The sequence below is a fragment of the Pituophis catenifer genome, unplaced genomic scaffold, assembly GCF_029215685.1.
Source record: "Pituophis catenifer annectens isolate HBS135680 unplaced genomic scaffold, rPitCat1.0.hap2 SCAF_3, whole genome shotgun sequence".
Taxonomy (NCBI): Eukaryota; Metazoa; Chordata; class Lepidosauria; order Squamata; family Colubridae; genus Pituophis; species Pituophis catenifer.
The window spans coordinates 103971142-104115320 of record NW_027256883.1 but is presented as its reverse complement, the minus strand read 5'-3'; positions in this window follow the sequence as shown (position 1 = coordinate 104115320).

Genomic DNA, 144179 nt, shown 5'->3' with positions numbered 1-144179 from the left:
AGTGGAGATAATTAAAAAATTAGAAGACAATTAAAGAAGGTGGATTATAACAAAACTTAAAATTGGAATAATAACAACCCTTTAACTCATTCTTTATTTATTGATTAGCCATATCAAAGTGCAGAGCTCCAGAAACAATTATTACAAAAATTTCGTAGAAACAATTTAAAATGAAATTGGAATAGGAATAAAACATGATTTAAAATGTGTTCATTTTAAATGAAATTAGAGTAAAATACAATCTAGAATGAAATCAGAATAAAATACAATAATTTGAGATACCAATTAAATATGATTAAGATTATATTACAATGTCACCCCTGCGTCTACCCAATCAGTCTTAAAACTACTATTAGAATTACATTACTAAGTCAAATGCTCTTTCCTGCAATCTACCCCATTCTGCTGCACCAACTTTGTCCTTTTTTCCATCAATTTTATAGCAAATTTGGCAAACTTGCAGCTTAGAACCTAACAAACTTTAAAAAGAGCCTGTAGTACAGTGGATTAAAGCACTGTTATTAACATCTGCTGCTTGCAATTACTGCAAGTTCAAATCTCACCAGGCTCAAGGTTGACTCAGCCTTCCATCCTTTCAAAGGTAAGTAAAATGAGGGCCCAGATTGTGGGGGCAATAAACTAACTTTGTATAAATATACAAAAGTATGAAGGCTATTGCTTAACGCATTGTAAGCCGCCCTGAGTCTCCGGAGAAGGGCGGCATATAAATTAAAGCAAAACAAAACAAAACAAAAAACCAATGTTGCAAGAAGCGCTCTTTAGACTTAGGGGTGCTGGCATAAAAGATCCTGCCCAGCTGATGTTCCCTCAAATCTGAGTACAGAGGGGAGTCAAAAATTACATGGGGCATTGTTTCAACTTCCCCCTTCCCACATAAACAGACTCTTTCACTTGCAGGGATACCCCTATACCTACCCCAAAGCATGTTTGTTTGAAGTTGGTCTAATCTCAATTTGGTAAAAAATCTCCTTATGATAGGAAACAAAGGCATAGTTAAATATTTTTCTATTTTAAAAATTTGTTTATTGGCCGATAACCAGGGGCAAACTTTTACTGCTGTCACCTGTGCAATATACGATTGTGCACTTATGTCCTTAAATCTCTGTGCAATCCAATTTCAGATCTGCCTATGATTATACTGCTGCCAATTTAAAGGAATACCACAGCTAGATACCTGCTTCAGAACTCTTGATAACCAATTATTTTTATTACTTGAGATAATCTGATCCATTAGCACTAGCTTTGGTAACCTCCCTTCCTCCATCTCGATTATTCTTAACCAATAATAAACGGTCTTCAGCATGGCCCTAGTGCCAATCGCATGGACTCCCATTTCTACCCTTACTACACAAGCTGGGATTCCAGGGGACACTGCCAAAATTCTCAAGAACTTATTTTGAGGAGTTTCCAGCCCAGGCAACTTAACCGACCCCCATATTTCTGCTCCATAGGTAAGTACTGGTTCAATTTTCACCTGAAAGACCTTTAGCACTGGGGTTAATGAAGATGGAGTTTTCTCTAAAATAAGTTTGTTTAGTTGGGCCATCCGAGCCAAGGCCTTCCGAGCTCCAGCTTTTACCTGCTTATTCCATTTGCCATTTGTCTGAAATACTAGCCCTAAATAGGTAAATGACTGAACTTGTTCTATTCTTCTGCCATTTAAAACCCATCTCCTCGTCTTCTGTTGTCTGCTAAATATCATTACCTTTGATTTCTCTACATTAATTGTCAAGTGATTTTTATACAATATGCTGCCAACCTCCCAAGTGACCTTCGTAGCCCCACCTGTGAGGCCGACAGCAAAATTATATCGGCATATAACAAGCAATTTACCTGTCTTGTTCCTATACTAGGCCCATGGAGTGATATGTCTTCCAAACATTTTGGAAGGTCATTTAAATATATATTGAAAAGTGTTGGGGCTAAAATGCAACCTTGTCTAACTCCCTTCTTTATTGGGATTGCATTTGTTACCGATCCTGTCCTGTTCACTTGAACTCTTACCTGGATTTCCATGTATAATTAATTAAATATAACAATTTCTTTTCTATTCCCATGGCCTCTAATTTATCCCATAAAGTTTGTCTATCAATTGAGTCAAAGGCTGCCTTCAGGTCTATGAATGCCACATACAGTAGTTTTTTCCAGAACTTAAACTTTGTTATTAGATGGTCCAACAGAAAACAATTGTCCATAGTAGATCATCCGCTCCTGAAGCCTGTCTGTTCTTTAGCTAAAATGTTATTTCTCATTAACCAATCTTTTAATTTATGAAACAAATACTTAGCATAAATTTTTGCTGATATATCAATTAGACTAATTAAATGGAAATTATCTGGGTTATTTCTAGAGCCTTTTTTATATAATGGAATAATTATTGATGAACGCCAACTGGCAGGAATTTGCCCTATTCTATTGATAAAAGTAAAGAGACCCACCGAGACAGGTGCCCACCAGGCTATGTTATCTTTAAATAATGATGCCAGGAGCGCATCTTGTCTTGGTGCTTTGTTTGTCTTCAGGGAGGAAATTAAATGCCTCACCTCCATGATTGACACTTCTTCCCACTGGGATAAGGCTTCATATCCCTGTATCAAGCTCAGAGTGGATATCACCTCATCAGAGCTTTCCGCTGCTGCTGGAGTGGCCAGATACTTCTCCCAACTTTCTGCAGTAATGTTTGGGTCACTTATTGGTTTTCTATCTCTAATAATTTTTGAGACCTCCAACCAGAAAAGTGTGGGTGAAACCAGCTTTGCTGCCTGTTCTAGGCCAGCCCATAAGTCATCAATATAAAATGACTTTTTCCTCTTCAATAGCTGCTTATATTTCTGCCTTATGGTGATATACTCCTTCTGTAATTCCAAGTTTGGGCTGATTAAGTATCTCCTAAGTGATTTCCTAAGCTGTTTTTTCCTTTCCTTGCAGTCATTATCAAACCATGTTGAGTAACTAGAATCAAACTGGCCCCTTGGCTTGGTAGTCATGAAAAAATGCTTCTATTTATGGCATATTTGCGGGACCGCCTTCTGCCGCCAATAACCTCCCACCGACCAGTACGCTCCCACAGAGAGGGACTCCTCAGGGTGCCGTCAGCCAGGCAATGTTGGCTGGCGACCCCCAGGGGGAGGGCCTTCTCTGTGGCAGCTCCTGCCCTCTGGAATGATTTGCCCCCAGAGATAAGAAGGATATCGGATCTCCGGGTTTTTCACCGTGCCCTGAAAACTTTTCTTTTCCATCAAGCAGAGCTGGCATGAACACCCCCCCCCTTTTTTTAGCTTTTTAGCTTTTAATCCGTCAATGGGTTTTAATTCGAATTGTTTTAAATTTGGGCCAAAGTATGTAATTCTTTTAATAATTTTAAATTTTGTATTGGTATGTGTTTTAGTTCTGGCTGTTCACCGCCCTGAGTCCACTAGGAGAAGGGCGGTATACAAAATGAATAAAATAAATAAATAAATAAATATTTCCGCAAAATATACTATAAGCTCTTGTTCACCTGTACTATTTGAGCATATATGCGCTAAGGCTTCCATACATGGTGAATTCATAAATTCTGTCACTGCTTTACTATCAGCCCTCTTCCATGTTAGTCTTCTCTCATGAGCTGTTTCTAAGTTGAAGCCTATTTGTTGAATTCTTTGATTCCTTTTCCTTAGATCGGAAGGGATTGCCAGGGATGTCTCAATCGGAAGATGATCACTTTCTGGCCTTGGTAATGTCAAGACCGAGGTTGCCCCTGATACTAAGCTGTGAGAAATACAAAAGTAATCAATAGAGCTACATGCCTTAGGGCCAAAAAAAGTTATGGGGTACCTTTTAGCTTCTGAGTACTGGCCTACAATTTGAAAGTTACAGTTGTATACCATTGTTAGAAATTTCCCCCCATCTTTATTCATTTTCCTATCTTGGGAGTCCCATGATTGTTGGTTATGTAAATATCCATCTGGAATTGTACCATTTTCAATAAAAGGCTTCAACGAGGGACCCACACGGGTGTTAAAATCCCCTGCCAAAATTAAAGGTGTTTTTATAATTTTTTTATGTATATCTAATATTTTTACCTCTAGTGCCTCCCACAAATCGCCCATTGCTGGATTAACATACACATTTACAAATACCATTGACTTCCCTTCATATGCCAAATGGATTGCTTGAAAAAATAAAGGGCCGGGGTCCGAGCATATCTCATTTCCCTTCCATCCTTTTTTTTTTTTTTTTAAAAAAACAAACTTTATTAAATATAAAAAGATAAAATATCACATTAACTACATACATTATAAAATATGAAATAAAGAAAAGTAAAAGAACAGTAAGAAAGAGAAAGGAAAAGGAAAAAAAGAGATGATGTCACCACCACACATCCACGCAGAAAGCAGACTCAAACCCACACTGATAATGAGCCACGACCAAGGACCAGAAGCCAGACCGCAGCTGCATCATTAGCCACTTTAAACCCCTCCAATCCATACATGAAGCAGACTGACACCCACCATGAAGAGCTCGCACGGCCACAAACACGAAGCCAAACAACAACAACGCAGCTCACCAGCTCAAATCCCCCTGCAACTCAGACTAAGCTGAGCACAACCAAGCCCCCACCCAAACAGAACACACCCCCAGCCAATCAGAGCACAACCAACCCCCCATCCAATCAGAGCACAGCCAAGCCCCTAACCAATCAGAACACACCTCCACCCAATCAGAACACAGCCAAGTCCCCACCCAATCAGCTCACACCCCCACTAGCAGTTAAAAGGAAGAGACAGCTGCGATCTCACATTGCTCCTGGAAGCACGAAGCCGAGAACACCAGCCTGAAGATGATGAATGAGACTTCGTCGAAACGTCGCCAAGACACTTCCAATTCTACGTGGGAGAAGACCCGAATAACCAAAGACCTACATACAAACACCCGCGAAAACCTGAGAATATATATATATATATATATATATATATATATATATATATATATATATATATATATATGTTTTCTCAGGTTTTCGCGGGTGTTTGTATGTAGGTCTTTGGTTATTCGGGTCTTCTCCCACGTAAAATTGGAAGTGTCTTGGCGACGTTTCGACGAAGTCTCATTCGTCATCTTCAGGCTGGTGTACACCAGCCTGAAGATGACGAATGAGACTTCGTCGAAACGTCGCCAAGACACTTCCAATTTTACGTGGGAGAAGACCCGAATAACCAAAGACCTACATATATATATATATATATATATATATATATATATATATATATATATATACATTGTATATACATGTACGTTATTGACGGTGTCTATTTGTTAATTTTGTTATCTTACAAACTTTCACATTAATTCTTCTTCTTCTTCTTTTTTATTTATGCATTCATGCCATTTGTTCCATACCATATAATATTTCAAGTCTACCTTATCCTTTAATTCCAGTGTTAACCTGTCCATTTCAATGCAATTGTAGATTTTTTGAATTACTAATTGTTCTGTTGGAATTTGGTCCATTTTCCAAAGCTGAGCAAATGCCAGTCTGGCTGCCGTAATTATATGCAATATTAAATATTTTATTTCTTTCCTAATATTTTCTCTAATCATACCCAATAAGAAAATTTCTGGCTTGGTTTCCGGTTGGGGCGAGGGTCGAGGCGGCACGGAGAAGGAGCACTCCGTATTCCGTGCCGATTTTTCAGCGTTTTTGGAGCTCGTTGTGGGAGAGATCGGTCCTGGGGTGGACTGACAGAAAGAGGGATACTTCGGAGGAGGCGGTGTAGAGAGGTGCGGTCTCCTGCCGCGCCAAAAAGAGCCCTTATTCCGGACGCGAAAAGAAGACGGCTGAGTTGGCCAGACCATAGACCCAACGCTTCAAGTCTTAAAAGCAGGAAGCGAAAGAGTGAGCACAGGGTGGAAATCGATGTGAGCAGGTGGATAAAAAGTTAAAATATTTTTATTGACGATTGCTGCGAGGAGGAGATCAATTCTAGAATCCGGAGGAGTAGCGGAGAAGCAGAAAGACTCAGAAAGGTGCAGGCGTCAAACAACGAGGGGAGCGAAGTGACTCAGCAAAACCTGTCATGTTAGTTCTACTGACTAAAAAAACATTTGAAAGAGAGAACATTTTGGAGGAAGGAGCAATAGGAAGCAGGACGCTGATTTTTCTTTCTTGAGCTAAGCTACACCGACGGAGAAGGACAATAGAGACAACAACTAAATCAGGACATTAAGAATCTGGAAAATAACGATCGCCATTTTGGACAGTAAGAGTAAAAGACTGAAAATTTCCCCTTTGCTTTCTAATTTCTAATTTCCTAACTTTAAGAAGAGTGGACTAATATTAGTGGATTTTGGAGAACCGCAAAAACGAGATCCATGCAAAGAATAGTAAATTTTATGTAATTAAGTTATAAAAGCAAAATCTATATATATTTATATTTATATTATATACTTAGATACTATATTTTTTTTTAAGATATTCTAAAATAATCGTTAATTTTCTTACTGTGTAATTATAACTATAGTAATTTATTTATTGGCAATTATTTCTTAATTAATTTATCTTAATTATATATTAGAAGATCAATTTAACTCAAATAGTATTAATTAATTAATAGATATATACATTAACTTAGTATTGCTTAAATATTGTAATATTGTAATAATTTGTTTTCTTTCTATGTTGTGATTGAACGTCTATTAGAAAATCAATTAATTAATATAATTTTTATAGGATACATAGTATTTATAGTTGGGTATAGTATAACTAACTGAATTGAAAATTAATTAGAATATATCTACCATAAGAATAATAGAAATAGAAGATAATTAATGTTATTTAAAATCTTAATACTAATACTAAATAGTACAAAAAAAATTGATTGATTGAGAAGCGGATGCTGATTTGGGAAACAATTGATAGAATTTTAGAAAAACAACATAGAATTTTGAAAGAAATGACATCTACTACAGTAACCACAGTAAAGACAGGGAAGAAGGTTGCTCCAACACCAGCTGGATTAATGGCATCTCCAGCGACGCAAAAAACTATAGAAGGAATTTTCCCAACTGAAAAACAAATCCCGACCATGAGCATGCAGACGGTACAGACCACGTTAAAAACAATACAAGAGACTATGCAAAAAATGCAAGAATGTATGTTTAAAAATCATGAGGAAATCAGGAGAGATCTAGATGAAATTAAAAATTCGGTCAAAGAAGATATTCAAAAATTAGATGGAAAAATGGACTCCATTCAGGAGATGATTTCAAAAAACAAACAAAGGATTACAACTATAGGAAAAAAAAAAAACAGAACGCACAGAAGAGAAATTAGAGTTGCTAGACATAAAAATGACAGGGCTTTTTTTTTTTTTTAAATTTGATTTATATGCCGCCCTTCTCCGGAGACTCAGGGCGGCTTACAATGCGTTAAGCAATAGCTTTCATTCTTTTGTATATTTTATACAAAGTCAGCTTATTGCCCCCACAAACTGGGTCCTCATTTCACCTACCTTAGAAAGGATGGAAGACTGAGTCAACCTTGAGCCTTGGAGAGATTCGAACCAGCAGTAAATTGCAGGCAGCTGTGTTAATAACAGGGTGCTTAGACCAATAAAGGCCTTAATAAAGAACTTGAAAGTACGGTAGCACAATTGGAAATGGAAAAAGCTGCATTCTACCTACGATTTCAAAACGTAAGAGAGGAGAGAGATGAAGATCTGACACAAGTAATGGCTGAAATGATTGCTGAGATTTTGTAAAAGGATAAGGAAGAGATTATTAATGAAATAGACAACGTGTTTAGAGTGAATACAAATTATGCGAGACAACACAGTCTCCCAAGAGAAATCCATGTACGTTTTGTAAGAAAGAAGGTCAGAGACATTGTCTTTAAAATAGCGAAAGAAGAACCAATATATTACAAACAAAAAGAGTTAATCGCATTAAAACAAATACCAAAAAGGACTTCTGGTTTGGTTCCCGTTGTCGCCAGATGGTCTTTTTTCGGACCGCCAGCCCCGTCGCCTGTAAAGAGCCGCTTCGAGAAAGGAGAAGTGGCTTGGAAAACTCCGAATTCCAAAGGAATCGTGAGGAGAGCCGGCGAGAACGGGTAGAGCCCCTGTGAAGCCCCCAGACTGTTTTTTTTTTGCTTCTGGGGAGGAAACAGGCGAGGCTCCCTATCCAGCTCGCCGAGGCTCCGGTCCTCAGGGACAATTCTACACCTCGTAGAACTAGACGACGTGACCAACTTACTAGCGAACTAGCGAAAACAAAGAGAATTTCCTAATCGAACAGGGTGAAATTGGGACTTGAACTTCAAAACAGCAAGTATTTGTGCTAGCCCTGTGATTAAATTTAAGTGAAAGATTGAAAGTCTCTTGAAAATGGCGCCCGGCTTCAGCGCTAGGGAAAGCTGAAAGTGAAAGTGGATTTGCATAGTTATTTCAATACGCTACAAAGTAACATTGTTTGCAACAAACAAAGAGAAAGGGAAATTCTCTTAAAGTAAGCCTGATTCTGACTTAATTTCATCTTCAATTTAATTTAATTTGACCAAACCTGGGGGAATTCTTTAGAGGATTTTGTGGAGGAAGAAAGGGAAAAAAGACTTCCTTCTTTGAAAAAGTTAGACTACGTGACAGAATGGCCTCAAAACAGACCAAGCAAGAAGCAAAGGTGGCAGGGGGGGGGATCTCCCACGCACAAGCCACAACAACAGCCTCCTAGCCAGCAGAGCCAGAGAAAGGAGATTGATCTTGAAAATTTAAAAGAGTTTATTGCTCAGGCTTTGATGAGGCAAGATGAAAATATGGATGAGAAGTTTAAAAAATCTCAACAGGAAATTAAGCAGGAGATTAAAGAAATCAAAGAGGTGGTTCAAGAAAAATATGACAAGGTGACCAAAAAGTTAATGACAGTGGTGACTGGTCTGTCAGATGCAGTTGTGCAAACAGATAAAAAAGTGGAGAAATATAGATTAGAAGTAGATGTTAAAATGAAGGAGGCTGACCATAAAATTTTTAATGTTGACAATAAAATGCAAAGGATTGAAAATGAGATGACAATGATGCAATTCAGGTCTATGGAATTTGCTATAAGACTTAGAGGTATAAAAGAGAATAGTAGAGAAGACCTGAGAAGGATCTGTGCTGATGCTTTAGCTGTGATGTTAAAGATTAGCCCTGAAGAGATTTTTTGCAAGATGGATAAAGTTTACAGAGTGAATTCCTGGGTGGCTAAACAAAGACAATTGCCTAGAGATGAGGTGATATATTTTACAGATAGAAGAATAAGAAATGATATTCTGCAAAGGTCCTTTGTTTCTACTGTGCAAGTGGATGGAAGGGAAATTGGAGTTTATAAAGAGCTGCCGCCTAAGATGTTAAAAGATAGAAAGGACTTTGGATTTTTAGTGTCTGAATTAAAGAAACAGCAAATTCCATTCAGATGGGATGCTCCAACTGGCATAATATTGAGGTTTGAAGGAGAAAGATATCGATTAAATACTGTTGAGAAAGTGGAAGAATTTTATTCTACAATTTTTAAAACAGGTTCAACATCCCCACGTATATCTTCAGTGCTGGAGACAAAGGAGAGTGATAAGGAGAAGCAGTTTGAGCAAGAGACTGAAGAGCAGGGTAAACAGATGGAGCGGGAGGCAATGGAAATGCAGGGAGCTACAGGGGGATTTCTGGATGAGCCCTTGTTAGATCTCCCTCTGGAAACTGTAACTGGATCACCCAAAAATACAAGAGAAGTGGCTTTGGACCTAGTCCGGATGTGTGAAGCTAAAGATCAGCGTATAACTCAAGCAGCTTATAAGCAAATCAAAGAAAAACAACGACAGGAAAGGTCCAAGCCACAGCAAGACAAGAAGGGAGCTAAGGGCAATATACAAGCATGTGAAGCCATGGGAGGAGCTAAGCCGAAGACTATCAACCTGGAAGAAAGCCTTCAGCAAATGTTCTTATCGCTTCAAGAGGCTCCAGATGACAATTTTATCTTGGAATGTGAATGGATTAAATTCACCACAGAAAAGGAAGAAATTATTTAATTATTTGAGACAATTTAACAATGATATTATTTGCCTACAAGAAACTGATATTCGAATACAAGACCAAAAATACTTAATAAATTCTAGATTAGGAACACAATTTATAGCTTTGAATTTGGAAAAAAGGAACGGCGTAGTGATTTATATAAATAAAAGATTGTCAGCTAAAATTATAGAAGCAGATGACTGTGGGAGGTTTATAGCAATTGAACTTTATACAGAAAATGGTCCAATTTTGGTGATTGGAATTTATGCTCCTAATCAACAACAAGAAAATTTTTATAAGACATTGCATTTTAAAATATTGCAATGGGATTATAGATCTATTCTAATCATGGGAGATTGGAATGGAGTAATTGATCCCAAAATAGATAAAAAGAGTTTGGCAAAGTCAAGGATCAGACTACCGCAGACTTTTTTTTGATATGAAAGAAGATTTGGAATTAAAAGATATTTGGAGAATACATAACCCAAAAGATTTGGACTTTACTTTCTTCTCAGACAGGCATAGATCCTTCTCTAGGATTGATTTTATTTTATTATCATCTGATTTACTTGTTAAAACAAAAAAAACCAAAGATTTTTCCAAGGACTCTAACTGACCATAGCCCGGTATGGATAGAAATTGAAATGGGAAAGATTGAGAGAAGATCATGGAGAGTAAATGAAAACTTGTTTAGATATGAAAAGAATGTAAATGAACCCAAAAAGCAAATGAAAGAATTTTTTGAAATGAATTTGAATAAGGGTACCCCTATTGAAATTGTGTGGGATGCGAGCAAGGCATATATGAGAGGGGTACTCATTCATATGAATTCTAAACATAAATTAAACCGACAAAAGAAAAGACTTGAAATGGAAGCAGAGATAAAGAAAAAAGAACAGTTACTTATAAAAAATCCAACAGATGAAAGAATACGAGGAGCCATAAAACTTTTGAAAGATCAATTTCATATGCTTATGGTGGAACAAACAGCAATTAACTTACAATTTGCGAAACATAATACATTTTGCAATGCTAATAAACCGGGCAGATGGCTGGTTTACACATTGAGGAAGCGTCAGAGCACATGGGTTATTGGCAGCATTGAGAGTGGAGGGAAGGAAATTTTTCAACAAAAACTAATTAAAGAAGCTTTCTTAGATTATTATATCAAATTATATGCAAAAGATGATATAAAGACTGGACTTATAGATAAATATTTAGAAGAAAGAAGAGTTATGAAAATTTCTAGTGATCAAAAGGAAAGAATGAGCCAATCAATAACAGTTGAGGAGATTACTGTCGCAATTAAACAATTGAAAACAGCTAAAGCACCAGGGACGGATGGTTTAACTGCGGTGTATTATAAAACTTTACAAGCAGAAATGATTGAACATCTTAAAGATTTATTTTGTAGTATACAACAAGGGGGTAAAATACCTCCTTCATGGAAAGCAGCTTATATTTCATTGATACCGAAAGAGCAAGCAGGTCTTTAAAAACCTGAGAATTTTAGACCAATATCTCTTCTGAATAATGACTACAAAATTTTTGCAAAAGTATTAGCCAACAGGTTAATGCCAGTTATTCAAGAGGTGATTCATCATGACCAAGCAGGATTTATAGAAGGCAGACACATGAAGGATAACGTAAGGCAAATAATAGACTTATTGGAATATTTTGAGAAGAATAAACAGATCTCTGCAGTGCTGGTGTTTTTGGATGCGGAGAAGGCCTTTGATAGAGTGGATTGGAACTTTCTATTAAAGACTTTAAGAAAAATGGACTTTGGGGATCAGTTTATACAGGCGATTTCAGCAATTTATCAAGAGCAAAAGGCACAGATCATTATTAATGGAAGCCTGACAACAGAGTTTAAAATTGAAAAAGGAACAAGACAGGGATGTCCGTTGTCCCCACTTTTATTTATTTTAACACTAGAAGTCTTGTTAAATACAATACAGGACTCAAACTCTCTACATGGCATAGTTATTAGGTAAGAAGATTATAGACTAGGGCATTTGCAGATGATCTGGTTGTTACCCTAACACAGCCGATGGAATCAATAATTCAGATGAAAGACATTAGAAAAGAATATGGTATGGTATCAGGATTTAGACTGAATCAGAAAAAAACTAAGATGATAGTTAAAAATATGACACAAGATCGAAAGCAGGAACTTGAAAGCAAGGCAGGCCTTGAAATAGTATCAAAGGTTAAATATTTAGGAGTTCAAGATGCAGATTCAAATATAAAATTATTTCAGAATAATTATGAGGTGTTATGGCGACAGATACAAAAGGATATGGAAACTTGGAAAAAACTGCAGCTGTCGTTACTTGGAAGAATAGCAGCAGTTAAGATGAACGTTTTGCCTACAAAAAAGCACAAAACTTATATGACCAGATTATAGAACAAGAAGGGACAGATGGTAGAGGAGAAGAGACAAGAAGGAGAGGCCAAATAATATCGAGACGAGAAGACCAAATAACCCTATGTGAAGAGAACAATAAGGAGAAAGAAAAAGAGGAAGAAGGGGAAATTCAAGAAGAAGAAAAAGAAGTAATGACAAGAGCACAAGACCAAGCAAAAAAAAGGGAAAGGAAGTAAAGGAATAAAAAGAAAGAAGACTAACTTTTAAAAATGGACAGAAATTTGAAAATCATATTAATAAACATAAACGGACTTAACTCTCCTGTAAAAAGAAATCAAACATTTAGAAAATTAATCAAACAAAAAGCAGACATAATATGCCTTCAAGAAATTCACATAAGAAAACAAGAAGAAAAGTATCTACAATGTAAAAAATTAGGGAAATTATACATGTCATTAACAGATGAGAAGAAAAAAGGAATAGCAGTCTATGTTAAAGAAGAAATAGAAAGCAAACTCAAATATGTAGATAAAATAGGAAGAATTGTGATGATTGAAGTCAATCTTAAAGGTAAAAAGGTGTTATTAGTTGTGGTATATGCACCAAATAGTGAACAAAAAGAATTTTACCAAAACTTACATGAAAAAATAATAGAACAAAATATAGAAAATGTATGCCTATTAAGTGATCTTAATGCCATTGTAGACCCAAAAAAAGATTATAGAAGTAATCAAAATAAAAAAAATAATAAGAAAAACCTGTTGCCGAAAACATTTTTATCCTTCATAGAAGAATTGAATTTAGTAGATGTTTGGAGATTATATAACCCTAAAGAGGAAAAATATACATATTACTCCAACCCTCACAAATCTTGGTCGAGGATAGACATGGTATGGGCTACGAAGACTTTAACACACGAAATTCAATCAGTAGAAATAGGGACAAACGATTGGGCCGATCATAACCCATTAATAATAGAATGGAGAGGATGGAGAAAGGGGAAAAGCAGATGGATGATGAATACACAAGTAATGAAAGAAAAACAATATATTGAAAGAATAGAAGAAGAACTGAAGTGGTTCTTCAAGATTAATAATAAAAGCCAGACATCTTTACAAAATCTGTGGGACACAACTAAAGCCTACATCAGAGGAATAACATTAGCCTATAATAGTAAAAGAAAAAAAGAGAGGGAAAAGGAATGTAACAAAATTTATAGAGAGATTAAAAATTGTGAAGAGAAACTACAGGAAAGACCGGGGGATGAACAGATAAGAGTTAATTGGACGGCTGCTAAACATAAATTGAACATACTTGAACAAGAAAAATATGTCAATGCATTAAAATTTATAAGACAAAATCAATTTGAACAGGCAAATCGGGGAGGTAGATGGTTTATAAATTAAGAAAAGAAAGGGAAAAACGAATAATTCACCAACTACAGGACAATGAAGGTAAACTACATCAGAGCCCAGAAAAAAAGAAAGAAATAGCAATTCAATTTTTTCAAAATCTATATAAACAAGAAAAGGTGGAAGTAGAAGAAATAGATCAATATTTAAAAAAGGAGGAAATGCCCGTGATAACAGAAGAGGAAAAAAAGATGCTAAATAGGGAGATTACGATGGAAGAACTACAGGAAATTATTAGGAAACAAAAAAAATAACAAAACCCCGGGAACAGATGGGCTACCAATAGAACTATACAAAGGATTAGGAACATCACTAAATGGAATATTATTAGAGGTCTACAACGAGGCACTAAAAGATGCAAAAATACCAGAATCTTGGAAAGAAGCACATATTTCATTAATCTACAAAGAAGGGACAGACACAACACAAATTAGTAATTATAGGCCAATTTCCCTACTAAATACAGACTATAAAATTTTTATGAATTTAATGGCGAATAGATTAAAAACGATATTAAATAACAGAATACATCCAGATCAGAATGGATTCTTGCCGACAAGACAAATTAAAAATTATTTCAGAATGGTGATCAACATAATAGAATACTATGAGGTGCATCCAGAGAAGCAAGCAGCGCTTGTTTTTCTGGATGCACAAAAAGCATTCGATCGGGTCAATTGGAAATTCATGACACAACAAATAAAAAATACGAAATTCGGAGAGAAATTTGAAAAGATAATATCTACAATATACACAAGTTAGAAGGCAAGACTATTAGTTAATGGGGAATTAACAGATTTCTTTGAAGTAAGTAGAGGAGTAAGACAAGGGTGCCCACTTTCACCCCTACTTTTTATTTTAACCCTGGAGAATTTACTTAGGAGAATTAGACTAAATAAAAACATAAAAGGACTTAAAAGTAAAAGTAAAAGTAAAAGTAAAAGTAAAAGTAAAAGGAGAAGAATACAAGGTCCAAGCCTTTGCTGATGACCTTGTATTCTTCACAGAAGACCCATTAGAAACACAATTAAAATTGATGGAGGAAATAGAGAAATTTGGCAGGGTGGCAGGGTTAAAAATTAATAAAAACAAGACTAAAATATTAACCAAAAATTTAACAATAAAACAAATAGAAGAATTGGAACAACAATCGGGATTGCAAGTAGTTAAAAAGATAAAATATTTAGATATAAATTTGACAACTAGAAATATAGCAATTAAGGATAACAATTATGGAGAACTAATACAACAAATTAAAAAAGACCTAGAGAGATGGGGAAAACTTAAACTATCGCTGCTAGGAAAAATCGTGGCGATAAAGATGAATATACTCCCAAGGCCCTCTACTTATTTCAAACTATTCCTGTTAAATTAGAAAAAAAAATTTTTTTTTACAAATTTGAATAAATTAATTGCCAAATTTATATGGGAAGGGAAAAAATCAAGGATAAATTTAAAAATATTACAAGACGATAAGACCAGAGGAGGCTTTGGCCTACCAGCCTGGGAAAAATATTATAAAGCGGCAAGTCTAATATGGATTAAGGATTGGGTTAATTTGGACAACCAAAGAGTATTGAAATTGGAAGGCCATGACTTATTAAAAGGTTGGCATGCCTACTTGTGGAACATCGGAAACAAAACAAACATTTTAAAAACCATATAATTAGACATTCATTAATTGATACTTGGTTGGAAATCAAACGTAAGCACTATATGAAAGTACCAGGCTGGATATCTACGTTAGAGGCAACAATGCACCCCAATACAATACATTCCAACACATCACCTATTCAAAAAGTAACACGATACAAAGAAATTCTGGATATTAATGGGAGACTTAAATCTCACCAAGAGCTTAGGGACCAGGGTATAGAATTGGACTGGTGGCCGTATTTATTAATACAAACTAGATATAAAAAAGACAGAGAAGAAGGGGGAGTTGATATAAAACCCAACCAATTAGATAAATTATTAGAAACTAAAGAGGGAAAATTAATCTCAAAGATCTATAAATATTTACTAGAATTCGATCTGGCAGAAAACATAGTTAAAGGCCAAATGATAACTTGGGCTAGGAACATTGGAAGAAGTATACAACTAGAAGAGTGGGAAATGATATGGGAAAATAATTGTAAAATAACGAAAGCGACAACATACAAAGAGAACCACTATAAGATGTGGTATAGATGGCACCTAGCCCCTGCTAGATTGACAAAAATATACCCAAATTGCAATCCGATGTGTTGGAAATGTAAAAAATCACTGGAAATGTAAAAAATCACTTCTATCATCTTTGGTGGCTTTGCCCAAGAATTAAAAATTTTGGATGAAAATTAGAATATGGATAACAGAAATAACAGAAGAAGAGATTGACCTAAAACCGGAAATTTTTCTATTGGGCATACTTAAAAAAAGTAGTAGAAAAGAAATAAAATATATCACATTACACATAATTACGGCGGCCAGATTAATCCTAGCCCAATCCTGGAAATTAGAACAGTTGCCAACAGAACAACAAATAATCCAAAAAATATTCATATGTGCAGAAATGGATAGATTAACTTTAAAATTAAACAACAATGAAGACTCAAAATATTACAAAACATGGGACAGATGGTATGAATGGATCAATCGGTGGGAAAAAAAATTCAAGTCAAATGCAGTAAGAAATTAAGGGTAAGGAATTTACACCATCATTAAGAAACCAAGGTGAATGTATATATGTATTTATAGATAATCCTGTTTGTTAGTTTGAATAGATATGTAATTTAGAATTGTACCTTTTTTTATAGAGTGGAGAACGTTTTGTACAATCTTTTATCTTTTTAAATTTAATAAAGTTTGTTTTTAAAATTTAAAAAAAAAAAAGAAAATTTCTGGCTTAAATTCTATTTCTTCTGCCGTTATTTCCATTAACCAAGTTTTTATTTTTTCCCAATATTTTTTGGTTCTTGGGCAAAGCCACCAAACGTGGAAGAAAGTCCCCTGTACCTATTTACATTTCCAGCAAATTGGACTAAGGTTGGGATACATCTTCACCAATCTCGAAGGGGCCAAGTACCACCTGTACCACATTTTGTACTGATTCTCTTTATAAACTACAGACCTTGTCATAATCTGATTGGTTTCCCACACCCTTTCCCAATCTTCCAACTGTATATTATTTCCAATGTTTCTTGCCTAGGCTATCATTTGTCCTTTTACTATATCCTCTGCCAAATCAAATTCTAATAGATATTTATACATTTTTGAAATTAATTTTTCTTCTTTAGATTCAAATAATTTATCTAATCGGTTGGGGTTTAATTCAATTCCTCCTTCCTCTTGATCTTTTTTATATCTTGTTTGTATTTGCAAATAAGGCTACCAGTCCATCTCTATACCTTGATCTCTAAGCTCTTGTAGTGTTTTTAATATTCCCCGGGGGTCTAATAGTTCCTTATATCTTATTATTTTCTGTACTGTCAATGTGTTGGGGTGCATTGTCGCCTCCATTGTGGATATCCAACTGGGAACTTTCATGTAGTGTTTATTTTTAATTCTTGCCAAGTGCCAATTGGTAGCCCATCTGTCCCCGAGGTTTTATTGTTTTTCTCTTTCTTAATTGTTTCATTTAATTCTTCTTTAGTAATATCTCTATTTAATATCTCTTCTTCTTCCTCTGTTATTACCGGCATTCCCTCCCCGTTTAAGTATTGATTTATTTCTTCTACTGCATCCTGCTTATATAATTCTTGGAAAAATTGGGTTGCTATTTCTTTTTTCTTTTCTAATCTCTGTTGTAATTTATCTTCCTTATCTTGTAATTGATGGATTATTCTTTTCTCTCTTTCTTTCCTTAGTCTATAGGCCAACCATCTCCCTGGTTTATTCGCATGTTCAAAGTGGCTTTGTTTTATAAATTTCAATGCATTAACGTATTTTTCTTGTTCTAATAAGTTCAATTTATGTTTGGCTGCCACCTAATTACTTCTTATTTACTCATTTCCAGGTTTATCATGCAATTTTCCTTCCCAATTTTTAATCTCTTCTTGTGTTTTGTTATATTCTTTTTCCTTCTCCTTTTTTCTTTTGGCACTATTGTTAATCCTCTAACATAGGCTTTTGTTGTATCCCATAAATTCTGAAGGGATGTCTGGTGTTTGTTATTACCCTTAAAAAACCACTTTAATTCTTTTTCCATTTTTTCGATATATTCTTTTTCTTTCAATATCTGTATGTTCATCATCCACCTACTTCTTTTCCTTCATTGCCCTTTCCATTCCAACATTACTGGATTGTGGTCTGCCCAATCATTTAAAACTATTTCTGCTGTTTCTATTTCCTGTATCAATGTTGTCAGATCCCTAAAAGTAATACTGCCATTCAAGTGGAGGAAGGGGGAGACTTGGATTCGAGTTAGTAGCATGGTCTGTGTCATCAGATATTTTACAAGCTATATCCTGGCATCAAGAAGGCCTGAGGTTCCCTTTACCTGCAGGAATTTATATGATAGCCATGTGGGTTGTCTCACTTTAAAGGGTAGTGGTGGGAATGCATGTTTGTTCGGGTTCTCAAAGGAAATAGTAAAGAAAACATCTTCACACTTGTGTATTGGCTAAAATCTGCATTCTGACTTAAAGGGAGGGGTCTCTACCACTTTAATCCTACTGCTTTGCCTAAGGGCATTCAGATTGTGCTTTAGCTGGATGGCTTTCACTTCTGCTTAATAAAAGAATCCTTTTGAACAACCACGTTTCAAGAGTTCATACTTTCTTAAGTTGGAAGGAGAGGTGATCCTTACAAATGTCTTAGTAATCCATGTCATATCTATTCGGGACCAGGATTTATGGGGGTTAGAGTAATATGTATATTTTTTTCTCTTCTGGATTATAAAATCTCCAGATATCTACTAAATTTAATTCTTCTATTAAATTTGTAAATGTTCTGGGCAGTAAATTTTTCTTTTTTTTAATTATTCTGGTCGCTCCTATAATCTTTTTTTTATGTCCACAATTGCATTAAAATCACCAATCAAGCATACATTCTCCATATTTTGTTCTATTATTTTTTCATGCACTTTTTGATAAAATTCTTCTTGTCTGCTGTTTGGTGCATAAATAACCACTAATAATACATATTTAACTTTTACTTCAATCATCAAAATTCTTCCTATCGAATCTGCATACTTCAAATTGCTTTCTATCTCTTCCTTAATATATACTACTATTCCTCTTTTCTTTTCATCTGCTAACGATACAAATGATTTTCCTAATTTTTTACATTGTAGATATTTTTCGTCCTGTTTTCTTATATGTGTTTCTTGAAGACATACGATATCCATTTTTTGTTTAATTATTTTCCCAAAAATTTGGTGCCTTTTGGCTGGCGAATTAAGTCCATTTATGTTTAATGATATGATTTTTAAATTCCGATCCATTCTTTGATGTTTGTCCTGTCTTCTATTTCCTGTTACTTCCTGTCCTTCTTCTTTGCTCTTGTTTGTACTCCTTCTTCCTCTTGGATTTCTCCCTCTTCTTTTTTATCTATACTTCCCTCCTCACATACCGTTTCTTGTCCTTCTTGCCTTTGTTTTCCTTTGACTCTCCATTCCGGCTCTACTCTTCTACTGTTTGTTCCTTCTATGTCCATCACCTGATGGTGTAGGGTTTGCGCTTTATTTTGCGAATCAATTTTTTTCCCCCTGCCATGACACCAACATCCCCTCCGGTATTATCCATCTAAATGGTATTTGTTTCTTATTTAATATCGTGGCTAGGAACCAATAGTCTTTTCTCCATTCTCTTATTCTTTTTGGTACTTGTTTTAATGTAATTATTTCTTTCTGTCTGTAATACATAGGTTCTTCTTTTGTTATTTTAAAGACAATGTCTCTCACTTTCCATCGTACAAATCATACATGAACCTCTCGTGACAATTTGTGTTGTCTAGTGTAATTTGTATGTACTCTGTAGACTTCATCTAATTCATTAATAATCTCATCTTTATCTCATTGAAGAGCTTCTGCAATCATTCCAGCCATCACTAGTGTTAAATCTTCATCTCTTTCTTCTCTCACATTTTGAAATCTTAAATAAAATGCCGCTCTCTCCATCTCTAAGTGTGTCACCGTATTTTCCAACTCCTTATTAAGTCCTGTCATTTTCTGATCCAATAGATATAATTTATCTTCCGTTTGTTCCATTTTTTTTCTATGGCCGTAATTCATTGATCGTTTTTTTGTATTATCTCTTGGATTGAGTCCATTTTTTCATCTAATTTTTGTATATCCTCTTTAACTGCTTTTTTAACCTCATCCAGATCTCTCCTAGATTCTTCGTGGTTTTTAGACATGCATTCTTGCATCTTTAACATAGTCTCTTGGATTGTTACTAGGGTAGTCTGGACAGTTTGTATACTCAAGGTGGGGGTCTGCTTTTCTGTTGGGGACATCCCTTCTATGGTTCTCTGTGCTACAGGAGAGGCTGTTGATCCAGTTAATGTTGAGGTAATTTTCTTTCCTGATTTCACGGTAGTTGTTGTGGTGCTAGTCATTTCCTTCAAAATTTTATACTGTTCTCCTAGAATCCTATTTATTTTTTTCCCAAATCAGCATCTGCTTTTAACTCAATTTTCTTTCTTCCTCTCTTCCCCTTCTATCTTTTTCTGCCTTTCTCCTTTCTCCTTTCTCTCTTTTCTTATACAGTATAATACTAATATAATTAAATAAAATCCTAATTCAGCTTTTACCAAGATGCACAGCCCTCCTGAGGCTCTTCCCTTTATAGCTACCCTCTTTGCTGGCAGCTGCGGGGGAGCTCATCACTACTAACCCAAGTCTCCTGTAAGGCAATTACTTGGTATCTATTTAAAAATTTAATACAGTCGTCTGTGTACCAGCTTCCTCTCCATCCTGCCACATTCCAAGAGAGGAAGTGTATTTTTGAAGAAAATGATTGCTCGCTATTTCCTAGTCAGGCTTCTTGAATAATCTCTCCCACCCATCCTCCCTCACTTACGCTCACACACCATTTAATCGCCTGAGCTCCATACAAGTCTGTTTAGGCATCATTACTCTGCCTGTTGTTTTCAGGCTTGCAGTTCCATAGGCTCTATTAATCTCTGCCTCCATGGTAAATGATCTTACATGAGGCACCGCACTTATGTCATTTCTTGGAATCATCTTTGCCACTAAGGGGGACTGGGGGATTTCTTTCTGGGTGCCTTCCATCTCCGATGTTCATCCCACAGCGCTTTGCACTATCAGGTCTGCTGTTTCTGGCACTTTGTGCTGTATAGACGTGGGTGTCAGGCTTCCTGGGCTTATAAAATGTTGACTCTCTGGAACTGCATCATGCCTTGATGGGAGCAGAACAATCAATGCCAAAGGAGCAGCAGAGGAAATGGTCTGCTTCAGCAGCCTCCTTGTCTCTTTAAGTTTATTAAGTACTTGTTGCTGCTCAGTTAGTGAAAGTGAGGAAAAAGTTTCCAAGCAGGCAGAATCAAATGTCTCATCTTGCATTAAGCCAATTGATCCAAAACCTTAACCGACATTTCCTCTGTAATACTAAATCTCTTCCCCATTTCAGTTAACTTGCTTTCCCCATTTAGTTCGCTTTCCCATCAGCCATCCAATGCACTTCAAGGCTCTCCCTGGGGGCTCTCTGGATCAGTGGGCTGACTTCGCCACTAGAAAAAACTCGAGTTGGTAAAATTTGATAAAGAGCCAAGAATCCTCTCATTCGCATGAGTAGGCTAGGAAAGAGCTGTTGTTTGAACTTAAAAAGAATTCTGGAATAATTATCACGTTGTGGAAGATATTCATATGCTGCCAAATCTTTTGCCCCCTTGTCACTCCAAATAAACTGTGACAAAGAGGTCATTATCTGTCTTTTTGAAGTCCAACTACTCGCATTTATCTCGGAATTATATATGTTCAATACAATCTGCTCCTTCAACAATTGCCTGTTTCCCCCCCCCCCCGCCTCCTGTGTTGCGGGATTTCAGGCCCAACCAGCTCACCATCTTTTTTTTCCCATGATTATGATTACAGTCAATATGCTGTCTGCTTACTCCTTCCCTCAGTTGCACCATTGATGGTATCTGGCCAGGTTGTTCTGTCTGGCAACCAGTTGAAATTACCTGCAGCTTTTCCATCTGTACTGCAGCAATAAAATTGATGACAGAATCCAACTTTAAATGCACCTCTGCAAACTGGTCAAAAATGGCCAAAACTGTCTGAGAAGTGAGCAAACTGTGCCGGCTGATAAAATCCTTTATACCATCACGTAGCTGGTTTTCAAGCCCTAAAGCTAATTCACTGTGGTTGTAAAACTCCGACTCTAAGCCCTTATCCCAGCATGGAGCTGGCTCAGTTAAAGTTGCTGAGTCATCTGTCATCCGATTACATGGAGGGTTAGTGAGCCTCTTGACTGGCTTCTTAACTGGCTCTCTTCAACCTGTGTCTGCAGATCCCATTCTAGGGAAGAATCCCCAAACAGTGCCAACACCTCGCAGCTATTTGGCAGGAGAAGAGGGGAGTATGCACGACTTACTATTGATGGTATAGGTTGACAAAATCCATCAATTTTCTTTTCTTTTTTTTTGTGAATTGTTCCACCTTCCTTACTATTTGGTGAGCACTGAGCCATCTTTCTTTTCTTCCCCTTGGGAGAGGCCATCTTTCTCCCAGAAATCCTTCTTCTCGATCTTATTTTATTCATCAATTCTGTTCTATTTTCATATTTTGTTAGCATCTTCGTCTTTTATTTATTAATCTTGAAACAGGTGATGCCGAATCCTCTCCTCCTCCAGAGAGGGATTTTGAAGAGTCAGTCTGATCAACAACTCTTCATTTTTGTGCAATCATCAGATCCACTTTTAGCAGAGTTGTCTCTAATAACAACCCAGAAATAACAAAATGGCTCAGGAACGAATTGAAATGATTAAAAAGATGCAAATATCACTTAAAACAGAACTAAATTAAATGATTATAATGATGCATGGAAAACCCAAACTTGATGAATCAGAAACTATGTTAAAGTATACCCAAGTGGATAAAGAAACTATGAATGAGGAGCAAGAAAGTGATACTGAAGACAAAGACAAAGACAAAAATAAAGATATTGATTATGAAAAATTAAATGATTATGTGGGAAACAACAATGAAAAAGAGAGGAGAACTGGGAGAAAAGGGATAAATTTAGTAATAAAGGTGACCTTTAAAGATTACATTGGGATTAACAATGACAAAAATAGAGAGGGTGGAAAGAGGCAAGGAGAGAAAGAAGGGGGGAAGAGAAAAAATGTAAAAAAACTCAAATGATTACACTGGGATTAACAGTGGGAAAATAATAAAGATGAAAAGGGGATGGAGAGTAATTGGAAATACAGGGCAAAGTAGAAGAGTTCAGGATTTCAAAATGAAGAAAAAAAGGGGGGAGAAGAAAATAAAAAAATGGGGAAAAGGGAGAAAGAAGTAATTGATGGAAAGAGAAAAGAGAAATATGTTGTATACATTTAGAACTAAAAATGAATTGAAGTAAGATCTATAGATATAAATGAATTTTAGAAAACTCAATAGGTGAGATTGTAATACTTGGAATGTCTTTAATTGTAATAATGAAACTAACTAAAACATTGGAAATTAAGCTGAAAATTAATTCTGTTTAAATTATGTACAAAGCAATGGAAAACTACTTCGAATTATAAGATTTATAAATATAAATAAATTTAATGCATGAGATTGTAATATTTGGAATATTTTTAATTGTAACTATGGAATTTAACCAACAAATTGGAAATTAAGAGGTATAGAAAATATATATATTTGAAAAAGCAATTGAAAATTGGGTTTACGTTAAAAATAATGAGAATTGAGAAATAGAATTATAAATGAATTGAAGTAAGATTTATGAATATAAATAAGTTTAATATATGAGATTGTAATATTTGGAATACTTTTAATTATAACTATGAAATTCAGCTAAAGCATTGGAAATTATATTATATTGTGAAAATTAATTTGGTTTACAGCTTAATAAAAAGAGATTACACATATATTTGAAAAAGTAATGGAAAAGAAATGAATGATTGTAATGTTATATATTTAAGAGACTTCTAGTAAGATATTTGATTGTAATATTTGGATAAGTTGACAAAGAAAAATATTTGTGATTGGAATAAGGGAATTTAGGTAAATACTGGAAATTATATTATGTTGTGAAAGGATGCAATGGGGAAATATTTGTTTAGGATGATTTAGAGTTAAGGTTAACTATAAGAAATATGATTGATTTGAAATTTAAGGGTTTTAACTTGGAGAAAGTAAGGGAAAAAACAAAAATTAATTAAGATTAGAGATTAGGGCGAATGGTAATATTGGTTAAATATCAGAAGAAACAAGGAAAAGAAAATAAAAATTAGAGAGAAAGAATATTATGGCAAAAAGTGAAATATATAAAATTGTGTTGGAGACAGTGGTGGGATTCAATTTTTTTAACAACCGGTTCTGTGGGCATGGCTTATTTGGGTGGGCATGGCTTGGTGGTCGTGTGACCGGGTGGCCGTGGCTATGTGTAAAGGGACTATTCAGAGGGCTGAAAAAAGTCATTTCTGACTGGTCCTCGCACTTTTGACTGGTCCTCACACTTATGACCATCCTCACATTTATGCTTGTTGCAGCATTCTTAACTACCATGTCACTCATTTCACAACTGCGTCTCTTCACCATGGTGACGATAGGGCGAAAAACATAAAATGTGAGGACAGTCATAAGAGTGAGGACTGGTCAAAAGTGCGAGGACCGGTCAAAAATAACTTTTTCAGCCCTCTGAGTAGTCCATATGCACATAGGGATTACCCAGAGGGCTGAAAAAAGTGATTTCTGACAGTTCCTTGCACTTTTGACTGGTCCTCGCACTTATGACCGATCATCATTTATGCCCATTGCAGCATTCTTAACAACCATGTAACTCATTTCACAACTCCTTCTTTTACCATGGTGACAAGATAAGGCACAAAACGTAAAATGTGAGGACAGTCGTAAGTGTAAGGACTGGTCAAAAGTGCAAGGACCAGTCAAAAATAACCTTTTCAGCCCTCTGAATCGTCCATATGCACAAAAGGACTACCCAGAGGGCTGAAAAAAGTGATTTCTGACAGGTCCTCGCACTTTTGACCGGTCCTCGCACTTATGACTGGTCATCATTTATGCCCGTTGCAGCATTCTTAACAACTGTGTCACTCATTTCACAACTGCAGTGCTTCGCTTTGTAAGTCAAGGATTACCTGTACAAAAATGCAAAAAGCTTCTTTGCTTGCAAAAAGCTGCCCTAAATACCAATCATCAGATTAGAAATACCTGCAAATTGGAGTTACAAATCAGGGAGGGTGCCAGAGCACCTTGAGGAATTAAAATAGTTAAAATGCAATGATAACTATCAGCAGCCAACTCTTGCTCATAAAGTGAAACCCTTTAGCATAGAGGTCATTTAAGCTCTCCAGAATAAAGCAAAGGAGCAAACAGAGTATCTGTTGCTTGTTAAATCAATTACCAGAACAAATAGACACAGAACTAGACAGATTTCCAAAGCTGCTTCTTTTCAGGAACAGAGATTAACTTTTTTCCTTCCAAACGAATAGGGAAAATTATCTCATCACTAAACACAGGATTAAACATCACCAAAAACCAGTTTTAGACCAAAAGTCAGAAAGGGTATGTAAACTCACGTTTGAATGTCAATCTTTCTAGCTAGCCAAGAAGCCTTGCTGAATGTCACTCACCTTGGTTCCTTGTCATTAAAGTTTCTGCTTCATTATTTAATTATTTCTTCAAAGTGCTGATCATTGCACCCTGGCTGGAAGAACTCCAACAGGGGAGTATTTCCTCCCAACAGTGGTATAAAAAGCTTAAAACAACCCTTCCCTTTTAAAAAAGTCAAGCAAAAAAACCCCTCCGAGAACCTCCAGAACCAGAAGCGACAGTAAATCTAGGCCTACTGCCGGAGAGGCAGTTTCTGTAAACAGGGCAATAAACATTAGGCTAGGAAACAACACCAAATGTTGTAATTCCTTACAGGATTAACCCTGTAAAGCGGGGAAAAATGAAAGGAGATTTCTTTTAACAACCGGTTCTCCGAACTACTTAATTACTTAACAACTGGTTCTACCGAACCGATGCAAACTGGTAGAATCCCACCACTGATTTAAACCATGTACAGGAGTCATCTAGGTCGTTGTTGGTAGAGATGTGTTTTTTTGGGGAGGTTTTGGTAGTGGCTTTTTTGGATCTTTTGCTTGGCATGGTGTATTTGTTTTGTAGATGTATAATCTATTATTTGCTGCTATGGATGACTTAATCTCTTATTTTTTTTTTATTTTTTTTTTTATTTGATTTATATGCCGCCCTTCTCCGAAGACTCAGGGCGGCTTACAATGTGCTCAGCAATAGCCTTCATCCTTTTGTATATTTATACAAAGTCAGCTTATTGCCCCCACAAACTGGGTCCTCATTTCACCTACCTTAGAAAGGATGGAAGGCTGAGTCAACCTTGAGCCTTGGCGAGATTCGAACCCTGCAGTAATTGCAGGCAGCTGGTCTTAATAACCAGCTTTAATAACAGGGTGCCTTAAACCCCTGTACTACCAAGGCTATTTGTTGGTAATTGGTGACACACTAATCAAGAACAATAATTATTCAATATGATAGGCAATTAATTAAAGCTACATTAATAACTCAGTAATTAATTAATCAGACAATGAATCAATTTATCTAAAATAGTAATCTACTAGACAATCAATTAATAAACTAGACAATTAATGCTAAAGCAACTTGACAATTAAAACTAAAGTAAGCAGTAACTATTAATTATACTAAACACTAAATCAGTAATCAGTGAATCAATTTGGTTAATCAACATTATTGAAAGACAGTAATGAAAGGGTGGGGTAGTGGTGGTTTTAAAGGTAGCAGCAGCGTCAGTTTAAAAAGGCAGCATTTATAAGGGCATTAGTAGCATCAGTTTAAAAGGTAGCAGCAGACAAAAATCAGCAGAAGTCCATTTCCCAATGCTTTTCACACTCCTGCTTTGTTTTGAAATCCCAATGTTTTTTGCTCGTCTGCTTTGTCTTGAAATCAACAGCAGCCTGCTTCCCATGTTTTTCGCTAGCCTGCTTTGTTTTGAATAGTTCACTCGTCTGCTTCGTTTTGAATAGATCGGGATTTCCAACCAAAAAAAAAAAAAAAAAAACTTTTATACTTCTCCAAAGCTTTTCAAATTCTAGTTTCTTACTTTTAAGGTACTTTCACCTTAATTTATTTCACCTTAATTTTAATGTTTAATGTTTGGATCATCAGGATCTTGGTAGAAGGAAAGATCCACATGTATTTTTGTATGAGTGGAGCGGGTGAGAAGGAAAGATGCCCGTGGGGTAGAGGCTTGTTTAAATCTTTGTACCTCAGATCCTAAGCAACTTCTTGGAAAGATCCCCGTGGGGTAGAGGCTTGTTTTTATCTCTTATTTCTTGGGATGAAAAGATCTCCATGTGAGCAGGTAGCAGTAGGGTTGCTGGAGGGAGAGTAGATGGACTCAGAGGCTAAAGATGGTGGCAGTGGTGGCTGGAGACAGCGGCGTTGGCCAGTTTCAGCTGAGCGGCTCGCTGAAAGTTTTAGTGGATCACTTGGATCTTTTCCCTTTGATCCTTTGGAGTTTTGCTGAAGGAAAGATAACTGTGGGTCCAGGTAGCGGAGGGTTGTTTGAGTACGAAGGGCTCCAGATTGCAGAATGACGAAGCACCTCTTCCTCCTCCATTCACTACAGGAAGTAACAAAATGGTGATGATGTTTCTAGATGTCCAAAAAGGTTTTGACAATGTGAACTGGCAATTTATGATAGAACAACTGCAGAGAATGGACTTTGGGGACAGATTTATAAATACTATAAAAATGATTTATGACAGACAATCTGCTAAGATAATGATGAATGGAGAAATGACAGAAAATGTTAGCATTATGAAGGGCACTAGACAAGAATGTCCTCTATCACCATTGCTGTTTATTTTGACTTTAGAAGTTTTAAATAGAAATATTAGGCGAAATGAAGAGATAAAAGGGATAAAAAACAAAAAAGAAGAGTATAAACTGCAAGTTTTTGAGGTTGACTTAGTATTCATCTTAGAGGAACCACAAATAACAGGTCCCAAATTACTAGAACAAATAGAGAATTATGGAAAGGTGTCTAGTCTAAAAATAAATAAAGATAAAATGAAAATTTTGATGAAAAATTACAGAAAAACACAAAAGAGAGATAGAAGAGAATTTAGATATACAAGTGGTGAAAAAAGTTAAATACTTAGGAGTCTATCTAACTTCAAGATGTGAAACGATAAAAGAGGATAATTATTATAGATTAAAACAACAAATTGAGAAAGACTTGGAGAAGTGGAAGAATCTTCAATTGTCACTAATGGGAAGTTTTGCAATAATAAAGATGAATATATTACCAAGATATATACCTAGTGGCTCAGCAGGCTGATAGCATTGTGATTATCACCAGCTGTCTGCAATTACTGTAAGTTCGAATCTCACCAGGCTCAAGGTTGACTCAGCCTTCCATCCTTTCTAAGATAGGTAAATTGAGAACCCAGTTTGTGGGGGCAATAAGCTGACTTTGTATAAATATACAAAAGTATGAAGGCTATTGCTTAACGCATTGTAAGCCGCCCTGAGTCTCCGGAGAAGGGCGGCATATAAATCAAATTAAAAAAAAAAGTTTATTATTCATATTTCAGACAGTACTGATACAAATTGAAAAGACTTATTTTCAACAGCTTAATAAGATAATAAGGAAATTTATATGGCAAGGGAAAAAAGCAAGAATAAGCATAAAAATGCTTCAGGATTCAGGATTATGTGGAGGATTTGGGTTACCGAATTGGGAATTGTATTACCAGGCAGCAGCATTGACTTGGATGAAGGAATGGGTTGAATTAAGAAATACAAGACTATTAACACAGGAAGGTCATGATTTACAATTGGGGTGGCATGCATTTTTATGGTATGGTAGAAGTAAGATACATACATACTTTCATAGACATTATATAAGGAATGCATTGTTATTGGCATGGGAGAAGGTCATAGATAAATATTATGTGAAAATACCAATATGGTTATCAACAATGGAAGCTTTGATACACTCAAATGTTTTTAATGTTGGAAATATTTAGATATAAGGACTTACTAACAGATAAGGGGGATTTGAAAGGGAAACGAGAATTGGAAGAACAGGGGATTGAGATGGATTGGTATATGTACATGCAGATACAAACAAGATATGAAAAAGACGCTAAATTATATGGTTTTCACTTAGAAAAAACAGAGTTGGATGGGATACTCACAGGAACAGTGGATAAATTAATAAAAAAAACTTTATAATTTTTTACTCTGCATTGAACTGGAGGAGGAGCAAGTAAAGGAAACAATGATAGCCTGGGCAAAGAATTTTGGATATTCAATAGATCTAGATAAATGGCAACAGTTATGGGAAAGAAATTATAAATTAACAATGTCCACTGCATATAACGAAAATCAATATAAAATGTTTTATAGATGGCATATGCCCCTTGAGAAACTGGCAAAAATATTTAAAGATAAATCAGCTAAATGTTGGAAATGTCACCAGTTACCAGGTTCGTATTACCATATGTGATGGACATATCCAGAAGCTAAAAATTATTGGAATAAAATTAAGATATGGCTGGAAGAAATTATATAACAACGTATTGATTTAAAACCAGAACTGTTTCTACTGGGTATCCTGCCAGAAAAAATTAGCAAAGAAAATATTTATTTGATTATACATGTAATAACAGCTGCAAGGATTGTTTATGCACAACATTGGAAAGCAGAGAAAATACCTTTGGAAGGAGAAGTAATTAAAAAAATTTAGATTGTGTAGAAATGAATAGATTGACTATGATGATTAAAGAAAGAGAAGATTCAGAATACTTTAAGGTATGGAATCAACTCTACCATTGGTTAGAAAAGAGATACAAATAAGTAAATTAATAGCTATGTATGAAAATGCTATAATCAGAATATTTTGTTAGTGATGAATTGTTGTAATTGATTGGATGAGAATGAAGACAGAAGAAATAACAAAAAGAAGAATGATTGGAGACAACACCGAGATGTCACATGGAAGGAATTACTGATATATTAAATGTTTGTTTATTTAAAATATATAAAACTTTTAATTAAAAAAAAAGAAAGTAAAAACTCTTGAAACGTAGTCTTTCAAAAGGAACCTTTTATTAAGCAGAAGTGACAGCAATGGATTCAAAGCAACATCTGAATACCCTTAGGCAAGACAAGTAGGATTAAAGCAGTAGAGACCCCTCCCTTAAGCCAGAATGCAGATTTTAGCTAATACACAAGTGTGAAGATGTTTTCTTTACCAGCTGCCCTGAGAACCCGGATAAACATGTATTCACATCATTATCTTTTTGAGCCAGGCTAAGATTCGATATTGGGATAAAACTCAAATATTAGAAATCCAAATCTTTGGTCAAGACAGAAGTGCCTCTTCCGTGCCAAGGTGCTGAGATGACAAACGGTATTTGACGTAGGTACAGAATTGTAAAAGGGGCAAACTGACCCTAAACAGATACATCCTGTTGTTTAATGTTTATTACACCCCAAATGTCATGTAGATTCTAGAGAAGAAATACTGCTTCCCTTACTGTCCTCTTTACTGCTCGTGAGGCACCTTTGTGCCCCTTATCTCCTTTTATTATGTCTTGAGCTCCGGAGCTGAGAACCTGAGCCTGTGGGAAAAGGGCTGTTATGTCTTTCCTAGAGATAGATTAAAGGGTAACTTCTACATGTGAAATGTCGCACTCTTCGTAATAACTTTGCCTTTATACTGTATAAATATCTGGTCAAAATCAGCCATCTTTGTTCAGACCCTTCACTGTCTTTGGACTGTTTGAACCTTGTGCAATAAACTCTTTCCTGCATTGAAGAGCTTGACCTAGTCCGTCATTTTTCCTATAACAGCTGGCAACTCCGCCGGGACTAGGTGCAAGGCAATATTTCGCTGAGGGCCGTTCGACCCCTTGGGACCATCGGGAAGTCGCTCCTGAACATTCTCCAGGCACCACGGGGATAAAATCTCCGGGAGACAGCAGCGATAGCCCTATGGGACCGACGGAGCTCTGATCGAGTCCAAGAACCCTGTGGTGCAGGAAAGGTGATCTGAACAAATTCCTGGCCAGGAATCTACGGAGTGGGAGCGTTTTTAAGTGAGTATATTGTAAAAGAATTGTACTTGCCTCATTTGAAGGCAGACGGAGGGACCTGATCACTCCCTCGGACTCGGGGTGGCTACCCTAACAAAGTCCATGTCAGATTGTGTGGGTGGTTAAGCCATCGCATTTCTCGTTAGTGGCTGTGAGTTTCCAGGGCTACGAGTCGGCGGCAGTGTGATAGAATGGGAGGGGCTCAGAGTGTGCCAAATACTCCGTTGGCATGCATGTTAAGAGGTTTTGACAAGTATTTTAGCAACCCTTCCTATCCGAAAGGATCAAAGGATCGATTAAAATTCTTATGCAGACATGTGTGGCCATAAAGGGAGGCGGGCTAACCCCTCCCCCCTCAGGGATGGTTAAGGGAAGACACAGTGGATAAGTTGTGTCAAGTGATTGTAGTGAATCAGGATAGATATCCTGATCAATTTTAATATATTGATCAATGGGTGAGAGCCCTAACAGAAAAAAGCTGAGGATTTATTGTAATGTCAGGCTGAAACGGTTGGGTTATGTGTAGCTGAGCAGGCAGGAAAAGTGAGGGGGCTGCTGGAGGGAGCGGAGGCGGAAATCAGAGGTGTATGAGTGGTCTTGGCGCGAAGTCAAAAGTCAAGGAGAGTCATTTGCCTAGAGGTAGCAGTCAGAGTGAGGGAGAGGGGGATGATGATGATGATGATGATTTGGAGGCTGTGGGGGCTGTAGGTGGAGAAGAAAGAGCAGGAGGTACGGATGAATAAAAAGGCTGGTTTGTTGGCAGGGGCACTGCGAAGTGGGATGCAAGGGGTTTTTTCTCTCCCCCCCTTCCTTTGGAGGGGAGAAACAGGAAAAGAGATGCTTTTTGTTCTTTTAAAACTTTTTTTCTCCTTTCTCTCACCCCCCCACTCCTCCTCCTCTTTCTGTGACGCCTCTTTCATTAACATATAAAAGCTATGCAGATACATTCTCCTTTCTGCTCTGAATACATTTTGATTTTATTTTTATTTTTTCTTTTCTGGAAATTTTTGGAGGTTTAACAACACTTAATTAAACCAGTACTCAAAATCCTGTTGTTCCGTCAGGCTGGGTTAGCAACATAATTTTACATTGGATGTTTTAAATTTCTGGGGTTTTAAATTGAGCCGAATCCATTTAATATTTTTAATTATTTTAAATTGGTGTTTGTCTTGTTTTTTTTAACAAAATAGGCTGTACACCGCCCTGAGTCCTTCGGGAGATGGGTGGTATAGAAATAAAATTATTTGGGAAAAGGAATTACTTGGGAAAAGGAATGCCCAAGACAGATGGTGAGAAGTAGAGGGATGAGAAGAGCGGATTTTGGGTCAGGGATGCGTAGGCAGTTTGCAGGGAGAAGGGGAGAACGAGGACAGAGGAGAGGTTTGAGTAGAAGGTTGGACAGACAAGTTCAGGTTGGGGTTTTGGTAGAGGATTTGGAGAGGGCGCAGGGCAACAGAAAGTGGAAAGTATTGGATTGGCAGACATGACTTGGTCAGATTGAGGGGGACCAGGCTTGGAAGAACCCCCGCCTGAGCCATTGGTTACAATGAAAATAGGGGGTCAGTACAGAACGTTTCTGGTAGATATGGGAGCAGGAAGATCAGTTGTAAATAAGCAGATTGCAGCCCCCCAGATCCCATAAAATTCAGGTCCAGGGGGTATCAGGGCAAGCCATGGGGCGGCAGGTCTTGAAACCAGAGATGTGTGATTTTAAGGAAGCTGAAATCCAGCATGAATTCTTGTATATCCCTAAATGCCCTATTCCGTTGTTAGGCAGGGATCTGCTGAGTAAATTAGGGGCAACAATTTCTTTTGATGAAGATAGTCAGAGAATGACCATAAGGCATTCCCTAGAGGAGATTTGGAGGTTGATGATAGGGAGACAGGTTGAAGAGAGAGGAGGAGGAGAAGTGGAGGTTGTTTGATGTGCCTGAGGATAACCTGCTGGGTTTTGCAGCTCACCAGCCTCCAGTGGTGGTGGAACTAAAACCTGGAGTGGCGTCTGTGAGTATAAGGCAGCGACCCGTTTCTTGGGAAGCTATTTGTGCTATTTATAAAAGCATTCAGAGATTTGGAAGTGGGGGTTTTGGTGCCTATTTAGTCCACCTGGAATACTTCAATTATCCCAATTAAACAGTCAGATGGGTCTTACTGCCCAGGGCACGGTAACTTTACACCTGGCCGTGTCAAATTCATATACCCTGTTAAGTTTAATTCCACCCCGGGCTGAGTGGTTTTCTGTTATTGATTTAAGGGATGCATTCCCATTCACCCCATAAGCCAGCCACTGTTTGCATTTTGAGTGGGAGAATCCTTATACAGGAATGACGATAAAGTGGTGATAAAGACGGCAAAGTTTAATTACTTTTCCGCCTCTATTGCGTCATCAGGGAATCATCCGGCCACCCTGTTTAGGGTGACCCGCTCCCTGCTCCATCCGGGAGTGCAGGAGGATCCCCTGGAAGGCAGGGCGGAGGATTTCGGACAATACCTGTATGACAAAATCGCTCAGATCCAGGGGGATTTGGACTCTGACTGGGTAGATCAGGGCAGGGTGACGAGGAATAGTCTTGAGAACGTTATTTGGGAAGAGTTTGATGCTGTGACTCCCGATGATGTGGACAGGATTTTGGGGAGACTTAGTACGGCCACATGTTTACTGGACCCGTGTCCCTCCTGGTTGGTACTGGCTTCCCGGGAGGTTACACGAGGCTGGCTCCAGGGTGTTATCAACGCTTTGTTGAGTGAGGGTTACTTCCCCACTGCCTTGAAAGAGGCGGTGGTGAGGCCTCTCCTCAAGAAGCCGTCCCTGGATCCGGCAATATTGGCCAACTATCGTCCTGTCTCCAACCTTCGCTTCATGGTGAAGGTTGTTGAGAGTGTGGTCGCGCGACAGTTTCCACAATTCCTGGAGGAAACATCTTATCTAGATCCGTTCCAGTCGGGTTTCAGGTCTGGGCACAGCACGGAAACGGCATTGGTCGTGTTGGTTGATGATCTCTGGAGGGCTCGGGACAGGGATTGCTCCTCTGTTCTGGTCCTGTTAGACCTCTCAGCGGCTTTTGATACCATCGACCATGGTATCATGCTGCACCGGCTGGAAGAGTTGGGGGTGGGAGGCACGGTATTGCGGTGGTTCTCCTCCTTTCTCTCCGACCGGTCGCAGTTTGTGTTGGCAGGGGGGCAGAGGTCAACCTCGAGGCCTCTCGTCTGTGGAGTGCCGCAGGGATCGGTCCTCTCACCCCTTCTGTTCAACATTTATGTGAAGCCGCTGGGCAAGATCATCCGTGGCTTCGGGGTGAGATACCATCAGTACGCTGATGACACCCAGCTGTACATCTCCACCCCAGGCCACCCCAACGATGCCCTTGAAGTGATGTCTCAGTGCCTGGAGGCTGTGCGGATCTGGATGGGGAGGAACAGACTCAAGCTCAACCCTTCCAAGACTGAGTGGCTGTGGCTCCCGGCATCCCGATATAGTCAGTTGACTCCATCACTGACTATTGGGGGTGAGTCCTTGGCCCCCACAGAAAGGGCTCGCAATCTGGGAGTCCTCCTGGATATGCAGCTGTCCTTGGAGGAACATCTGACGGCCGTAACCAGGGGGACCTTTTATCAGGTTCGCCTGATTCGCCAGTTGCGGCCCTTTCTTGATCGGGATTCCCTGTGCACAGTCGCTCACGCCCTCGTCACCTCTCACCTTGACTACTGCAATGCTCTCTACATGGGGCTCCCCTTGAGGGACACCTGGAGGCTCCAGCTGGTCCAGAACGCAGCAGCACAGGTAGTGATGGGAGCAGCATGGCGCTCCCATGTAACACCGCTCCTGCGCGAGCTGCACTGGCTCCCGGTGGTCTTCCGGGTGCGCTTCAAGGTGTTGGTTATCACCTTTAAAGCACTCCATGGCATAGGGCCTAGCTATCTTCGAGACCGCCTGATGCTACCGACGACCTCCCAGCGAACCGTGCGCTCCCACAGAGAGGGCCTCCTCAGGGTGCCATCAGCCAAACAATGTAGGCTGGTGACCCCCAGGGGGAGAGCCTTCTCTGTGGGGGCACCTACCCTCTGGAATCAGCTGCCCCCAGAGATAAAGAGAATCCAAGACCTCAGTGCCTTCCGCCGTGCCCTTAAAACCCACTTTTTCCAGCAAGCTGGGCTGGCTTAGGAAGAAATTTTTTAAAATTTTTAAATGTTTAATTGGTTTGTGGTTTTTTTAAATTTTGGGCCAAATTTATATAGATTTTAATTGTTTTTAATATTTGTATTTCATGTTTTTAATTCTGGCTGTGCACCGCCCTGAGTCCTCAGGGAGAAGGGCGGTATATAAATTGAAAAATAAAATAAATAAAATAAATAAAATAAAATGCAATATATTGGGACTCGGCTGCCTCAGGGATTTAAGACCTCCCCCACATTGTTTGGAACAGTGGTAGCTAGAGACTTGCAGTATTATGTGCCTCAACAACCAGGAGACACAATACTGTAATATGTTGATGATGTTTGGATCAACAGGACTGACAGAGGATTTATGTTGGGATAATACTAAGATGAATGCACGATAATGCTAGATTTGTTATTAGAGTGTGGTTATTGGGTATCAAGAAAGAAAGCTCAATTGGTGAAAAGGAAAGTTAGATATTTGGGATACGATATAAGGGTCGTCGAGCTTTAGGACCAGAGCGGAAAAGGGCGGTCCTAATGCTGGCAGGACCCCGAACAAAAAGACAACTGAGAAGCTTTTTAGGATTAGCTGGCTTTTGCCGTAATTGGATCCCTAACTTTGCTTTGATGGCAGCACTTTTGTATGCAGCCACCAAAGGAGCCAATGTGGAACCCCTTGAGTGGAAAGGGGGGGGGAGGAAAAGCTCTGGCTTTATCGAACTTGCCTTTGAATTTGTATGTAAACACTGATAGAAATATTGCTGGGTACTTACCCAGCCTTTGGGAAGTTGGCAACAATCTGGAGCCTATTTGTCAAAACAATTGGATGGGGGGGGGGCTAAAAAGCTGGCCCCACTGTTTGAAGGGGCTGGCTGCAAGTGCAGAATTGATTCAGAATTGTAATAAACTTACTTTTTCTTGTCCTATACTCATGCACTCCCCTCATGAGGTGCAGTCTGTGTTGGATACTAAGGGACATTTGTGGATCAGTGGGCAAAGGTTGACAAAATATCAGGCAATTATGAGTGAGAATCCACAGGTTATATATGTTAGGTGGCCTGATTTAGGTCATAAATGGGGGGGGGTTGGAATATGGAGATGGTACAAGAACTTAATAAGCAAATTGAGAGATTCCAACGATATGTGATGGAACAAGTACCCCCTAGATTAGTAACTTAATGTCACTCATTTGAACCTGGGGACCAAGTGGAAGATGGAAGGGATCTTTTATTGGTATTATGACTTCTCCACTTGCTATTAAGATTGCAGAATCAAAATCATGGATCCATCGGACACGAGTCAAGGCAGCCGCTGACACTGGCTGGAAAGTGTCCGTGGACAAACAACATCCAGCAAAACTGACATTTGAATGTGCTTAAAGAAAGCTTTTGTATTTTATATATAGGTTACCTTGATGTATATCTGCCGATGTAACCCGCTGTAAGCTAAAAAGAGGATGGAGCACCTGCTCTCTTGAATTAGTCCGGAACTTGGATCCTGATGAGAGATTGAAGATCATTGCGGATTCATGTGGGAGGAAAATTGGGTGTGGGCACTTTGAGTAATTGGGGTAGTAGCTTTATTGGTCATTGTGTTTTACAGATATAAGCAATGGTTTTGTGGACAACCAGGGCCCATTTGATTTCTCAGTCGTTCCGATCCCTAATATTTCCCCAACCGGCTGCGGAGTGTGAACCTCTTACAGATGAAAGAAGTCCCTGCTTAGGACACCCTGGAAGCTGCCTTTTGATGCAAAAGAACAGAAAAGAGAATTTTCTTTAAATGTGTTGGTTTTGTAATTGTGGGTGTGAGTGTTGTTGTTGCACTCACTGTATTGATTGTGTTTTATGTATAAGCTGTAAGGTAGAGTGTGACATGAAAATTATAGAGGAGGTGCTAGTATATTATTTGGTAATAAATACTGAAGAAGTCCCCTTGTAATATTATCTGAAAATGGAAAAGCTGAATATACTCGAAATCCCTAGCTATGTAACAAATACCTTTGTCAAATTGGCAGAAGACATAGCCCACACTCTGAATGTATCAAATTGTTTTGTTTGTGGAGGAACTAACATGGGAGAAAAATGGCCAGGGGAAGTCCAGGAATTAAATTATTCCAAAGTCTTAGAAATGGACCAGAAGGGTAACCTGTCATATAATAAGGGTAAGGATGGAGACTGGACTTTGACTACTAGTCTGGTAGGGAATGTCTGTTTCCAGAGAAAAAATTGTGGCAGGCTGTCGTCAGGTAGGAAACCTCATATGTACAGGAAAATGGGAAAGTAAGGTATGGTGGTCAGGAGGTAATGCCACAGAGGGAACTGATGAAATGGCCCTGTTTAAGATAAACGGGTTATCTTTTTTAAAGGATCCAGATAATCAGACCCTTGAATGGCTGGCTCCTGATGGGCTATACTGGATATGTGGTAAGATGGCATATGGGGTTCTACCTAAATCCTGGTGCGAAGCCTGTGTCCTGGGACTAATTAGGCCCGGATTCTTTTTGCTTCCCCTTAAAACCCAACAGGTTTTAAGTGTCCCGGTATATGATGAGGTGGGAAACTTAAGACAAAGAAGACATGTGGATACATCTGCAATAGGAAAAGTTAGGGTCGGAGGTAACCAACGTAGTTGGGGTAGTGAAGAGTGGCCTGCAGAGCAAATTATTGAGGTTTATGGACCAGCTACATGGGCGGAAGATGGCATGTATGGCTATCGGATCCCTATATACATTCTGAACCGTTGAATTCGTCTGCAAGCTGTGGTTGAAATCATCACTAACGAAACTGTAAAAGGTCTTACTCAATTAGCTAGGGAGAGTGTCAAATCAAGGACATATATTATGCAGAATAGATTAGCCTTAGACTATTTGTTGGCCAAGGAAGGAGGGGTATGTGGAAAGTTTAATTTGACTAACTGCTGCATAGAAGTTGATGAAAGTGGAAAGGTTATTAAGGAGATAACAGACAAAATGGTTAAAATAGCTCATGTGCCAGTCCAGACATGGAAAGGCCTTAATTTACAGGACATGTTTTCAGGATGGTGGCCAAAGTTACCTGGCCTGCAGGCCATTTTTGGCCTGGTGGGATTAATAGCTGCAGGGTGTATTTTTCTCCCATGTATTTTACCTCTGTTCGTTAAAACTATTTCTAAAAGTCTATCCTTGCTGGTGGAACGTAAGACAACTGCTCAGGTGATGGCTATGTGGGATTACAAACGGCTCCAGCAGGAAGAGGATTTATAGGTGTGACTCGTCTGGATAAAACAGATGAGTCACAAAGGGGGGTATGAGCCAGGCTAAGATTCGATATTGGGATAAAACTCAAATATTAGAAATCCAAATCTTTGGTCAAGACACCTGGCCTCTTCCGTGCCAAGGTGCTGAGATGACAAACGGTATTTGACGTAGGTACAGAATTGTAAAAGGGGCAAACTGACCCTAAACAGATACATCCTGTTGTTTAATGTTTATTACACCCCAAATGTCATGTAGATTCTAGAGAAGAAATACTGCTTCCCTTATTGTCCTCTTTACTGCTCGTGAGGCGCCTTTGTGCCCCTTATCTCCTTTTATTATGTCTTGAGCTCCGGAGCTGAGAACCTAAGCCTGTGGGAAAAGGGCTGTTATGTCTTTCCTAGAGATAGATTAAAGGGTAACTTCTACATGTGAAATGTCGCACTCTTCGTAATAACTTTGCCTTTATACTGTATAAATATCTGGTCAAAATCAGCCATCTTTGTTCAGACCCTTCGCTGTCTTTGGACTGTTTGAACCTTGCGCAATAAACTCTTTCCTGCATTGAAGAGCTTGACCTAGTCTGTCATTTTTCCTATAACATTTTAAAGTGAAACAGCCCACATGGCTGTCATAAACATTCCTCAACGTTAAGGAGATCTCAGGGCTCTTTGGCGCCAGGATATAGGTTGTAAAATATCTGTTGACATAGGCAATGCTAGTAAATCGAATCCAAGTCTCCCCCTTCTCCCAATTGAATGGCAGGATCACTTTTAGGGATATGACATAAGGTTCCTTTTAAACTGAAGCCATTTTTCCTCAACCGTTGCTTCCCATGCTTGTCCTTCCTACAACCCCGCCTGCCTCTTGGACTCATTCACCCTCAAATGCCCATTGCTCTCAGTACTGCTGTCAGGGCTTCCCACTTCGTCATCTCCAGTGGACCACATCACAGTGCTCTAAAGCTTGCTGCCGTTGCCTCCTCATGGAGATGCTGAGATGCGGCAGATGGAAGGCTGAGAGTGACATTGTGTGTGTTTTTTCCCCAGGGCCATGGGTAGACCATGAAGTCCCTGAAGCCCGGGCTGGTAGGGATGGGTGGTGGCGGCAGCACAGGCACATGGGCAGGATCCTTGCTGCTGGCCACCGGTGGCTTGACTGGGGTGGTTTTAATAACCAAGACCAAAATGCACTTTGGGGAACTTCGCAGACACACAATAACAGGCGGAGGGCCCAGAAGCTTAGACATGCTGCGTCAGTCGGAGATTCTTGCTTCTCGATCCATGGTCGTTCTGCTCACTGCGGTTATCCACGAAGGTAAGACCAATGGTGGGGGAGGGAGACCTGCTCTGGGCCTGCCGTTCTCGGCTGAAGGGTGCAGGTCTCCTCGGTGAGGGCAGATGAGACTCGGCTGCCTTTCAGGCCCAGCTCTTGCCTTCCGTGGGGCCTCTGGGTGGCTGCTGCCCTCTCACCCTCCCCTCTGCCTCGGGTCCCGCATCCAGCCTGTGATGGGGGGATGCGCTGCTTTCAGGCCAGCCCAGCCAGTGGGTGAATGAGCGGGCAGCCCTCAGAGGAGAGCACTGCATTGGGGCCAAGTCTGCTGCGGTGCCACAAGGTGTGCACATGCAGTCCTGGGACATCTGCCCGCCCACCAGGAGCTACTAGTTCAGCCGAACCAGTGCGAACTGGCTGAATCACACTACTGATCCAATTGTCTCTATTAAATGAGCCTTGTAACCTTCTGACGGAGTGAAGCATCTTTTTTCCTAGAAGCTGGAGGAGGGCTGACATTAGGCCAGATCTGCAGAATCAGTCAACCCAGAGCCACCAAACTACAGTGGTGACTGCATAACTGATGTTGTATCACAAGAGTAACCAAGAGGAGGCTGACACCTGGGAAGAGGCAGCTGCCAGACCCCATGGCTGAGCAGACCCTCTGGAAAGGCTAAGGTTAGTGATGAGCAAAAGGTAGTCAGTGGGCAGCAGCCAGAAAGAAGAATGGGATGAAAGATTATCTCACCCAGGAAGGCAGAAAAACCCATTGAAGACAATCATGCATGGATCTCAAGGAATCAGGCCCCAGTGACTCAGATTATGATGGCATGCTGATCAAGCAAGCCATGGAAGCATTGAAGGGGGCCATGGACAAGCTTCCAGCATGAGAAACTCTGGCCTGTATATCCTTGGAGCGGTGGTGGCCTCCACAGCAGGGGGGCTGCCAGGAACCCAAGCCCTGCTCCTCATACTTCAATAAGTATCTGCTCCAGCCACTGCATCCCCCCCACCAGTTTGGGCCAGACAGCCCAGACAGTGTGACACCAACCCCACCTCTCGGTGTGAAATTCAATGGAGACCTGAGGACCTGGGATTTTTCACTGCCCACGTCGGGACCTACATGCAGCAATGCAGGACCAACATAGCAACCAAAGGAGCCAAGATGATGGTGGTGATGCTGGCACTAGAGAGCGCTGAAGTGAAGTAAATGGTTGCCTTCCGCAATGATGATACCCCGGAGCTGTGCAACTTTATGCTGTGCACTTTATGATGACAGTCCATAGGAGATTATGATGACAAGATCCATTAGGTGAGCACAAAGCCCAAACCCAAACCAAAGCCATCAGCCAGGGGCACTGATTGTGGCTGTTTACACTGAAGAGTTCCGTGATCTGGCATGCAGACTGACTGATTGGCCGCAGAACCTGTTCATCAAGGGTTTCCAGGATGGGCTCTTCTAAGTATACTATGTCCACAGCATTTTGCTGGTCTACTAATTTAGTCCCTTTTCTGAAAGAAAGAATGAAATAAGATTGGTTTGCCATGATCTGTTTTTAACAAACCAGTACTGGCTTCTAGTTATAACTCTGTTTCTGATGTTTGCAGGTCTTGTTTTTTTATTACTTTTTCTTCCCAGGTATATTCCCAGGTATTTATTTATTTACTTATTTACTTATTTATTTATTGATTGATTGATTGATTGATTGATTGATTGATTTGAATTGATTTGTATACCACCCTTCTCCAGCAGGACTCAGGCCAGTGAACAGCCGAGATAAAACAGTGCATAGAAAATTTAAAAAACAATTTAAAAGGTAATTAAATAATTTCGGCCCACAGTTTAAAACAACCCAATTAAAACCAATTTCAAATTAAAACCAAAACGGATGGGATCAAGCCAGCCCGGCTAGGTGAAATAAATGAGTTTTCAGGGCCCAACGAAAAGTTTGGAGGTCTGGTATCATGCATATCTCTAGGGGAAGGTCGTTCCAGAGGGCGGGTGCCGCCACAGAGAAGGCTCTCCCCCTGGGGGTCGCCAGCCGACATTGTCTGGTGGACGGCACCCTGAGGAGGCCCTCTCTGTGCGAGCGTACTGGCCGGTGGGAGGCTATTTGCGGCAGAAGTTGGTCTCGTAGATACCCCGGCCCTAAGCCATAGAGCGCTTTAAAGGTGGTCACCAACACCTTGAAGCGCACCCGGAAGACCACCGGGAGCCAGTGCAGCTCGCGCAGGAGAGGTGTCACATGGGAGCGCCCCATCGCTCCCATAATCCCCTGCGCAGCCGCATTCTGGACCAGCTGGAGCCTCCGGATGCACCCCAAGGGGAGCCCCATGTAGAGAGTATTACAGTAGTCCAGGCAGGAAGTGACAAGTGTCTGAGTGACCGTGTGTAGGGAGTCCCGATCCAGAAAGGGACGCAACTGGCAGATCAGGTGGACCTAATAAAAAGCCCCCCTGGCCACGGCCGACATATGCTCTTCTAAAGACAGCTGTGCATCCAGGAGGACACCCAAGTTGCGAGCCCTCTCCGTGGGGGCCAATGATTCGCCCCCAATATTGATGTTAGGCTGATTGGTCTATAGTTTCCTGGGTCTGATTTTTTCCCAATTTTTTCCCAACATCAACTCTTTTCCAATTCTCAGTAGTTCCCAGGTGCTCCAAGATTTTTGAAAGATATGGTACAATGGTTCTGAGATAACATCTGCCAGCTCCTTCAGAACTCTGGGATGTACAGTTATGTTTTTGGTAGCTTGGATTATAGTTTCTTTTTGTGTGAAGACTGATGCAAAAAATGAGCTAAGCAGCTCTGCTTTCTCTCTATTTCCTGTTACTTGCTTGCCATCTTCTACTTTAGTGGACTGCTTCCTTGGCTTTTTTTTTTTTTCTTATTATTTATATGTGGAAAGAAACTTTTAAAAAGATATATTTGACTTTTGTTGCAAGTCTTTATTCATTGTGAGCCTTTGCTTCCCTTTATTCATTGTGAGCCTTTGCAGATTTGGGCTATCTGCTGATATTTTTAGTTATGTGTCTCTCTTTACATGTTTTGTACTTGTCCTTTTTGTCACAAAGAGAGGTCTTTGTGCAACCATGCTGGTTTCTTCTTGGATTTCTTGCTTTTCTTTTTCAGTGGTATTGTGCTGAATTGGGCTTTTATGATCACATTTTTCAGATTGATCTAAAAAATCACTCTGAATTTTTCCCCTGGTGTCCTTTAGGATTTCCTCATTTAGGAAATCCTTTAGGCTTTCCATCCATGGAATTTTTCTTCGGCTTTCTCTGAGTTAAAATAATATCTTTTAAAGTTTAACACACTGATTCGGTTATGTAACAGATGTAACAGATTAAAAGAGTTGGAGAGACCTTATAGGTCATCTGGTCCAACCCTCCACTCAAGCAGGAGACCCTACACCATTTCTGACAAATGGCAGTCCAATCTTTTCTTGAAAGTTTCAAGTGATGAAGCTCCCAAAACTTCCGAAGACAAGCTGTTCCATTGCTTGATTATTCTCACTGTCAGAAAGTTCCTCCTCATTTCTAGGTTGAATCTCTCCTTGGTCAGTTTCCATCCATTATTCCTTGTCTAGCCTTCAGGTGCTTTGGAAAACAGCTTGACCCCCTCCTCTCTGTGGCAGCCCCTCAAGTATTGGAAGATTGCTATCATGTCTCCCCTGGTCCTTCTCTTCACTAGACTAGCCATGCCCAGTTCATGTAACCGTTCTTCATATGTTTTAGTCTCCAGTCCCCTAATCATCCTGGTTGCTCTCCTCTGCACTTTTTCTAGAGTCTCAACATCTTTTTTATAGTGTGGTGACCAAATCTAGATGCAGTACTCTAGGTGTGGTTGTTATGTACTGAGCAGGTTCCCCAGATTGTGCCCCCTATTGGAACGGATAGTAGGGTAATGCTTTGTGATTGGTTAACCACGCTGACAGCCGATATATAAGAGCTGTCAGCGATTATTCGAGTTGAGTTCTGAGTTCTGAGGAGATCGTTCAGAGTCTCCTGTTCAAGTTAATAAAGAAGTTACCTCAGAGGTTAATGTCGTGTGAAGAGACTATTTGTCAGTATTTATTAGTGGTCTAACTAGGGCTTTATAGAGTGGTATTAGTACTTACTTGATCTTGATTGTATCCCTCTATTAATGCAATTTAGGATTGCATTGGCTATTTTGGCTGCCGCTGCACACTGCTGGATCATATTTAGCTGATTGTCCACTAAGACTCCAAGATCCCTCTCACTGTCACTGCTATTAAGCCTGGTTTCCCTCAGTTCATATATGTGCTTTTGGTTTTTCTTACCTAAGTGTACTTTTCTCTACATTTAATTTCATTTTGTTAGATAGGGCCCAGTGTTCAAGTCTGTCAAGATCCAGATGGATCTTGAACCTATCATCCAGGGTGTTAGCTATTCCTGCCAGTTTAGTATCATCTGCAAATTTGTGAGTTCCCCTTCTATTCCCTCATCTAAGTTGTTTATGAAGATATTGAAGAGTACTGGGCCTAAGATGGAATCTTATGTCACCCCACTGCTTACTTCTCTCCATGTAGACTTAGACCCATTAAGGACTACTCATTGAGTACAGTTTGTCAGCTAGTTGTGAATCCATTGGTGGTGAAGCTATCTATCCCACTTTTTTCTAGCTTATGAAGAAGTAGGTTGTGGTCTACTTTGTTGAATGCCTTGCTGAAGTCTAAGTATATTATGTCCACAGTATTTCCCTGGTCTACTAATTTAGTCACTATGTTGAAGAATGAAATAAGATTGGTTTGGCATGATCTGTTTTTAACAAACCTGTGCTGACTGCTAGTCAGTGGTGGGATTCAATTTTTTTTAACAACCGGTTCTGTGGGCGTGGCTTAGTTGGGGGTGTGGCTTGGTGGTCATGTGACCGGGTGGGCGTGGCTAGCTGGTCATGTGACCGATGGGCGTGGCTATCTGCATAAGGACTACAGAGGGCTGAAAAAAGTCATTTCTGACTGGGCCTCGCACTTTTGACCGGTCCTCGCACTTATGACCATCCTCACATTTATGCCCATTGTGGCATTCTTAACAACCGTGTCATTAATTTCACAACTGCTTCTCTTCATCATGGTGACAAGATAGGGCAAAAACGTAAAATGTGAGGACAGTCATAAGTTAGAGGACTGGTCAAAATTGTGAGGACCAGTCAAAAATAACTTTTTCAGCCCTCTGAGTAGTCCATATGCACAAAAGAGGAGAAACAGACTCAGGCTCAACCCATCCAAGACCGAGTGGCTGTGGTTTCCGACATCCCGATATAGTCAGTTGGTGCCATCACTGACTATTGGGGGCGAGTCACTGGCCCCCACGGAGAGGGTTCGCAACTTGGGTGTCCTCCTGGACTCACGGCTGTCTTTAGAAGAGCACATGACGGCCGTGGCCAGGGGGACTTTTTATAAGGTCCGCCTGATTCGCCAGTTGCGTCCCTTTCTGGATCAGGACTCGTTAAATACGGTCACTCATGCTCTCATTACTTCCCACTTGGACTACTGCAATGCTCTCTACATGGGGCTCCCCTTGAGGAGCACCCGGAGGCTCCAGCTGGTCCAGAATGCGGCCGCGCGGGTGGTTATGGGAGCGACGTGGCGATCCCATGTGACCCCCCTCCTGCGCGAGCTGCACTGGCTCCCGGTGGTCTTCCGGGTGCGCTTCAAGGTTTTGGTTACCACCTTTAGAGCGCTCCATGGCATCGGACTGGGGTATCTACGAGACCGCCTTCTGCTACCAATAGCCTCTCACCGACCAGTACGCTCCCATAGAGAGGGGCTCCTCAGGGTGCCGTCGGCCAAACAGTGTCGACTGGCGGCCCCCAGGGGGAGAGCCTTCTCTGTGGGGGCACCTACCATCTGGAACGAGCTCCCCCCAGAGATACAGAAGATCCCGGACCTGCGCACGTTTTGCCGTGCTCTCAAAACTTTTCTATTTCAGCAAGTTGGTCTGGCCTAACTCCCATCTTTTAAATTTTTAAATTTTTTAATTCGTGATTTTATAAATTGGGTGTTTTAATCTGTGTTTCGGCCGAAATATTTAATAATTTTAAGGGATTTTTTTAATATTTGTATTATCTGTATTTTATCTTGGCTGTTCACCACCCTGAGTCCTTCGGGAGTAGGGCGGTATAGAAATTTGATTAATAAATAATAAATAAATAAATAAAAGGACTACCCAGAGGGCTGAAAAAAGTGATTTCTGACAGGTCCTCACACTTTTGACCGGTCTTCGCACTTATGACTGGTCACCATTTATGCCCATTGTAGCCTTCTTAACAACCGTGTCACTCATTTCACAACTGCTTCTCTTCACCATGGTGACAAGATAGGGCAAAAACGTAAAATGTGAGGACAGTCGTAAGTTCGAGGACTGGTCAAAAGTGCGAGGACCAGTCAAAAATAACTTTTTCAGCCCTCTGAGTAGTCCATATGCATAAAAGGATACAGCAATAGAGAGGGATGAAGGAAGGGAAGGGAAATTAGAGTAGGAGTGAGGGTAAGAGAGGGAGGAAGAGAGGAGAAGGAGAAAGGAAGAGGAAGTAGGGAGGAGAAGAAGAAGGGGAGGAAGAGAAAGTAAGAAGGAAAGAAAAGAGAGAGGTGGTAGGTGTCAGGTATGCTTCCTTCAGTATCCAGGAAAGAAAACCCCAAACTCAAGCATTTTGAAGAATTTGGTACTTTTACTGAATATGAAAAGATTAACAACCCAGGAAAGCTGGAAGTGAACAAAACGCGCGAAATGCATCTACTAAGCTTCTTCCCCCCCTCGTGTTTATATTTTCTCAGCCAATCTAAAGGTCTTCCAAAGGTCAGGTGGCAACATGTCTGGCAGCGTCATCCATCAGGAATGTCGAGACAGTTGGTCAGCCATCCCCTTCTGAAATCCAGTTTCGATTCCCACGAAGTCCCCTCCTACAAAGACAAACCCCCTCTTGCTCTCTTCCCCCCCTTTGCTCCATACCTAATCCCTCCCCGTTTCTTATGGCAGCTAAAGCAGAAAAGCTGAGGCTGACATTCGGCCCCTCTTGCAGAAGAGACGTTAGTCCTAAATAAAAGGAAAAAGAGAAAGAGAAACAGAATATATACAATGATCAAGGTTTATCAGGGTATTTGGCATAGAACTGTTGTACTTTCTTGGGAGCTCGGACATCCCGTTTATTTACCCATTCAGCCTGAGATAGTGGAAAATGTTTCCAGGCAATTAGATATTGGACTTTACCATGGTGTTTTCTAGAGTCCAAGATTTCCTTAACCTCTAAATGTTGCTCCCCTTCTATGAGGATGGGAATTGGAGGGTTGCTATGATCAACCCTTAGGGGAGATGAGTGTTCAGGTTTCAATAAACTAACATGAAATACAGGATGTATCCGTCTCAAGGTTTTTGGTAATTCTAATTCAACTGTCACTGGATTTATCAGTCTAATCACACGGAATGGTCCTACATACTTAGGCCCCAGCTTTTTAGATCTCTGGGTGGTTTGTAAGTATTTGGTAGACAAATAGACTTTATCCCCCACTTTATAAATGTGAGCTGGGGACCTTTTCTTATCGGCTTGTGCCTTATGAGCTCGGTGTGCCTCATCTAATGCCTTCCGAGTCATTGTCCAGGTGCTCCTTAGTTGTTCCATCCAATCTATCAAGGAGGGATTTTGGGGATCATCTTGAGGTAACTCGGGAATGGGTACAAAATCCTGGCCCGATGCAACCTTAAAAGGGGTGAATCCGGTGCTACTATGCACAGAATTGTTATACGCCACTTCTGCAAATGGCAACAAGTCTACCCAATTGTCCTGTTGGTAATTCACGTAACACCTAAGGTATTGTTCGAGCACCCCATTGGTTCTTTCACAAGCACCATTTGTCTGAGGATGGTGACTGGAACTCAACCCCTGTGCGGAGCCTATCAATCTTAAAAATTCTCTCCAGAACCTGGAAGTAAATTGCACACCCCTATCAGAAATTATTCTTTTCGGAGACCCATGTAGTCGGTAAATCTGCCGAATAAATAATTTTGCGAGGGTTTTTGCTGAAGGGATCTTTGAGCAAGGGATGAAATGTACTTGTTTGGAAAACAAATCAGTTACTACCCAAATGACAGTGCAGCCCTCACTGTCGGGTAAGTCCACAATAAAATCCATAGATATTTCCTTCCATGGGGCGTTCGGTCTAGCCACACTTTGCAGTAATCCAGGGGATTTTCCTGGAGGTCTTTTAGCCGAGCACATACTGGACAGCTAGCCACATATGCCTGTATGTCCTTTTTTAGTGCAGGCCACCAAAACTGTCTCTTAACAAGATGTAAAGTTTTGACAAACGCAAAGTGTCCTGCGGCTTTGGCATCATGCGCATATTTCAATACGGTCGGTCTTAATGTGGTCGGAACATACAATTTTGATCCAACCCAAGCTAGTCCGTCGCGAAGTGTGCATTCATTCGAGTGGATTTTAAACCACTCATCAGCTTTTAGCGCTTCTCGTAACTTTTCGAGTAAATCCCCTGAGAGTTCTGGATCGGTTTTACTCTGCGCTCTGGTAGTGACAGGTGTTGCCAATTGCGTTAAGGGGATCATTGGTTGAACCACTTCCTTCTTTATGCTGTTGTACTGTGGTAATCTGGAAAGTGCGTCCGCCATGAAATTTTTCCCCCCAGGAAGGTAACGTAAAGTGAAATTGAAACGCTTGAAATGTTGGGCCCAGCGTGCCTGTTTGGGTGACAATTTGCGTGGTGTTTTTAATGCTTCTAGATTCTTATGGTCAGTCCACACCTCGAAAGGGTGTTTTGCCCCTTCTAAAAATTGTCTCCATGTTAACAGCGCCCATCTAACTGCAAACGCTTCCTTCTCCCATATGGCCCATCTCCTTTCTGTCTCAGATAGCTTACAGGATGTGTAAGCACAGGGTTGTAATATTCCATTCTCATTCTTTTGCAAGAGTATCGCTCCTACGGCAACGTCACTAGCATCCGCTTGTACTACAAAAGGTTGTTCCATGTCGGGGTGTTTGAGCACAGGTTCAGCTGCAAACAACTGTTTCAGTTTTTCGAAAGCGGCCTGACAGTCCATAGTCCATTCCAGTGGTTTCGAGGGTTTGGGTTTTACTTCCCCTTTGGTTTTGAGCAAGTTTGTAATTGGCAGTGCGATTTTTGCGAAAGAGGGGATAAATTGTCTATAAAAGTTAGCAAACCCTAAGAAACTCTGTAACTGTTTACGGGTGCGTGGTGCGGCCCATTCCATTACTGCCTGGACCTTTTCCGGGTCCATCTCTATTCCCTCATGCGATATACGATATCCAAGATAGTCGATTTTGTCTTGATGGAATTCACATTTAGAGAGTTTGGCATAGAGTTCAGCTGCTCTGAGTTTATTCAAGACCGCTCGAACCAATCTTATATGGTCGGCCATGTTGTCAGAATAAATTAGAATATCGTCCAAATAGACCAACACCCCCTTATATAGATGCTCATGCAACACTTCGTTGATCAACTGCATGAATACGGCCGGGGGCCCCTGTAGTCCAAAAGGGAGTACTCTAAATTGGAAACACCCCAGTGGGCAATTAAATGCTGTCTTCCATTCATCTCCCTCTTTTATTCTCACTCGGTAGTATGCCTCTCTTAAATCAAGTTTGGTAAAAAAATTTCCCTTTCCTAAATGGGCCAACATGTCCTTCATAAGTGGGAGGGGATAGACATTTTCCACGCAAATGGCGTTCATGTTTCTATAATCAACAACTAATCTGAAGGATCCATCTTTCTTTTCGCGGAACATTACTGGCGCTGCTACCTTGTGTTTGGCTCGTTCGATAAATCCCCGTTCTAAGTTTTTGTCAATAAAATTCCGCAATTCCTCCAATTCTCGAGGTGTCATGGGGTATATTTTTGGTTTGGGAAGCTTCACCCCTGGGAGTATTTCAATGGTGCAGTCAGTGGCCCTGTGGGAAGGCAGTTTTTCACAGTATTTCCCTGGTCTACTAATTTAGTCACTATGTTGAAGAATGAAATAAGATTGGTTTGGCATGATCTGTTTTTAACAAACCTGTGCTGACTGCTAGTCAGTGGTGGGATTCAATTTTTTTTAACAACCGGTTCTGTGGGCGTGGCTTAATTGGGGGTGTGGCTTGGTGGTCATGTGACCGGGTGGGCGTGGCTAGCTGGTCATGTGGCCGGTGGGCGTGGCTATCTGCATAAGGACTACAGAGGGCTGAAAAAAGTCATTTCTGACTGGGCCTCGCACTTTTGACCGGTCCTCGCACTTATGACCATCCTCACATTTATGCCCATTGTGGCATTCTTAACAACCGTGTCATTCATTTCACAACTGCTTTTCTTCATCATGGTGACAAGATAGGGCAAAAACGTAAAATGTGAGGACAGTCATAAGTTAGAGGACTGGTCAAAATTGTGAGGACCAGTCAAAAATAACTTTTTCAGCCCTCTGAGTAGTCCATATGCACAAAAGAGGAGAAACAGACTCAGGCTCAACCCATCCAAGACCGAGTGGCTGTGGTTTCCGACATCCCGATATAGTCAGTTGGTGCCATCACTGACTATTGGGGGCGAGTCACTGGCCCCCACGGAGAGGGTTCGCAACTTGGGTGTCCTCCTGGACTCACGGCTGTCTTTAGAAGAGCACATGACGGCCGTAGCCAGGGGGACTTTTTATCAGGTCCGCCTGATTCGCCAGTTGCGTCCCTTTCTGGATCGGGACTCATTAAATACGGTCACTCATGCTCTCGTTACTTCCCACTTGGACTACTGCAATGCTCTCTACATGGGGCTCCCCTTGAGGAGCACCCGGAGGCTCCAGCTGGTCCAGAATGCGGCCGCGCGGGTGGTTATGGGAGCGACGTGGCGATCCCATGTGACCCCCCTCCTGCGCAAGCTGCACTGGCTCCCAGTGGTCTTCAGGGTGCGCTTCAAGGTTTTGGTTACCACCTTTAGAGCGCTCCATGGCATCGGACTGGGGTATCTACGAGACCGCCTTCTGCTACCAATAGCCTCTCACCGACCAGTACGCTCCCATAGAGAGGGGCTCCTCAGGGTGCCGTCGGCCAAACAGTGTCGACTGGCGGCCCCCAGGGGGAGAGCCTTCTCTGTGGGGGCACCTACCATCTGGAACGAGCTCCCCCCAGAGATACGGAAGATCCCAGACCTCCGCACGTTTTGCCGTGCTCTCAAAACTTTTCTATTTCAGCAAGTTGGTCTGGCCTAACTCCCATCTTTTAAATTTTTAAATTTTTTAATTCGTGATTTTATAAATTGGGTGTTTTAATCTGTGTTTCGGCCGAAATATTTAATAATTTTAAGGGATTTTTTTAATATTTGTATTATCTGTATTTTATCTTGGCTGTTCACCACCCTGAGTCCTTCGGGAGTAGGGCGGTATAGAAATTTGATTAATAAATAAATAATAAATAAATAAAAGGACTACCCAGAGGGCTGAAAAAAGTGATTTCTGACAGGTCCTCACACTTTTGACCGGTCTTCGCACTTATGACTGGTCATCATTTATGCCCATTGTAGCCTTCTTAACAACCGTGTCACTCATTTCACAACTGCTTCTCTTCACCATGGTGACAAGATAGGGCAAAAACGTAAAATGTGAGGACAGTCGTAAGTTCGAGGACTGGTCAAAAGTGCGAGGACCAGTCAAAAATAACTTTTTCAGCCCTCTGAGTAGTCCATATGCATAAAAGGATACAGCAATAGAGAGGGATGAAGGATGGGAAGGGAAATTAGAGTAGGAGTGAGGGTAAGAGAGGGAGGAAGAGAGGAGAAGGAGAAAGGAAGAGGAAGTAGGGAGGAGAAGAAGAGGGGGAGGAAGAGAAAGTAAGAAGGAAAGAAAAGAGAGAGGTGGTAGGTTTGAGGAGAAAGATTGCTGTACAATAAAAAAGATGAATGGGAAGAAAGCCAACCCCAAACAAATATAAAGATATTAAGATAAAGAATGAATTGTTAAACTTTAAAGAATAAAAGAGAACAAATATGAATAAATAACAATAATTAGAAACACACATACAAACATACAATGTATTTTCTTTGAACAGAGTATTTGGCCGGTTCACAAATTTAAACAGTGTTTAGTCATTTCAATTAAATTTACAATTTCTATATTTCCTTTTTGCCATATTTATGCTTCATCTATTTTGTAAAAAACCAATATTACCCTTCATCTTCATCTCTAATCTTAATTAAATTCAATTTTTCCCTTCTATTCTATATTATACCCCTTCCCATTGTCATCTATTTTTATATCCATCCTCACATTGGTTAATTATGTAATATTACAGTTGTTTAATATAAATTCAACATTTTAATATAACTCAATTAGTTATATAACTACCTTTTTTGTATATTAATCAATATGAACGTGAATATTCCAATTATTTTCATGCAATCCAATTTCTTACAAATCAATTAATTATATTTACCAATAATAATAAACCAAATAATTTCCCCATATATTCCTCCAAACCACAACTTAACCATTTCTGCTTTCAACACAATATACAATTAATAGTATCTCAATTATTACAATTCCCTAGTTAAATAGAGCTTTTTTTCTTTTGTGTTTTAAAGTCTTGAACTCTCCTCTTTTTCCCTAAATTTCCCATTGTTTGTGCCTACCTTTTTTGGTGAGGAAAAAGAAAAGAAATCTGCCTGCCTAATTCTCCAACGTTGCAACAACAGCAAAGCCAACAGCCTTCTTCTGTTTCATTTTTCAGCATAGCTAGGGGGAAAAAAATCAGCACTCTTTGCAAGCAAGCAGCAGAGCCCTGAGCAAAACAGCTGAGAGCAAATCAGTTGAGAGTCGGGAGCCTATCTAAGCAAGGGCTAATTAGCCTATGCTGAAGCTCCGCGGGCCAATAAAATTACAAAAAAACACCGAACCCTTTGTTAAATTGCTGGCTCGCCCGCCTCTCGCCCACCACTATTTATTGGCAATAAATAGTGGTGCAGAGGGGTGGGGCAAGGGGCGGGGCGAGCCAGCAATTTAACAAAGGGTTTGGCCGAACCCCCTAGAATCGGCAGAATCCCACCACTGCTGCTAGTTATTACTTTACTCATCTCTAGGTGTTGGCAAATCTGTTTTTTATTATTATTATCTTTTCCAGTATCTTACCAGGTATTGATGTTAGGCTGCTTGGTCTGTAGTTTCTTGGGTCTGTTTTTTTCCCCTTTTTTGAAGATGGGAACCACATTAGCTCTTTTCCAGTCCTCTGGTAGTTCCCCAGTGGTTTCAGGATTTTTGAAAGATGTGATGCAATCGTTCTGAGATGACATCTGCCAGCTCCTTTAGAACTCTGGGATGTAATCCATCAGGTCCTGGTGATTTGTATTCATCAAGATCAGACAGGTGTTCTCTTACTATTTTTTTTTTTTTTTGCTTATTTTAACTTTATTTCCAGTCTGTTTTTTACAATTATGTTTCTGGTAAATTGGGCTATAGTTTCTTTTTGCATGAAGACCGATGCAAAGAACGAGTTAAGCAGATCTGTTTCTCTCTGTTGCCTGTTACTTCCTTGCTGTCTTCTCTCTTTTTTTTTTATTGAAAAGTTTTACAAAAAAAATACAAAAAATTTTCTTCCCCCCATGTTCCCCCCACCCTTTCCCCTCCTCATCCCACCCTCCCCCCCAGACTTCTCAGAGCAAAATACAAGGTATTTCATTTAATCAATCATAAACTAGATTAATCTACTTATCCTCAAAGTACTAACTCCCCCCCTGAAACCTTAACTCCACTATAAATAACAAAATACTTCTAATACTAACATTCATTCATAAGCTATTTGATATTTTCTTGTCTGATACTTATTTTGAATATAATCAATCCATCTTCTCCATTCCGATACGTATCTTTCTTGTATGTGGTCCTTCAAGTACGCTGAGATTTTCGCCATTTCTGCTGGGTTTGTTACTTTCAATATCCACTCTTCAATAGTAGGCAAAGAGTCCTTCTTCTAATATTGAGCTACCAACAGCCTAGCTGCTGATATTAAGTTCAAAATCAATTTAGTCTCTGATACTGTGCAGTCCATAGTTATACCCAATAGAAACAATTGAGCAGTAAATTTCAACCTTCTTTTCAAAATGTTCTGCATCACCCACCAAATTTTTATCCAAAATGCCTTGATTTTCTTACAAGTCCACCATATAGGTTGCATCATTACATTCACATCTCCAACATTTAGCTTGCAAATTTGAGTACATACATGATAATTTTTTAGGGTCTAAGTGCCATCTATAAAACATTTTATAAAAATTCTCTCTCAAATTTTGTGCTTGCGTAAATTTAACATTTCTGACCCAAATCTTTTCCCACGTTTCCATCATCACTGGTTCCTGAAAGTTTTGTGCCCATTTTATCATACAATCCTTAACCAATTCCGTTTCTGAATCTATTTCCAATAATGCATTATACAACCTTTTAATATGCATCTGACTTTGATCTCTAATCTGTTTCACCAGATTTTCCTCATTTTGCATAACACCAATTTTTTGATTCTCCCTCCATCTAGCCTGAAGCTGACCATATCTGTATTGTAACATTACCAATTCATCATCCACTTTCTCTGTTCTGGTCATGACATCGCCCATTTTGCTTTCCAAATTTAAGTTGGCTTCATTAATTTCTTTAACTTTCCCATCAAGCTGGATAACAAGGTTTGACAATCCTGATACAGCAAAAACAATATCATCTCTTATTTTATCGTGTTCCTCTGCAACCGCTTCCTTGATCGAACTTATATCTTCCTCAATTTTCTTAAATTTCCCTTCCACCAGTAGTGTTAAATTATTCATTGCTGTGGCTTGGTTATTCATAGCTTCTCTCATTGCTGTTGCTTGATTATTCATGGCTTCTTTCATAACTTCTTTAAAATCATTAAGTGCTGCATCTTGACTCTGAGTCTGGCTCTGTGAATCAGCCGGAAGTTGTGCTTTCTGTGTCACCACTGACACAACTGGAGAACTTCTCCCTCCTTTAACAACTCCTGGTTTCACTTGTCTAGAAGCTATTTTTTTCTCCTCCCCCCCCCTCTTTTCTTTAAAAGCCACAAAGTCTTTAAAGATGTTTGTAATTTATAGTCTCTAATTTGCCAAACAGGGTAGGTTTTTTTTTTCCTCTTTCCTCCACAAACTCTCACATCCCAGCAGTTAATAGCACTTTCGTTTCTGGCTTTCACTTTCAAAACCATAACAAAGACGCCATCTTCCGTCTCCAGCTCAATAAGATTCAAGTTGAAACAAAGTAACTTCGGAGTTAAGCTCTGTACTTTTAAGGCTTGTTCTCCTGTTTTCCGCTCTGTCTGTGCTTGCTATCAATCAAACTCACTTTTAAAAGCAGGATCGGATCGCGGCTTCTCGCTCTGCCTTCGCGGAGTCGTCCTGGCTTCAGAGCTTCTTGGCAGGCTGGCTGAGGAGCTCTCACCCTCCAAGCCTCTGGAAATGTTCCAGAGGGCTTTCAGGGAGCTCTACTCTCGCCCACCGGCTCTCCTCTCTTTCTTTTCCCAAAGGAGAGTTTTTCAGCCGCTAGACAGTCGATTTGCGCTGTCAAAGCAGCTTTTACGGAGACGCAGGGCTGGCAGTCTTGAAAGACTGTCCACGGAGCCTGCGGTGCCAACCGGAAGTCGCTGTCTTCTCTCTTTAATGGACTGACTGTTTCCTTGATTTTTTTTTCTTGTTACTGGAAGAAACTTTTTTTTTGTTATCTTTGACTTTTGTTGCAAGTCTTTGTTCATTTTGCGCCTTTGCTTTCCTAACTTCATCTTTGCAGATTCTGACTGTCTGCTGATATCCTGCCTTAGTTATGTGTCCCTTTTTCCATTTTTTGTACTTGTCCTTTTTGTCTTTCAATTTGTCAGAGAGATCTTTGTGCAGCCGTGCTGGTTTCTTCTTGGATTTCTTGTTTTTTTTTCTCAGCAGTATTCCACTGGTCTGGGTTTTTATGATTGTATTTTTCAGAGTTTCCCAAGATTCTTGAGTTGTTTTCCCCTTTAGGATTTCCATCCAAGGAATCTTTCCCAAGTTCTCTCTGAGTTTATTAAAATCAGCTCCTTTAAACTCTAAGACTCTGGTATCATTTTGTTCTACTGCTTGTGTTTGCATTATGTTGAATTCTAGTATGACATGGTCACTCTCACCCAAGGTTCCTGCAGTTTCAACTCCCTCTATCACTTCTTCTCTGTTTTTAAGTATTAAGTCCAGTATGGCTGTCCCTCTAGTTCCCTTCTCTACCTTTTGGACAACAAAGTTGTCAGCTAGGTTGGTTAGGAACCTATTTGATTTTTCACTTGGTGCAGAATTAATTTTCCAATTGATATCAGGGTAATTGTAGTCCCCCTTTACTATTGTCGTGTGTTTCCTACATATGTTTGTTAGTTGGTTGGCAAAAAGGGTATCTATTTTTTCTGCTTGATTGGGTGGCCTATAGTATACACCTATGGCCATGTCATTCTTTTTGTCTTTTATGTTGATCCATATGCATTCTACAACACTGCACCTCTGAGGAAAAGAGGAGGTGGTGAAGCCTTAGCTTCACCTAGGAGGGGACTGTGGAGGGATACACGTCATATACCCCTGTCACCTTTGCTGCCGCCACTTTTGCTCTCAGCTTCTTAGCTTCTTCCATGGAGGAAATCGATCTTGAAGAACTGAAAGATGTTTCCTTAGTTTGCCACCAAGGAAGAGGCTCGCCTGCCTGGCCGGGAAGCTGCATGGCCACTCTGGCTGGGAGAATGCTATTCCTCCTGGCCAGAAGGCTGCATAGCCACATTAGCTAGAAAGAGGTTCACCTGCTTGGCCGGGAAGCTGCATGGCCACATTCCCCATTCTCCCAGCCAGCGTGGCCATACAGCTTCCTGGCCAGGTGGGTGAGCATCCTCCTGGCCAGTGTGGCTTCTTAGCCAGTATTCAGAGGCAAACAGAAAGATCTGGGAAGCTCTGGAAAACACTGAAGCGGTGCTGGAGGCTGGGGACAGTGGGGGGTAGCTAGCTAGGCTGCAGCCAGCGTTGCTGCCTGGTATGGAGCCATGCCAGCAGCTTACCCATCCAGGTGAGCCCAGGGACAAGGGGGGGGGGGCGGCCAGCTAGCTAGGCCGCAGCCAGCCCTGCCGCCTGGGATGGAGCCGCACCAGCGGTGAAGCCAGCCAGGCGAGCTCCGGGGATGGTGGGAGGGGTTGTGGCAAGCTCTGGGGATGGTGGGGGAGCTAGCATGACTTGCAGGCTTACCTGTAGGCAGGCAGGTCAGGGCCACTCAGTTGGGGTGCAGGCACCATGTGGGAAGGCAGCTTGGGCAGGCAAGCTGCAGAACAGAGACAGTGCGCATGAGCAAGCGAGGACCCAGTGTGCCACAGAGGCAGTGAGGAGTGACTGGGTTGGGTTGGGTTGGGTGGGGTGGGGTGAGCGGGCAGGTGGGGCGAGCAGGCTGGTGGGGGCAAGCAGGGCCAACCAGAGGTGGTCTTTGCTGATTCTTTGAACCAGGTAAAATTTCTGCTACTGGTTCACTTGAACCGGTCCAAACCAGCTGAATACCACTTCTGGCGGTCACTCTCATCCCAAATTTCAATTCCCTCTATCACTTCTTCTCTATTAGTAAGAATTAGATCCAGTATAACTTTACTTCTAGTTCCCTCCTCTACCTTATGAATGACAAACGTATCAGCTAAGTTGATTAGGAATCTCTTCAATCTCCTATTTCTTGCAGAATTGCCGGTGGGAGGCTACTGGTGGCAGCAGGTGGTCCCGTAGATAACCAGGTCCTAAGCCATAGAGTGCTCTAAAAGTGGTAACCAAAACCTTGAAGCACACACGGAAGACCACCGGGAGCCAGTGCAGCTCGTGCAGGAGAGGTGTTACATGGGAACGCCATGTCACTCCCGTAACCATCCGCACAGCCGCACTCTGTGCCAGTTGGAGCCTCCAGGTGCTCCTCAAGGGGAGCCCCATGTAGAGAGTGTTACAGTAGTCCAGGCGGGAAGTGACGAGGACATGAGTGACCGTGCATAAGGAGTCCCGATCCAGAAAGGGACGCAACTAGCGAATCAGGCGAACCTGATGAAAAATCCTTCTGGTCACAGCCGTCAAGTGCTCTTCTAAAGAGCCGTGAATCCAGGAGGACGCCCAAGTTGCGAGCCCTCTCTGTGGAAGCCAGCGATTTGCCCCCAATAGTCAGTGATGGCACCAACTGACTATATTGGGACATTGGAAATCACAGCCACTCGGTCTTGGATGGGTTGAGCCTGAGCCTGTTTCTCCCCATCCAGATCCGCATGGCCTCCAGGCACCGGGACATCACTTCAAGGGCATTGTTGGGTGGTCCAGGGTGGAGATGTACTGCTGAGTGTCGTCAGTGTACTGATGGTACTCCACCCCAAAACCACGGATGATCTCGCCCAGCGGCTTTACATAAATGTTGAACAGAAGGGGCGAGAGGACCGACCCTTGTGGCACCCCACATATGAGGCACCTCGGGGTTGACCTCTGTCCCCCTGCCAACACAGACTGTGACCGGTCGGAAAGAAAGAAGGAGAACCACCGCAACACAGTGCCCCCCACCCCTAACTCTTCCAACCAGTGGAGCATGATACCATGGTCGATGGTATCAAAAGCCACTGAGAGATCTAATAGGACCAGGACAGAGGAGCAACCTCTGTCCCAAGCCCTCCAGAAATCATCAACCAATGCGACCAATGCCGTTTCCGTGCTGTACCCAGGCCTGAAGCCCAACTGGAACGGATCCAGATACACCATTTCATCCAGGTGCTGGGGGAGCTGTCGCGCAACCACACTCTCAACAACCTTTGCCACAAAGCGAAGGTTGGAGACCAGACGATAATTTGACAACACTGCCGGGTCCAGGGAAGGCTTCTTGAGGAGAGGGCTCACCACCGCCTCTTTCAAGGCGGTGGGGAAGTCACCCTCACCCAATGAAGCATTTATAATCCCCTGGAGCCAGCCTCGTGTCACCCTCCGAGAAGCCAGCACTAACCAGGAGGGACACAGGTCCAACAAACATGTGGTCGCGTTCAGTCTACCCAGAATCCTGTCCATGTCATCAGGAGTCACAGGATCAAACTCATCCAAGATAACATTCTCAAGACCTGCCTCAGTCATCCCCCCTGAAACTACCCAGTCGGAGTTCAGGTCTTCCCGAATCTGAGTGATTTTGTCATGCAGATACTGTACAAAGTCCTCAGCTCTACCCTCCAAGGGGTCCTCCCGCACTCTCTGGTGGAGCAAGGAGCGAGTCACCCTAAACAGGGCGGCCGGGCGGTTATCTGATGATGCAATAAGAGTAGCAAAATAATTACACTTTGCTGCTTTTATCGCCACTAGGTAATTCTTAATATGAGATTTTACCAGTGTCCGGTCAGATTCAGAAAGGCTGGCCCTCCAACTGCTCTCTAGGCGTCTTTTCTGGTGCTTCATCTCCCTTAGCTCCTCAGTAAACCAAGGAGCCGGATGAGATCGGCACTGGGTCAGAGGCCACAAAGGCACGACCTGATCCAGAGCTCCAGCAGCTGCCCTATCCCAGGCAGCCACTAGGTCTCCAGTCGAGGCGTGAGCCAGAGCCTCAGGGAATGGCCCAAGCTGCATCTGGAACCTATCAGGCTCCATCAGGCGCCTGGGGTGGAACCCTGCGGCGAGGTGCAGCGGTTCGAAGGTCAAGGCGAAGGAGAGAGTGATCCGACCATGACAAGGGCTCAGTGACTATATCCCCTATCTCAAGATCACTCAACCACTGTCCAGAGACAAAAACCAGGTCCAGCGTGTTTCCCCCTCGTGTGGGTAGGGCCATGAATTAGCTGGGTCAGGTCCATAGCTGTCATGGAAGCCATGAACTCCCGAGCCACCTCAGACATCTCACCCATGGACGGCAGTGTGTTGAGTCTCTTTTTTAGTTAATAGCTCCTTATTGTGTTCACTTTGGTTTTGGTTTCTTCCTTTAATTGGAGTTTCTCCTTTTGCTATTTAAATTTCAGGGTGGCTATCCTTGTTTCTAGACCCTTTGAATTTTTCCTCAAGTGTTTCAATTAATTTACATTTGGTACAGATATAATTTGGGTCTTCTATGGGTGTGAGTACATGATACATGTTTTGCAAATCATAATAGTGTTAGATTTTTTTTCAGTTACTGTTATTGGGTGCATTTTTTAAGTGTAATTAAAGTTTTAAAATAATTTTTCTTGTTTAAAATATATAAGATGTTATGAAAATTTAAAAACTTGTAAAAGTTTGAAATTTACACAATTTAAGAATTGAAAAATTATAAAATCATTGTAAAAGTTTAGAAATTTTAAAATCTAAAGTTAATACAAATTTTAAAAATTAAAAATTATAGAAAACATAATGAAAATCATAATGTTTAAACATTTTAGAAATATAATATTTACTGTATATAAAAATTTATAATTTGAAAAACTAACAAATTTTTAAAATTACAAAATTCAGAAACCTAACTCTTTTTTATAAAATCTAAAAAACTATTTTTCTTTTTCTTAAATTGATTAAAATTAGTTAATTTTGGAGTTAATTCTGTAGTAATACTTATTTTAGCTTATCACATAGCTACTGTTGACATTTCTTAACTTCTTTTACACTGCTGCTATACTCAGTTGTTACTGTTGCTATGCTTGCCCCCATCGCCTGGGTCAGTTGCTGCCTGGGTTTGCTGCTGCCTGGTCACCTGGATCTGCCAGATTGCGCTCAGCCTGCTTGCCCTCCACTACAGTATGGTCACCTGGGTCTGCTGCTGCCTGGGTCTGCCGCTGTGCCTAAGTCTGCTAGGTTGCACTGGATCTGCTGTTGCCTGTGGTTGCCCTTGCTCCACTATCCGATTGTTCTGCTTTCTTTCCAGTCACCTGAATTCTTGCTTACCCTCTGGTCACCTGGTCACCTGGGTTCCCGTTTGATGGTTTCTCTGGTGACTTCTCTGGATGTTAGATCACAGATTCCCACCACTTGTCCCTATCCTTTGTCCTTGCTCATCGGGCACTCAGTCTCTTGATTTTCCACCCCTCTCTTTATTCATCTCCTTTTCTTTTCTCCTTTTCACTTTTCCCGCCTTCTGTCTCCCTCTACTTCTGCTCCCTCTTACTCTCTTCATCTCCTCCCCTCCTTCTTTATTTAGTTGGATATCCTTTTCTCCAGTGGTGGGATTCAATTTTTTTAACAACCGGTTCTGTGGGTGTGGCTTAGTTGGGAGTGTGGCTTGGTGGTCATGTGACTGGGTGGGTGTGGCTAGCTGGTCATGTGACCGGGTGGGCGTGGCTAGCTGGTTATGTGACCGGGTGGGCATGGCTATCTGCATAGGGACTACTCAGAGGGCTGAAAAAGTCATTTCTGACTGGTCCTCGTACTTTTGACCGGTCCTCGCACTTATGACCATCCTCACATTTATGCCCATTGCAGCATTCTTAACAACCGTGTCACTTATTTCCCTTCATCATAGTGACAAGCTAGAGCAAAAGCGTAAAATGTGAGGACAGTCGTAAGTTCGAGGACTGGTCAAAAATGCGAGGACCAATCAAAAATAACTTTTTCAGCCCTCTGAGTAGTCCATATGCACAAAAGGACTACCCAGAGGGCTGAAAAAAGTGATTTCTGACAGGTTCTCGCACTTTTGACTGGTCTTCGCACTTATGACTGGTCATCATTTATGCCCATTGTAGCATTCTTAACAACCGTGTCACTCATTTCACAACTGCTTCTCTTCACCATGGTGACAAGATAGGGCAAAAACGTAAAATGTTAGGACAGTCGTAAGTTTGAGGACTGGTCAAAAGTGCAAGGACCAGTCAAAAATAACTTTTTCAGCCCTCTGAGTAGTCCATATGCATAAAAGGATACAGCAATAGAGAGGGATGAAGGAAGGGAAATTAGAGTAGGAGTGAGGGTAAGAGAGGGAGGAAGAGAGGAGGAGAAGGAGAAAGGAAGAGGAAGTAGGGAGAAGAAGAGGGGGGAAGAGAAAGTAAGAAGGAAAGAAAAGAGAGGGGTGGTAGGTTTGAGGAGAAAGATTGCTGTACAATAAAAAAGATGAAAGGGAAGAAAGCCAGCCCCAAACAAATATAAAGATATTAAGATAAAGAATGAATTGTTAAACTTTAAAGAATAAAAGAGAACAAATATGAATAAATAACAATAATTAGAAACACACATACAAACATACAATGTATTTTCTTTGAACAGAGTATTTAGCCAGTTCACAAATTTAAACAGTGTTTAGTCATTTCAATTAAATTTACAATTTCTATATTTCCTTTTTGCCATGTTTATTCCTCATCTATTTTTTAAAAAAAAACAATATTACCCTTCATCCTCATCTCTAATCTTAATCAAATTCAATTTTTCCCTTCTATTCTATATTATACCCCTTCCCATTGTCATCTATTTTTATATCCATCCTCACATTGGTTAATTATGTAATATTACAGTTGTTTAATACAAATTCAACATTTTAATATAAATCAATTAGTTATATTACTATCTTTTTTGTATATTAATCAATATGAACATGAATATTCCAATTATTTTCATGCAATCCAAATTCTTACAAATCAATTAATTATATTTACCAATAATAATAAACCAAATAATTTCCCCATATATTCCTCCAAACCACAACTTAACCATTTCTGCTTTCAACACACTATACAATTAATAGTATCTCAATTATTACAATTCCCTAGTTAAATAGAGCTTTTTTTTCTTTTGTCTTTTAAAATCTTGAACTCTCCTCTTTTGCCCTAAATTTCCCATTGTTTGCACCTACCTTTTTTGGTGAGGAGAAAGAAAAAGAAAAAGAAATCTCTCTCCCTGCCTCTTTTGTCACGTTGCAGCAGAGCCTGCTTTACTTTCATTTTCCTTTTAACTAGGGAAAAAAAAATCTGCTCGAGCACTCTTTGCAGCAAGCAAAGAGCTTGCAAAACAAGAGCTTGCAAACGAGCCTGCAAAACAGCTGAGAGTGAATCAGCTGAGAGTCGGAAGCTGATCTAATCATGCTAATTAACCTATGCTGAAACTGAAAGAGGCTGTTTTTTTCTTGCTGTTTGCTTGCAAAGAGGTAAGTGCTGCGAGGCACAGGTCAAAGGGGGGGCCACCCTCCTTGCCACTTAGCCCCCCTGTCACCCCCCTTTGCCTCTAGCATCCCTCTTGCTGCCCCCCTTGCTGTTTACCGCCCCCCTAAGGCATCCCACCGCCTCCCAGGGGGCAGTACCGCCCACTTTGGCAAGAACTGGCTTAACTACTTAACAACCAGTTCTACCAAAGTAGAATCCCACCACTGGGTCTACCCATTTATATTTGCAGTCGGTCTACTCATTTCTTTTCTTTTAACACTGATCAGCTGTAGGGTGGCTCTTTGAAGCCCCGCGGCAGCTGCGAGGCCAATATAATTATAAAAAACCACCGAACTGTTTGTTAAATTGCTGGCTCGCCCACCCCTTGCCCAATGGTGTGGAGGGGCGGGGCAAGGGGCGGGGCGAGCCAGCAATTTAACAAACGGTTCGACCGACCCCCCTAGAACCGGCAGAATCCCACCACTGCTTTTCTCCCTACAATGCAGCTCTGCCTCCACCATTGTTACCATCATCTGTAGACTACCAAGTATGCAACAAGCAGAAAAAAAAAGACCATTGCACATGCTTCTGTTTATTAATAGCTAACATCACATTTTTTTAGGCCTAGGAACCATGCTTCTGAAATGCATCAAATCAAAAGCAATTTTGAATACAAGTAATACAAAACTGGCCAAGATCTTAGTGAGCTTTTTATTACTTTCTACTTTTCAGGATAACAATATGAATGAGGAGTTAACATTATAAGATTTAATATTAGGTCATGTTTAGAGGTTCCAATGTCTTCATTAGGTCCATTGTACATCAAATACACTTCATCTTTAGAACGAAATTCATGCACAAAGATTTCTTGTATTTCAGTCTTCTGGTTGCTGCAGTTTATCTTCAGAAAGTGCAAGCTAGGCTGATGATAAACTAGGAGACTTAATGGAACCTTATTTCTTTGCAAGGTGATTGTCCCTTTCAAGAAGAACAGATAAAGACCATCACAATGGATTAGAATTGAGTGATTCACAAGATTGACTTCCATTGTCCCATCTTTCTTCTTAATGCCAATCGGTTTCCAGTATGTGATGGAGAGATCTGCAAGAAATTTCAGAAAAAGCAATGTAGCACAGGGGAACTACAAGAAGACTGGAAAAGAGTTGGCGTGGTTCCAATTTACAAAAATAGAACAAAATGGACCCAGGAAACTATAGTTCAATCAGTTTGCCATCAATGCTTGGAAAAATCCTGGAAAAATTAATCAAGCAGTAGATTTGTGAGCATGTAGAAATGAATAAAGTGATTACTAGAAGCCAGCATGGGTTTGTGAAAAACAGATAATGACAAAGAAACCTTACTGCCTTCTTTGATAAAGTGACTAAATTAGTTGATTAGGGAAATGCTGTGGATATAGTATACTTGGTCTTCAGTAAGACATTTGACAAAATTGACTACAGCCTACTGATTGATAAGATAGAACAATATGGGACAAACCATACCACCACTAGATGGATTTGCAGTTGGCTGACCAATTGCACTGAGTGTGTAGCACTCAAAAGAACTACATATAAATGGAGGGAATAAAGCAGTGGGGTACCACAAGGTTCTATCTTGAGCCCAGTGCTCTTCAACATTTTCATAAATGGATCATCAGGAATGTCAAACTGGATTTCTTTGAGGGCCAGATCAGCATTGTAGTTCTTTGCGGGCTGAGAGAGGAGGGAGATGGGACGGATGCCTCCTGCAGCACCCTGCCAGCCAAAATGGGGCATGGGGAGCCACACGTGACCCCCTCTGCCCCATTTTTGGCCTGAACAGCCTCCTGCAGCACTTTACCAGCCAAAGTGGGGCACGGGAGGGGGTGCCTCCCCACACACATAATTTTCAGCCTCCCCAGTCTTCAGCAGCACAATGCTGGCCAAAAACAGGCTTCATGGAGGCGGCCTCCCTGCAGCCTGTTTTTGGCTGGCAGAGTGTTGCAGGAGGCTGGGGAGCAGTGGTGAAATCCAAATTTTTTTACTACTGGTTCTGTGGGCATGGCTTGGTGGGTGTGGTATGGCTTGGTGGGTGTGGCTTGGTGGACATGGCAGGGAAAGGATACCACAAAATCTCCATTCCAACCCCACTCTGGGGCCAGCCAGAGGTGGTATTTGCCGGTTGTCCGAACTACTCAAAATTTCCGCTACTGGTTCTCCAGAACCTGTCAGAACCTGCTGGATTTCACCCCTGCATCAAGGCCATGAGGACTTTGAAATTTAGCTTGTTGCTGGGATTACCTGTTAAATGCTTTCTTTAACAGTAGATAGGTGGTAGGTCAGATTCATTGATTGATAATAGATTTTCATGTTTGTAATATTTTTAATGCAATATTAGATAGAACAGCTTTTTGTTGTCACTGGCAAAACTCAAGCATCATCTCTCTCATGTGATTTATAAGAAAGAAAAGGTAAAGAAGACAAACTAGCTGTTAACTCTCCATTAAGGACTAGAATAGTATTTGCAAAAAACTGGAAAGCAGACAAAATCCTGTCAGAAGGAGAGATAATAAAGAAAATTTTAGAATGTGCAGAAATGAATAGATTATCATTGAGAATAAAAGATAAAGAGGAATCGATATATTTCAAGACATGGGGAAGTTTTTATGATTGGTTAGAAAAGAAATAAAGTAGAGAAATGAAGTGGATAGGGAAAAAACAAATAAGAGAAAAGACAATAAAAAGAATAGAAACTCAGATGACGCCTAGGTAAATGGAAAAATGGGGAGAAGAGAAAAAGTGTTACTATAAAAGTGTACATGAATGATAAAACAGATGCAATTATTAAACAAAAAGGAATTTGAAATGAAGATATATGTAAATAGAAAATTGGGACTGCTCGAATACCATTCTAGATTAAATTGAAACTGGATACAACAAAAGAGTGGGACAGGTGAGAGGAATAGAGAGAGGGAAGGAGGGGAGAAGAGAGGAAAGGAGAGAGAGGGAGCACGGGAGGACCCCTTGCAGGGCCGAGCTGAGGATTTTGTACAGTATCTGTATGATAAAATAACTCAGATTCGGGAAGACTTGGCCGCTGACTGGGTTAGTTCAGATGAGATGACTGAGGCAGGCCTTGAGAGTGTTATCGGGGAGGAGTTCAATCCTGTGGCTCCCGAGGACGTGGACAGGATCTTGGGACGGCTGAACGCTACCACATGTTTATTGGACCCGTGTCCCTCCTGGTTGGTGCTGGCTTCCCGGGAGATTACACAAGGCTGGCTCCAGGGGATTATCAATGCTTCTTTGAGCGAGGGTGTCCTGCCGGCCGCCTTGAAAGAGGCGGTGGTGAGGCCTCTCCTCAAGAAGCCATCCCTAGATCCGGCTGTTTTGGCTAACTATCGTCCAGTCTCCAACCTTCATTTTGTTGCGAAGGTTGTTGAGAGTGTGGTGGCGTGACAGCTTCCCCAGTACCTGGATGAAGCTGTCTATTTGGATCCGCTCCAGTCCGGCTTCAGACCTGGGTACAGCACGGAAACGGCATTGGTCGCGTTGGTGGATGATCTCTGGAGGGCCCGGGATAGGGGTTATTCCTCTATCCTGGTCCTATTAGACCTCTCAGCGGCTTTTGATACCATCGACCATGGTATCATGTTGCGCCGGCTGGAGGGACTGGGAGTGGGGGGCACCGTTTTGCGGTGGTTCTCCTCCTATCTCTCCGACCGGTCGCAATCTGTGTTGACAGGGGGGCAGCGGTTGACCCCAAGGTGCCTTGTTTGTGGGGTGCCACAAGGGTCGGTCCTCTCGCCCTTCCTGTTCAACATTTATGTGAAGCCACTGGGTGAGATCATCCGTGGTTTTGGGGTGGAGTTCCATCAGTACGCTGATGATACTCAGCTGTACATTTCCACCCCAGATCATCCCAACGATGCCTTGGAAGTGATGTCCCGGTGCCTGGAGGCCGTGCGGGTCTGGATGGGAAGAAACAGGCTTCGACTCAACCCTTCCAAGACCGAGTGGCTGTGGCTGCCGGCGTCCCGGTATAGCCAGCTGACGCCATCGCTGGTTATTGGGGGCGAATCATTGGCCCCCACGGAAGGGGCCCACAACTTGGGTGTCCTCCTGGACGCACGGCTGTCTTTAGAAGGGCATATGACAACCGTGGCCAGGGGGGCTTTTTATCAGGTTCGCCTGATACGCCAGTTGCGCCCCTTTCTGGACCAGGACTCCCTACACATGGTCACTCAAGCACTCGTCACCTCTCGTCTGGACTATTGTAACACTCTCTACATGGGGCTCCCCTTGGGGTACACCCGGAGGCTCCAACTGGTGCAGAATGCGGCCGCGAGGGGATTATGGGAGCGACGGGGCGCTCCCATGTGACTCCTCTCCTGCGCGAGCCGCATTGGCTTCCGGTGGACTTCCAGGTGCACTTCAAGGTGTTGGTGATCACCTTTAAAGCACTCCATGGCTTAGGGCCGGGGTACTTACGGGACCGCCTTCTGCCACCAATAGCCTCCCACCAGCCAGTTCACTCCCACAGAGAGGGCCTCCTCAGGGTGCCGTTGGCCAGACAATGCCGGCTGGCGACCCCCAGGAGGAGAGCCTTCTCTATGGTGGCACCTACCCTTTGGAACAATCTACCCCCAGAGATACGAGTGATCTCCGACCTCCGGACTTTTCGTTGGGCCCTAAAAACTTATTTTTTTCAGTTAGCCGGTCTGTCTTGATTTTATGGTTGGTTTTAAAATTTGATACGGATTTTAAATTGATAAGTTTTAAATTACAGGCCAAATTTATTTAATTATTTTAAATCTATTTTTAACTGTAACTTTATGTATAAATGTTTTTATTTTGGCTGTTCACCGCCCTGAGTCCGAAAGGAGAAGGGCAGTATAGAAGTTTGAATAATAAGAATAATAAGAGAGGGATAGAAGAAAGGGAAAAGGAGAGGAAGAAAAGGGAGGGGAAAGAAGAGTAGGAGAGAGGGTTAGAAAGGGAGGAAGAAGAGAGGAGTGGGAAAAGGGGGGAATAGAAGGGGAGGAGAGGAGAGGAGGAATGAAGAAAGTAGAAAGGGACAGAAGAAAAAAGAGGAGGGAAGAAGAAAAGAAAAGGTTGTGGTAAAACAAAGAAGAGGAAATGTTAAAAGAGCAGCCCTGAACAAATAAAAATGAAAGTTAAAGGATAAGATAAATGACCAATGATTAATGATGGATAAGAGACTGCACTCTTAAATATGTTTATGAGAAATTAAAATAAAAAATGTTATGTAAAAAAATCCCTCTGCATTAAGGAGGAAGGGCTTTTTTTCTTTGTTTACACAATAAAGGCTGACTCTTGTCTATGGAGATTGTTACATCTCAGTTGGAGAAACAAAACAACCACTTCATAAACACATGGCAAAACATAGGAGAACAAACCCATCATGACAAGATTTAGTGGTCCATCTGCATTTGAAAGACAAAGGTCATCTTTTTGAAAGAGGGATCAAAGAGAATGCGGCCACGTGGGTGGTTATGGGTGCGACTCAATGCACCCACGTAACACTCCTCCTGCGCGAGCTGCACTGGCTCCCGGTGGTCTTCCGGGTGCGATTCAAGGTGTTGGTTACCACCTTTAAAGTGCTCCATGGCTTAGGACCGGGGTATATACGAGACCGCCTTCTGCCATCAACAACCTCCCACCAGCCAATATGCTCCCACAGAGAGGGACTCCTCAGGGTGCCGTTGGCCAAACAATGCCGACTGGCGACACCAGGGGGAGAGCCTTCTCTGTGGGGGCACCAGCCTTTTGGAATGAGCTGCCCCTAGAGCTTCATGTTAGCCCCGACCTGCGTACTTTTTGCCGTGCCCTTAAGAACCTTCTGTTCGGACTTCCAGTGGCAACGCGTCGTCGATAGCAGCTCCTTTCGGAGCGCTAGCCCCACGATCTTGTTAAAGCTGCTAAAACAGCGAAAAACAGCTGTTTAGCGGCTTGAAAATTTTCCCCTCGGGAAAAGAGGGGAAAGAGAGCAGGCAGCCTTGGGTAGAGCTCCCCAAGAGTCCCAGGAATAATTCCTGGGGCACGAAGGGTGAGAGCTCCCTAGAAGACTGACACAAGCTCTGGACCTGGGACGCTTCTGCATTTAGCAGAACAAGACGCTGCGACCATCCCTGCAACATTTTAACACTATTTTGGGTACAAAAGCAGGCAGAGCAAAGGCAGGAGGAACTCCAATTGCAAGTATCAAACTTTAACTCCTGTGTATTGAATACTTCCTTCTTGATTGTTGTGGGAAGAAAGTGAAAGGAAATGGCACCGAGCCTTAATTGGGTGTGGTACCGAAAGTTAACTTCAAAGTACTCATCTGCACTGACAGTCTCTGCTGCTAATAAATGGAATTTGTTTCAAAAGAAAGAAGAATTAAATTGGACTGTAGAGAAATTTAAATTTACTGAGGACTGAAACTAATTGGAAACTGAGTTAATTTCTGGGATTGGTTGTTGTAAAAGTTTTAATCTGGAACTGAAAATTGGAAAATGGCTTCTAAGCAAATAAAGATTGCTGGGGCTAAAATTACTGTGAGTTCCCCTATTCCACCACCCAAGCCACAATCTTTGACAGCACCAGCAGAACCACAAGTTTTAATCCTGGAAGCCTTGCAGCAAGCCTTAAAGCTGCAAGCCTTCTCTTTAGAGTAGTGGTTCTCAACCTTCCTAATGCCGCGACCCTTTAATACAATTCCTCATGTTGTGGTGACCCCCAACCAGCGGTGGGTTCTAATTATTTTTACTACCGGTTCTGTGGGCGTGGCTTATTTTGTGGGCGTGGCTTGGAGGTAATGTGACTGGGTGGGCGTGGCTAGCTGGTCATGTGACCGGGTGGCCATGGCTATGTGTATAGGGACTACTCAGAGGGCTGAAAAAAGTCATTTCTGACAGGTCCTCACACTTTTGACTGGTTCTCACACTTATGACCATCCTCACATTTATGCCCGTGCAGCATTCTTAACAACCATGTCACTCATTTCACAACTGCTTCTTTTTACCATAGTGATAAGATAGGGCAAAAAACGTAAAATGTGAGGATAGTCGTAAATTCGACATCTGGTCAAAAGTGCGAGGACCAGTCAAAAATAACTTTTTCAACCCTCTGAGTAGTCCATATGCACAAAAGAACTACCCAGAGAGCTGAAAAAAGTGATTTCTGACAGGTCCTCGCACTTTTGACCGGTCTTCGCACTTATGACTGGTCATCATTTATGCCCATTGTAGCATTCTTAACAACCATGTCACTCATTTCACAACTGCTTCTCTTCACCATGGTGACAAGATAGGGCAAAAACGTAAAATGTGAGGGCAGTCGTAAGTTCGAGGACTGGTCAAAAGTGCAAGGACCAGTCAGAAATAACTTTTTCAGCCCTCTGAGTAGTCCATATGCATAAAAGGATACAGCAATAGAGAGGGATGAAGGAAGGGAAGGGAAATTAGAGTAGGAGTGAGGGTAAGAGAGGGAGGAAGAGAGGAGGAGAAGGAGAAAGGAAGAGGAAGCAGGGAGGAGAAGAAGAGGGGGAGGAAGAGAAAGTAAGAAGGAAAGAAAAGAGAGAGGTGGTAGGTTTGAGGAGAAAGATTTGTACAATAAAAAAGATGAAAGGGAAGAAAGCCAGCCCCAAACAAATATAAAGATATTAAGATAAAGAATGAATTGTTAAACTTTAAAGAATAAAAGAGAACAAATATGAATAAATAACAATAATTAGAAACACACATACAAACATACAATGTATTTTCTTTGAACAGAGTATTTAGCCAGTTCACAAATTTAAACAGTGTTTAGTCATTTCAATTAAATTTACAATTACTATATTTCCTTTTTGCCATATTTATTCCTCATCTATTTTTGTAAAAAACCAATATTACCCTTCATCCTCATCTCTAATCTTAATCAAATTCAAATTTTTCCCTTCTATTCTATATTATATCCCTTCCCATTGTCATCTATTTTTATATCCATCCTCACATTGGTTAATTATGTAATATTACAGTTGTTTAATATAAATTCAACATTTTAATATAAATCAATTAGTTATATAACTACCTTTTTTATATATTAATCAATATGAACATGAATATTCCAATTATTTTCATGCAATCCAATTTCTTACAAATCAATTAATTATATTTACCAATAATAATAAACCAAATAATTTCCCCCATATATTCCTCCAAACCACAACTTAACCATTTCTGCTTTCAACACAGTATACAATTAATAGTATCTCAATTATTACAATTCCCTAGTTAAATAGAGCTTTTTTTCTTTTGTGTTTTAAAATCTTGAACTCTCCTCTTTTTCCCTAAATTTCCCATTGTTTGCACCTACCTTTTTTGGTGAGGAAAAAGAAAAAAAATCTGCCTGCCTAATTTTCCAACGTTGCAGCAACAGCAAAGCCAACAGCCTGCTTTACTTTCAGTTTCGTTTTTCAGCATAGCTAGGGGAAAAAATATCTGCTCCAGCAAGCAGCAGAGCCCTGAGCAAAACAGCTGAGAGCAAATCAGCTGAGAGTCGGGAGCCGATCTAATGCTGAAGCTCTGCGGGCCAATAAAATTACAAAAAAACACCGAACCCTTTGTTAAATTGCTGGCTCGCCCGCCTCTCGCCCACCACTATTTATTGGCAATAAATAGTGGTGTGGAGGGGCGGGGCAAGGGGCGGGGTGAGCCAGCAATTTAACAAAGGGTTCGGCCGAACCCCCTAGAACCGGCAGAATCCCACCACTGGCTATAGGGCGGCCCTTTGAAGCCCCGCAGCAAGAATTTAAACAGTTTTTTTTCCTCTAGCCATCAGCTGGGACTCAGGAGGCAGCAATAGATTGGGAGTGGGCAGGGTAAGCGAATGGCCGGCGATCCAACAGAGCAGAGAGTGAGGGTGAGTGAAGGCATGGTGGGGGGCAAGAGAGGGCTTTGGCGACCCCTGTGAAATGGCCATTCTACCCCCAAAGGGGTCACAACCCTCAGGTTGAGAACCGCTGCTTTAGAGGAAAAAATTACTTCTGTTTTTGATGAAAAAATAAAAGTGGTTACTGATAAAATGGATGAAGTAACTGGAGAAGTGACAGAAATTAAGGATGAAATTCAAGCTCCAAATAAGGCAATTAGAGAAGATATTATTTTTGCATTTAAAGGTTTGGCAAGCCATATTGAAGGGTTAGATGAAAGATTAGAGGAAGTTAATCAATCAAATGTGAATTTGGAGAACAGAATGGGAGAGGTTCAGATTCAGATAGAAAAAGCAGACTCAGAGGTGATGATGATACAATATAGATTAATGGAATTTGCTATAAGAATAAGAGGCCTGAAAGAAAATACCCAAGAGAATTTGAGAGAGATTTTTGCAGAAGCCTTTGCACAGATAATTCAAGAAAGAAAGGAGGATCTGGATTGGCAAATGGGTAAAATTTATCACGTTAATTCATGGGTGGCCAGGTAGAGAAATTTACCAAGAGACATTCTAATTTACTTTACAACAAGAAGGCTAAGAAATATGATATTGCAGGCTTCCTACAAAAATAAACCTGAAGTGGCAGGGCAGGAAGTTCTAACATTAAAAGAAATCCCTCCCAAAATGTTGAGAGCAAGGAAGGACTATGCTTTTGTGGTGGATGAACTCAGAAAACGTCAGATACAGTATAGATGGGAGATTCCAATTGGATTGGTGGTGGATTATTCAGGACAGAGATTTCATCTTAATACATTATGGAAGGCAAGGGATTTTTACTTTAATGTATTAAAGGCTGGAGGTTCTTCTTCTCCAGAAACCAGAAGAAGAAAGGAAATAGAGGAAACAAGAATGGGAGTGAAAGAAATTACTCAGGCTCAGGCAGAGGCTCAAGGAGGGGCTTTGATTGTTGAAGAAGATTCACTACAATTTACGAGCTCTGCCCAAGATATGGAGTTATTTGGCAAAGTAGAGGAGCCGAGGGATCAAAGACAGACTCGAGCAGCAACGAAACGCCAAGAAGAATTAAAGGTGCAGCAAGTTCAGATCAAAGCACAAGAAACTACAAAATCAGAAGCAGTAGGAGGGGCTAGGCCAAAGATCAAAGTGAAAGATGATCTTCAGCTAATGCTTGGAAAGCTTCAAAGTGCCAAAAATGGCAAGTAAATTTCTAACTTGGAATGTCAATGGATTAAACTCACCGCAAAAGAGGAGGAAAATATTTCATTATCTGAAGCAGTATAAAAATGACATTATATGCCTACATATTAGAATGCAAAATCAAAAATATTTAACAAATGCAAGATTGGGGACACATTTTATAGCATCTGCACTGGAGAAGAAAAATGGTATAGTTATATACATAAAAAAAGGCTTAATAGCTAAATTAATTGAAGCAGACCCATAAGGAAGATATATTGCAATTGAAATCTTAACAGAAGGGGAAAAAAACATTATTGATTGGACTATACGCACCAAACCAGCAACAAGAAAGTTTTTATAAGACTTTACATGCTAAATTAATACAGTGGAATTATAAAACACATATAATGATGGGAGACTGGAATGGAGTTTTGGATATTAAAAAGGACAAAAGAGGATCTCTACAAAATATTCAAACACGTGCTAGATTGCCTAAATCTTTTTTTTTGATATGATGGAGGATATGGAGTTGAGAGATATTTGGCGTGAAAGGAACGGAGAAGAGAAAGATTTTACTTTCTTTTCTGACAGACATTAGTCATTTTCCAGGATTGATTTTATATTAATTTCTAATGAATTCTTTTCTAGGGTGAAGAAAACGAAGATATGTCCAAGAACATTAACAGATCATAGTCCGGTTTGGATGGAATTATAATATGAAAAGGCACCCAGGAAGTCCTGGAGGCTGAATGAAAATTTGTTTAGATATGAGGAAAATGTGAAAGAATGTAAACAATTTATGAAAGAATTTTTTGTTATGAATTTGCATAAAGGTAACCTATGGAGATGGTTTGGGATGCAAGTAAAGCATATATGAGAGGTATCTTAATTTATTTGAATAATAAATATAGACGTAAACAGGAAAGGAAACGGAAGGAGTTAGAAGAAGAAATAAAAAATAAAGAGCAAGTATTAATTTTAAACCCAACTGATAAGAAAACAAAAGAAGCAATTAACTTATTGCAAGGACAATTTAATATGTTGATGGCAGACCAGGTGGCAACTAATTTGCAATATGCCAAACATAATTCCTTTTGTAATGCGAATAAACCAGGCAGATGGTTGGCATATTTGCTTAGGAAAAAACAAAAGCTACGTACTATAGAGAAAATAGAATATAAGGGTAAAGAGGTGTACCAGAAAAATATGATTAAAAAAGCATTTTCAGAATTCTATACGAAGTTGTATACTAGTGATAAGATTCAAGGTATAGATATAGATAAATATTTACAGAGGGGGAATATTTCTATAATGTCAGAAGAACAAAGGGAAGGTTTGAATCAATTGATAACTGTTGAGGAAATTATTTTAGCAATTAAACAATTGAAGGTGGGAAAAACCCCCGGGACAGATGGGTTGACAGCAGTTTATTATAAAAATCTGCAGGTAGAAATGGTGGAACCACTTAAAGAATTATTTAATAAAATACAAACTGGAGTGCCTCCTTCTTGGAGAACAGCATTTATTTCCCTGATTCCAAAGGAAGACCAAGATCATACTCAGCCAAAAAACTACAGGCCTATATCATTGTTAAATACAGATTACAAGATTTTTACTAAAATATTGGCAAATAGGCTGATGCCAGTTATGCAACAAATGATTCACAATGACCAAACTGGTTTCATTAATAGGCAATATATGAGGAGTAATGTAAGACAAATAGTTAATATATTGGAGTATTTGGGAAAAAACAACCAGGTCCCTGCGGTGCTTATATTTTTAGATGCGGAAAAAGCGTTTGATCGATTGAACTGGAATTTTTTATTGAAAATAATTGAAAAGATGCAATTTGGAGAGTATTTTATATAATCTATTAAGGCAATATATCAGCAACAAACAGCACAAGTAATAATTAATGGTAGTTTAACGGAAACTTTTAATATAGAAAGGGGAACAAGACAAGGATGTCCTTTATCTCCATTATTGTTTATTTTGACTCTGGAATTTTTGTTGAATAAAATACGTGGTTCAGATAAAATAAGGGGAATTAAAATTAGGAATGAGGATTACAGGGTACGAGCATTCACAGATGACCTGGTTGTGACTTTGACCCAACCAATAAATTCGGTTATAGGTTTAATGGTTATAATTAACCAATACGGACAAGTCTCTGGATTTAAAATTAATGCAGGGAAAACAAAGATAATAATTAAAAATATGGTTACAAGTCAAAAAGAAGAAATTGAAAGGATATCAGGATTTGAATCAGTTAAGAAGGTTAAATATTTAGGGGTTTATATTACAACATCAAATGCAAAATTATATAAGTGTAATTATGAAGTACTGTGGCAAAAAATTCAGAAAGAGATGGAAAGTTGGAAAAAATTGCAATTAACATTGCTGGGAAGGATAGCTGCAGTAAAGATGAATATTTTGCCAAAGTTTTTATTTCTTTTCCAAATGATACCAATACTGAAAAAAGATGGAAATTTGAACGAATGGCAGAAGGGTATTACTAATTTTGTGTGGGCAGGAAAGAGACCAAGAATAAAACGAAAAATAATGCAAGATATACGTGAAAGAGGAGGTCTCAAAATGCCTAATTTAAGATTGTATTATGAGGCAGCTGTGCTCTTACAATTAGTGATTGGATTAATCTAACAGAAGAGAGAATATTGAATATTGAAGGGTATGATTTGTTATATGGATGGTGATTTGTTATATGGATGGCATGCATATTTACTATATGATAAAAAGGTGGATAAAAATTTTAAAAGTCATATACTAAGAAATGCATTATTACGTGTATGGAAAAAGTATCAATATAAATTAAATAATAATTACCTGTTTGGACAATACCTAGACATATGATAGAGAATATAAGTGTGGAGCAGAAACAAGATGTGACTACTTATAAAGAGCTTCTTATTCTGGAAAGAGGTATATTGCAATTAAAATCTTTAGAGGTATTAAAGGAAGAAAGGAAAATTCAAACCTGGTTTCAGTATGGGCAATTGTATACTAGGTGGAAAAAAGATCAGAAAATTGGCATTTTGCAAAATGAAGAAAACTTAATAAAACAAATTAGAGATCAAAGTCTAATGCATATTAAAAGGTTGTATAATGCACTGATAGAAATAGATTCAGAAACAGAGTTAGTGAAGGATTGTATGATAAAATGGGCACAAAACTTTGGGAAATCAATATCTATGGATGTATGGGAGAAAATATGGGTTAGAAATGTGAAGTTTACTCAAGCCCAAAATTTAAGAGAAAATTTCTACAAAATGTTTTTTAGATGGCATTTAGATCCCCAAAAGTTAGCCTGTATGTACCCGAATTTACAACCTACATGTTGGAGATGTAAATGTGATGATGCAATGTATTTTCATGTATGGTGGACATGTAAGAAAATTAAGGCATTTTGGATTAAGATATGGTGGATTATACAAAATATTCTTAAAAGGAAGATAAAATTTACTCCACAGTTGTTTTTATTGGGTATAATTGAAGGATGTACAGTTATAGAGACTAATTTGATTTTGAATTTAATAACGGCAGTCAGACTTTTGGTGGCGCAATATTGGAAGAAGGAAGAAATACCTACTATTGAAGAATGGATATTAAAAGTAGCCAATTTGGTGGAGATGGCTAAAATTTCTGCATATTTGAAGGACCGTTCGAATGAAAGATATGTACTGGAATGGAGAAGATGGATTGACTATATACAAAACAAATATGGGACTAAAAAGTTGCAAATAGCTTATGAATGAAATATTTAGATGATTTTTCTTTTTACTTTGATATTTTAGTACCTATGGCGGAGTTAAAGAGTAAGGGGAAGTTAAGAGCTTATAGTAAGGTGACCAGATGTCCCGCTTTTGGCGGGACAGTCCCGCTTTTGAGCAATTTGTCCCGCGTCCCGCGGCGTTTCAAAAAAGTCCTGATTTTTCTTGAGCCCCAGCTGATGGCTAGAAGAAAAAAAAACTGTTTAAACTCTTGCCCGGGGCTTCAAAGGGCCGCCCTACAGGCAATCAGTGTAAAGCAGTTTTTTTTTTCCCCTAGCTAAGCTTCAGAAACGAAACCGAAACCAGGGTCTTTGGTGCAGCGTGACAAAATGAGGCAGAGAGAGATTTATTTTTATTTTTCCTCCCCAAAAAAGGTAGGTGAAAAACTGCAAACAGTGGGAAATTTAGGAGGAGAGTTCAAGATTTTAAAACACAAAGGAAAAAAAGCTGTATTTAACTAGGGAATTGTAATAATTGAGATACTATTAATTGTATATTGTGTTGAAAGCAGAAATGGTTAAGCTGTGTTTCGGAGGAATATATGGGAGAAATTATTTGGTTTATTATTATTGGTAAATATAATTAATTGATTTGTAAGAAATTGGATTGCATGGAAATAATTGGAATATTCATGTTCATATTGATTAATATACAAAAAAGATAGTTTTATAACTAATTGATTTATATTAAAATGTTGAATTTGTATTAAACAACTGTATTACATAATTACATAATTAAACAATGTGAGGATGGATATAAAAATAGATGACAATGGGAAGGGGTATAATATAGAATAGAAGGGAAAAATTGAATTTGATTAAGATTAGAGATGAGGATGAAGGGTAATATTGGTTTTTTTAAAAAATAGATGAGGAATAAATATGGCAAAAAGGAAATATAGAAATTGTAAATTTAATTGAAATGACTAAACGCTGTTTAAATTTGTGAACCAGCCAAATATTCTGTTCAAAGAAAATACATTGTATGTTTGTATGTGTGTTTCTAATTATTGCTATTTATTCATATTTGTTCTCTTTTATTCTTTAAAGCTTAACAATTCATTCTTTATCTTAATATCTTTATATTTGCTTGGGGTTGGCTTTCTTCCCTTTCATCTTTTTTATTGTACAGCAATCTTTCTCCTCAAACCTACCACCTCTCTCTTTTCTTTCCTTCTTACTTTCTCTTCCCCCCACCCTCTTTTTCTCCTCCCTACTTCCTCTTTCTTTCTCCTTCTCCTCCTCTCTTCCTCCCTCTCTTACCTTCACTCCTACTCTAATTTCCATTCCTTCATCCCTCTCTATTGCTGTAATCCTTTAATGCATATGGACTACTCAGAGGGCTGAAAAAGTTATTTTTGACTGGTCCTCACACTTTTGACCAGTCCTCGAACTTACGACTGTCCTCACATTTTACATTTTTGCCCTATCTTGTCATCATGGTGAAGAGAAGCAGTTGTGAAATGAGTGACATGGTTGTTAAGAATGCTGCATGGGCATAAATGTGAGGATGGTCATAAGTGTGAGGACCAGTCAAAAGTGCGAGGACCTGTCAGAAATGACTTTTTTCAGCTCTCTGGTTAGTCCTTTTGTGCATATGGACTACTCAGAGGGCTGAAAAAGTTATTTTTGACTGGTCCTCACACTTTTGACCAGTCCTCGAACTTACGACTGTCCTCACATTTTACATTTTTGCCCTATCTTGTCACCATGTTGAAGAGAAGCAGTTGTGAAATGAGTGATATGGTTGTTAAGAATGCTGCACGGGCATAAATGTGAGGATGGTCATAAGTGTGAGGACCAGTCAAAAGTGCGAGGACCTGTCAGAAATGACTTTTTTCAGCCCTCTGGTTAGTCCTTTTGTGCATATGGACTACTCAGAGGGCTGAAAAAGTTATTTTTGACTGGTCCTCACACTTTTGACCAGTCCTCGAACTTACGACTGTCCTCACATTTTACATTTTTGCCCTATCTTGTCACCTTGTTGAAGAGAAGCAGTTGTGAAATGAGTGACATGGTTGTTAAGAATGCTGCACGGGCATAAATGTGAGGATGGTCAAAAGTGCGAGGACCTGTCAGAAATGACTTTTTTCAGCCCTCTGGTTAGTCCTTTTGTGCATATGGACTACTCAGAGGGCTGAAAAAGTTATTTTTGACTGGTCCTCACACTTTTGACCAGTCCTCGAACTTACGACTGTCCTCACATTTTACATTTTTGCCCTATCTTGTCACCTTGTTGAAGAGAAGCAGTTGTGAAATGAGTGACATGGTTGTTAAGAATGCTGCACGGGCATAAATGTGAGGATGGTCATAAGTGTGAGGACCAGTCAAAAGTGTGAGGACCTGTCAGAAATGACTTTTTTCAGCCCTCTGGTTAGTCCTTTTGTGCATATGGACTACTCAGAGGGCTGAAAAAGTTATTTTTGACTGGTCCTTGCACTTTTGACCAGTCCTCGAACTTACGACTGTCCTCACATTTTACATTTTTGCCCTATCTTGTCACCTTGTTGAAGAGAAGCAGTTGTGAAATGAGTGATATGGTTGTTAAGAATGCTGCACGGGCATAAATGTGAGGATGGTCATAAGTGTGAGGACCAGTCAAAAGTGCGAGGACCTGTCAGAAATGACTTTTTCAGCCCTCTGGTTAGTCCTTTTGTGCATATGGACTACTCAGAGGGCTGAAAAAGTTATTTTTGACTGGTCCTCACACTTTTGACCAGTCCTCGAACTTACGACTGTCCTCACATTTTACATTTTTGCCCTATCTTGTCACCTTGTTGAAGAGAAGCAGTTGTGAAATGAGTAACATGGTTGTTAAGAATGCTGCACGGGCATAAATGTGAGGATGGTCATAAGTGTGAGGACCAGTCAAAAGTGCGAGGACCTGTCAGAAATGACTTTTTTCAGCCCTCTGGTTAGTCCTTTTGTGCATATGGACTACTCAGAGGGCTGAAAAAGTTATTTTTGACTGGTCCTCACATTTTACATTTTTGCCCTATCTTGTCACCTTGTTGAAGAGAAGCAGTTGTGAAATGAGTGATATGGTTGTTAAGAATGCTGCACGGGCATAAATGTGAGGATGGTCATAAGTGTGAGGACCAGTCAAAAGTGCGAGGACCTGTCAGAAATGACTTTTTTCAGCCCTCTGGTTAGTCCTTTTGTGCATATGGACTACTCAGAGGGCTGAAAAAGTTATTTTTGACTGGTCCTCACACTTTTGACCAGTCCTCGAACTTACGACTGTCCTCACATTTTACATTTTTGCCCTATCTTGTCACCTTGTTGAAGAGAAGCAGTTGTGAAATGAGTGACATGGTTGTTAAGAATGCTGCACAGGCATAAATGTGAGGATGGTCATAAGTGTGAGGACCAGTCAAAAGTGTGAGGACCTGTCAGAAATGACTTTTTTCAGCCCTCTGGTTAGTCCTTTTGTGCATATGGACTACTCAGAGGGCTGAAAAAGTTATTTTTGACTGGTCCTCACACTTTTGACCAGTCCTCGAACTTACGACTGTCCTCACATTTTACATTTTTGCCCTATCTTGTCACCTTGTTGAAGAGAAGCAGTTGTGAAATGAGTGACATGGTTGTTAAGAATGCTGCACGGGCATAAATGTGAGGATGGTCATAAGTGTGAGGACCAGTCAAAAGTGTGAGGACCTGTCAGAAATGACTTTTCAGCCCTCTGAGTAGTCCCTATACACATAGCCATGGCCACCCGGTCACATGACCAGGTAGCCACGCCCACCCAGTCACATGGCCTCCAAGCCATGCCCACACAATGAGCCACGCCCACAATGGTGTCCTTCTTACCAATGTTAAAATCTGTTCACCTTATCCTATAGACATAGCCATGGCCACCCGGTCACATGACCAGCTAACCACGCCCACCCAGTCACATGACCAGCTAGCCACGCCCACAAAATAAGCCACGCCCACAATGTCCCTCTTTACCAATGTTAAAATCTGGTCACCTTAGCTTATAGTTAGTTTGCTTATGTTAGATTATGTTTGTTAAATGCAATACCCTGTATTTTGCTCTGGAAAGTCAGGGGGGGGAGGGAGAGGGGAAGGTGTGGGGGAAGGGGGGGAATTTGTTTGTAAAATATTTTAAAACTTTTCAATTAAAAAAAAAAAGACTCTTCTTTTCCAGCAAGCTGGACTGGCCTAGTATGAATTTTAAAATGGGTGTATGTGTGTTTTAATTCGTGGGCCAAATTTTTATACTCGAGTTTAATTGGTTTTAAATTTTATAAATCTATGTGTTTTAATATTGCTGTACACCGCCCTGAGTCCTTCGGGAGAAGGGCGGTATAGAAATCTAATAAACTTAAACTTAAACTTAAACTTAAATGTAAAGAGGCCATCTACATTAAGATTGAACAGCCGTCTTTCAACTGAGGAGGAGGGATACTAAGGTGACCAGATTTTAAGATTGGTAAAGAGGGACACCACTGCGGGCATGGCTTATTTTGTGGGCGTGGCTAGCTGGTCATGTGACCGGGTGGCCGTGGCTACCTGGTCATGTGACCGGGTGGCCATGGCTATGTGTATAGGGACTACTCAGAGGGCTGAAAAAAGTCATTTCTGACTGGTCCTCGCACTTTTGACTGGTCCTCACACTTATGACCATCCTCACATTTATGCCCATGCAGCATCCTTAACAACCATGTCACTCATTTCACAACTGCTTCTCTTTACCATGGTGATAAGATAGGGCAAAAAACGTAAAATGTGAAGACAGTTGTAAGTTCGAGGACTAGTCAAAAGTGCGAGGACCAGTCAAAAATAACTTTTTCAGCCCTATGAGTAGTCCATATGCATAAAAGGATACAGCAATAGAGAGGGATGAAGGAAGGGAAGGGAAATTAGAGTAGGAGTGAGGGTAAGAGGGGGAGGAAGAGAGGAGGAGAAGGAGAAAGGAAGAGGAAGTAGGGAGGAGAAGAAGAGGGGGGGAAGAGAAAGTAAGGAAAGAAAAGAGAGGTGGTAGGTTTGAGGAGAAAGATTGCTGTACAATAAAAAAGATGAAAGGGAAGAAAGCCAACCCCAAACAAATATAAAGATATTAAGATAAAGAATGAATGGTTAAACTTTAAAGAATAAAAGAGAACAAATATGAATAAATAGCAGTAATTAGAAACACACATACAAACATATAATTTATTTTCTTTGAACAGAGTATTTGGCCGGTTCACAAATTTAAACAGTGTTTAGTCACTTCAATTAAATTTACAATTTCTATATGTCCTTTTTGCCATATTTATTCCTCATCTATTTTTTTTAAAAAACCAATATTACCCTTCATCCTCATCTCTAATCTTAATCAAATTCAAATTTTTCCCTTCTATTCTATATTATACCCCTTCCCATTGTCATCTATTTTTATATCCATCCTCACATTGTTTAATTATGTAATTATGTAATACAGTTGTTTAATACAAATTCAACATTTTAATATAAATCAATTAGTTATAAAACTATCTTTTTTGTATATTAATCAATATGAACATGAATATTCCAATTATTTCCATGCAATCCAATTTCTTACAAATCAATTAATTATATTTACCAATAATAATAAACCAAATAATTTCCCCCATATATTCCTCTGAACCACAACTTAACCATTTCTGCTTTCAACACAATATACAATTAATAGTATCTCAATTATTACAATTCCCTAGTTAAAGACAGCTTTTTTTTTCTTTTGTGTTTTAAAATCTTGTACTCTCCTCCTAAATTTCCCATTGTTTGCAGTTTTTCACCTACCTTTTTTGGGGAGAAAAAATAAAAATAAAAATAAATCTCTCTCTGCCTCATTTTGTCACGTTGCACCAAAGATCCTGGTTTCGGTTTCGTTTCTGCAGCTTAGCTAGGGGAAAAAAAACTGCTTCAGGAACTCTTTACGCTGATTGCCTGTAGGGCGGCCCTTTGAAGCCCCGGGCAAGAGTTTAAACAGTTTTTTTTTCTTCTAGCCATCAGCTGGGGCTCAAGAGGCAGCGGGACTCAGGAGGCAGAATGAAAAATCGGGACTTTTTTGAAACGCCGCGGGACGCGGGACAAATTGCTAAAAATCGGGACTGTCCCGCCAAAAACGGGACGTCTGGTCACCTTAGGGATACGACACTACCTTATTTACAACACAGTCTTTTCAGCAGTTTCAAGGAGGTTCCACAACCCATTTGTACTATTCAGGTGACCCTGAGGACACAGAAAAATCTCCAAGTGACCTCAACAACTCTCAGAAAGAGTGCTAACAACCAGATGACTACAAGGAATATAAATCCTTCCATCCTCCACCATTCAGTCAGAACTGAAGAAGTTTCTTGGATGAGAAGCGAAATATCTTCAAAGAAAAACAAAGTCCAATTGCCTTTTGAAAAAAGTGTCTTTGGGACTTTAAACTATTTCTGACCAAATTGGATTAGAGAAACATTATGGCCTGTGGTATCAAAGAGTCAACTGAAGGAGTTAGAAGGCAGGCTATCTGAAGCTCTGGCATGAACAGAACACAAGTTTGAAAAGAGAAACATGAAACGAATACTGCTAACTTACTGCTAGGTTTCACGTAGATCCACTGGGTCTGGGAACCTGGGCTCTAAAAACATAAAGGAACAAAACAAAACAGTATAATATGAAAAATATGTACAAACTCAAGGTGAAAATATAGGTCACATACTCCATATAAATTAAAACAGCATGGTAAGAATCATATGAAATCTTGATTACAATCACTGGATGCAGCTATTATTTGCAAATCATATACGAACATAAGAATAGCTCTACTGGATTAGGTCAAAACTCATCTTAATCCAGCATTTTCTCTCAGTAGCCAACATATGTCTTTAGGATACTCACAAGCAGAAGTTGAGACATTCCCCTTTCTCACCATTGTTTCCTGAAGCTGGTACAATATTTGGAGGCATGCTTTCTCCAATTCAGGGATAATAAAACTCTTCCAAAGAAATACTGTAGCATTCAATGGATCTGATTTACTCAGTTAGGTTTTAAAGCTATCCAAACTAAACCACAATCCAGATGGTCTTACTAGCCTTATTGTACTTATTAATATTTATTACAAATGTTTTGAAGATGAACTGCTTCAGCCATTAAAGGATATAATGAATGATATATTACAGGGGGGAAAGATACCTCAAATGTAGAAAGAAGCCAATATTGTGTTGCTACTAAAGGAAGGTCAAGATGCTATGAAGATAAAGAATTACAGACCAATCTCATTAAATAATGACTATAAACTCTTTGCTGCAGTTTTGACAGAAAGACTAAAGAAGATTTTACAGGCAAGATATTCATGAAGACCAATCTGGCTTTCTGCCAAAAAGACAACTAAGGGATAATATGAGGACTGTTTTGCATATTATTGAATATTTACAATATAATGAGAAACAGGCAGCTCTAATATTCTTAGATTTGGGCTTTTATGTTTAAAGTGCTGGAAAAAATGGACTTTGGAGAGAATTTTATTCAAGGGGTCAAAACTGTTTATATGTCACAGCAAGCAAAAATTATTATTAATGGTAATTTAACTAATTCATGTGAAATTCAAAAGAGTACAAGACAAGGATGCCCCTTGTCTCCTTTGTTGTTTATTTTGGTGTTGGAAGTTTTGAATAGAGTTATCAGGCAAGTGAGAAAATAACAGGTATAAGCAGTAGTGGGTTTCAATTTTGGCTGCTACTGGTTCACTCGTGGGTGCACGTGCGCTCGTGCACATGACGCTTCTGCACATGCGCAGAGATGTCCGGGCAGGTGGGCAGAGCCTCCTGTTGCTACCAGTTCCCCTGATCCGGGGCGAACCGGTAGCAACCCACCTCTGGGTATAAGTATCAAGAAGGAAGTTTATAAATTGAGGGCATTTGCTGATGATTTGGTTATATTCTTGCAAGACCCTAAAAATAATATAGAATATTTGGTGAGGAAATTAAATGAGTTTGGGGTTTTAGCGGGTTTTAAAATAAACAATCAGAAAACAACAATGCTGATTAAGAATATGACCTAACAGGATTGTGATATACTGTATTGAGAAAAATGTCTGGTTTCAGAGTCAAGAAAAAGGTAAAATATTTGGAGGTTATATTGACAAACACAAACACAAAACTGTTTCAAAATAATTATGTGCCTCTCTGGAATGATATTAAAAAGGACTTATTAAGATGGGATAAACTGCATTTATCACTATTGAGTAGCCTTTCTGTAATTAAGGTGAATGTCTTACCAAAGATGCTTTTTTTGTTTCAGACATTACCAATACTTGCAACAAGAGCCTTGGTTGCACCGCAGACTAATGTACTGTTAAGTAACACCAGCTGCCTGCAATTACTGCAAGTTCAAATCTCATCAGGCTCAAGGTTGATATTGCTGAGCACATTGTAAGCCGCCCTGAGTCTTCGGAGAAGGGCGGCATATAAATCAAATTAAAAAAAAAAAAAGGTGACTCAGCCTTCCATCCTTTCGAGATAGGTAAAATGAGGATCCGGTTTGTGGGGGCAATAAGCTGACTTTGTATAAAAAAGAATACCGCTTGGGGGGGGGGGCAAAGCCCTACTAAGCAGGTATATACAAAAAGTATGAAGGCTATTGCTTAACGCATTGTAAGCCGCCCTGAGTCTCTGGAGAAGGGTGGCATATAAATCAAACCAATAAATAAATAAATAACTGATACTCCCATTAAACAATGGTAGAAGGATATTTCGAAGTTTATATGGCAAGATAAACAAGAATTAGATATAAATTACTGCAAGAAGTTAAGGAAAGAGGGGTTTGGGTTTACCAGATTTGAAACTGTATTTTGATGCTTGTTGTTTGGTCTGGCTAAAACAGTGGGTGAACCTCCAGAATAAGAAGCTACTTGATTCCTCCCTCCCTCCCTCCCTTTTTCCCTTTTCTTCTTTTTCCTTCCCTCTTCATTCTCCTTTCTTCTTCCTTCCCATCTTTCCTTCTTTTTCCTTCCTTGCTCTCTTCCCATCTTCCCTTCTTTTTCTTTGCCTTTCCTCTTTGCCTTTCTCCTTTCCTGTCCCTTCTTGGATGCTCAAATGCAAAAGGGGAAACATTTCTCGACACCTCCTTGCCTTGTGATCAAATGCCACTAGTTTTGCTAGTAGTTTGTTTTGCTAGACCTCTGCCAGCAAAAATGGAGCTCGGGAGGGGTGTATGTGGCCCCCGCGGGCCCCCCAGGCTTCATTTTTTACTGGGATGGCCTCCTGCAGCCCTCTGCCAGTGAAAATGGAGCCCGGGGGGGGGAGCTCCATTTTTGCTGGCAAAGATTTGCAGGAGGCTGTCGCGACTGAAAATGGAGCCTGGGAGGGCCATGCGCGGCCCTCCCGAGCTCTGTTTTCACTGGCAGAGGCACTGTAGGCCAATCCTTAGCTATCTCAGCACCCCATGGGCCAGATCCGGCCCATGGGCCTTGAGTTTGACACCCCTGTTATAGACAGACTGAAAGCTTTCCCTTAGATAAAAATTTTATGTTGATAAAATCAGTTACGTATAGGATCACAAGATGAAACTATCATTCAACAACCATAGCAGTAGCCATTCTTCAAGTGACTACTACTGCCCCCTGAAGATCCACAGACAGCAATTGCTTGACAAAGTGCTTTGTCAAGCAATTGGGAAACATAATCCCTCTCAAACCCATCAGACTGAATCCTAATCAGATTTTTTTTACTGACTGGCAGAATCTTTGGTATCGGTTTAGTTTGTTCATTCTTATCCAGCACATTATGCAACTCAGACAAGATTCTAAAATATTGGCAGTTTTTTTAATTTATTAACTTATCAAGAGTAATAGAAATTTGTGTCATCATCATCTTAACAACCCTTCCTATTAGTGCTCTAGATTACTTCATATGTGTACACATAAATACATAAAGGGCTGGGCAGACTTATTTCAGATATCTAGCTTAAGGCAGAGCAAGAACACCAATTAAAATCTAACATGGTCAGAAATTTAGTGGCCCTGTAGATATCCAATCAGCCTCTGTATATTATATACTATGACTATATTATTTATATTCATATAATCACACTTTGATGTACAAACAGAGATATAGAAAGAAAATTGACTGTCACATTGTGCGCTAAAGCATAACATAACCATGGTTGAATAAATAAAACACAATTAGTTGGGTTTACACCTCACTGACAATTCATAAGCCATGCTTTATAATAATAAATGACTGCAACCTATTTTGGAAACTATGGTCAAAGAACAGATACAGATTAACAGAGTTGGAAGGGACCTTGTAGGTCCAACCCTCCACCCAAGCATATCCTATACCATTTTTGACAGATGCCAATCCAGTCTCTTCTTGAACGCTTCCAGTGATAAAGTTCCCACAACTACTGAAGGCAAGCTGTTCCATTGGTTGATTGCTCTTACTGTCAGAAAATTTCTCCTTATTTCCAGGTTGAATCTCTCCCTGTTCAGTTTCCATCCATTATTTCTTGTCTGGCCTTCAGGTGCTTTGGAAAAAAGCTTGACCCACTCTTCTCTGTGGCAGCCCCCTCAAGTATTGGAAGACGGCTATGATGTCTCCCCTGGTCCTCCTCTTCACTAGACTAGCCATGCCCAGTTCCTGTAACTGTGCTTCATATGTTTTAGTCTCCAGTCCCCTAATCATCCTGGTTGCTCTCCTCTGCACTTCTAGAATCTCAACATCTTTTTTATAGTGTGGTAACCAAAACTGGATGCAGTACTCCAGGTGTGGTCTTACTAGGGCTTTATAGAGTGGTATTAGTACCTCACTTGATCTTGATTGTATCCCTCTGTTAATGCAATTTAGGATTGCATTGGCTTTTTTGGCTGCCGCTGCACACTGCTGGATCATATTTAGCTGGTTGTCCACTAAGACTCCAAGATCCCTCTCACAGTCACTGCTATTAAGCCTGGTTTCACCCAATTTATATGTGTACTTTGGGTTTTTCTCACCTAAGTGTAGGACTTACTTTTCTCTACATTGAATTTCATTTTGTTAGATAGGGCCCAGTGTTCAAGTCTGTTAAGATCCATCTGGATGTTGAGCCTATTTTCTAGGGTATTAGCTAATCCTCCCAGCTTACTATCATCTGCAAATTTGGTAAGTTCCCCTTCTATTCCCTCATCTAAGTTGTTTATGAAGATATTGAAGAGTACTGGGCCTAAGATGGAACCTTGTGGTTCAGCAAGACATTCAACAAAGTAGACCACAACCTACTTCTTGATAAGCTAGAAAAAAGTGGGATAGATAGCATCACCACCAAATGGATTTGTAACTGGCTGACAAACTGTACTCAATGAGTAGTCCTCAATGGGTCTACATCTACATGGAGGGAAGTAAGCAGTGGGGTACCACAAGGTCCCAACTCCAGCTGGCTTTGGTCCATGCCCTTCCAACACCTGGTAGAGAGTCCTTGGCTCCCACGAGAAAGAATGTTATTTTGGCTACACATCCCCCAACTATCTCTGCCTCCCCCCCCCCTTATGTTCCCACAGCTCCACCCGGCCTCACTGTGGCAGTCCTGAAGATGCTCCCAAAATGGCTTCAGGGCTGACAGGTGGATTATCAAAGATCAATTAGAGTCTGCCTAATTTTGCATACAATATAACAAAATTTGGCCAATTGACAAATGCAAAGTTACTGATTTATAAAAAAAATATATGATGGGGGTACTAACTTGGTACTTATACAGGCTTATCCTGGAGATATTGTAGGTTCAGCTGCAGAGCACCACAAGTATCATGGTAAAGTGAGTCAAAGTTATGTTTTCACTATACTGTAGAACAGGGGTGTCAAACTGGATTTCATTGAGGGCCGCATCAGGGTTGTGTTTGACCTCGGCTGGCCGGTGTGTGTGTGTGTGTGTGTGTGTTGGGGTGTGTGTATGTGTTGGGGTGTGTGTATGTGTTGGGGTGTGTGTGTGTGGTCATGGTGGATGTGGCGATGGTGGGCATGGCCATGGTAGGCATTTGACACAGGCTCAAGATGCATTTTTTCCCCTTCTCTTCCTTCTTTCCACAGTTCTTTACTATAACCATTTTCCTATTTCCTCTACCAGATATTACTGGTAAACATTTATTACTTACTAGCTGGATACCTGTGCTCTGTTACGAAACTATGTAATCAAGCTTGATAAATCAACACTTACAGCTTGAAAATTAATGAGTAGTTACGATTGGCCTCTCCCTCACTTTTCTCCCTCAGGCTTGCCCCACAGAAACTTCTCCTAGCTCACCCCCTTCTCTCCCTCAGGCTGGGCCCATTGATCTTCTCCTATCCCCTTCTCTCTCTCAGGCTTGCCCCACAGAAGCCTCTCCTATCTTATCCCCTTCTTTCCTCAGGCTTGCCCCACAGAAGCCTCTCCTCTCCCCCTTCTCTCCCTCAGGCTGGCCCCATTGATTCTCTCCTATTGTAATGATTGCCTCTCCTTCCAACTTAAGAAAGTAAAAACTCTTGAAACGTGGTTGTTCAAAAGGAACCTTTTATTAAGCAGAAGTGATAACAACCCAGTTAAAGCAAGATCTGAATACCCTCAGTCAAGACAAGTAGGATTAAAGCAGTAGAGACCCCTCCCTTTAAGTCAGATTGCAGATTTTAGCAAAGTGTGAAGATGTTTTCTTTACTAGTTTCCCTGAGAACCCGAACAAACATGCATTCACACCGTTATCCTTTAAAGTGAAACAATCCACATGGCTATCATAAACATTCCTCCACATAAAGAGGATCTCAGGGCTCTTTGGCACCAGGATATAGGTTGTAAAATATCTATTGTCACAGGCAATGCTAGTAAATTGAATCCAAGTCTCCCCCTTCTTCCAACTGAATGGCAGTATCACTTTTAGGGAACTGACACCTATCCCCTTCTCTCCCTTAGGCTTGCCCCACAGAGGCCTCTCCTATCTTATCCCCTTCTCTCCCTCAGGCTGGTCCCATTGATCCTCTCCTATCCCCTTCTCCAGTGGTGAAATGCTCCAAATTCTGCTACCAGTTCACTGCACGTGCGCATACAGTGCATATCAAATGTGCGTTTTGTGCATAGGCACACCACAGGCGCTAGCATGCAGTGCTGAAAAAGGAGGCTTTTTAAGGTAAGTAGAACAGCAGGGGGGGGAACAGCTGTGCCCTGCGATTTAGATTCACTAAAAAGCAGGTTTATAAATAGTGCGGCACAGCTGATCATAGGAAATACCGGTTCATCTGCACCGGTAGCATTTTTTTACTACTGGTTCGCCTGAACTGGTAGCTTTTATTACTACCGATTTGGCCAAACATGTAGCTTTTATTACTACTGGTTCAGGAGAACCAGTCCGAACCGGTAGCATTTCACCCCTGCCCTTCTCTCCCTCAGGCTTGCCCCTATCTTATCCCCTTCTCTCCCTTTCAGGTGGGAACGCAGAGTAGAATGTCTAAACCCGCAGCCCACAGCCAGATGAGTCACGTGCTGGCCACACCCACGCCCAAGTTGCAGTTGGAACAGAGTTCTTTTCAGGTGGGGAGAGGGAGTAGAATGTCTAACTCCTTAGCATCAGAACATGTTAATAATAATATAAGAAATACTAATGATCTGATGATTATTTCGAAAAATCCTTTCTTAGTGAGCACCTAAAAGCCAAATGGAATATACGTGCCAAATTTCAAGTTTGTAGGCTTTATGGTTCTGGAGATTTCGTGATAATGGGTGAGTGGTATTTTGCTTTTATATATATATATATAGATTCTTTATAATCCACTAAACTTTTTATTTTGAAATGTATTCCCCATTGTTTAATAGTAAATTGCTTTTCCAGGCAGAAAAGCTGTTTATATTATTGTATTTTTATTATTCAACTAGGTGCATGCCTGCCTTTGCAAGCTGGTCATGGGGACCACCGGGAAGGCTGTGTTGAAGGGAGCTAACTTGCCTTCCAAGGTCCAGTCCCACATCCAGCCCTTGATGGGAGACATGCCACTTCTGGCCTGGCCTGGGCAGTGGATGGGCAGCCAGCCCTTGGGGGAGACACAGCTGCTGTGCTGGGGCCAAGAGAGGCAGTGGTGGCAGCACTGCATGTGCAGCCCCAGGACATCCGCCCTCTCTCCTGTAGCACCACTGCCACCCCAGAGTTTGCCTTCACCTCTGCAGCCCACTGGCCCCTCTTGCCCTTGTCTTTCTGGGTGCAGCGCTTCTGCTTGTTGGGCCACTTCCCCGAAGCTGGCAGCTCTGCAGCCAGCTGCTTTGCTTTTTCCCTCTTGAGGCTCACAGGAGGCTTGTGCAACAGCAACAGCATGGGAGAGGCAGGCCCCATGCTCGTGCTTGTTCGGTGAAGCTGCAGGCAAGCCAAGAGACAGTGGGACAAAGGGGCTGGTGCATTGGGATTGCCTCTGCCTCCCCCATATCTCTGCCTCCACTTTCTGCTGGTACCACCACGAAAGCCTCCCATGAGGAAAAAGAGGGAAAAAGCAAAGCAACTGTCTGCAGAGCTGCCAGCTTTGGAAAGTGGCCCAACAGGCAGAAGCGCCACACCCAGAAAGAGACGGGCAAAAGTCATTCTACACTGAAGCAGAGGCATTCTGAGCCTTCAGCATATCCCAGGATTGCAACGCTGAAGGTTCAGAATGGAGCCATTTCATGAAAGGCAGGAAAATGGGGAGGGGGGTTTTCCTGCCTGTCACCCATTCCTGAAGCTCAGCACAGACTGAGGGAAGAATGGTAGGCAGGAAAATCTCCCTCCCCATTTTCCTGCCATTCATGACAAGGAGTGACTGGGGGGGAGGGGCCGGGTGAGGTGTCCCTCGATGTGAGTGATGTTGATGAGTGGCCATGCCCTCCCAGTCACATGACTACCACCAAGCCATGACCACCAAGCCATGACCACAGAACCGGTGGCAAAAAAATTTAGATTTCACCACTGCCAGAACTAGTCCAATGGCCTTGAGTTTGACACCTGTACTGTAGACTGTTAAGTGTTCAATACCATTAGATTGTACAATCTAAAATTGTACAAACCTTACTTAATTAAAAATACTTTCTTAATAAAAATACTAATAATTTTTTTTTTAAATTTGATTTATATGCCGCCCTTCTCCGGAGACTCAGGGCGGCTTACAGTGAATTTGAGCTTTCAATGAGTTTTAATCTTTTTGCCCATCTTGTAAAAAAACACAAAATCTTTGTAGCACAATAAAATGAAGTGCATTCTAAAACTGACATTGGAAAATTTGTTGATTGTAAACGAAGTACAGTAATCCATGACTTACAACATTTAACGACCATTCGAAGTTACAACAGCACTGAAAAAAGTGACATGCCCCTTTTTCACACTTGCAAATATTTTCACTTATAATCATACAATCCCTGTGATCAAGTGATCAAAATTTGGATCCTTGGAAACATGGATGCATTTATGATGGGTTACAGTGTCTTGGGGTTATGTTTTGAGAACTTCAGAGAAGCAAAGTCAATGGGGAAGCCAGATTTACTTAACAACCATGCTACTAACTTAACAAATGCAATGATTCACTTAATAATTGTGGCAAGAAAGATCATAAAATGGGGCAAAATTCTCTTAACAATTATCTTGCTTAGCAATGGAAATTTTGGGCTCAAGTGTGGTTGTAAATCGAGGTCTACCTGTATGAACCAAGTGTGATATGTCTATGAACACACTAAATGCAACAGAAGCATAATTTCCAAATCACAGGAAGTAATCATCCCATTCTATTATGCGCTTATGCACTCCAACCCAATCTTGAGCATAGGGTCCCGTGTTCTGAGAAATTGGAACAAGCTCAGAAAAGAGAAGCAAAGGTCATCAGAGGAATAAAAACTACAATTCAATGAAGGGAAACTGAACCTTGATAAAAGTGCTAAGCATTCATTAGATACCTGAAAAGGTCCTATCTATCATGTTATACAGCGAAGGACATAATGATGCATTTAGATTACAGTACAGTACAGGAAAGTAGCATGTTATAAAAAAAATCCTATCAAAAGAATCACTTCAATAGTGAAACCAATAGACAGCTTCAATTTTGATTCTGCAATTTATTTTATTTATTTATTTATCATATTTAGGGACCACCCATCTCCCTCATAGAGCAACTCTGAGCAATTGTATTTTAGACTTGAAGCCTTAAAAGACTCCTGTCAAGTATTTGCAAGCCATTGGCACATGTATCATACAGACACTAGTGGAGGCAGAAAGGTAGCAGAGAGAATGGTAGCAGAACTCCACTCCAGGAGCTGTTGAAAAGGCGAGATGCCCTCCAAAATAACCTGTGAGAGAAGTTCCCCTGTTATGACCAGAGGCCTTCAACGGAGGAGAACTTCACAGCAGCCCCAGTCTGAATCAATGATGGAAAACATTGAAGGGGGTTTCCATCCAGCTACACCCTGGCAGCCAGAGGCCACCCAGATGCAGCAAGAGATCCCAGGAGCCGAGCCAGGCAATGTTGGAGAAGGCTTCTTCAGCACTGACGAAGAGGGGGCAGAAGGACCAGATGAAAGCCTGGACAGGCAAGTGGCTGAGATGTCAGAAGAGGAGTGCCGAGCAGCGCTCGCCTTCCTCCTGAAGACAAGGGCAGCAGCCAGAAAGAGGCCTGAGGAGGCAGCACCAGAGATGCCTGCCATCCCGGTAAGGACTCCCCTGCCTGATCTCTCCAAGATGGCGCCTGCCGCCAGAGAGACTCCCCCCCCACCCAGTTTCCCGCCAAACAAAATGGCCACCAGGCCACTTCCGGAGGCAACTTCCTCCAAGATGGCTGCTCCCCTGGGCACTTTGCCAGAACCACGAGCCAGGCCATCCCCAGCTCCACAGCCCAGGCCTACAACACCAGCCAGTCAGTTCAGCATTCCAGCGGCCCAGAGGACCACTCCGAACCCACAAGCCCCTTGCCAGGCCCCGCCTGCCAAGGCAAACATCAAAGAGGCCATAGAGGCCCTGGTCGCTGCCCTGGAACTTATGGAGCAACTACCCACCGGCCGCCCCGAGGTCCCAGACCCAGCTGCCCACTCAAGGAGGGCCCCAAATCCAACCTCCCACCCCCGGAGGAACCCAGATGGACCTGCAGCCTCCCACCCCCCACTGCAGAGGCGCTCACCATTCACTGAATGCTCCACGGAGGCCCTTTCCGGTCCTGCTGGGATGATCCGGAGCTGCAATCCTGCTCCTCTGATGGAGAAGAGGAGATCCAGAGACATTTCCAGGCCTATCCAGCCCATGGACCTCATCTGATGGGCCTCCAGTCTCCAGAAAGATCTCCAGGCCTTCTTTTTTTTTTTTTTTAATTTGATTTATATGCCGCCCTTCTCCGGAGACTCAGGGCGGCTTACAATGCTTTAAGCAATAGCCTTCATTCTTTTGTATATTTTATACAAAGTCAGCTTATTGCCCCCACAAACTGGGTCCTCATTTCACCTACCTTAGAAAGGATGGGAGGCTGAGTCAACCTTGAGCCTTGGAGAGATTCGAACCAGCAGAAATTGCAGGCAGCTGTGTTAATAACAGGGTGCACTAAACCCTTGTACTATCAAGGCTCTTCTTCCCACTCCTCCAAGGTTTCCCCACCACACAGATGATGTTCGGGCCTATGCTGAAGCTCCAGCCAGACCTGACTTCAGAGCTCAGAGAGGGAGATCAGAGCTCCAACAAGAAAAGGCTTTGGAGCATGCTCCATTTCCTGCACATGCCCAGTTGCTTCAAACTACGGAAGAACTACAAAAAGGAGCCAGACCTAAGCAATCGATCCCAGGCTTAGGGATCCCAATGCCATTCACAACAGGCTCTTTTTAGCCATTTGAACAACTCCCCATTCAGTTTAATGGCAATAATTTTGTAACTTTGCCAAATAATTTTGAAAAATTACATTTAAGTGGTCAGAATTTTAAAAAATGGTGTAAAGAGATTCAGATAATTCTCTTAAGAGAAAATACTCTGGACATGATCAAAAGACCACCCCCTTTACCTTGGAGCCCTGAAATTGAGTTCCTGCATAAAAGAGCTTACACAACCCTGTTAAGTTCTATAGACACAGCTCTGTATGCCAGTCTTTCAGACGGCCTCACAGCTCAGGAAGTTTGGACTGCCCTATATAATTTGTTCCATAGTGACAATATGGCTGCAACCAGCAGATTGTCAAGAATTTTCCATAACTATAAACTCAAACCTGGTGTCAAAATGGGGGAACATTTGGCAACGCTTAAAGCCATGAGGGATGAGCTTATACAGAGGGGGGAGCCTGTTTCTGAATCCACTTTAATTAGTGTGATGTTGAACTCCCTAGACAAATCCTGGAGTCCCTTTATTATTTCTCTAGAAGGGGTTTCTAGGGAACAAAGAAATATAGAATACTTTTCTGGCCGCTTTATTGAGGAAGATTTAAGGCGCAGAGATGAGGAACAACAAGAAATGAAGGAGGCATATCACAGACCTAGGCCTCAGAGGAGGTGCCAGGACACAAGTGAAAGGATTAATACCCTTCCCACCTACTTTGACTGTGGCATACAAGGTCACTTTAAAAGGGAGTGCCCTCGCTCTAGGGCCAACACGGCTGGACTTAAGCACAATAAAAATAAAAGAGGCTGTGGAAGAGGGGGAGGTGGTCATAAAGGATACCAATTCTGTAGTGTCACTAGTGACAATCACACCTCCCAGGTAAAGGATGCTGAGGGGCTGTGGCTTCTTGATTCAGGTGCATCAACGCATATAGCCAACACAAAGCAACGATTTAAGGTTTTACACCCACTCAAGTCCTCAGTAAAAGTTGCCACTGGGGACAAGGCAGAGGTAACTGGGGAAGGCGTGATCAATGTGCCTGGTATAGGAGATATCACAGGGGCACTGTATGTTCCCTCAATCAAGAACAACCTTTTAAGCATCTTAAAATTGACTGAGGATAAAAATGTAAAATTGGTTTTTGAGAAGGGTGGAGGTTATGTTTTTGAAAATGGGGGTGTTGTTAGCGATATTGTAAAAATCAACAATTTGCCTTATTTTTCCCCAAAAGCAAAGGTCAAAAGGCACAAGAAACCTAACAAGAGGGCTCAGGGAGCTAACGCTCAGATAGAGCAGAAAGCTTCTGTGCCAGCCCCCAGGTTGTCCAAACTCAAGGACAAAACCAATGAAGCTTTTAAACCAGCTCCTAGGACATCCAAAGCCATTAAGGCTGAGCCCATTAAGGTCACAACTCCTCAGCCAACCCTGAGGAACTCTAAGGTGACCATTAATCCAGTGCCTACTCTCATTACTGAACAGACCAAGGCTTGTAATGGTAAGATACATAAGGTTGACAAAGTATGCATGGGTAAACCTTTACATTTGGATTGTGCTCATATATTACACCGCAGGCTTGGCCATGCCAGCTTCCCGGTTATTAAGATTTTTCTGATGGGCTTAAGATAAAGAATTGTAATACCTATTTGGAATGTGCCATCTGTAAGGCAGCAAAATCTAAAACTGCTGCTATACCTAAGGTCTCTTCCCGTCATGCAAGGTACCCTTATCAGCTGGTACACATGGATTTGGTTGGTCCTTTTAGACCCTCCCTTGGTAGAGGGCGTTATTTTTTAACAGTAGTAGATGATTACTCTCGTTATGGCCATGTATTTATTTTAAAGGACAAAACTGAAGTTTTTACCAACTTCAAATATCTTTACAACCAGATCCAAACGCAACACAAGGTGTGCATCGCTCAGGTGCAGAGTGATAGGGGGACTGAGTTTACATCCAAGACTTTTGAAAAGTGGATGAAGGAGAGAGGTATCCTCCATTTTAAATCATCCCCTCGAACTCCATCCGAGAATGACATTGTAGAAAGGAGAAATGGCGTGCTGCAGAATGTCATGAACTGCCTACTTGCAGATGCTGACATGAGCCAAGTTTTTTGGGCAGAAGCGGTCAAAATGGCTAATTATCTAGTCAACAGAATGTGGAGTAGTGCCATTAACCAAACCCCATACTTCCTGGTCCATGGAAGGAAACCTAGCCTCTCACACCTGAGAATTTTTGGTTCCTATGCCTGGGTCCATATTCCCAAGCACCTCAGAAGAAAGGGGGGCAAGGCATCAAGGAGGCTCAGATTTATAGGTTATGCAACCGGCAGCAAGGCCTCTAGGTTTGTAGACAAAAATAACCTTGTCATTGTCTCTAGATCAGCTTCCTTTGAGGAGGGGTCAAATTGGTCAAAAATTCATTCCAACGAACCCGGTTATTCCCCTATTAGAAGCTACACTGAACAAGCAGCACCACCTGAAGAGGATGAACCAACAAACTCCAAACAACTGACCAGCGAAGATCCGGATGGTGATGAATCCCTATCTGACTCTGACGATTCAGACAAGGAATCCCTGGGTTACTTCACACCTCCTGCCTCACCTAAACGACCATATCTTCGCAGTGCCTGGGACAGAGGCCCGCCCCATTTTGATTGGAAAGATACTTCCGGCAGCTCCAATTCTGACACCGATGCTCCGGATGACAATGATGATGGTGAGTGGCAATTTCCCAGACGGTCAAAACACTCCAATAAAGGGGTGCCACCCAAAAGGTTGGACATTGGCTGTGTTGCCTCGGTCAACAGCGTTACCATGGCCCCTAAAACGTACTCAGATGTCCTCCAGCTTCCCGAGGAAGAACAGCACAGGTGGAGGGTGGCAATGGAGCGGGAAATGGACAATCTCAAAAAATTGAAAGTCTTCATCCCCATGGAAGTTCCCAAAAAGAGGAAAGCAATTGGCACCCGTTGGGTCTACAAGGTCAAGCCAATGCCCAACAACAAACTCCTCTGTAAGGCCCGGCTGGTAGCACAAGGCTACGCACAGCGCTACTTGCAGGACTTTGATGAGACATACTCCCCCACCGTGAGAGCGGAAAGTGTGAGGGCTGCTTTGGTCACTGCAGCAGCACATGGGGAACACATTTTTCAATTTGATGTGCAAACTGCTTATTTACACACACATCTAAAACAAGAAATTTACGTCAGAGGTGCCCTCGGATTTCAACGGCAGGAAGGCCACACCTGGCTTCTGAAGAAAAGTTTGTACAGCCTCAAACAATCAGGCAGACTGTGGTACAAATGCCTGACTAAAACTCTCAAATCACTGGGTTTCCATCCATCTCCAGCTGATAAATGTACCTTCACAAGGGATACCAAAGGGGGGCTGGAGAAAGTCCTAGTGTATGTCGATGACCTTTTATATATAGGGCCTGACAAGGGGGGATGTATTATATTTGCCAGGACCCTACAAAAAAAGTTCACTCTAAAGTCTTTAGGATATGTGGACAAGTACCTAGGTGTACAAATCATCACTACACCAAAAGGTTTTGCTCTCTCCCAAAAGGAAAAGATAGAGGAACTCTTGGTGAAATGTAAAATGGAAGATAGCAAGCCAACGGCTATCCCAATGCAGACCGACTATTATGGATTGGCACACAAGGATAGCCCAGAGTTCCAAAATAATACTCTATTTAGGTCAGTGATCGGCTCATTACTATATATAAGTAACTGGAGCCATCCAGATATTGCCCTGGCCGTAAACCTGCTATCTAGACAAGTGGAACATCCTACCCAGTTCCACTGGTTGGCCATTAAAAAGCTATTAAGGTATCTCAAGACCACAGCAGATTACGTGCTTCGCTTGGAACCTGAGAATAGAGACAAGGCCCAATTAAAATGCTTTGTGGATGCAGACTGGGACGGAGATACCAAGACACGTAGGAGTACTTTGGGCTTCTTGGTACTATGAAATGAGGCACCCATCCATTGGCATGTGGGGCAACAGAAATTTGTTTCGTGCTCCACCGCTGAGGCCGAATATGCATGCTTATCAGAGGCAGGGAACGATCTGATATGGTTTGATGCCTTAATTTCTAGCATCTGGACACCACCGACTTTGCCCATCCAAATTATAGAAGACAACACCGGGGCCATAGGCATTGCCAAAGCCTATGCGGTGGGAAAAAGGTCCAGACATATTGATATCTGCTATCAAAATGTTAGGCAACTAGTAGAGATGGGGTTTATATCTTTATCACATTGTCAGACCAAATATCAAACAGCTGATATTTTCACAAAACCTCTACCAGCAGATAGGCACAAAGATCTGTGTAAAAAGTTATGTCTCACAGGGTAAAATCTGTTGTGCATTGCATTTGTATGTTTGCATGCCATTGGCTCGCAAGGAGGGGAACTGTCAAGTATTTGCAAGCCATTGGCACATGTATCATACTAGTGGAGGCAGACAGTGCCCCCACCCCTATGTGGAGAGGAGGGGCTTACACTGAGTATAAAACCCCCTCTAACCTTTCCACCATGCTGTCTTTTACGTTTGTTCTCCATGAGACATGATCTTTGATAAGGGTAGCCACACATGCTGTGTGCCCCCTATCCTAATGAATATTAAGATAGCCTTTGTATATAGTTAATATGTTTTGTTATATGAATAAATACATTTATCACATTTATTCATGCATCTGCCTTTGGACTCTTCTATGCTCCTGGGTGTTTCTACGATCCCAATTTCCACAACTCCTTCCAACTCTATAGCAATATATGATCATTTTAAAATATAATTAATATATTTTTTTATTTGATTTATATGCTGCCCTTCTCCGGAGACTCAGGGCGGCTTACAATGCGTTAAGCAATAGCCTTCATACTTTTGTATATTTATACAAAGTCAGCTTATTGCCCCCACAAACTGGGTCCTCAATTTATCTACCTTAGAAAGGATGGAAGGCTGAGTCAACCTTGAGCCTGGTGAGATTCGAACTTACAGTAATTGCAGACAGCTGGTGTTAATCACAATGCTATCAGTTTGCTGAGCCACCAGGCCCACCAGGCCCATTATTTCTTAATGTTGCACATGCTATCACCACAGACTTAATACTCCACCTTCTTTACGTCACTTAAGTAAATGTTCTTGCATTGTTGAACCTTCAGTAAACAGTGATAATCAACTCTAAATTCTGGCAAAGAGTTTCAAACATTATGATTGTTAGAAACAGTTTGAAATTATCTGAATCCCAAGCAAAGAAATAGGGGGCAGCCATGAAATGCCAGGGCAAAAATTGCATCCTCGAATGGTGCTTAAAACCATACAAAATTGAATTTAAAAAAAAAATTAAAATGTTTTTTAAAAAGCAAAAATAATACCACCATATTTCAGAGTTTCTGGGATGAGATTGTCAGCATTGTCGTAAGACACTTCAGTGGTCATATGGCCAGCATGACTATATGCCAAGGTGCCACTTATTTATCTACTTGCATTTTCATGATTTTGAACTGCTAGATTTGCAGGAACTGGGGCAAGTAACAGGAACTCACACTGTTACACAACACTTGACAAGCTCAGCATCTTTAACCACTTTTAATTTGGCTAGAACCAACACAATGTTTTCAGTTTTTTAAAAAGGTAATTATATTGCTCTTAGGAGTGAAGTGCATAACCCATATTTTGGTTCACATTTAATGGTGAAAACCCCCATCTTAGATATCTAATGAATTAAACCAACTTGTTTAATTTCTTGAGTCATCCCACAACTAAGGATTAGATAAGCAGCTAAATTCCTCTTGAAAAGAAAACGGCTCAACTTATCAGGAGGGCTTTAAAGTAAAATTGAGGGGGGAGAGCGACCAGTCTTTAGGATCTCCAGGACCTAATTCCAAGCAAAAACCCCTAGAAAGCAAGGCAAATAAAGAAGTAAGCAGGGATGGGAAGGAAGACAAACTCAAATACCAAATAGGAGACATGGGAAGCATACCTAGAGTCAGGCATAAAGATCTCAAGTGCTTATATACAAATGCACAAAGTCTGGGGAACAAATGGTGAACTTGAACTATTAATATATGAAGGTAGATACGACATAGTTGGAATAACAGAAGCTTGGTGGGAAAAAACCCACGACTGGAACATACTGATAGAAGTATACAAACTCTTCAAAAAACCCAGACCCCATAAAAGAGGAGGTGGAGTTGCACCGTATGTAACAAAACACTATATTGCTACAGAATTGCATGAAAAACAACACATGCCTGGACCTGTAGATATAGAAATACCTTTAGAACATGCTATTTTATTTCTTTCTTATATCTCACCAGATATCAGTTAAAGGTGGGTGGATTTTACCACAAAGAAACTGAAGTGAGCAAATGTAGTTTATCTTTGGTTGTCTCAGAATATTTTTCTGTGCATTCTCTGGTCCATAGCTGTCATTTTGAAACCATTTATATTACACAGTGTACTATTTTCTCTATAATAGCTACCACTGGGATGGATGACATTATAGAAGTACATAGGATATGAGAAAAAACTGTGGTGGTTTGACTATACATTATATCTAATGTATTTTAATTTATGTCCACTGTTACAAAATATTATGTCTCATGTTGATGCTATTGTAACAGTTTAATGGTGTGGTAAATGTCTTTTTGTTTGTTTGTTTATAAATTAACTCATTTTGCTTTTATAGAATATAAGTAATTATATTGGTAAATGTTGTCTTATAAAGCCAATATATCTCTTGTGATTCTGTCTTGATTTTAAAGTTTTCTATGATCAGCAAATGATAAGATCTTTATATCTTTCCTCCCTACCCCTCCTTTTTCTTTCTTTTCTTTTCTCGTTAGCAGACTTCCATTTATGGGAATAACTGGATACATTGGCTCTTCTCCAATATACAAAAGCTATATCCCAAATTTATCTTGCTTATAGGGTTTGTCAAAGTACAAATATGGGGATTAATTTTGTCACTTTGGCACCAGTTTACCTAGCTAAATATTTAGTGCTAACCTTAAAAATGAGGCTGACATTGCATCTTTTTATTGAAAATAATTCTTGTTAAAGGTACATTGTAGAAGCATTTCTCCTTGTTTTAGAGATGCATCAATATAACTCAATGTATCAGACCATTTTTAATAAATTTTAGCAACAAGAATGAAATTATATTATGATATCTCAAGATTACAAAATTTGACATTATCACTGGATCCAAACATTATTGTATCTTGAAAGTTGTTTTTGACATCTACCAGTGGTCTTTGGCAAGATATACTTGTCAGTAAATAGGAAAAAACTAAAATTGAATTAACTGGTAATAGGTCGTTCTTGAGATATATGTAAGACTAAATGTTTGAGTGTGAGAGTGTGTGTGTGTATAACAAAAGAAAAAAGCCAAGTTGTGAAAAGATTGTAATATTTCTTAAAAGCATGTCAAGAAACACATCAAAGCTGAATAGTCTCATAATAATTGAAGGAATATCACAGATTTGTTTTGTCTCAAGAGCTTATGCTGCAAGCAAGATTCTAATAGCTGTTTAAAGATGTTTTATATAGCTAAACCACATAATTTAATTAATTTAATTTAATTTATCACATTTCTATGCCGCCCAACTCCCAAGGGACTCTATTAAACCATAGTTTTTTGTATACCTGTTGTTTCATGGCAATGTCCCCTTATCTCATATTGCACAAATGGATAAATGGATAAAGTGGCACTTTTTAGCCATTTTAAGAGTAAGCTTTGTTACCTTCAAGAAACACAATGTGACTGAAGAATAGTTCTATAATTTGAAAAATATGCTAATTTACCTACAGAGCATCATTCCTTAAAAAGACCAACAAAGTAAAACCAACTTGATTTCTGCCAGGAAAAGCCTTAAGTCCTACATGAATGCATCCTGAGCCATAGCACTGGGAAGCTTTTGTGTAGACTTACCCGAAAATGGAACAAACCAAAAAGGATCAAGCAGACAAGTAAGACTATCCAATGTACAATTATGGTCCCAACATACAGTGAGATTCGTTTCCTTTGTTTTCCATTCTCACTCTCTATAGGTATTTTTTTCATTTTTATGTCCTCCATCTCCACTTGTTCCTCCATATAACGCTTTCAGATTTCTGACTTCCAACAGGAAATCAACCTCTGCCAAGAAAAATAATCACTACTGAAGCCAAAAATCTGTGAAGACAGCTATTAAATACTATTAGGAGTGTATAAACACAATATGTAGACAGAGATAGGGGACTTCTTGTGACTAATCTGAAATTTCCCTTTTCTTTCTTTCTGTGGGTGATTATGATAGTTGATATTCAATTTATCCCAACTCATTTTAATGAAGATGTTTCAACTGGCCCTTATTAAACTGTCAAAAATGAAGTTATCAGAATTATCTAGGAATTTCCTTCACTTGAACTACCTCTGGGAAAATCCCTCATAAAGTCAAATTAGGATTTAAAGTTTCACTTTTTTTCAATAGCCTTTTGTTTCAATAGAAACAAAAATATTGTAAGTTTCAGGCAGTACAAACATTTATCCTGATGAATACTGTACAAATGGTGGATTCTAAAATAATCTTTTCTAAATTCTGATTCATACAAGTCACAGATTCCTTAAGCAACATTATTCAACTAGTTCCATCTAATCTATAGTTTATGGGATTTGTCAACATAACTATAATCCATTTCCCAAAACATACATCTATACCAGTGAATACTCAAGCATTTTTATAACCATGCACAAGTATAACCAAAGCACTAGGATATTTCATCCCTAAGCATAGCAAATCTCTCATAAAGCACATCATACCATCCTAATATATATATTTTTCTTCAAGTATTCTATGAATGAGCCATTTGTGGCTTATTTCATAAACCATGGCTAATTAAACCACTGAATAGAGTGTATTAAACAATATATATTACATACTATTATGGTATTAATAATAGTATTAAGATAATATAATTAATTCATAGAATATTCATATTATATATACTGTATATTATATACTATACTATATTATTCATATTCATACAATCACACTTTGATGTACAAACACAGATACAGAAAGAAAATTGGCTGTCACATTGTATGCTAAAGCATAATATAACCATGGTTGAATAAATAAAATACAATTCATAAGCCATGCTTTATAATAATAAATGACTGCAACCTATTTTGGAAATTATGGTCAAAGAACAGATACAGATTAACAGAGTTGGAAGGGACCTTGTAGGTCCAACCCTCCACCCAAGCATATCCTATACCATTTTTGACAGATGCCAATCTAGTCTCTTCTTGAACGCTTCCAGTGATAAAGCTCCCACAACTACTGAAGGCAAGCTGTTCCATTGGTTGATTGCTCTCACTGTCGGAAAATTTCTCCTTATTTCCAGGTTGAATCTCTCCCTGTTCAGTTTCTTGTCTGGCCTTCAGGTGCTTTGGAAAAAAGCTTGACCCCCTCCTCTCTGTGGCAGCCCCTCAAGTATTGGAAGATGGCTATGATGTCTCCCCTGGTCCTCTTCTTCGCTAAACTAGCCATGCCCAGTTCCTATAATTGTGCTTCATATGTTTTAGTCTCCAGTCCCCTAATCATCCTGGTTGCTCTCCTCTGCATGGACCCGTTCGGGCAAACTGGTAGCAGACATTTGGCCTGGGTCACCAAACCGGTAGCGTCCGCTGGTTAACCATGCCCCCAAACTGGTCACCCGGTTGCCGCTCGCTCACCCCACCCAGCCCAGTCTCTGCTCTGTAGCTTGCCTGCCAGAAACGCTACACCCCAACTGAGCAGCCCTGATCTGCCTGCCAGGTAAGCCCGCGAGTTGTGGTTTAGCTAGCTGCCCCTGCCCTCCCACCGTCCCAGCCTGCCTCCTCTACTTCATTCCCTGCAGCCTGCAGCCCTGACATTCTTGCCTGTCTTCCATGCAGCCTTCCCAGCATCCCCATGGCCAGCTTACAGGCAGGCAAGCAGAAGGCTGCATGGAAGGCAGGTAAGCATGTCAGAGCCGCCCAGCTGTAGGGAAGAGAGCTAGCAGCCTATTCCCTTCCACGCAGCCCTGCCATGCTTGCCTGCTTCCACACTGCCTTCCTGGTGCTTCCCCACACCCACTTGCCTTCTGAGGTCGGTGTCCAGCCCGGCCTGGCTAGTGGGTGGGTGGGCGGCCCTTGGTAGAGATGCAGCCGCTGCACTGGGGCTGAGAGGGGTGGCGATGGTGCTCTGGGAGGGCGGGCGGATCTCCCAGGTCTGCACATGCAGTGCGCATGTGCAGCAGCCCCGGGACCTCTGCCTGCCCTCCTGAAGCAACGCCATGGTGCTGCTATTCACTTTCTTCCTTCTCCTGCCATGAAACAAAAGTGAACAGCGGTGTCATGGCAGTGCTTCAGGAGGGCAGGCACACCACATGTGCAGCACCAGGATATGCACCTGCCTTCCCAGAGCACCACTGAGCTGCCATTTGCTTTCTTCTTTCTCCCACCGCAAAACGAACGCAAATGCCGCCGCCACAGCGGTGCTTCGGGGGGGGGGGGCAGGCACACCACATGTGCAGCACCAGGATATCCACCTGCCCTCCCAAACACCACCACCGCTGTCACTACCCCTTTCAACCTCAGAGCAGCAGATGCATCTCCACCAAGGGCTGCATGCTGTCAGCTTTACCAACGCGCTGGCTCCATTGGGATGATGGGCATGCTGAATACACTGGTGGAGGATCTAGAAGGTAAGGCCGACTCTGGCAGTGGCAGGGGCGGGAGACCCGCTGCGCTCAGCCAAGGAGCTGCCTTGGGGGGACATGGCGAGGTGTCATTTTGGGTGAGAAGAAAGAGGAAGGAAGGGAGCAAGAAAGAGAGAGAAAAGAAAGAGAGAGAGAGAGAGAGAGAGAGAGAAGAAAGAGAAAGAGAGAAAGAAAGAGAAAGAGAAAGAGAGAAAGAAAGAAAGGAAAAGGGAGAGAGAGACAAGAAAGAAAGAAAGAGAGAGAGAGAGAGAGAGAGAGAGAGAGAGAGAGAGAGAGAGAGGAAGGAAGGAAGGAAGAGAGAGAGAGAGAGAAAGGAAAGAAAGAAAGAGAAAGAAAGAAAGAAAGAAAGAAAGAAAGAAAGAAAGAAAGAAAGAAAGAAAGAAAGAGGAAGACAGAGATAGTCGTTGACTTATGACCACAATTGAGCCCAAAATTTTGTTTATTAAGCAAGAGCATTGTTAAGTGAGTTTCACCACATTTTACTCAATCCATGACATCTCCTGGCTCTAACAGCAACTGACGTGAGTGATGTCAAGTCTATAAATTAAATGGCAACAAAGAGTTGGAATTTTCTGCATCTCCTTTCTGCCATGTAGTGCCTGTTGCAGCCAAAGCATTTTATTTATTTATTTATTTATTTATTTATTTATTTATTTATTTATTTATTTATTTATTTATTTATTTATTTATTTATTTATTTCATCAAGCATGTATTAGATAACACATATAAGTATAAACATAATTATGAATAATGAATTATGAATAAAAAGGAACATTAGGACAGGGATGGTAGGCACTCTTAAAGATCTGATCTCTCTCTCTCTCTCTCTCCATTATGAAGATATAAGTAACTATGTTGTCCCCCTTTTAATACACTTTTTAAAAATGTTTTCTATGTTCAAAAACTGAAAGCAGATAGTCTCTTTTAAATAGCAAATCTATAAATATATGAGGCAGCTTCTAAGAGGAAATTATTACTAGTCCAAATTTCTTCCCCCTACTTCAAAAGAAAAATAAAGCCCAGCTCTGTCCCCTTGTGGCTTAAATATGTATTTATGAATACTACTACTACAATTAAATGGGATGCAGTGGCTCAGTGGTTAAGATGCTGAGCTTCTCGATCAAAAGGTTGGCAGTTCAGCAGTTTGAATCCCTAGTGCTGCGTAACGAGGTGAGCTCCCATTACTTCTCCCAGCTTCTGCCAACCTAGCAGTTCGAAAGCATGTAAAAAATGGAAGAAGAAAAAATAGGGACCACCTTTGGTGGGAAGGTAACAGCGTTCCGTGCGCCTTTGGCAGTTAGTCATGCCAGCCACATGATCACGGAGATGTCTTCAGACAGCACTGGCTCTTTGGCTTTGAAATGGAGATGAGCACCGCCCCCTAGAGTCGGGAATGACTAGCACATATGTGCGAGGGGAACCTTTACCTTTTACTACAATTAAAAACTGAGTTCACATATTGTACCAAGCCAGGAACAAGCAAGATTGCTTTCCTGGTCAGACTACACTTAATTTTTATTATTTATTCTGAGTAGATAAGGTTGGGTGGCTGCAAGGGTGTAAAAATGCCCTCGGAAGGGACAGGGTCAAGCTATAGCATTTAGTTGTTTTTCTATTCAAAAGAGGTATTTCTCTGTATCTTTTTTCTTTCTTTTCCATCTTACTTTTTTCCTCTTTCTTGCACTTTTAGTCTCTCTTCAATATCTTTTTCTTTTCTTTTTTTAAATTTGTATTATTTTGTATTTGTATCAATTTTTACCTTTAAAAATATTTAATACAACATGGTACCCTAAACCTATCAAAGAACAAATCTGTTTTACTTTTTAAAAAAATAAATAAAATCGTGCCTCCAAAAATTATGATGCCACTAAATTTTAGCAGTACTCTTAAAGGATCATGGGGGCCTAAAATAAATTAGAGGTGGAATACAGGCCAGGGGCTATACTTCCCTGTCCTAATCTCTGATTCTCTAAACCATAACATGCTGACTAAGCAACAATTGGTTGGGCTGGGTTCACAAAATATATTAAATGTGGTCCAAACCAGACAAACCATTATATGTGTTGGTATATATGAGTCTTAATTGTAAGTACTTAAGAACAGATTTTAGTGCTGAGTGGATGATTAGATTCATACACATCTATGGTTTATATACTTAGCACATACATAAATTCATCCAGTGGTTAAACAATCATTATTTAATAAAATATGTGACTCAGGAATGGTTCTACTTACCTTTGCCAACAGTTCACAACGAGAGCACTCATGTGTGGCACTTCTGCGCATCCGCAGAGCGGCCGTGATGACGTCCAGGCAGGTGAGCGGAGCCTCCTGCCACCTTTACTACCAGTTCGCAAGATCCAGACCAAACCGGTAGCAACCCACCACTGATGTGACTCCAACCACATACAGTGCATTCAGAAAGTATTCAGACTCCCTACGCTTTTGTCAATTTTGTTATACTGCAGCCTGATTCAACAATTGTTGAAATTCATTTATTTTCTCATTCATCTAAATACCCCATAATGACAAAGTGAAAGCAGAATTTTAAAAATGTTTGTAAATGTATTAAAAAGAGAAAAACTGAAATATCACATTGGCATTAGTATTCAGACCCTTTGCAACAAGGGGTTGCAAAGGGTCTGAATACTAATATGTGAAATTTAGCTCAGGTGCCTCCAATTTCTCTTTATTGTTGCTGACATGTTTTTACACCTTGACTAGAGTCCACCTGAGGTAAATTAAATTGATTGGACATGATTTGGAACGGCACATACCTCTCGATAGAAGGCCTCACAGCTGATAATGCATACAGTAGCAGAGCAAAAGCCATGAGGTCAAAGGAACTGCCTGCAGAGCTCATAGTCAGGATTATTGCAAGGGAAAGATTTGGGAAGGCTGCAATAAAATTCTGCTGCACTGAAGGATCCTGAGCAACTGGGGGAAAGGGGCTTTAGTAAAAGAGGTAACCAAAAACCAGATGGTCGCTCTGACTGAGCTCCAGAGATCCTGTGTGGAGATGGGACAGAGTTCCAGGACAATCATCACTGCAGCCCTCCACCAATCTGAGCTTTATGGTAGAGTGGCTAGATGGAAGCCTCTCCTCAGTGTAAAACACATGAAAGCCCACTTGGAGTTTGCAAAAAAGCACCTGAAGGACTCTTAGACTGTGAGGAACAAAATTCCCTAGTCTGATGAAACCAAGATTGAACTGTTTGGCCTCAATTCTAAAAGTTATGTCTGGAGGAAACCAGGCACTGCTCATCACCTGCCCAATATCATCCCAACAGTGAAGCATGGTGATGGCAGCATAATGTTGTGGAGATGCTTTTCAGCAGCAGGGAGAGGGAGACTAGTCAGGCTTGAGGGATGTTCCATAGCACTCAGAATCTCAGACTGGGATGAAGAATCACTTTCCAACATGACAGCAATCCTAAACACACCATCAAGACTACACAGAAGTGGTTTAGGGGCAACTCTGTGAATGTCTAGAGTGGTCCAGAGTCCTGATTTGAACCCTATTGAACATCTCTGGAGAGACCTGAAAATGCCTGTCCATCGATTCTCACCTTCCAACCTGACTGAGTTTGAGAGGATTTGCAAGGAAGAATGGCAGAAAATCCTCCAATCCAGATATGCAGAGCTTGTCATATCAAACCAATTTCATGTCCTGTTGTTTTTAGGTGCTGGAAAAGGGAGGAAGATCCATCAAAAAATCATCCCCAGAGAGAAATCATCCAGATGCCCCAAGCTCTATGGCCTCCCCAAGATACACAAAGAAGGAACACCACTCAGACCCATAGTCAGCTCCATAGGCTCACCTCTACAGAATCTTGCCAAATTTCTTGCCAAACAACTCCAGCCCTACGCAGAATCCATCATCTCACACGTACAAAACTCATTCCACTTCATAGAAACAATAAAGAAACAAAACCTACAACCCAGTGACCTACTCGTGAGTTTCGATGTCATATCCCTCTTCACCCAAGTGCCTATTAAAGAAGCCTTGACAGCTATCCAAAACAAATACAACCCCCCCAAGCACATCCTAGATCTGACCAACCACTGCCTAACCAACACATACTTCATCCACAATGGACAAAGATACAAACAGATAGAAGGAGCACCTATGGGATCACCTCTCTCACCCATCATCACAAACCTATTCATGGAACACTTTGAAACCAATGCTTTAGATAAATATGAACACAAACACAAACTCTGGCTCAGATATGTAAATGACACTTTCATAATTCGGCCACATGGAAAGAAAAAACTGGACAACTTCCTCACACATCTCAACAACCTACACCCCAAAATACAATTTACTATGGAAATAGAAGCTAACAACCAACTCCCCTTTCTGGATGTCCTAGTCTACAGAAAACCCGACAGCTCCCTAGGACATACCATCTACTGGAAAAAAAAAAAAACACAAACCGCTACTTAAATGCCCAATCACATCACCACCCTGCACAGACCAACTCCGTAGCCAAGACTCTCATCTCCAGAACCAAACGCCTAGCTGACAAAGACCACCTGAAAACTGAATTACACACTCTCACAAACGTATTAATCTCTAACGGATTCCAAAGAAGCACAATTACCAACCTAATCCAAAGGGAGACACCCCCCAAGAACCGAGACACAGAACAGGACAACAGCATTGCCCTCCTCCCTTACATCAAAGGCACCACAGATAAAATCAGCAAAATTCTCCACAAACACAACATCAGGACAACTTTTGCCCTGACCAAAAAAGAGCCAACATCTTAAGAAACCCCAAAGACAAGATCCAGCTAGAAAACCAAGGAGTCTATGAAATACCCTGCAAAATCTGCCCAGCCACATACATTGGACAAACCAATAGGAGAATAAATGCATGCATCGCAGAACACAAGAACGCAGTCAGAAAAGAAGAAAAAACTTCCTCCCTTTTCCAGCACCTAATTTTTTAAGTGTTTTTAAGTGTTTTGTTTATTGTTTTTAATTAATGGGGCCAAATTTATATATGTATATTTTAACTGTATTTTAATATTTGTACTTGATGTTTTTACTTGGCTGTTCACCACCCTGAGTCCTCAGGGAGAAGGGCGGTATACAAATTCAAAATAAAATAAAATAAAATAAATAAAATAAAAACAACAGGACATGAAATTGATTTTGAAGGAACCAAATTAATCTCCAAAACTGAACACTTCAACAAGAGAATAATTATGGAAGCCATCGAAATAGAGAAACACCCCCATAACATGAATAAACGTGATGATACTTCCCACCTACCAGACATCTGGAAACTAGCCCTAGTAAACAAACGAGCCCCAGCCACAAACATTGACACCAGACCATGGATAACACATGATGCCACCACCAATCATCCTCACCAGACTCAAACCCAATCCCATCCCATAGACGAAATGCAACCACCGTCCAGAGGCTGGACCATGGTGGCATCGCCAGCTGCTGCACGTCTCCCCCCTGATCCCCACACAGAGCAGACTAGCACACACCATAAGCATATGACAAGACCTCAGATTCGGAGCCAAACCAAAGCCCAGGATGTTGCATCACAGCCATCTGCTCAAGACAATACATCACAGAACTCAGGATGTCACAACACTAGAGCTCAGGATGCTACCACACAACCCATTACCCAGGTCATTAAAACACAAAAGACTAATGGGCACACAGCTAAGACCTCGCCCACACAGGATGTTATGAAACAGCCGACTAATCTGCATACATCAACCCCACCAACTAATCAAGATGTAACAACACAGCCAACCAACCCGCTTACAACAACAAAGCCAGCACTCCCCACCTCCCCACCAGTACTTATAGAGAGACGGCATCTCCGATCATGCTTTGCTCGCATGAAGCCAAAGACACCAGCCTGAAGATGACGAGTGAGACCTTGTCGAAACGTCGCCAAGATACTCTCAATCTTACACGGGAAAAGACCCGAATATGCCAAGACTTGCATACCTGTACCTGTGAAAATCTATGAATATGTGTGTGTGTGTGTGTGTGTGTGTGTGTGTGTTTTCTGAGGTTTTCGCGGGTGTTTGTATGTAGGTCTTTGGTTATTCGGGTTTCTCCCGCGTAAAATTGGAAGTGTCTTGGCAACGTTTCTATGAAGTCTCATTCGTCATCTTCAGGCTGGTGTTTTTAGCTTCGTGCTTCTAGGAGCAATGTGTGATCGCAGCTGTTTCTTCCTTTTAACTGCCAGTGGGGGTGTGAAAATAAATGAAAGTGAAGCCATGCTAAAGGTCATGAAGCAAGGTAATCGACCTATAAAAGACTTTGTATGGGACTTTAGACGGGTTGCAGGGAATTTGGGGCATTGGCCTGACCGCATACTCCTACACTATTTTAAAGAAGCTATTGACCAAGAAGTCAGAAAACCCTGTGGGATCTGGGGGGTGCCTGAGTGTCTCCATGTCTGGTATATCATATCCATAGCTCTAGACAGAGAAATCCACCCCCACAGCAAAACCCAGTAGAGAAGCCACCTTGGAGAGCGTTATCTAGATGGCCCATTGCAAAGGCTACTGATATCACACACACACCCTCAACCGGCAAGGGCGATTAAATGCTATCGGTGTGGACAACCAGGACATTGAGTTTCTGAGTGCCTGGCCCCTGTCCCAGTTCCACAACAACATCCTGCCACAGCTGCACGAGGCAAGAGGGCTCCAAGAAAAGCCCCAGACACCAGCCGATTCGCCAGATAAGCTGTAGAGGTTCCCCTCCCCACTGAAGAGAGCAAGGATCCTCCGGCTAAAGAAGCCCCTCCCGACGAGGCTAGCAAAGATGAAGACCCTATGGTGAGTGCACCCATCCCCTCCTTTTCAATTAAAGTGAAATTGGTGGTGCCAGAGACGAGGAAACAAGCAGAACTGCCAGTAATAATAGATACCGGCTGCACCAGATGTCTAATTGGACTTCCAGTTGTTGAACAATTGGGGATCAGAACAACAGCCTTAAAGCGCCCAATTAAATTTCACCAGTGGATGGAACGTTAATTGAGGAAGTCCCCGCCACCCATATTACTGAACTGGTTAAATTAGAAATCTGGAAACATCATGAACTTATACGATTTATAGTAACCCCAAAAATGTCAGAATCTATCATACTGGGCCTGGCTGGGCTGGACAAATGGGCCCCCACCATCAAATGGGAAGATGGATACCAAAAAATCAGAATAGGGGTTGGCCCATTACCCCCTGCCCCTCCCCCCAAACAGCAGCCTGCCCATAATGGCCAGAAATAGCAGTGGCTTGTTCAGACAGGCCTCCAGGCGAACACCAGATTCCTAAGGTGTATGCAGACTTAGCCAAAGCTTTCAGTGAGGAGGAATGTAACCTCCTCCCCCCTCATCAGCCCATGGACTGCACCATCGAATTAGAACCAGGAGCCAAATTGCCAAAACTCAGAATGTACTCCATGACACCTGCTGAAATCACCAAGGGGCCCCCGCAGTCTTCATGCAACTGATCAACCAAGTTTTGTATGAGCACCTGTATAAGGGGGTCCTTGTTTACCTTGATGACATTCTTATATTCAGCAAAAGTATGGAAGAACATGTCAAATTCAGACAAGTGCTGAAAAAGCTCCTAGCAGCCAAGTTTTATATGAAGTTGTCCAAATATGAGTTCCATAAGGAGTCCTTGGACTACCTGGGATACAGGGTGTCGAATCAAGGAATCGAAATGGACCCAGGGAAGGTGAGGGCAGTACTGGACTGGCAACCCCCACAAACCCATAAGCAAACTTTTACAGACAATTCCTTCCTTCCTTCACTGAGGTTGCTCTCCCTTTGCCAGATTTCCAAAAACCAGCCCATCTCCCACCAAGCCAAAACCTAGCCAACCCCTAGCTTGGACAATGGGCTGTCAGAAATCCTTTGAACAGTTGAAATGCCTATTTGCAGTGGAGCCAATCCTACAGCATCCTGACCCAAATAAGCCATTTGTGGTTCAGGCGGACGCGAGTGATATGGCGGTGGCTGCTGTTCTACTGCAAAGGAACGCCCAAAACAATCTAATGCCGTGTGCTTACGTATCGAGAAAGTTAACACACACTGAGCGCAGATGGGCAGTATGGGAGAAAGAGGCTTTTGAGGTGCGATGGGCTCTCCTATCCTGGAGACACTTCCTAGAGGGGGTTAATGAGCCTTTTGAAGTGTGGACTGACCACAAAAATCTCAAGGCGCTGAAGACCCTGAGGAAACTCTCACCCAAGCAGGTTCGTTGGGCTCAATATTTCAAACACTTTAACTTTAACCTGAAATACATCCCGGGAAGGGAAAACCTTTTAGCTGACAATCTTTCCCATAAGCCCCAGTTTGACAGCCGACGGGAAGAGATAGTTTATGCCATGATCTCAGAGACTCAGCCAGCTGCTCAAGCCCGCACCAGAGCACAAACACACCATGATTCCAACCTCCCTGAAGACAAGTTGACAGCAGACCTAAAAGCGGCGCTCTCAACTGATTCCTGGTTCAATGAAAACCAGACGGATCTAACCCTAAGAGAAGGGTTGGCATGGAAGGGGAGTAAGCTATATGTGCCCCGCAGCATGCAGCTCCTGGTGCTAAAGAGGAGTCATGATTCTCGACTCGGGGGCCATTTTGGATTTTTAAAAACCCTCCATTTGACTAGGAGACAATTCTGGTGGCCAAAGATGAAAGCTGATGTGGAAGACTATGTGAGGAGCTGTGCCACCTGCGCCACCATGAAGTCCAGACCAGGGAAGCTCCCTGGGCTTCTCCAGACTGTGGCCGAACCCACCAAGTCCTGGGAGGAGATTGCAATGGACTTCATCGTTGAGCTCCCTGACAGTGGGGGGAATAGGGTGATTTGGACTGTCATTGATTTATTCTCCAAGCAAGCACACTTCACTGCCTGCAACGGACTACCCTCGGCCGAGAAACTGGCAAAGCTTTTTGTGAAACACATCTACAGGCTACATGAGGTCCCAAGGAGAGTAATATCAGATCGCGGGGTCCAGTTTACCATTAAGTTCTAGAGAGAGTTTCTACGGTCCATTGGGTCATCCCAGGGACTTAGTTCAGCTTTCCACCCATCAACTAATGGATCGACTGAAAAATTGAACTCAATGGTGGAACAATACATTAGGTGTTATGTAAATTATCAACAAGAAAACTGGGCGGACTTACTACCATTCGCAGAGGTGGCTTATAATAATGCAGTACACAGCAGTACTGGGTTGACTCCTTTTCAGATAACTATGGGCATGGATTTTGTGCCGATGCCTGAGTTACCTAGAGAGCCGCCCACTTCCATGTCTCTAACAGAATGGATGACCTCATTGAAAAAGGGTTGGGAGAATACTAAGAAAGCTTTAGCGGAATCAGCGGAAAAATATAAGGTCCAGGCAGACAAATGCTGGTCCCTCCAACCACCTTTCCGAATAGGCGATAAGGTGTATTTGTCAACCAAGTACCTAAGATTGAGGTTACCTAGCAAGAAGTTTGGACCCAAATTCATAGGTCCCTTCCCTATAGTGAAAGTGATTAACCCAGTGACTGTCCAACTTAGCCTCCCTCGCATATTAGGGAAAATGCACCCTGTTTTCCACAGTAGCTTATTGAAACCAGCAAGAGAATCTAACTTAAGACCCTTGCCAGCTGCTCCCCCCGCTCCTTTGGTAGTGCAAGGGGAGACTCATTATGAAATGAAAAAGATCCTTGACTCTAGACTCTACAGGGATCTCTTACAATATTTAGTACACTGGAAAGGGTACCCATTATCTGAAGCTACTTGGGTGAAAAGTTGGGATGTAAATGCTGATACTCTAGTGAAACAATTTCATGATAAATTTCCTGAGAAACCGAAAGGTCCCCCGTGGGGGGGAGTTAAGGGGTCCTGTACAAGGTGTTAACCCCTTCTTTTGTGTTTTGTCTGCTTTATTTTTCAGGATGTGGTTTTTTCTGCAGGGGAGGACGCCTGTCAGCTTTGGAAGCCATATTAGGCCGGAAACTTCAATGCTGCCACCTTCTCATGTGTGGGAAAGTAGGAGGGGGGATTTAGTAGAGGTGTTGTTAGTAGACATAATAGCATTCTTCCTGTTGGTCAAGGTCAGGGTGATCCAGCATCTGAAGAAGGAGTGGTCAGGGGGCTGAGTCGAGATGGGATGGACGTTGATTGGAGCATGTGATCAACTGGGGAGTGAGGGGATGGTTTTGGGGGTTTTTGATTTACTTGAAGGAAAACCCGGACCTTTCAGATTCAGGTTTTCCCAGATGTGCCAGTTTACCTATTCTAGTAAAGAGAACTTTGGAAAATGCTTGCTTTACTCGGAGTTGAGGTTTTCTGGAATGCTGACAACACTCTTGCTTTACCCCTTTGTTTGTGTGAATCCTGTTAGTCAGAGCTCCATTAATCCTATACCACACTTTCAAACAAGTATTTGTATATAGGGCTTTCATCAGGATTAGTAATCTAGGTTCAATTTTAAGAGCTGTCAGTTTACGCCATAGTACATCTCTGCTTACCAAATCAAATGCTGCTGTGAGATTTATAAAGGCTGCATATAGGGATCTCCGACAATTAGATGGTTCAGAATAAAGCAGTTGTCAATGGTAGATCGACTTTGTCTAAAGCCTGCTTGTTCTTCTACAAGAATATGATTTTCCTCTGCCCAGATTTCCATTTTGTTCAGAAGGAACCTCGTCAGTGGTGGGTTGCTACAGGTTTGCACCAGTTCAGGAGAACCAGTAGTAAAAATTTGTAGTCGCTCACAGAACCAGTAGTACTGGCTGGCTAGCCACGCCCCCAAACCAGTCACCCAGTCACTGATCGCTCGCCCCGGCCGCCATGTTCGCCACTGCCATGTTCTTCATGCACATGGATCCCATTGCCTTGCAAGTCCAATGGGATGCGCATACACGAAGAACATGGCAGCAATGGCAGCAGCTTGCCTGTAGAGAAAGCAGCAGGCAAAGAAGCCTTTTTGGAGGCTTCTTTGCCAGCCAGTTTCCAGCAGCGGCAGCTGGCTGGGGGCCACCAAAAACTCTGGTTAGCTTGCTTTCCCAACTCTGGACAAGCCACTGTGGAAGGTAAGCAGCTGAACAAAGAGGTGGTGGTGGGGGAGGAAGGCAGGCAAGTAGGCCTGGCCACAGAACTGCCAGGAAGGGAGTGTGGAAGGCAGGCAAGCATGTAGGGGCCGCCCAGCCATAGGGAAGGAAGCTAGCAGCCTACTCCCTTCCCTGTGGCCTGGCATGCTTGCCTGTCTTCCATGCGGCCTTCCCAGTGGTCCCTCATGCCTTTGCCTTCCGAGGTCGGGTCACACATGCAGCCCGTGATGGGAGACATGCTGCTTTCAGCCTGGCCTGGCCTGGCCTGGCCAGTGGGTGGGTGGGCAGCCCTTCAGGGAGACAGAGCCGTTGCACTGGGGCTGAGAGGGCGGCCGCAGCAGTGATGCTGCGGGAGGGCGAGCGGATATCCCAGGGCTGCTGCACATGTGCACTGCATGTGAAAGGAGACAGACACTGCACCTCTGAGAAAAAGAGGCACTGGTGGTCGATTTTAAGAGCGCTGAGAAGCCGAGAGCAGAAATAGCAGCAGCGAGGGAGACAGGGGCATGTATGTGTGTGTATAGGACTTGGAGGCGGACACCGTGCCTCTGAGGAAAAGAGGCAGTGGAGAAGCCCTGGCTGTCACCCGGGAGGGCACCTGTGTTGCCCTCGCCGCCGCTACTTTTGCTCTTGGCTTCTTGGTGCTCTTAAAGTTGATCTTGAAGAGCTGGAAGACATTTCCTTAGATCGCCACCAAACTCATCGTTGGGAGAGGTGTAGGCTGGCCCCTGAATATCCAAGAAGTCTTGGGCAAAGTTCTTCCAAAGTTCGGCCAAGTCTTCTCCTCCTTCTCGGCCTTAACGTGTGTGAGCAAAAATGCACATCATGAGGTGTGTGAGCTATGAGGTGTGTGCGACTGTGTGTGTTTGCTCTGTGATACGAGGCTGAGAAGGAGGAGAAGACATGGCCGAACTTTGGAAGAACTTTGCCCAAGACTTCTCATATATTATATATCCGTGCAGGAAAACTCCCAGGGAGTTCTGGGATGCCCTGCCACTGATGCCTGCCATGGCAAAAGCCATGCAGGAAAACTCCCTGGGAGTTCCGGGATGCTCCGCTGCCACCTGCTGCAGCCTGAAGTTTCTGTTTCAGCCCCCGACCCCGCCCCAACCTGCCACAGCCTGAAGCTCCCATTTTGGGTATCATCGTTGTTGTAGTTGCTGGTCTCACTCTCCTAGACTTTGAAGGGGGGAGTGAGTGAGAGAGAGAAAGAGAGAGAGAGAGAGAAAGACACAAAGAAAATGAAAGAAAGAAAAAAGGAAGAGGAAGGGAGAGACAAGAAAGAGAAAGAGAGAGAGAGAGAGAGAGAGAGAGAGAGAGAGAGAGAGAGAGAAAGAAAGAAAGAAAGAAAGAAAGAAAGAAAGAAAGAAAGAAAGAAAGAAAGAAAGAAAGAAAGGAGAGACGAGAGAGAGAGAGAGAGAGAGAGAGAGAGAGAGAGAGAGGGAGAGAGAGAGAGAGAGAGAGAGAAAAGGAAGGAAGGACCACAAACCCTGGCACTAGACGTGGCTTCAGAAGATGCTTTGAAACAGGACAGCAATCTAGGGCTGGAAGGGATCCAATCCTCTGCTCCAATCCCTGCATCATCTGGATTATTTTGGTGCCTCTAACAGAGAAGAAAATTGCCAGAAAGGAGAAGGAGTTTACTAGGACAAGGCTGCCATGCAGAGGAAGGCAGAGATAGTCCTTGACTTATGACCAGAATTGAGCCCAAAATTTTGGTTGCTAAGCAAGAGCGTTGTTAAGTGAGTTTCACCACATTTTATTCAATCCATGATCTCTTCTGGCTCTAACAGTCATGTGCAAGTTAGGGAAGAACATCTGAAGGTGTGTGTAATGTTCTAAATGTACAGAAGTTATAGTTAAATGTGTGGCAGAAAGTGAACTCTATATGTTTTTCCAAATGTAGTAAGTGAGGTTGAATGTGTATAAATTGCATAAATAAATAGTTTTAGAAGAGATGTGTGTCTGTGTGTATATGTAAATATATATAGTAAATAATGTATCTTTTTGTGTGCCTATACACACTCTATACTATGTAATATGTATGTACACTTATGGCATATGTACATAGGATTAAATAGTATATTTTGGATGTTCAGTAGTAGTAAATAAATAGACAGGGAAATTGTGTCTCGTTGAGGCCTTTGAGGTGAGGAGAGGCCAGGCACCCTAACCATAACCCTTGACATGAGTGACGTCAAGTTGGCCACGCCCACCCAATCACATGATCACCCAGCTACGCCCACCCAGTGACATGACCAAGCCATGCCCACCCAGTCACATGACCACCAAGCCACGCCCGCAGTCACATGACCACTAAGCCACGCCCACACAGTCACATGACCACCAAGCCATGCCCACCAAACAAGCCACCCCCACAGAACCGGTAGTAAAAAATTTTGGAACCCACCACTGAACCTCACATATATTTTTTCTACAATATTGATCAGGCTAATGGGTCTATAATTACTGGGATCCTTTTTATTCCCTTTTTTGTATATGGGGACCACTATTGCCATCTTCCAGCCAACTGGAATATGGCAAGTGTTGTTTATATGTGTGAAAAGATCTGCCAATAATGGACTCCACCAGTCAGCAAAGTTCTCAAATATTTCTGCTCTTAGAAAATCCTCATCTGGGGCTTTAGTGGCCAATTCAAGTTCTGCCCAAATTAAGGTGGCAGAACTTTTTTCCTTTAATTTTATAATTTTTTTGTATTCTCTTCTTGTGTGCAACATTTCAGCTTGTATATGAGTAATAGTAATTATGTAATTATGTAATAATTTTAATTATTTTTAACTGATGTTTGTCTTTGTGTTTTTAATAGGCTGTACACTGCCCTGAGTCCTTCGGGAGAAGGGCGGTATAGAAATTTATTTATTTATTTATTTATTTATTTATTTATTTATTTATTTATTTATTTATTTATTTATTTATTTAATAGGATTCCTCTGGATGAGCCTCATGACTGCCTTCAATTTATTTTTCAGCCACTGGCATTCGGAATTAAACCAACGGGGTCTACCCGCTCGAGATCTTTTGGTAACAGGTTTAGTTGTTTGGTTGTTTAGGTGTTTCTTCAATATAATACATTCCTGGCATTAAGCTCACTCTTTCTTATCCACATCATCTATCAGCACATATGATTATCAATGTTGCGGATAACACAAAGATAGGATACTTTAGCAAGGATCGGGATCTTGACAAGCTGGGACAATGGGATTAAGAATAAAGATTAATTTCAACAGGGACATACATATTGTTAGACCACTCATTGTTCATCCCTTAACTTTGATTTTCAAAGCAGGTTCAAACCATATATTATACCCTTGTAACATATTACCTTATCTTTAATTATTTAAAGACCAAGTTTCTTAAAGAGAAAGGAAGAAACAAGGTACAAGACCAACCACATGGCACACTGTCATACATCAAAAACATTTTGGAACCTGTAGAATGCAGCTTCCAAGATCTGCAAGTGGGCATCGCACATCGCCCAGAGGCTACCATATGAGGACAAATTATGCATTGTAAAGGTGCATCCTTCCAGTGTAATCTACTGAATCCCCTGCATGGATTGCCCCTATGACTATGTAGGACAGACAGGGAAGAAGCCAACCACCAAACTGCAAGAACACAAGCAAGCAATCAGATGAGGAGACCCAAATTTATTGGTAGCCTCACACTGCAATGAACAAGGTTACACATTCAATTTTGCAGCTATTAAGATTGTTGGATGATCAGACACAAAAACAGCCAGGGAAGTGATTGAAGCCTGGGAAACAGCCCTCTTATCATTCAACAGGACTGCTGATTTACCACCATCTTATCCTGATTACTTAAAAGGCAAGGGCTGGGAACAGTGGTGGTATTCAATTTTTTTTACTACCGGTTCTGTGGGTGTGGCTTATTTTGTGAGCATGGCTTGATGGTCATGTGATGGTGGGTGTGGCTTGGTGATCATGTGACTGGGTGGGCGTGGCTTGGTGGTCATGTGACTGGGTGGGTGTAGCTGGGTGGTCATGTGATGGTGGGCATGGCTTGATGGTCCTGCTCTCTAAAGGGCAGTCTTTGCTAGAGAATCCTAGTGAATCCGGGTCTTGAATCAATGCTATTATGCTGTGATTGTATGGACAACTGATGGCCCTGGTAAAATTCCTAAAAGACATCCTCCATTTACAACCACAATTGAGGCCAAAATTTATGTTGCTAAGTGAGACAGTTGTTAAGTGAGTTTTGCCCCATTTTACAACCTTTCTTGCCATGGTTGTTAAGTAAAAGGTTGCAGTTGTTAAGTCAGTAACACAACTGTTAAGTGAATCTGGCTTCCCCATTGAATTTGCTTATCAGAAGGTTGTAAAAAGTGTTCATACCACCCCTAGACACTGCAATGATCATAAATAAGAGTCACATGACTCTTGGGATACTGCAACGGTTGTAAGTGTGGAAAAACAGCCATAAGTTCCTTTTTTCAGCACCGCTGAAAAATTTTGGTCACTTAAACTAATTGTTGTATCTATCCTATCCTACCAAAAAGAGCCAGATTTGTGATGTTACTGCTTGTTCATTCTATTTAAAAAAAAGAATAATGCAAAAAGTAAGATCATCTTTTTTTAAAAAAAATACCAAGGCATTCCTCCACCTCCCCTCCTCCCACGCCCCAGCTCTTATTTAACATCAGCCATTAAATGAGCGCAAACCTACATTCTTCATTTAAATCGAGGTTTGTCTTTCTATTTCCTTACTCACCATCCAGCAGTTACATGTTCATCCAGATCATTCCCTGGATGCTTTCTTGTGAGTAACACAGAAGTTGCTACACACTCTCCGGAGTTAAGTTTACTTGTTCTCTCCGCTTCTAACTTTCCCATCGCCGAGGCGAAGTCCAGGGCTTCCCATTTTCCACATCCACTACATCCAAAGTGGCTGCCGCTCCAAACCCCACCACCACCACTTGGAGCTTGCCGCCACCGCCCACTGCTCCAATTGGCATGGGGCGCAGCAGCGGCAGCAGGTGAGCTTTTACTCCAGGTGGGTGCGCTCCAAGCGGCAGGGAGGGGGACGTGGCTGCCACCCCAGCAGCTTCGGGAGATGCTAGCCCAGCAGGGAAGGGGCCAGCCAACAACACACCCCAGTCAACATCTAAAAAGCCACATACAACAGGCACCATATAAATACTACACACGGAACAGCACATACTCTGCTAGAGAGAAGTTCCCTGAAGATAGGCTCCAGCATGAGTCTGATAGCTTGGAAGACAAAACCTTTGGTCCTGGTGACCGATCCAGATTGGATCCTGCAAGTTTCTTAAAGATCAGTTATATCAAATTTGGGGAAATATTCAATTAAGTCTACAAATAAAAGCCTCCCAATCAGCTATACTGCAAGAGAAGATTTTAACTGCAAAACTGTTGAAGGGGATTTATGATGAATAGGAGGCAATTGTATATTTTCACTAATGATGAACGGGGGGGGGGGGATTAATCCCTAACCCTAAGAAACCTCTAGATTTAAGAAAATCAACTGTTACTATTTTATGGGAAATCAAGTCAATGTTCCCCTTCATGGATTACTGCCTTGTCATGGTGAAGGTGCTTGTGTAGCTCAATGAAGCTATGAGCTATGCCGTGCAGAGCCACCCAAGACGGACAGGTCATAGCAGAGAGTTCTGACAAAATGTGATCCATTGGCGAAGGAAATGGCAACCCACTCCAGTATCTTTGCCATGAAAACCCCACGGACAGTACAAAAAGGCAAAAAAATATGATGCCGGAAGATGAGCCCTTCAGGTCGGAAGGTGTCCAATATGCTACTGGGGAAGAGTAGAGGGCTAGTACTACTAGCACAGTGATGAAATGTAAATTTTGTTACTACCAGTTCTGTGGGCGTGGCTTGGTGGTGGTGGGGTAATATGACTGAGTGGGCATGGCCAACTCTTTTTTTCTTTTAAAACCATTTTTCTACAACCTCTTCGGCGGAAGAGGTTGTTTAAAAAAATGCTTTTAAAGCCTCTGATGATCCCAGCTGACTTGCATAATCGGCAGAGGCTTTTTCTTTTTTTTTAAACCTCTGACGATTGCAGCTGACTTGCCTCATCAGCAGAGGCTTTTTCTTTTTTTTTAAGCCTCTGATGATCACAGCTGACTTGCCTGATTGGGAGAGGCTTTGTTTTTACTTTTAAAAGCATTTTTTTCTATAACCTCTTCGACTGAAGAGGTTGTAGAAAAAATGCTTTTAAAAATAAAAAAAAAGCCTCTGATGATTGCGTGGCTCAGCTGGGCAATGGGGAGGGGGGGCAGGGATTTTTGCTACCGGTTCTCCAAACCACCCACCTCGGGTGATCCGGTCCGAACCAGGAGCATTTCACACCTGTACTAGCACCAGAAGCGACTGGACCAAAGTCAAAAGGACGCTCAGCTGTGGATGCATCTGGTGGTGAAAAGAAAGTCTAATGCTGTAAAGATTTTTTCTCCATAGAAACCTGGAATGTAAGATCCATGAATCAAGGCAAACTGGATGTGGTCAAACAAGAGACGACAAAAGGACAACATCTTAGAAATCAGTGAACTAAAATGGACAGGAATGGGTGAATTTAATTCAGATGATCATCAGGTATACTACTGCAGGCAAAAATCCCTCAGAAGAAATGGAGTAGCCTTCATAATCAATAAAAGAGTAGGAAAAGCAATACTGGGATACAATCCCCAAAATGACAGAATGATCTCAGTTCAAATGCAAGGCAAACCATTCAATATCACAGTAATCCAAGTCTATGCCCCAACTACTGGTGCTGAAGAGAATGAAATTGACTGGTTCTATGAAGCCCTACAGCACCTTATAGAATTAACACCGGAGGGGGCATGGCCAATGTCACGACGATACGGCGGACTTCAGTGCTCTGAAGAAGCGCCGATATCCCAGTTAATCTAGTGGGTCCCAAGGGATCATAGCAGTCTTGTAGGAACTGTGAAGAATGGAGGCACGGGTTGGCGTGAACAGAGAAGTTGCAAATTCCCTGAAGCACCGGAAAATAACCTCCGACCCAGCAGCTGCAAAGACATCCATTAGGAGCTGTCACAAGCTGAGGCGGCCACACAAGACAGAGAGAAGAAAGTGAAGTGAATCATCTGGGTGAGAACCGAGGTCTTGGAAAAAAGATTCCTTTTTTTAAATTTACTCCCTGACTTTTAAAAACTTTACTTTTTAATAAAAACGGCAAAAGAGGAGAGGGAGGGAGTGGAATAAGGCTAACTCCCCACTTCTGGTAACAGAGGTGAAAAAGCAGATGCCATTAATGAAAACAAAATTGGCAAAGCTGAGAAATTGTTTTAAAAACTAGAAAGCAGATTGGGCAAAGTAGCTTTTTTGTAAAATGAATGACTTTTGAGGATTTGAGATTTGTTTTTGATTCTGGAAGAAGAAAACTGGATTGAATGTAATTTAAAGATTATTGGGAGTAAACTACAATGCCATCTAGTGGTGCTTGAGAAAATTAAACAAAAATGTGAACAAAGGAGAAGATAAGAGCAGAAAGACCTTGGACAATGTTTTGAAAGCTGGCAAGAGAACTTTGATAAGAAAGAGGCTTGTGATTTTGCAGCAGAGGGAATAAAGAGAGCAAAATAGTTGTCAGGTATGCTTCCTTCAAAGTCCAGGAAAGAATGACCCAAACTCCATTGTTTATAGAGAAAGGTACTTTTACTAGAAAATGAAGTGAACGCAACTAAAGGAAAGCAGAATCTAAGGCAATAAGCGCGAAAATTGCATATAGAAAGCATCCCCTCCCACTGTCCACCATAAATCATCCAATCCAAAGGTCTCCCAGGGGTCAGGTGGAAGCACACGTCTGGCAGCGTCATCAATCAGGAATGCCATGACCGTTGACCCGACAGCAGCTTCAAAGATACAGTCCGGTGGCTTAACTATCGCTTTCGATTCATCCAGATTCCTCCAGCACGCTTCCCCCCCCCCCATGCTCCCTAGCTCTCTCCCCTCCTGTTACTATGGCAGTCAAAGCAGTAAAGGCAGAGGCTGACATTCGGCCCCTCTGCAGAAGAGATGTTAGTCCTAAATAGGGAAAGAGAAAACAACACAACACAGAAATTAGGGTTTATCAGGATATTTGGTGTGAAACAATTGAACTTTCTTTGGTGCCAAGACATCACGTTTATTCACCCATTCAGCTTGAGATAATGGGAAATGATTCCAGGCCACCAAATACTGCACTTTACCGTGATGCTTCCTAGAATCCAAGATTTCCTTCATTTCAAAATGTTGTTCCCCTAGACTTCCGCTTGGCTCTGCAAGCTTTGAAGATGCTCTTTTATGAGTGCCCGAGCCCCGGTTCCGTAAAAGCCCCAGAACAGCCGAAAAACAGCTGTCTGGAGGCTTGGAACCCTCTCCCCGGGCAAAGGGGAGAGAGAAGAGTCGGCAGGTAGAGGTAGAGCCCCCCAAGTGTGCTAGGAGAAATCCTGGGGCGCAAAGGGTGTGGGCTCCCTATTGATGCCTGTCAAGCTGCTCCGGACCAGGGACGACTCCGCTAAAGCGGAGCTAGAAGCTGCGACCAAAATCTGCTGAAAATCAACGGGGGGGGGGACTTTTAACATCTTTACTTTGATAGCAGACAGAGCAAATCAGGAGAGAACAAAAAGGAAAACTTGCAAGTAACACTTTAACTCCATTTTAAAATGCAGAAAATGACGCCTGAGGGCGGGAGGAGAAAACTGCCAGGGAAAGTGCTTGTTAAGGCTTGTTAACATTTGCAACAGTGATACAGCTACTGGATTACACCCTAAGAGAAAGTTTTAAAGTGGAAGCGGCCAGGGAAAGAATTTGGTATTGAGGAAAAGAACTTGGTACTGACTTTAACTAAAATCTGGTTTTTATACTGTGTGGAAAAGAGTTGAATTGTTGTCCTGATAGCTGGATGAATACAAAGTGGCTGAAATATGGCTGACAACAGGGCTGGTGAATCAGCAAATTCCCAAGCCGTGACTGTCCAGGCTTTTCAAGAACTTTTAGACTCTTTTACTTCAGCCCTGTTGGATACAATTGAAAGGGCTTTTTCAAAAAACAGCTTGGGAAAATATAAGCAGTTGTTAGAGGGACAGCAGGAAATTATTCAGAGGAATTTGTTTTTGGAAGATCAAGAGATGGACAGGATTAAGAGACAGGCTGGCACAGCTGAAATAAAGGTTTTGGTGGACGTTTCCATTCAAATGACAGAAAAGCAACAAATAGTTTCTTTATTGCAAGCTGACAATCTTTATGGCAACAAATTTTGGCTATATTGGACAAAGAAATGGACTGAATGATTATACAAGCAAGAAGAGACGAAATGGGGATTTCAAGTTAGAAAACGTGACCTCAAGAAGAGAGCGAGTATTTCAGAAACATCAACCTCAAATCACCATTTTAAAAGTTTAAAAAATAAAATTGGGGGGACTGTTGAAAGAATTTATAAAAAAAAGGATTGGAAAAAATATAGAAAGAAGAGAAGAACAGAAGATTAAGAAAGATATCTTCCTGTGGATTTTGAAATTGGCATCGGGCAAATATGTGTCTTAATGGTATTAAGAGATTTTTAAAATGTTTAACATAAGGTTATATTATTTTAAAAGATATATGAGATAAATTGTATAAGCTTTTAAGATGCCTAACCCTTTGAAGTGAAGAGGATTAATGTTAAATTCAGAAATGATAATTAGTTTTGGATAGTAAAGGGCTGCTCTCTAAAAAGTTAGAGGTATGTTTAACATAAGACTATATTACTCTAAAAGATATATGAGATAAAATGTGTAAGATTTTAAGATGAAAAATTTTTCCTTTTTTTTTTTTTCTTTGAAGGAAAAAGGATTAAGGTTAAACTCAGAATTTCACTAGGGAGTAATATTTAAAAAGAATGATGTTCGAGGGTATAGAAATGGAATTTATTCATGATTTTTACTGTTTGTAAGATTGCTAAAGTATCGGATTATATATCAAGAAAAAGTTTTTTTTATAAGTAGGAAGAATGAATTTAATTTAATTGGTTTTGAGAATTTATAAAAGGGAGGCTGATGAATTGGAGCAAGGGGAGTTAAAGAACATGTGGGAGTTTTGAACTTTATAATTAGTTAGTTTATTTTAGCATATGTTTGTTAGATGCTATACCCTGTTTTTGCTCTGGGAAGTCGGAGGGGTGGGGCGGGTGGGATAAGGGATGGGGGGGAAAGTGTTGAATAGAGAAAGTTTTAGCAGAAGAAAGTATCTACGAGTAGAATACAGAAGTTGCTCAGACACTAAAAGAGGAAAATATTTCACGGCAAAGAAGTTAGAAAGGAGAGAGGAGGGGGGGTAGGAAGAGGAGACGGAAGGTGAGGAATGGAAGAAAAGAGAGGAGGAAGGGAAGGGAAAAGGACAGGTGTAGGAGTGAAGGTGAGAAGGGGGAAAAGAAGAGAGAAGTGGGGGAAAGGAAAAGGAAGTAGGATGGGGTGGGAGAGGAGGCAGGAGAAAGTAGGAGACAAGAGGAGGGAGGGAAGGGAAAGAAAGGAGGAGAAGAAGAAGGTTTGTTTTGGAATGAGGGAAGAAAGAGAAGATGAGCAACTCCGAATGTAATTAAAATGTCTTATTTTAATGCTTTCTTTTGTATAAGAAAATGTACAATTTCTACTAGGTGGGGAAGGGGAAAGGGTGGGGGGGAGAAAATTGTTTGCATTTCTCATAAAACTTTTCAATAAAAAAAAATGTTGTTCCCCTTCTATCAGTATGGGGACCGGAGGAGAGTCCTGGTTCGGACACAAAGGGGACGAATGTTCCGGTTTCAGTAAACTAACATGAAACAAGGGTGGATTCGTCTCAAATTTTTTGGCAATTCCAATTCAACTGTGACTGGGTTGATGAGTCTAGTGATTGGGAAAGGGCCCACATACTTCGGTCTGAGCTTTTTTGATTTCTGGGAAGTCTGTAAATATTTGGTGGAAAGATAAACCATATCACCCACTTTATAAACGTGTGCTGGGCACCTCTTTTTGTCAGCTTGGGCTTTATGTGCTTCGTGTGTGTCATCTAAAGCTTTTCGAGTTACTGCCCAAGTACCCCGTAGCTGTTCGATCCACTCAATTAAAGAGGGGTTCTGTGGGTTATCCTGTGGTAGCTCTGGGATTGGCACAAACTCTTGGCCAGAGGCCACCTTAAATGGAGTGAAACCGATGCTGCTATGTATGGAGTTATTATACGCCACCTCCGCAAATGGCAATAAGTCCACCCAGTTGTCTTGCTGGTAATTTATGTAACATCTTAAGTACTGTTCTAACACGGCATTGGTTCTCTCACAAGCCCCAGAGCCTGGATAGCTCTGCAGACAAGGCACTGTAATTTAACACCAGCTGTCTGCAATTAAAGTAAGTTCCAATCTTGCCAGGCTCAAGGTTGACTCAGCCTTCCATCCTTTCTAAGGTAGGTAAATTGTGGGGACAATAAGATGACTTTGTATAAAATATACAAAAGTATGAAGGCTATTGCTTAACGCACTGTAAGCTGCCATGAGTCTCCGGAGAAGGGCGGCATATAAATCAAATTTTTTAAAAAAAAAATTTTTAAAAATTGTCTGGGGGTGGTGGGTGGAGCTTAACCCCTGGGCAGAGCCTATTAACCCTAAAAACTCCTTCCAAAAGTTGGAGGTAAATTGCACACCCCTGTCTGAGATTATACGTTTTGGAGCCCCATGTAATCGATAAACATGTTGAATAAACAATATTGCAAGGGTTTTAGCTGAAGGGATTTTAGAACAAGGGATGAAATGCACTTGTTTGGAAAACAAATCTGTTACTGCCCAAATGACTGTGCAGCCCCCACTCTCCAGCAGGTCTACAATAAAATCCATGGATATCTCTTTCCAAGGAGCATTTGGTCTTGCCACACTCTGAAGTAAACCAGGTGGCTTCCCCGGAGGTTTCTTAGCTGAGGCACACACCGGACAGCTAGCTACATATGCCTCTATGTCCTTTTTGAGTGCAGGCCACCAGAATTGTCTTTTAACGAGATGTAGTTTTAACAAATCCAAAGTGTCCCGCCGTCTTGGCGTCATGAGCGTCCTGCAACACCGCTACTCTTAAACTGGCTGGAACATACAATTTGGCCCCAATCCAAGCTAATCCATCACGGAGTGTACATTCATTTGAGTGGGTTTGAAACCACTCGTCAGTCTTTAGAGCTTCTTGTAATTTCTGAAGCAAATCGCCCAAGAAGGCTGGATCGGCCCTCATCTGTGCTCTGGTAGTTACTGGCACTGCTAGTTGTGTCACAGGTATGATAGGCTGAACCACTTCCTCCTTGGTACTGTTGTATTGAGGAATCTGGAATCCGCCATGAAGTTCTTTCCACCAGGAAGGTAGAGTAAAGTGAAATTAAAACGGTTGAAGTGTTGAGCCCAGCGAACTTGCTTTGGTGACAGCTTACGCGGTGTTTTCAAAGTCTCCAGGTTTTTATGGTCAGTCCAAATTTCAAAAGGATGCTTAGCTCCTTCAAGAAATTGTCTCCATGTTAACGATGCCCATCACACTGCACCGCAGGCGGTACGGGTCTGGATGGGTAGAAACCGACTGCAACTCAACCTGGCCAAGACCGAGTGGCTGTGGGTACCAGCATCTTGGTTCAGGGGAGAGGTGCCATTGCTGACTATAGGGAGTGAAGTTTTGCCCCCTGAAGACAGGGTGCGCAATTTGGGCATCCTCCTGGATTCACGGTTGAGCTTAGATCATATAACGACCATGACCAAGGGGGCATTCACCCAGATATGTCTGGTGTGCCAGTTGCGTCCTTACTTGGACCGAGATGCCCTACGCACAGTTACTCATGCGCTGGTCACCTCATGGATTGACTACTGCAACGCTCTCTACATGGGGCTGCCCTTGAAGACCACTCGGAGGCTTCAGCTGGTGCAAAATGCAGCTGCGTGGGTTGTGATGGGAGAACCCCAATACTCCCATGTTACACCCCTCCTGCACGGCTTGCATTGGTTGCCGGTTGCCCTCCAGGTGAGATTCAAGGTGCTGGTGATGACCTATAAAGTCCTACATGGCTTAGGTCTAGGATATTTGGTGGACCACCATCGCCCAGTTCACGCCCATAGAGAGGGCCTGCTCAGGGTGCCGTCGGCTAGATTGTGCCGGCTGGCGGTCCCCAGGAATAGAGCCTTCTCGGTGGGTGCGCCCACCCTCTGGAATCAACTTCCCTTGGAGCTCCGATTAGCGCCTGACCTTCGCACCTTCCATCGTGAATTAAAAACTTGGCTTTTTAGATCGCTTGACCTGGTCTGATGGGGGGGTTTTAAGGGTTAAATTTTAAATTTTTTAGATTTTAGATTTTATTTTGTATTGTGGCTTGTGTCTTTATTATTCTGAGCCGCCCTGAGTCCATTGGGAGATAGGGCGGCATATAAGCCAAATAAAATAAAATAAATAAATAAATAAATAAATAAATAAATAAATAAATAAATAAATAAATAAATAAAATAAAAGCTTCCTTCTCCCATATGGCCCATCTCCTTTCGGTCTCTGACAATTTGAGGGACGTATAGGCACAGGGTTGTAATTTCCCTTCTGCATTCTTCTGCAGAAGTACTACTCCTACTGCCACGTCGCTCGTGTCAGCCTGTACTACAAAAGGCTCTTCCATGTCCGGATGTTTGAGGACTGGTTCAGCAGCAAACAATCATTTCAACTTTTCGAATGCCGCCTGACAGTCCATAGTCCATTCAAGGGAACGTGAGGGCTTTGGTCTTACTTCACCTTTTGTTTTCAGAAGATTTGTTATTGGCAACGCGAAGTTAGCAAATCCGAGGAAACTTTGTAGTTGTTTGCAGGTGCGTGGCGCGGCCCATTCCAATACTGCCTGAATTTTTCCAGGGTCCATCTCTATCCCTCATGCAATATGCAATATCCAAGATAGTCAATTTTGCTTTGGTGGAACTCGCATTTAGAGAGTTTGGCATATAGTTCAGCAGCTCTGAGTTTTTTCAGGACAGTTCGCACCAATTTCACATGGTCATCCATGCTCTCAGAGTAGATAAGAATGTCATCCAAGTAAACCAGCACCCCCTTATACAGGTGCTCATGCAGTACTTTGTTAATCAATTGCATGAACACAGCAGGGGCTCCTTGTAATCCAAAAGGGAGCACTCTAAACTGGAAACATCCCAGTGGGCAATTAAATGCTGTTTTCCATTCATCCCCCTCTTTAATTCTCACTTGGTAGTATGCCTCTCGTAAATCAAGTTTGGTGAAGACTTTTCCCTTTCCGAAGTGCGCTAGCATGTCCTTCATGAGCGGCAGGGGGTAAACATTTTCCACGCAAATAGCGTTGATATTCCTATAATCAACTACCAAACGAAAGGAGCCATCTTTCTTTTCTCGGAACATTACAGGCACCACCACCCTTGGTCTGGCTGGTTGGATAAAACCCCGTTCTAGGTTTTTATCAATGAATTTTTGCAATTCCCCTAGTTCTCGAGGGGTCATGGGGTAGATCTTTGGCTTAGAGAGCTTCACCCTGGGGAGTATTTCAATGGTACAGTCCGTAGCTCTGTGGGGGGGCAGCACATCTGAGGCCCTTTCACTAAAAACTTCTCGGAGATCCCAATATTCCTTTGGAATCTTTTCCTCCCCTTCGATGTGGTCTATTGCCACTTCCGCCCTTTAGTTTTCTACTCCGTCCTCCAGGGGAGTTTCTTCCCTCTCTAGTCTCGGTTTTCCGGTGCAAATGCGCAAAACTCCCATCTTCCAGTTAACATGTGGGTTCCATCTACGGAGCCAGGGCAGTCCAAGTATGAGGGATCGTTCCATGCCAGGGTCCACAATAAAACTGAGGGTCTCTACATGATCCCCCAATTGCATTTCAATGGGTTCGGTCACAAAGCTGGCTGGGCCCCCTCCTGCAATCGATCCATCCAACTGGCAGAATGCAATGGGCCTTTTTAACATTTTTAGCTTCAGGCCCATTTTCTCCACCACTTCCGGGCTGATTATGCACCTGGTGCCCCAGAGTCTAATAGAGCTAACATCTGTGCATGTGCCCCTGTGGACAGCATCCTTATTTCTATGGGGATGCGCATGGGGCCCTCAGTGTGACTCACCAGATCATCGGAGTAGGAGTCGGAGTCCGTCCCGCTGTCGTCCATGGTGGTCGGAGTTCCCAACTCACCCTGGTTTCAGGGAGCGAACTCAATGACTTCTCCTTTCAGGGCGGTTTCGCGAGATTTTGCGGGTGCTTTGTCAGCCTTCTTTGGTCCCAAGCCGGTAGATTTTGGCACTGGCTTGGAGAAACATTCGGCGGCCCGATGGCCTTCCTTTCCACATTTGAAGCACGTGAAGGGCTTCAATTTGAGTTTGAATTCTGCTCTCCCCACGCCCATCTTTGGTGCTCCTTTGCAGTAGGAGGAGGATGACGGGTCCCCTGCACGGCCCCCTCGGAGTCGACTTCGGGCCAGCTCGATCTCCACATCCTCAGCTACTACGTACCAACTCTGCAAGTCTTCGGGGACCCCCCGTGCTTTACAGTCTTTGTATATGTCTTCATTTAGTCCATCCTTGAAACTCTCCAGTAGGCCGCTTCTGACCACCCTGTCAAGTAGGACGCCAGTTCGCGAAATTCTTGGGTGTATTCTGCCACCGATCTCCGGCCCTGCTGGATACCCTTCATCCTGAGTCTCGCTTTCCGCTCAGCTAGGTGGTCTTCAAACCGCCTCCTAAGAGCCCCCATGAACAGGTTGTAATTCCTCAGCAAGGGAGAGTTATTATTGTGGAGGACCACCTTCCATTCAGCTGCTACTCCCTCTAAGACATTCGTGATGCATCTCACTCGTGCCGCATCTGATAAGTAATCCTTCCCCCCAGTCCTGCATGTGGTTCCACACTTGGTTCAAGGAAAGCCCCAAGGTCTTCGGATTCCCATCATATTTTCTGGTTAGGGGTGGAATTTTTGGCTTTTTGCGTCTGCGGGGTGGGGCCTGCAAGGCTGGGGGTCCCTGGGCTGCTGAATCCCTCACTTGAGCTCCAGAAGCCTGAGATGTTTCTTCCCCAGCTTCCTCTTCCTCTCCCCCACAGGCTCTCTTCTGGATCCAGCCTGGGGTAGTCTCCTCCCTTCCCCACAGGGAATACATAAGACTCACAGCTTTTCTGTCTTTCCTCGGCATCGCGGAGGAGTTGCATCGCTTGAGCAATCATGAGGCTCTCCTTTTGCTCTTCCTACTCCCCTCAACCATCTAGCTTCTTCTGGCTCCTCTCTCAGCCGAATTTTTTCCATCCATTCCACAGCTTCCTTCTCCGCTTGAAGTGAAATTATAGTAGAGCCAGAAGCTCCTATCTGGTCTCCTTCACTCTCTTGGTCAGACATATTTTGGGTTCAGCCCCCTCGGTGTTTATCCGGGATGGCTGGAGAAGAGATTCTGCTTAATGGCAGGTGTGCTTCCTTCAAAGTCCAGGAAAGAATGACCAAACTCCATTGTTTATAGAGAAAGGTACTTTTACTAGAAAATGAAGTGAATGCAACTAAAGGAAAGCAGATTCTAAGGCAATAAGTGTGAAAATTGCATATAGAAAGCATCCCCTCCCACTATCCACCATAAATCATCCAATCCAAAGGTCTCCCAGGGGTCAGGTGGAAGCACACGTCTGGCAGCGTCATCAATCAGGAATGCCATGACCGTTGACCCAACAGCAGCTTCAAAGATACAGTCTGGTGGCTTAACTATCGCTTTCGATTCGTCCAGATTCCTCCAGCATGCTTCCCCCCCATGCTCCCTAGCTCTCCCCCCTCCTGTTACTATGGCAGCCAAAGCAGTAAAGGCGGAGGCTGACAATAGTTTTTGTAAACTGCTAAAGATTGAATTGTCTGCTTTGTGCCTGGTGGATATATAAATTTTGGAACACTGGACTTTTGGATATTTTTTTCCTTTTTTTTCTTTTTATTTAACCTCTCTCTTGCTGGATTTAAACTCTTGGTGATTTGTATTTTTAGTCTATTGGAAAATTTATTATTCTTGCCTCTTCTCCCTGCTCTGATTTTTTTTTTTCATTTTTGGGTGACTATTTTTATTTTTTATTTTTATTTTTCATTGCTTTTTTTTCTGGATTCCTTTTTCTTGGTATATTTGGGCTTTTAAATTAAATTTTTAAAATTTTAAAATTTTCATTATTAAATATTGGCTTTCATTTTTCTTTTCAATGGAGATTTTGCATTTTTTTTTCATTCCTGATATTGTGTAAACTTATGTGGATTAGGGTAACAAGAACCTGAAGAGCTTGATTCAAAAATTTGATCATTTGGATTACAAATTAGGCGGTTTGAACAGAAGAAACAAGATGAAGAAAATAACACAACATCTATTATCACCATCAATATCAACAGTATCTGGCTCCATGGGGCAAAAGACAGCAGAAACTACAACAGAGCAAGAGAAAACTAATGCAGAATTAAAAATATGTTACAGACTATATATGAAGATCTTAAGGAAAGAATAAATAAAGTAGATGAAAAAATAGAGAAAATGGATAGAGAATTAAAGGAAGTGAAAGAGATGATAGGGAAAAATGAACAACGATTGATACAAGTGGAAGAAAAAGCAGAAGCAACGGAGAAAAAATGGAAGAGATTATTATAGATTTACAACTACTGATAAGAATCAGGAAAAGACAATTATATTATTGGAAATGGATAAAACTGATTATTATCTAAGATTTCAAAATGTGGAAGAAGAAAAAGGAGAGAATTTAGCAGAAAAAATTGCGGAGATATTAGTGGAGGCAATGGAAGAGAGTAAAGAAAAGATATTAAGTGGGATTGGCAAGATATGTATCTATATTTATTTATTTTATTTTATTTGTCAAGAATATATTTGGTAATAAGTATAAGCATGGATTGGATACATAAAATAGGTACAAATAGAAGAAACATTAGAACAGGGATGGTAGGCACGCTGGTGCTCTTATGCCCCTTACAGACCTCTTAGCAATGGGGTGAGGTCAACAGTAGAGAGTCTTAGGTTAAAATTTTGGGGGTTTTGGGATGAAACCACAGTCAGGTAGTGTATTCCAGGCACTGACCACTCTGTTGCTGAAGTCATATTTTCTGCAATCGAGTTTGGTGCGGTTTACCTTAAGTTTGTAACTATTTTTTTTTATAATTAAAAGTTTTTATTTTATAAACAAACAAACAAACAAACAATATATAATCAATCATTCAATATATCTTCTGAGTACATCTTTTGTATCTTCTTTTTACTCCTCCAATATTTATCATATCTTAATATTATCATTTCCTTTATTATGACATTTCCCCCACATTTCTTACTTCTCTATTATCTATCTTTTAGTTTTATTAAAAATTAAACAACAATTTTATCCCCAACAACCTTCAATCCCCCTCCCCTCCCCCCGACTTCCCAGAGCAAAAACAGGGTGTAACATTAAACAAGCATAAGCTAAAATATACTAACTTACTACAAGATTCAAAACTCCCTCACACTCTTTAACTCCTCTTTTAAAAATTATTCATCAGCCTCCCCTTTTAAAATTCTAAATTAAACATTTTAAAACTTTCTTTAAAGCATATTTTTTAAAAAGAAAATATATATATATTATTTTAGGTTAAACCTTTTAAAATCTCTTAATAGCCTTAATAAGACATTCTTCAAGATATAAGTTTCAAAACTTTTTTTAAAAGGCTATCCATATAATCTTAAAATTACTAATAATCCATTGAATTAAATTATTTCTAACTCTTGAGTTCATTCTTCAAAATATCAATTTCAAAACTTTCAGAAAGTTATCAATTAAGTTTAAAGTTAAGCATTTTAATACCTCAATAATTTTTTTAAAAAAAGCTATCCATTTTTAGTTAAACATTTTTACTTAAACTTAAAAAATACTAATTTCAGTAAACTTTTCAAATTTATTATTAAAATCCTCCCCAAAAGAAACTAATCTTCAATTCTTCCTTTCTTTCTATATTTTTTCCAGTCCTTCTTCTTCAATAATACTTTCTTCTTCAGCATTGCTCCTCCCCCTGCTTTTATTTTCAAAAATTTTTGAATATAGATTTGAGGCTGATGCATCTTTGGAAATTGTCCTCTTCTAAAAGTTGTCTCCTTCAATTTGAAACCTCCATTTCGACTCTTCCTGCTTATATAATCAGTCACTTCTTTCCTTGAAAATTGATTCTGTCTATCAAGCCAAAAATTGTCACGATAAAGTTTATCAGTCTGCAGGAAAGAGTCTATTTGCTGCTTTTCAGTTAACTGCATAGAAGCTTCTACCAAAACCTCTGTTTTCAGTGTGCTAGCTTCCATCGTGATCCTGACAGCCTCTTTTTCCTGCTCCAAAGTCGAAATAGCTTGATTTTCTTCCTCTTTTCCAGCCAGCAAATCATTGTTGTTCTCCAGATTATAATTTTGAATAGTCCTTTCAACTGATTCCAATATAACAGAAGTATAAAAATTTAAGAGTTCTTGTAAAACCTTTACAGTCACAGCTTGTGAATTTGCTGGCTCATATAATAATGATCCTCCATCCTTGATGTCAGCCATATTTCAATTTCCATTTTAAATTTATTCAGCTGTCAGGTCAATAAGTCCAATGATTTTCCACACAATTTAGAAGTATAAAGTAGTTGAAGTCAGTACCATAGTCTTTTTCATTCCACTAGCACTTTAAATCTTTTTCGTGCCGCGTAATCCAGTAGCTTTTACAATGTTGCAGCTTTAACTATCACTTTCACTAGTAAGTTTCGTTTCAACACCCTTAAGCACCATCTTTTTTCTTTTCTTTTAAACAGAGTTAAAGTTTAGTACTTGCATTTTCTGTTCTCCTGATTTTGCTCTGCCAGCGTCCAGGTTCAAATTTTCTCATAATCTTTAAAATTGCTCTGCTGGTGTGGTCGTGACCCCTTGTTCTGCATAGAGCAGAATTGTCCCGGATCCGGAGCACTGAAGGGCTTTCAGGGAGCTCTCACCCTGCAAACCCCAGGCTTAGAAAAAAAAGCCTGGGGGTCTAGGGGAGCTCTACCCAGACCCTTCTGCTCTTCTCTCCCCCTTTTTCCCTGGGGGAAAGTTTCGAACCGCTAGAACAGCTGATTTTTGCTTTTCTAGCGGCAAACGGAATCACGGGGCTGGAGCTCCTAAAGGAGCGTCCATTCGGGGAACGCGGAGCCACCAGAAGTCTCCAAGTTTGTAACTATTGTGTGCTCGTGAATTGTTGTGGTTGAAGCTGAAATAGTCATTGACAGGTAGGACATTGTAGCAGATAATTTTATGAGCTACACTTAGGTCATACCGAAGGCGGCGTAGTTCTAAGTTTTCTAAGCCCAGAATTTCAAGTCTGGTGGCATAAGGTATTTTGTTGCGAGCAGAGGAGTGGAGGACTCTTCTTGTGAAATATTTCTGGACACATTCAGTTGTATTAATGTCCGATATGCAGTGTGGGATCAAGAGAGATGAGCTGTATTCGAGAATTGGTCTATCAAATGTTTTGTATGCTCTGGTTAGTAGTGAGATATTACCGGAGAAGAAGCTATGCAAGATTAGGTTTACAACTCTTAAATGCCTTTTTGGCGATTTTGTTACAGTGGGCTTTGGCACTTAAATCATTAGATATGAGTACTCCAAGATCCTTGACAGAGTGAGAGTCATCTACAAGATCATGTCCACTCAGCATGTATTTTGTGTTCTGGGTTTTTTTGCCAATGTGTAAGACACCCCGGTTTTCGGTTGCCACGGTTGAGGGTGACTCCTCTGGTTCTCTCATCCCAGCCATCTTTCTTCCCGATGCCAATCAACCAGCAGGGCTTTTCCGGATTCTCCAGGGTTACCTCATCCTCTCCAATGGGTTGCACGAGACAGGCATCCGACTGGGTGGCAGTTGCTGTCTCTCCCCAGCAATCAGTTTCTCCCAGCTCTCTGCTTTGTTCAGACATGGTTTGCAAGGTCCCCTCAGTAGAGTGAAGATTGCTTCTCTGGGCTGACCGTTTTGCAGATTGTCCTTTCTGTAAGGATTGCCTCTCTTCCAACTTAAGAAAGCACGAACTCTTGAAACGTAGTTGTTCAAAAGGATTCTTTTATTAAGCAGAAGTGAAAGCCATCCAGCTAAAGCACAATCTGAATACCCTTAGGCAAAGCAGTAGGATTAAAGTGGTAGAGACCCCTCCCTTTAAGTCAGAATGCAGATTTTAGCCAATACACAAGTGTGAAGATGTTTTCTTTACTATTTCCTTTGAGAACCCAAACAAACATGCATTCCCACCACTACCCTTTAAAGTGAGACAACCCACATGGCTATCCTATAAATTCCTGCAGGTAAAAGGAATATCAGGCTTCCTTGGCGCCAGGATATAGGTTGTAAAATATCTGATGACACAGGCCATGCTAGTAAATCAAATCCAAGTCCCCCCTTCCTCCACTTAAATGGCAGTATCACTTTTAGGGATCTGACACATTTGTTGGTTGAGATTTGGAGTTGCCAATTGTTTGACCATTCTGACACAAAGTCAAGGTCTTTTTGAAGGGTAGCAGCATTGTCGGTTGTATTAAATATTTTTACATCATCAGCGAAGAGAATTTGCTTTTTCTGGATTTGGTGGTGATTAGTGGTACATATAGTTTAATAACTCTATTGATTTCGAGCAAGAAAATGTTATAATGGTCTTCAGCAGTGTTACATCCAGAGAATAGAATTTGCCAATCAAGAGATGAGAGGTCGGTGTCTATCAGATCATAGTTGGCTTTTTTGAAATTGTAGTTGGGTATTCCATTATTTTGGTGATTTTTGTAAGGGCGTATATTGAGACAAAAGTCAATCATGCTGTGGTCACTGTTGGAAAAGGGTTCTTATATTTGTAGTCCATAAATTGAATTTAAGCTGTTGCAGAAGATGAGGTCGAGGCAGTTGTTGAGTCTAGTGTTGTTAGTTACTAGTTGATATACAGAGTGTGTACAAGATATGCAATGAGAAACAATCTACCTAGAAAAATTCATGTGCGATTTTATCAAGAAAACATTAAGAGCAGAGATACTGCAGTTGATGAGAAATACAACCATAAAGCACAAAGGTAGAGAAATAGTGGTTTTGAAACAAATTCCAAAAAGAGTCAGAGACCTGAGAAGAGAATATCAATTTCTTACGAAATGTTTGATCAAAAGAGGAGTGAATTTTAGATGGTTGGTACCATAGACAAAGCAGAAAGATTTTATGAACAGTACATAGGATTTCAAGAGAAAGAGAGATTGAGTGAAGAAAGAGGGGATGGACGACAGGAGGGAAAAAAAACAACAACCAAAAGAGACAGCCAAAGAATAAGAAGAGTGATAAGAGGAGCAAGAGCAAAAGAAGTTAAAGAGCAAAGGGAGATAAGAATGACTAGATCTACAAAATGAGGAAATAAATAAGAAATCAAAGAAGAAATCAAAATAATATCAATGAATATAAATTGATTAAATTTGGCAATAAAAAGAAGAATATTTAATAAATTCGAGAAGTTAAAACTAGAAATTATATGCTTACAAGAAGTTCACATTAGAAAGCAACATAAAAATCTTTTGGAGCAAACAAAATTGGGAACATTATATACAACGTTGGCCTGCCAAAATAAAAGAGGAGTAGCATTTTATATTAAAAAAACAATTCAGTCTAAACAAATATTTGAAGATGAGGAAGGAAGTATTAATGGTAGAAATAGTAATGAACCACAAAAAATATTATTAGTGGGGATATATGTTCCAAATGAAAATCAAGAGGAATTTTATGCAAAATTACACAGGAAAATATTAGAATATGAATATGAAGATATTTGTATAACAGATTTCTTTTTTTTTTCATGTGATAATGAGAGTTTAATAGTCTATAAACTAGAAGATGCTTAATAGACTTTTTTTTTTTTAATTTGATTTATATGCCACCCTTCTCCGGAGACTCAGGGCGGCTTACAATGCGTTAAGCAATAGCCTTCATTCTTTTGTATATTTTATACAAAGTCAGCTTATTGCCCCCACAAACTGGGTCCTCATTTCACCTACCTTAGAAAGGATGGAAGGCTGAGTCAGCCTTGAGCCTTGGAGAGATTTGAACCAGCAGAAATTGCAGGCAGCTATGTTAATAACAGAGTGCATTAAACCACTGTACTATCAAGGCCCTTCACAGTTAGCTATACTGACAGCTTCTTCAATTAGTTATTAAGGAGTTGAACAATCCGACAATGATCCATGAAAGTTTATGAATTTATTTAAGGTGCCAAAGAAGAATTTGAATGCACATGGCAGAATCATAGTCTGCTCTAATAATTTCTCATTGATTGCATACAAAGAAAGCCTAGAGGGGAAATAAGACTCAGTAGCCATACATTAGTCAATGCTCAGTTCTCAAATCTTGCTACTCTTTGTAGCACATAGACAGCAAACTATGATCTTGCAGATGTAGAATAGCAGGCAGAACTGGGGAGATGCATCTTTAGCTTAGAGTTGTTATGTTTCCACAAATGGTCCAACTTCTGCTGAATTCTGTTGATCCTTATCTGGCACCAATTTAATGTTGAACTTTAATTGACTAGATTCTTTCTATAGGCTTCAATAAATCTCCTGAGCTGCAATTTAACGGATGAGCCTGTTCCTTTGCACCTGACAGTATGGATTATTTCTACCCAAACTGTTTCTTTCAAGATGCCCACTTTTTAAATTACAAAATCTTTTTATTTTTATTTTTTGCTTGCAGATGTATTTGCTTTCTTGTCTATATATTTACATATTCTGATATTATTTTTCACAATTAAAAATAAATATAAATAGCACTATAAAATAAACACTAAGTAAGATTTCAGCAAATATTTTTCAGTGCTTTTTATAAATTAATTACAACTAATATGGCATTCCAAAAAAAAAAAAAAACCCTATGAAAAGGGATAACTTGAATGTATCTGCCCCCTCCCTAGGGAATATGTGATGATAATATTACTTCTCCCACTCCCTTAATTTTCAAACTTAGACCTTTTCCAACTGGTCTATTGCCAGCTGTGGAAGGGGAGTCCTGGCGAACTGATTTGGAGCTACCTGATTGGTAACTCTCTTGAAGACCTTCTGAAGACCTTGGGACTTAGGGGGGGGGGAATTAGAAGATCTTGTGGAGATTGGAGGGGTTGGGAAGAGCTAGGCTAGGATTGGCCTATCGCCCCGGTCCATCCCCCCCTCCACCCCTTCCCCCTTTTCCCACTGCGGCCCGGTTGTGGACGTTGGTTGGGATCATTATCATCCGGACTGGATCCTTTCCGCATTTGGACTCATTGCCCCTTAAAATAACTACAGCTGAACCCCGTCTCCGGCTATACCATCAGTACTATTGTCATCTGTACTACCTTGCTGTCAGGAGATGTTTAAACCTGGGCATGGGCACTGAGGGAGTCACTTTGTTGCAGCTGTCACCGAAGAAGATCTGCTATTACCAGCCGCCGTGAGAGGGTGGCTTGGTCATTGCTTTCCCGGGGCAGCGGCCTGAGACTCCTCTCCACTGTAGTGAGAGGACAGTGGAGTCCGGTTGACCCGTGCCGGAATGGTGAACTTTCTCTCCTGGATCTTTTTTAATCAGCACCATTGAATCTTTGGACTCGTTCATCTTCCCAAGACAGACTATAGGATGTATTCACCGGCTGAGCTCTTCGCACTGCGAGACTCCCCCCTCTCGCAGGCCTGGCTCTCCATGTTATCGAGGGCCTATCTTGATGACGGATTTTGGAATCCTGAGAGATGGCATGCAGCGAAGAGGGAGTTGAGGGGGTTTTTATTTAAATTTTTAATGAAAATTTTAAGGGGACCCGGAAGGAAGGGAGGGGGTTGTAAAAGTGGACCTGGGGGGGTTCAGATAGCTACTGAGTGGGGTGATAGGTTGATTGGTTGCTGCAGAGGGGTCGGGAAAGGAAATCTATCCGGGGAACAGGGGGGCAACAGGAAGGGCAATGAAATTGAAATAATGAGTGGGAGGGGCAGGTATGACGGGCGCAGGGGGCCATATCATGTGTCGGGGGTGCGCACACGCTGTTTACGAGCAATTGCGCACTCCGGCCCCCAATGTGCGACTCGTGGCCTGGGTTGTGCAGAGTTTCAGGCCCAGGGTCCGCAGCTGATGTTGTGTAATGCCAGATCAGTTGTTAATAAAGCCCCCCTCATTTGTGATCTTATTTTGGAGGGGGGTGCGGACCTGGCAGGTATTACGGAGACCTGGTTGGGCCAAGAGGGGGGGTCCCCCTCGTCGAAATGTGCCCACCAGGTTTCCATGCATTTCATCAGCCAAGGGCCCAGGGGAGGGGTGGGGGAGTGGCGGTGATTATTAGGGAAGGTCTTTGTCCGAGGGAGACCACTGTTCCTCAGATAGCCGGATGTGAGTCCCTTTTTATGAAGTGGGGCCGTGGGGTGCAGATGGGTTTGCTGACTACGTACCTGGCTCCCTGCCACGTAGCAGCGACCCTGCCCGAGCTACTTGACGTCATTGCCGGGGTGGCGGTTGATACCCCCAGACTTATTGTCATGGGGGATTTCAACCTTCCATCCGTGGGTGAGGCGTCAGAGGTGGCTCGGGAGTTCATGGCTTCCATGATGGCCATGGACCTGACCCAGTTAGTTCAAGGCCCCACTCACATAGGGGGACACACTCTGGACTTGATTTTCATCTCTGGTCAGTGGTTGAATGATCTTAGTAGAGGGGACTTAGATATTAAACCCTTGTCATGGACAGATCATTCGCTCCTTCACTTGGACTTTCCTACCGCTTCCCCCTGCCGCAGGGAAACGGAACTGACCAAATGGTTCCGTCCCAGGCGCCTGATGGATCCCGAAAGATTCCTGACGGAGCTTGGGCCGTTTCCTGAGACTCTGACACACGACTCGACTGAAGAGCTGATGGCCGCCTGGGAGAGTGTGGCCGCCGGAGCTTTGGATTGTGTCGTGCCTCTGCGGCCTCTGACCCAATGCCGATCTCAATTGGCTCCTTGGTTCTCTGAGGAGCTGAGAGAGATGAAGCGTCAGAAAAGACGCCTAGAGAGCATTTGGAGGACTAGTCATTCTGATTCCGACTGGACACAGATGAGGTCTTATATCAAGACCTACCTAGTGGCGATAAAAGCGGCGAAATCTAAGCATTTTTCCGCTCTTATCGCATCTGCAGAGAACCACCCAGCCGCCCTGTTTAGGGTGACCCACTCCCTTCTTCAGGGGGGAGTGCGGGAAGATCCCTTGCAGGGTTGAACTGAGGATTTTGTGCAATTCCTGCATGATAAAGTCGCTCGGATTCGGGAAGGCTCGGACTCCGACTGGGTGAGTCCGGGGGAGGAGATGAGGGTAGGTCTTGAGGAGGAGTTTACCTGGGAGGAGTTTGATCCTGTGGCTCCCGAGGATGTGGACAGGGTTCTGGGTAGGATTAGTGCCGCCACATGTTTATTGGACCTGTGTCCCTCCTGGTTGGTACTGGCCTCCCGGGAGGTTACACGAGGCTGGCTCCAGGGGATTATAACTGCTTCTCTGAGTGAGGGTGCCTTTCCCGCCGCCTTGAAAGAGGCGGTGGTGAGGCCCCTCCTCAAGAAGCCTTCCCTGGACCCGGCTGAATTAGCTAACTACCGTCCGGTCTCCAACCTTCGTTTTGTGGCGAAGGTTGTTGAGAGTGTGGTGGCACGACAACTGCCCGGGCACCTGGATGAAGCTATCTATCTAGACCCGTACCAGTCGGGCTTCAGGCAGGGGCACAGCACAGAAACGGCATTGGTCGTGTTGGTGGATGATCTCTGGAGGGCTCGGGACAGGGGTTGCTCCTCTGTCCTAATCCTATTAGATCTCTCAGCAGCTTTTGATACCATCGACCATGGTATCATGCTGCAGCGGTTGAGAGGGTTAGGAATATGGGGCACCATTCTGCGGTGGTTCTCCTCCTTCCTCTCCGACCGCTCGCAGTTCGTGTTGGCAGGGGGGCAAAGGTCGACCTCGAGGTGTCTCGCATGGGGAGTGCCACAAGGGTCGGTCCTCTCGCCTCTTCTTTCAACATTTATGTGAAGCCTCTGGGTGAGATCATCCGTGGTTTTGGGGTGAAGTGTCATCTGTACGCTGATGATACTCAGCTGTACATCTCCACCCCAGACCACCCCAACGATGCCCTTGATGTGATGTCTCACTGTCTGGAGGCCGTGCGGGTCTGGATGGGGAGGAACAGGCTCAGACTCAATCCGTCCAAGACCGAGTGGCTGTGGCTGCCGGTGCCCCGATATAGTCAGCAGGTGCCATCGCTGACTATTGGGGGTGAATCTTTGCTCCCCACAGAGAGGGCTCGCAATCTGGGTGTCCTCCTGGATGCACGGCTGTCTTTAGAAGAGCATATGATGGCCGTGGCCAGGGGGGCCTTTTATCAGGTTCGCCTGATCCGCCAGTTGCAGCCCTTTCTGGACCGGGACGCCTTGCGCATGGTCACTCATGCCCTTGTCACCTCCCAGGTGGACTATTGTAATGGTCTCTACATGGGGCTTCCCTTGAAGAGCACTCGGAGGCTCCAACTGGTCCAGAATGTGGCTGCGCGGGTGGTTATGGGAGCAACTCGTTGTGCCCGTGTGACACCCCTCCTGCGCGAGCTGCACTGGCTCCCAGTGGTCTTCCGGGTGCGATTCAAGGTGTTGGTTACCACCTTCAAAGCGCTCCATGGCATAGGACCCAGGTACCTTCAAGACCGTCTTCTGCCACCAATAGCCTCCCACCGACCAGTCCGTTCCCATAGAGAGGGTCTCCTCAGGGTGCCATCAGCCAAGTTATGTCGGCTGGCGACACCTAGGGGGAGGGCCTTCTCTGTGGGAGCCCCAGCCCTGTGGAATGAACTTCCCCCGGA